The sequence below is a fragment of the Cricetulus griseus genome, chromosome 4 (assembly GCF_003668045.3).
Source record: "Cricetulus griseus strain 17A/GY chromosome 4, alternate assembly CriGri-PICRH-1.0, whole genome shotgun sequence".
NCBI classification, from domain to species: domain Eukaryota; kingdom Metazoa; phylum Chordata; class Mammalia; order Rodentia; family Cricetidae; genus Cricetulus; species Cricetulus griseus.
This window is the reverse complement of record NC_048597.1, coordinates 30,220,022-30,364,200: the sequence shown is the minus strand read 5'-3', so window position 1 is coordinate 30,364,200 and position 144,179 is coordinate 30,220,022. Positions and strand designations below refer to the sequence as shown.

Below are 144,179 nucleotides of genomic sequence, written 5' to 3'. Positions count from 1 at the left end.
CTTTTACTTATTTCACTGTATGTATGTGTGTGTCACTGCCTTATCATTATATATAATCATATGTAACTTATTTCAATTTGATTTGATGCTATGGACAATTAGGAGCACTAGGTGAAAATGAAAATATCAGTATTCTCAGTTAAGGTTATATATAATCATGTTCTCAAGTATCTAAAGATTATCATGATATGAATTTCTATACATTTTGCCCTAGGAGCCAAGATCCTTGGAAATAACTGTCAAGAATGAGAAGTCAGCATAATCAACTCAATAATTTTCATATATGCAATAGCTAAGAAAACAAGGCTATATAAAATATGCCAATTCAAAAAGCTCATTATATATTGCTTAAAATCCACATAGAATTTATTCTGTCATTATGTGAGTTTTAATTGAATTATGCATATTCAGAAAAATGATTATATATGTGTATATTTTTATGTGGAAGAGTGTTTGCCTGAATGTATGTATGTGTATCACATACATACCTGGTCCCCACAGGAATGAGAAAAGGGCATCAGATCTCCTGAAACTGGAATTACATATGGTTGTTGCACTGCCACGTGTGTGCTGGGAAAGGAGCCCTGGACTTTTGCAAAAGCAGCATGTGCTCTCAACTGCTGAACCATCTCTCCAGTACCAGAAAAATGTCTATTTTAAACAGGGCATAGACTAAACTCAATGGGAAAGGCATCTTTAATAATGATATTTTTAGGAAGCTAAAAGCCAATCCTAAAAGTCAAAGTACAGTCAAAGCTTTTGTAATGGAAAGTCGTACTGTGGACAGTATAATGGCATGGATGAACTTACTTGTAGGCAACTATACCTTCCCCATTGCCTTCTCAGTGACTATACTCAAATAAATGAGATATGTGGCAGGAGCAACCATTCAAAGTAATTCCTAAATTTTCTTGTATTACTTTCTCTATTTTGATAATATCTATGAGGAAATTATTTTTTATTCTCCTTCTTTTCTTTTTTAGTTATTACTATGTAGTTCAGGTTGGCCTCAAATTCCACATGTAGCCTAGGATAGCATCGAATTTGCCAGACTCTTTCTTGCCTTAGTCTCCCTGCAGGGATTATAGGCAAGAGCCATCGTGCCTTGTTCATATTCCTCAATTTTTAAAATTTCTGTTAGAAAACTAGAATTTTTGCTAAGAGACACATAGCTAATGGAGAAAAATGGCAACTTTGTCCTTTGTTCCATTTCATTATTTTTGCTTCTTAGGAGGGAAGGGAAGATGAAAGACCGACTTCAAGAATTAAAACAGAAAACCAAGGAAATCGAACTCTCTCGGGACAGTCAGGTGTTTGCAGAAGCAGACGACCAAGGTGTGCTTGTCCAGCAAGCTGTTATTTATGAGAGAGAGCCTGTAGCTGAGAGACACCTACATGAGATCCAAAAACTGCAGGAGACTATTAACAGCTTTGCTGATGATGTTCAAAAGTTTGGACAGCAACAGAAGAGCCTGGTGGCTTCCATGAGAAGGTTTAGCCTACTTAAACGAGACTCGACCATTGCAAAGGAGATAAAAATCCAAGCAGAACAGATTCACAGAGCACTGGGTGATTTGGTTAAAGAAGTAAAAAAGTCAGAGGTTGAAAATGGTCCGTCATCAGTGGTCACAAGGATACTGAAGTCTCAGTATGCCGCAATGTTCCACCACTTTCAGCAAACTATGTTTCTCTACAACGACACAATCGCTTCAAAGCAGGAGAAATGCAAGACATTCATTGTCCGCCAGCTTGAAGTGGCTGGAAAGGAAGTGTCTGAAGAGGAAGTGAATGACATGCTTCATCATGGGAAATGGGAAGTTTTCAACGAAAGCTTACTCACGGAGACCAGCATCACGAAAGCACAGCTCTCGGAGATTGAACAAAGACACAAAGAGCTTGTGAATCTGGAGACCCAAGTGAAGGACCTCCGGGACCTCTTCATTCAGATCTCTCTTCTGGTAGAGGAGCAAGGAGAAAGCCTCAACAACATTGAGGTAATGGTGACCAGCACAAAAGATTATGTCATCAATACCAAAGAGAAATTTGGACTCGCTGTAAAATACAAAAGAAGAAACCCCTGCAGGGTCCTGTGCTGTTGCTGTCCATGCTGTGGTTCCAAATAAAGAAACTGCTCAGGGTTTAGGGGTGAGGTTTCCACATTGCAGAATCTTGTTTGGGTTGTCTTCATTTCACGAGTCCAGTTACATACATCTTAACACTGCTAACCGGTCACTTTTCCCTTTAACATTTACCCACTAATGTTACAGAAATGCTGAAGCCGGTGACACAAGACAAGCATTTACCTAAGATGTACAGGTTAACTATTAAAAGTGACAGTGAAAGACCTTATGTTTCTGGAAAAATATTGAGTTCTCCTGTGCATTTCTGTATTCTTGTGATGAATATTCAACTAAGTGATAGTTACTTTATTAATCTGGCTCATTTGAGAATATTTTGGTAATTGAGAGTTGGATAAAACAAGGTCCCAAAATGCACCAAAATGCACAGTGCACCAAAATGAAGCTAAAAGGCCTATTAAGTCTTTATCCTTGGTTGGTAAGTAAACCTGGTGATAACTAGGATCTGGGAAAACTCAATTGCAAACTTGATGAAGAATCTAACTGGTGACAGTAAAGCTTGAGACCTAAGGTGAGGTAAGTCTGTTTTTATGAACTTAGAAACAGACAAGAAACTGAATTACATACAGATCGGAGGGCTTAACAAAGTCAAAAGCAATTACGTTCTTGCACTTGTGACTTCACTTTATGATGACGTATAAATTAATGAAGAGGCCTAAGCAGTCCTGGACTGTGTGATTGTCCTTCTGACAGCCTCCAGAGTGCTTGGAAGACAAAGGAATGCACCAATGAGCCCATTCTGCTTTTTCTTTAAATCTTGCCTTTCATTTCACTGCTTGTCTTTGCACACTGTGCTCCATCTGTACTGTCCTTTTCTGTAATGGATCAGGTAGGTCATTCTGGAGTGTCTTTTCTCTTTGTTATGCCTGAAATAAACCTGCCCTTATTATCACCTATTCTGTTCACTTGAATGTTGCCACTGGTGGGTGGGTGGGCCATAGGCACCACAAAGATATTTTGTCTTCCTACTTGAGAATATATTTTCTTTCTTATTGGTAAAATATTACAATTTCCTACATATGAAAGCAACATGGTCATCTTTGTGGTTTTTTGGTTTGTTTGTTTGTTTTTGCTTCTATTGCATTGCCTCTATCAGCAGGCAATGTTTCTGTCCAGTAAATATTTGCCACTGTTGTTCTGGAAAAAACAAATAATTGCCTTTGAGAAAGTCCTTCCTTGAGTACTCACCCTAGCAAAGCCATCCTGATGACCTGTGGCATCTCATCACCCTTACTGTAAGTGTCTGCGGGAATTAACACCATCTTTTTAATTTTTTGAGACAGGGTTTCTCTCTGTGTAGCTTTGTGAACCAGGGTGGACTCAAACTCACAGAGATCTGCCTGCCTCTGTCTTCCGAGTTCTGGGATTAAAGGTGTGCACCACCACTGCCCGGTTAGTTAACACCATCTTATAAATCTGTTTTACTTGCTTCTGTGTTAGCAGGTGAATTAACAATTGATTTCTTGTGAATCCAACCAAAATCCAGTCTGTAAGAGTGCTTTTTCCTACCACCAAATTCACTCAGTTATCCCATTTCATTTGTACACCCAGTCTCCTCTCCTCCTTATAGTATGGAAGGCTGCATTTCTGCTCCAACGGAGTTTTCCTTCTCTCTGCAATAAGAAGTGAGCTCCTCCTCTGGGTCACTGTCACTGTGCTCTGTGTTCCCTGTATTAGGTGTCCTAAAGTCCCTTCACGTCCCATCTCTGCAGGACTGACTCCTCACTCTAGGGCTCCACCTGTTTAAACTCTTGGTCAGAGTGGTGGTGGACAAAGGGGAGAGAATTTGTGTGTCACGATTTCTATTTCCTTAAAGAACTCTAAGACAAAGTTATCAGTTGGGAAGAGCAGAGTTAAGGGAGCAAGAGGATGAATGAAACAATCAGGCCAGGGGGAAGGACTGAAACATCTTGAAAAATGGCAAGAGAATAATCAGGTGGCATTCTGGGCCCATCCGAAAAGTACTGGGATAACTTTTGGTCTCAGCCAGTACACTTGTATTTTTAACCTAGCAATGCTCAGCAGCTTGGATGTTGGGAGAGAATGTGAGCATCTCTGTCTGCTCCGGGTGGTGGCTCTCCCACACCTGTGCAATGCACGAAATGTGTGTTGAGGGAGCTGGGGAACTTGAAAAGGTTAAACTGCCATGTTACATCATGCTTTAAGTACTATGAAGCAATTTTAGTTTAGAAATGGAAATTGAATTGCTTTCTACTGTGTCTGGTACCAAGCATCACTGTGGAAAAGATGTTTCATGTGTCCTAGCTTAAAATGCATAGAGAAGCTTTATAGAAAGGATTCCTTTAAGACCATTGATAAACTCAGCAGCTGACCAGATAACTGCAGCTAGTACCACCATCAGCTAGTACCTCCACTGTTCCTTTTAAATTTTTATTTAGAGATTTACGGATACTTGGTTATAGCTGTTCTTAAATAATTAATCATGAAAACTAAGACTATTAAGTGCTATTTAATATGCATTAGTTCAATTATGCCCAGATGGATTTGTAAAAAGTTCTTTTTGTTAGTATTCTATCATGTTTATAGAGTAAGAATTAAGCACAGATGTATTGCAAAGCAGTGAATAATATTCTATTTCATTGCTACATTTTCTTTTTGTCACATTAATATGAATTATACATACTAATGGGTTCAACAATGACATTTCCATGCGTGCATTATTGTGGTTATCTACCTTCTCGTGTCTCTCATACCCTTGTCTGGTAGTTGCTTTCTATTCTCAGGTTGCCTCCCCACCAGTGCCCTTAGATTCTAAATTCTACATAAAAGAGAAAAAACAATGCTACATTTGTCTTTTTGTCTCTGGATAATTTCACTTAAGCTGGTGACATCTACTTGCTTCCATTTTCTTACGAATTACTTGATTTTGTTCTCCTATGTGGCTTCTCTGTTGATGTGCACCTAGGTTCATGCCATAACATGGCTATGATGATAAATGATATCTTATGTCTATGTCTTCAATTGCTTAGTATTATCCTAACCTAAACAAGTACAACATATTTAATCAGTTGTTCAATATTCTGATATTTTATTTCCACATTTAATAAAAAGTAAAAGCAGCAATTGTTTTTCTTACTACAATATCTAGAAGAGAAAACTAATTCTTGAAAGAGTAGATGGAACATTAGGGATCTGCTGGCTCTGGAAACAGAAGACAAAATTAATTAAAAATTAAAAAAATGATTAAAGACTTTTGGGTGCAGGTTAACATCACTAAATTGGATTAAATGGTTTGAATTCATGTAAGACTTTGAAGCACTATATCATTAGCAATAATATTCAAATCCATTTGCAGAACAGTAGGAACACTCTGCATGCATGCTTTCATTATCTGATTCACATCAGGCATCCAAATCCCCATTTATACGCAGAGCCTTGGAGGCTCAGAAGGAATCAGTAACTTTCCGGACTTCATGGTGGTTGCATACCTGTAATCCCTATCTTGGGCTGGCAGTTGCTGGGAGCTCCAAGTTAGCGTGGGCTACAGTATGAGACCTTGTCTCGTGGAAACAAAGGAAGGAAGAAAAGGAGAAACAAGGGAGGGGAAAAGAAGAGGAGGAAAGGAAAGGGCGCTTCCCGAGACCTGACTGATTCCAAAGGTCTCGCCCTCAAAATATTGGAGGTCTGGGATGAAAGCAGTGAAGCAGGAGGTCCATGGCAACATGTTGATGTCTACCTAGCAACACTGTCAACCATTTGGTTTTTGTTAATTTTAAAGTGTAGTAGCAAAAAAAGAGTGCAGCTTATGGTTGAAGAAGGCTGGAGTGCAAGTCCACAGTGTAAGGAAATGAAGACGGCAGCGTCAGGAGGCTACACAGCAGCGAGGCTTATGACAATGGGCCCTAGAACTTGTGAGTAGTGGACTCAGAGGATGAAGCTAGTCAAGGACTCACACCTGTGTTTAAGAAATCCTGGTTATGTGACCCCAGATGTCCAGCACAGTAAGGACATTTCACTGTATGATAAGACATGCCACTATTCCAATAGCTAAACTGGACTAACACAAGTCCAGTTATTACCCTGAGAAGAAATTGTAGTTGGTGGCTTCAGAGATATTCTGGATGCAAGTATTAGACAACTCAACTGGACTCCAGAAATGTGATGGGCAGAGTGATTTATCAGCCCTCTAAAGACGACTGTCAAGACAACACAAGAGAGAGGAGGTATACAGATGGCGCCCGTCTTCTTAGGGCATTGCTATCAACTGGGGCTGATGGAAAGTCAGGGAATAAAACTTCCAGTTCAATTTACTTCATAGGAAATCAAACAATGCCTTGTGCATTAATTCAAATTGTAGCAGTTACTTGGTATTTTTTGAATTAATATACACATAGATTCAAATATGCACAAGAGAAAAAAGAAGAAAAACAAATGGCTATTTGTTAAAAAGGCATGAGCTACTGCATTGATGATTAACGGTGATTAATATTCTAATTTTACTTCAGAAACCAGCCAGTCGCTGCTTAAATATTTTCAAAGATAACTTTAGCCTGTAGGGTTTCCCAAAGGTCACCTTTCATATAGACTTCTATTAATATTTTACTTCGGATTCAATAAAAGTAAGACTCAATTCTATAGATGTAGTAACTTCTTTAATCAAACACTTAAAAGTTTAAAAGTATAAGCTTTGCCAGTAAATGATCCAATAAAATTTCAACTTTTATAATCCTAGCTTCAAGTAGTCTTGTTTAAAAATCTTCATCTGCTATTAAGAAGCACAGGGAAAAGCTCCTCTTACATTTTTCTTTATCTAGCCATGATGGGTTGATTTTTTTTATATATACCTTAATAATGAATCACAAGAATGAGGGCAAAGTGAAAAACAGGCAAGGGCAAATACTCAGTTTCCTGCTGGGGGTTGAGGAGCAATCTGAACTAAAGGACTTTCGCTTTGCCTTGTCTCACGTTACAGCGCCATCTAGTGTTTACTGTGCACAAATGCCATGAATACAAATGTCCTCAATGTCTTCTACACATGTTCCTGAGGACAAAATGCTATATGCACGTGACTGAGACAATAAAGCTAGATCCCATGAGCAATAGCAAAATATGAAAGCTCAGGGTGAGAAATTAAAGTGTAATTAGAGAAGGAACCATTTAAATAACTTTCAAAAAAAAAACTACTGGAAACAGAACAGTAGTGGGGGAGGTGGCTCAGTTGGGAGAGTGCCTAGCTTACACAAGGCTGTGGGTCTGTTGATCAATGTAGTTCACACCTGTAATTCCAGCGCTTGGAAGGTAAAGATGATGGATCTGAAATGAGTTATGTTGTGCCTCACCCCCAACCCCCCAAAGGTTTTCTCCCTGTAACAGCTTTGGCTGTCCTGGAATTTGTTCTGTAGACCAGGCTGGCCTTGAACTCAGAGAGATCTACCTGCCTCTGCCTCCTGAGTGCTGGGATTAAAGGCTGATGGATCTGAAATTTATGGTCATCCTTGGCTACACATCAACCTCAAGACCAGTCTGAGCTATGCAAGAACATGTCTTAAAGAAAACAAAACCCAGGAAGAAGCAAAAATAAATAAATAAATAAATAAAATAAAATAAAATAAAGGACAATGACAAAACATAAATTACTAAGAAAGGAAGCTAGGTGTGATTGCACAACTCACAATGCTGAAGCAGGAGGATCAAGAATTCAAGTTCAACCAAGTCTACATGGCAAAATCTTGTTCTGAAAAAGGGCTGATGGGGCTGAAAATGCTCAGAGCCTTTGCCTAGCATGCCTAAAGGGGCAGGGGCAGGGGCAGGGGCAGGAGGGGATGAAAGCTTTCCTAAAACCTGTTCAAAATGCAAAATTTAATACAAAGCAGACCATCATATAAAACAAGAGTTCATATTTGATTCCTAAGGAATCCATCAGCAAGTTCAATCATAACACAAACTAAATTCTTCAATCCCTACCCAAGGCACTATAGCATTATAACTGAGAGGTAAGTACACACATTTATTATACTACTAGATGAACACCTTGGTTATTTAATATTCTGTAAGAGACAAACATCTCTTGCTAATGCTCCATTACTTACACCAGTATAGGCTTTCCTGATATCCTAGGATGTCTTAGCACTTCTGACATTGTCTCTTTTGTTTCTTCCATTCTCTCTTCATCGCTGGAATCCACAACAAATATTACCCCATAGGACTCAGCATAATAATTCTTCCAAATTCCCCGAATTCTTTTTCCACCTCCCAAGTCAAAGATGGTGACTTCAAACTTTCCTTGTCTAAGGTCAATTTTAGAAAATCCAACAGTGGGAGCTACGTCTTCAGGATGCTCTGTTTCAAATGACACAAAAAAGGGGAATCTTTAGACTTTAATAACATTAATGTAGCTCTACAACATAAATTATACAAAAATCATCATGCATATGTCACTAGGAAATGGAAAAGCCATTAGCTCATACAATAGACACTATCTCAAAATATACTTGTATGAAAGATAGGCTAATAATGTAAGTATCCAAACTTGTATTTTTACTATACACGTACAGGAGTTTGTTTTTGGTTTGTATTGTTTTTCAAGACAGGGTTTCTCTGTATAGCACTGGCTGTTCTAGAACTTGCTCTGTAGACCAGGCGGGCCTTGAATTAAGATAACCGCCTGCCTCCTGAGTGCTGAGATTTAGGGCATTCATGTGCCATCTCCACCTGGCTGTTTGTTTTACCATAATCTTAGCAATTAACATGAAATTGGGACTTAATAATAATTATATGCTGAATGAGTTCTTGTGCTAAGGTTAATTTCTTTTTCACTCAGTTTTAACCTTTGAACACCACATCATTCCAGGACTCTTTTACAAATTCTGTGGAAGAATAAAGTCAGGAATATTAAAAAAAAAATTAAGAAACAATCTGAAGAATCAAAATGAAAGAGAATAGGAAATTCTTTATCAATCATATAAATCAAATTCAGAACTTCTATAGGAAAATGTTTGGTATATGTTCCAATAAATTTATAATTGGTGGGCTTTCGAATGAGAAGAGGAGTTTTATATCTGAAATCACCAAGTATAAGGGGCACATTACCATACCTGCCAAGGAGAACAGTGATCATGAGAGGTTAACAAGATTCCTGAAGAGACATAGAAGCCTCACTCTAGGAGATGGAGTTAGGCTAAGGGTGAGAAATCAAGCAAGTAGCACGGGACTAAAAATTCACTGGATCAAATTCTCAACAGGTTTTATTTGGTTTGGTTTTGCTTTTGAGACAAGGTCGCTTCTGTAGCCTAGGCTGGGCTCCAACTTGTGCTTCTCCTGCTTCTGCGTCCCAGTGCCTGTATGACAAGTATGCACTGGCAAATCTGTCAGTGAATATGGGTGGAAGCCACCCTGAAAGGAGGGCACTGAAAACAGGAAATGGGGAGCTGCTGAGGGTCCCTGAAATATCAGTTATGTAGTGCAGTGAATAAAGTAGCACTCTAGTGACTGAAAATGAGTGACAGGCCACTTCTCAGACAGCTAAAAAAAATTCAAACAAAAGATGGAGAAAGCTTATTAAACATTAATAGACCTTGCAGACTCAGTGGGTAAGAAAAAGCTTTGGTGTCAAGCCTGCCTCTCCCATTCTCTCCTTATCATTAGAATATACTATAAATCTTTCTCCTCTGGAATTTGTTTAGAGCTCTATAGTTCAAGAGTAGAAAGATAGATACCACCAAAGGCTTTTAATTTTTTATGTGATATTAAATGGATTAAAAGTCAATCCCTCAGTTGTACGAGCTGTATCTCCAGTTCTCAGACACAAAATGTAGTCAGTGCTCTACCCTACTGCATGGACTCAGTCTAAGCTATTCCCATCATTCAGGAATTTCTACTACATGACAATGGCGGTTTATAGTTACATTTAACAAAACATTCACTGTGACAAATCTGCAAGGAGTGAGTGTTTTAGGATTAATTGTAGCTGAGAAACAGGCTTGCAAGGTGCCACACTCCCTCTCGGGAAGTATCAAGAACAGCTTCTGCACTGCCCGAGACACTTGGCAGAGCCATCACGAGTCATGTTTCTGCTGCTAACTTCTTCATTACTACAAGACAAATGGGTAAGGCTAGACCTAATCAAAGTAGCCTGGCTTTCAGAAACAGGATCACACAGGAGCTTAAACAGGGAGCTAGGAGAATATGTATGTATGTATGTATGTATGTATGTATGTATGTATGTATGTATGTTTGGGAACATTAATGTTTACAAAAGACATTGATTCCCAACCTCAGAGGCGGCGACTTAGAGGAGGGTCTAGACTGATAAGTGGTGGTCTCTTAAATACTTAACAACTTATTTGGAAGTAGAGGGAGAAGGCTAACGTGTAGTATAAGCCTATTCTCCTAGTGTAACAACTCCCACTCTGACTAATTGCAAACTAATTGTAGTTTCTATAAGATCCCCAAGAAGAGATTTCAGGAAGAACAGACAGCACTGGCTCTTGCTAGGAAGTTTGACTCAATATACAGAAACAGAAGCAGTAGTGGGGTCTAGAAGACCACTGCTTCTTGTCAATGGCACATGAACTACAGTGATGCATCTGTTTCTGGTCCATGATCCTAGAGGAGAGCAGCATGTCCTCCTCTTCTCTCTCACCACTTCCTTGCAGCTCAAATGCATGCTGCAGAGGGTTATCTTAGGATATATAGGAGAAAGAAACAGTAGGGACGGCACAGTGAACAGGAAAAGGGGTAAACCCCTAACATTAGGATGACATCCTAGTACTCGACTACTTTTGCAAAGCCAGAGGGAAATAAACTTCAATCCTGATGAAACACCGTGACTTCAGATCCCTGTTAGACCTATGCCCAATTAACACAATCACTCTGATGGTCAGGGAGAGGAACAGTGCAGTGAAAACAGCAATGTTCATGACAGGGAAGATACTTTTAGAAGCTATTGTGACATGAAAGACACTGGCATGTGAATTTGAGCAACAGCAATATAGTTAAAGAGAAGGTACATATATCTCAAAACAAACAAACAAAAACCTAGCAGAGGGGGATGAGCCAAGAGTAAGAGCAGAACAGGAAACAAGTAGACAAGAAGATGCCATAGAAAGGATGGTTTAAGAAGGCTTAGCTGGGTTGGGGGGGGTGCCTTTAATCCCAGGACTTGGGAGGAATGCTACACAGAGAAACCCTGACATGAACAAACAAGAGGAGGAGGAACAGAATGAAGAGGAGGAAGAAGGCTGTCTATTATTCCCAAGAAACTTGCCTTAAATTACTGGGACACCAAAATGAGTAAAAGTGCCCTCAGACAGCTAAACAGACAAACGAGAATGCAATTGAGTCTATTAATACTCCTCAGGATGGTCACAATTGGGAACAAAGTGTATGAAACAGGAGACTTCATGACAAAGATGAGTATTTGTGTAATCCTCGAAACTGAGAGACTAGGGCAGAGGACTACTAGTTCAAGGCTAGCTTGGGTTACTCCCTGACTCCCCCACTGACCAGTGATGTCAAGATGTCAAAGAGATTACACCGATTCAAATCTGAAACATGGCAGTAGGGGACATCAGGAAGCCAAAGCCTAGTCATAGCGTAAGTACATTAACAACATAAAGGAGTATACTATCTCTGTCCAATTAACAGGGAATGAAACAACATAAACAAATGACTTTGAAAAATTAACAGGGGCTGGAGAGATGGCTCAGTGGTTAAGAGCACTGGCTGTTCTTCCAGAGGTCCTGAGTTCAGTTCCCAGCAACCACATGGTGGCTCACAGTCATCTATAGTGGGAGCTGATGCCCTCTTCTGGTATAAAGTTGTACATACAGATAGCACATTCATATGTATGAAAACAAAATAAATAAATCTTTTTTAAAAATTAACAGTTCAGAAAGCAAATATTTTCTACTTACCTCCTTGGATTCCCTTTGCTGTGGCTGTTTTACCAGCGTTATCAAGGCCCACCATCACAAGGGTCACTTTTCTTAAAATAATAAAAATTTCAATTACTCAGTATGCAGGAGAGGATACAAGCAAATTTATCCATTCAAGCAAAATCTATTATATACCAGACAATCTTCTAGATGTTAGGAACTATGCTAATGGATAAAATACTGGCTCAAAAACAGAATTTATAAATATACCATGATATTATCATCCTATTGTACTCAAAACAAAAATTATAGAATATATACCTAAGCAATAAGGAGAAAAGAATGAAAGGGAGCTAAACAGATGGTGCTTAATCCTGAGCTACTGATCATTATTTTATTTAGGACTCAACCATCTAATTAGTTGAACCAGGAAATTACAGCAGATTTATCTGTTTTACAAAGCACATACAGAATTCTTGCTAGGTGTTAGGCTCATCTCTGCATTTTGATATGCAGCAACATACCAAATAAAAATATCAACTACCACATAATAACATGATTGCTAGCTGAACTAGCAACATATTTAGAAAGAAGCTTTCTATTGTTACAAAGCATACAATATTTGTTACTCCATTGAGTAATAACAAAAGTCTAGTTGAGCTTTACAGATGAAGAAATACATGAATTTAAGTCATTTTTCAAAGGTCACACAATGAATCAGTTAGCAAGCCATAACATGTACCTAACACTAATTTCTAGAACTTCATAAACTGGGGGAAGGCATATACTGGTCCTACTAACCTAGTAGGACCCTAGTAAAGTACCCTAGTAAAGCTCATCCCTGGCCAGAGTGATCTCTGCACAATGTAAAGGATGGAAAAGCCAGGCATCGTTGTGGGTCTAGGAATGGAACTATTTGGGGAACACAGAGAGAAAGAACTCCAGCATAGCCTGGCTGCCATGCAAACACCATAGAACCTGAGTGAGATGGATGAGAACTCTGGAGGTCAAGAGACAGAGATTAAGCATTAAGTACTGTTAAATGCCACAGAACACAAGTGCTGCTGGCAATGTTAGTTTTGAGTTTTAACTCTTTACGTATGCATATATACATGCTTCAAACTACCTGCGCTGGCCTTAGAAGACTTTCCAGGCTGGACAAGCTTCAGTGTACGTTAGATGACCCTGAAGCTATCTTCCAAAACCATGGGGGTGCAGGTGGCACCTCTGCAAGAAGCCAATGACTGGTGCAATGTGGCACGGGTGACAGTTCCTTCTACAAGCTCTGTGCTAGGCTATGCTGTGACTGGTGTAAATACAACCCTTCAATCGCATTCCACACCCATGCCGCATCCTGTGTCTCGCTCTATAATGAGACTATGTGGCTTTTTGTTGGGAAAGCCCAATCCAAAACGTCTGTCAACTGGTATTTTCTTCTATCAAAAGTACAGCAGGCTACTTATGACTCGTAAAGAAACCAGCAGGGATGCCAGCAGCACCACCTCTGCAGCACTGGCAGCAACAGCAGTGCCCATCAAGAGTGGTACAGGCAGAGGATGGTGGAGACGAAGATGGGGGCTGTGGGCCCTCGTTACTAGAAGACTTTCAGGAATCTGCCAAGGACTACTAAGAGTTGAAGTTAACAATGCTCAAAAGCTACAACATCAACCACTGTATAGGCCAAAGTTCTCAACACTGGGAGTCACGGTAGGGCCACCAGATAGGAGGTGTGAGTCCTGGGACACAGTTTGGGAGCTCTAAGTAGCAGGCACTGGTAGCTACTACTGCCACCTGCTGGTCAGAACTAAGGATTGCACTAAGTGCAATTGTTGCTAAGGCACCTGCTCAGGGCAATACTCTGAATCTCAGCACGTGGGCCTGTTAGTACCTGGCCTCTGGAGACTGAAGTCCTAATCTCCTAGTTCTCAGGACTTGGAGCTATAAGCCATTGAATCCATCGACCCAGATCACATGCATTTCACACTCAGAGACCCAGGTACTCCAAGGAGGCCAAGGGAAATGCAGGCATCACTCGTATTAGTAATATTCATTTCTCACTGACAATGATCCTGAAGAATATTTTAAAACAGAATTAAGATGGCAGTCGGGGTGTTCTTTAAATTCTAGGCATGGCTCTCTGGGATCTGCACTTTTATTTTTTTCCCCTTTCTCAAATTCTAAATGTATTCAGAGACCATAAAATAAAATAAAATAAGGAAAGGACAGAGGCAAATATGTCAGACATTCCAGAAACAGGAAGAAAACCCAGTCTCCCAAAAGTCAACATGATTCTATACATTAGTCATCAGTGTTGAGGTATTAAGATAAAACTACTCATCAGCTATCACCATAACAAAACACAAACACATTGAATTAAAGTCTTCCTTTTTATGTTTACATTTTATGGCAAAAAAGAAAATAATAATAAGAACTGAATAGGTATAAATTATGCAGTATGTTAGAACATTGCTAAGCGCTATGGGGGGAAAAGAATAAAATACACAAAGATAAAGGGAACTGAGATTGGAAACAGAGCAGTTTCACATAGAGTGTTCAGGGCAGGCCTCATGCAGAAGGAAAGACACAAGGAATTAAGGAAGTAAGGTCTTGCTAAGCTTCCTTACTCATCCTGGCAAGAGACCACAGGTGGCAGTGTAAGGACAGTCAGTAAGGAACCCCTGGGAAGACTACAGGGTCAAATTACCCTGAGAAAGAGCCAAAAGGAAAGGACAAGAGCTCAGACACTCATCCAAACTCAGATTCCATAAGGCCTGTGGGCTTCAGCAAGGACTCTGGCTTTTACATGAGTAAAAAGAATTTATTCTGCATGTTAGTTTTCCCTGTTACCCAAGGACCTTGGTCTTTTTTAGTTTTTCAGACTACCATGACAAATAAATGGAAGTCAAAGTTACACCTGACTCAGGCAAAGAATAAGAGAGAACCTCAGACCCTGTTCTCCCCAACCAGCACTGAGGAGGCCACTAGGAATGTCAAGGAGACCACAGTGGGTGGTGAAGATGTGGAGATGAGGTCGTATGTAACAGAAGTTCTTTCTGTGCATATAAAATTTTACAAGCATTGTGAACTGTGAATAGTATGAATATACTTCCTAAGAAAGCTGGGAAGCACATGGTATACACACATACCTGCAGCCCCAAACTCACATATAAAATAAGAAAACAAGTCCACATTTTGTGATTTTTTTCTATTGTATTCTAAATAGCATGGATTCATTGTAAAGAAGCAAATGAACACTGAGGAATCTCAGCCCTCATAAACTAGAGAGCCTAGCAAAGAAGCCGGAAGATGGGAAGATAATTTCAGTAATGTGAGGTAATTACTATAAACGGGAAACAGCAGCAGTATCATGAAGAGAGCCTGCTCTAGAAGTCTGAGGCTGTCTTACAAATGAAGACAGCCGAGCCAGCAGTTTTGAAGAACACTATGGAATTCTGTATAAGCCCCTTGAGGGAAGCACACCCCTCTCCCACAGCTCAGGGTTTGAACACCTGCTCTGGAAACTTGGGGGCCTAACTGGAGGAAGCAAGCTTCTGGGGGAGGGTCTTTGAAGGAAGGTACTGGACACTTCCTGAGAGCGGGTGTACATGCTTGAGTGTATGTGTGTGTTTAAGATTTTGCAAATTATTAATTTATTTTCCATGAGTGTTTTGTACCATGTGCATGCCTGGTACTCTTAAAGGCCAGATGAGGTTGCCAGGTCCCTTGGAAGAGGATTGACAGATGGTTATGAGCTGCCACTGGGTTGTGGGACCTGAACCCTAGTCTTCTCTTAAGTGTAACAAGTGTGGTTAACTGCTCAACCATGTCACCAGACACCTGATTATTTTTTTTTTCTTTTCTTCCTGCTACATGGGATGTGAGGGTCTGTCCTTCACCACAAACTCTCACAGCCATTTTACATTCAAATGCTGGGGACCATGAAATTGTACATACATTCTCTGACATCAGAAGCCAAAATAAATGTCCCTCTTAAGCCATTTTTGTAAGATGTTTGGCAACAGCTATGAAAAAGTGAATACTAACTTCACTAATATAACTGTTTTCAATAAATGCAATCAAGATAACCCCCACCGGGAAGTCCAGATGTCCATCTCACAAGCAAGTCTAGATTCTGTCAAGTAGACAATTAAACTAACCATCACACCTATGGGGGAGGGGATGCTGGGAATCGAATATAGGGCTTTTCATATGCTGGGCAAGTACTACCACAGAGCTATATTCATGGTGCTGTATAAGATTCTTTTACTCAGTCTGGCTGGCTCTCTCTTTTATTAAGCATTTGATTTCCGTATTCAAATTTCATGTTTTAAGTTATAATGAGCCAAATGAATAAATTGGCAGGGAGATAAAGTCTGTGATTTATGTTACATTACCTGAAATATATTAAGAGCATAATTAATATTAGCATTCAGAGGATTACAAAAAAAGTAGACAGACATTTAAACTGTCATAGTACCACAGTATGTTAATATTTATGTTTTAGTCATTGTCACTGGAGGAGCATTTTTGGGGCAGAAATCAAATCTAGGCAGCTTTGTACCCTTAATGCCTAATGTTTTTATTGAGCTCTTGTCTGAACAAATGACAGGATGATTAATGGTGTTGCCTGTGCCGGTTTTGTGGACTCTATAGACCTAAGAGTACTGTGTGCCGTCTTTTCCTGTCTGAAGGGCTGTGCATTTCATCAGTGATCATGGGGCTAAAAGACAATCTTGCATTTCACTACTGTCATATAGCACCACAGCCAAACTGTCCCTGGTGACAATTTACCATAAAGCTATAGAAGGGCGCACTTTTTAATGTGCAAAGTGTTGTGTATTTTTATTACTTTAACAGATTGCTTAGACTTTGAGTTTTACGTAGGTGTTAACTTTTAATCCCAGTTTGTTCTGCAATGATAAATTATCAAACATCACAGATAATTCATACTGTGATTTTAATTCATACGAACTATTAATTCACCATGCCTTTAATTACCTCAAATATTTAGACACAGAACCCTCTTTGGTAGTACATGGCATAATCTTAAAAAAATATAAGCCTACTCTTTTAAGTCAAAATAGAAAACCAGAGAGGATTATTTTGTGCCAGTCTCAGTGTTACATTTTCCAAATGAGGTGTAGGTGTATGGGTGTGTGTGTGTGTGTGTGTGTACACTCTGGGGCTCTGTAGTACTATCAGACCTAGGTACATTTGTACTACCAACAGGCAACATAATAAGGCTCAAGGCACTCAGATAAATAGGCACCAACCTGTTACAGAGTCCTGCATTCAAGTCCTAATTCTGTGATTTCTAAACTGTATGACACTAGACACATTACTGCTCAATTTCACCAGTAAATACAATGCTGACAATGCCCACGTAGGTGGACAAGATGAAAATTAAATTAGACAATGCAAATAGTATGTGCAAGACTGTGGCACACTGGAGATGCTCAATCTCAAGTCATTCTCATGACAGCCCAATGTGCAAGCCGGGGAGCCCACAGCTGGGCCCTATTCTGAAAGACAGTTAAGCAGTTCCCTGGGCACATGTTGACAGGGTGCTTGCTCTTGTGGCTGAAGTGTGAAACTGAAGGAGACATTTGCCCAGGTATTTCAGTTTACTTCATCACAACACTTGAAGCAGCCCAGGAAATAAATGTACAATTCACAGGCAAGGGGACAAGGAAGATGAGAACACTTTTAACTTGGAAGTAAGTAAGTGTGTGTGTGTGTATAAACGATGGCATTTATATGAACAGTTTCTAGAGGGGTAATGAGAGGAAGAGTATCAAATGCTGTAAAGTACCATAAAATAAAAGTGTCTCTCTTGGTGGGTCACCAGGAGCTCTAACACACACCTGTATGCCAGCATTAGAGACACTGCTCAGGAGGTTTTTACTGAGTCCAGCCTAGGGTAGTTGTGAGAACTTTTCTCCATAAAAGAAAGAAGAAAGAGAGGTATCTTGGTGCTCACTACCGCAAATGGAATGCCTCAGGGCTGATGGTCCCACTCTTCTCAGCCCTGCAATCACTAAGCCTTTGATTTACAGAGCATGTCGTCATAGTTCAAAGGCATCTCTCTCCATCATTTAATCTCCATTGTGCCTTGAGCAAGGCATGTGCAAGATACTCAAGGATTCAGTACTACTAAGAAGGTAGCCCAAAGTAGTTTCCAAGGGAAGTTTAAGTTTAAAGACAATGGTTTATGAAAACAGTAACAGACACTACTGTATTTTGAAATAATCTGAACCACTTTTATCCTAATATCTACTCACTTTTATAAACACATATCAAATCAGGCATTGAGGGAGAGTGTTCCTTTTTCACAATATAACTGGGAATTTCTTTTCCCATCCCTACGGGAACACTCACAACCTAGTTCCTGCATCTGAAAGACAGGTGGTATGTTGTTGATAAACCTAACTTGCTGAGCTTTAATGCCAGAACTTGGAAGGCAAAGGAAGGTGGATCTCCTTCTGAGTTTGAGGCTAGCCAAATATCAAGCTCCAGGCCAGCAAAACCTATATAGTGAGACCCTGTCTCAACTCACACCCTGTGTCCTAGAAGGCAAAAAAGACCTGTTTATTTAAAAAGAAAAAAATTAAGCATGGCATTTTCTGCTTAAAAATACAGAATCGAGTTCAAGCTTGGTGGCTTCTTCCTTTCCATCCCCAGCAGAAAATGGCCAAGATGCCTCTGCCACTCATAGCCACTCTTCACAGTCTCCTCAGTTAGAACTTGTCCTCATCAACTGTGAAGAACCAGTGCCAATCCGATGGTGCCAGATCATCATTAATTCACAACTCTTACTTTCTGATTTCTCTCTTATTGAGGAAACACCAAGTAAAGCTAATACAAGTGATTTAAGTTAAAAAAGTACTCTACTGAATTTAATTCACATAAATCCTTTCTTAAATACAAGAATCTAAGTCAAATTGTTTATCTCATGTCCAATTGGCTGAGAATTTCTGAAAAAAAAGTACATGCTCATGGATTAAAGGTAATAATGAACAGAAATATTTTAAAACTAAATTCTTAGGAATTAGGAAATGAAAGGAAATGACTGAAATACAAGTTCTGATTATATATTGTTCAGCTCTTTGCCTCAAGGTGAAGACTTCTGTAGTCCAGGTCCTATATTTGATGTCACTCAGTCAGTCAAAATGGAGTACATGAAGACATTGTATTCCAAGGTTCCTTTTTATCACAAACACACACACACACCAGAATACGAGAGGGGCTGGAGAGATGGCTCATCACTTAAAGAGCACTCTTCTAGAGGACCCAGGTTTGATTCCTAACACCCAGAACCAATTGGCTCACAACCACTTTTAACTTGAACTCAAGGGGTATCTGATGTCTCTGGCCTCAGACACTAGTACTCACATGCACATATAAACAAACAGTCCCCTACAAAGACTCACACACATACACAAAATTAAAACTAATAAAGTTGAAAAGAAAAAAAAAAAGAAAAAGGCACACAGGAAACTTAAAAAACAAAACAAAACAAAAACTACTTATATGCTTCTAACTTTGGTCAATGAACCTTACATTAGGGAGCAATAGTTAATGCGGTCTCATAACTGATCAAAGTGTTGGAAATAAGTGATGATTGCATTTCAGCCCTAAAAGAGACCTAAGTATAGACACTGGAACTCCCACAAAGCTAAGGGAACATTGGAAGAGGGGGCAGAAAGAATCTAACAGTGACAGGATGAGGAAAATCACTGTGAGATGTGGTCTTGGGGGGCGGGCAGTGGCAGGTCTCATGAAGTCCCATTCCCAGCTGAGGAGCTATCCGCAGCTGCTGAGTGAGGAAGACATTTTGCTCTGAGGGTATGGCCATTGGTAGGCTGTCCACACTCATGCAGACAGCACTGACTGGACTTGGTGGGAGAAGAAAAGGAGAAGGAGGAAACAGGGAAAGGAGGTAGAGGAGGGAAAGGTGAAGATGGAGGGGACAGACTTTGTGGGAATGGCTGGGACAAGTCGGAAGTGGATGCGATGAAGATACATTGTATATGTGTGAAACCGTCAAAAAATAACTGTCAACTTAGAAGGAGAATACTTAAACAGAAATAAGTATATAAAAGTCATTTCTAATGTTTAAAGTATAATGCATATCAAGGATTTTACTCAAGAAACTGAAGGGCAAAGTTGGGCGCACAAAAACTACATTACTGAGAAAATATTTCAAACTTCACGAAGCCAATTCTAAATTTGAACATAAATACATATGTGTCTCTACTTTTTTAAACTCTGACTTCTCACTATTTTTATTAAGCATGATCAAGAAGTAGACAGATAAAAAGAATGTCAGACATTCCGGTTTAGCATAGAGCACACTAGATAATCCTTGCTAATCTGTATGTAAAGCTTAATTAGGAAACTAAGAACTCAGCAACTTCTATAAATGGTCTAGATTTATTTATATCCAAAAAATATGGTTGTAGGGATCTACTCCCTCCATGAAAAACAATCACAGTATAAATGATAAATCCTGTCATAATCAGCTTTACAGACACTCCACCACTGCACAGAGCAGTAAGAGGCATCCCGCATGCTACCTGAAGCTCTTCTACGGAACGGGTTAGTTAGCAGTAAACACGTGAAATGCGGCTTTGAGAGATGGAGATGATAAAATCAATGTGGGAGAGAAATTATTTTCAAATGGCAAGGACGTGTGGGAGAAGTAATGGAAGAGGAATAGGATGCAGGACGTGTAAGGATGAGGAAGCTGTTATCGTTGGGATTAAAATTATGTGTGATACTAAAGGGTAATATCTGAAAAATCTTGAGAGGCTAACACAAATACTCCAATTTCTGATTTAAAATAACAGTTGTTTGTTATTTTATATAACTTTGTTTTCAAGATGCTTTCAGTTAAATTAGTCTTACTTTTCTGATTTTTAAGTGGGCATTTCTTGACACTGGAATCACAGAAAGCATAAGGTATGTAAATGCCTTTAGATACCAATAAAATCACATGCATCTCTTCTTCTGAACCCACCCATCTCTTTCCAGCCCTGAAGAGCAGCAGCCTACAGCTGTAAAGTATGGACTCCAACAAACACAAAAGGAAGGCAGAGTGTACTGGCTGGTTTTGTGTGTCAACTTGACACAAGCTAGGGTCCATCAGAGAGGAAGGAGCATCAGTTGAGGAAATGCCTCCATGAGATCCAGCTGTAAGGCATTTTCTCATTTAGTGATCATTGAGGGAGGGCCCAGCCCATGGTAGGTGGTGCCTTCTATAAGAAGGTGGGCTGAGAGGGCCCGGGGAAGCAAACCAGTAAGCAGCTCCCTTCCATGGCCTCTTCATCAGCTCCTGTTTCCAGGATCCTACCCTGTTTTGGGTTCCTGTCTTGACTTCCTTCAGTGATGAACAGCAATACTGAAGTATATAAGCTTAATAAACCCTTTTCTCCCCAACTTTGCTCTTTGGTCATGGTGTCTCACTGCAGCAACGGAAACCCTAACTAAGACACTGAGACACCATACTTTTCCCCCACTTTTACTTACCCAGGGTATCTGAAGCCCCAAATAGTCAGTATCTTGAAGTAAAAGCACCCTCTAAGTCCTTATTATAGAAAGGCAACACATTACATGGGAGCCCATGCAGAGTCAATCTCTTAAATGTAAGCTAGGAGAGCAGAAAGAGGAGAGGGGCTTGAGTCCAACAATTTCCTTCGAGGTCATATCCCTAGTGACCTAACCCTTCTTCCACTAGGCTCCATCTCTAGAATTTGACTACCTTCCAATCCCATCATGTTAGGGAAGAAACCTTTAACTTGTAGACCACTGTGGGACATTCAATCAAACCACAGCATGTGACTAACTGTGCTCTAAAGTTACACGAAGTTCTACAATGGAGCCCTAACTTCTCTACTGTGGGTCCCACTAGGACAGTGAAAGTCATCACCTCCTCTGCTGTGTCTGGGTGTGACTTACGTGAATTACATCATGCATTTATTCAGCATAGCCATGCTGTATATGCTACTTATCCATTAGTTATCAGTTACCTGACTGATTTTGTTCAAGTTAGCCACATGTTACTTAATAGAGGCCCTCAACTCGGGGTATCCATTCTGGCCATATTCTTACACTACATTGCTATAATCAATTTTATTTTTAGCTATAACTGTTAAGGTCTTACTGTGCCAAATCTACAAGTCAAAGCTTACCGCTGGTTGGCTGGAGTGTGTGTGTGTGTGTGTGTGTGTGTGTGTGTGTGTAGTATAGTATATAGATTATACAGAGCTTGTTATTACTCAGTTTTAGGCATCACTAGGGGTCTCTGAAAGTGCCCCTTACAAATATGTGAGAATTATTCTATTAAACAGGGAGCCCACCAGGACCTAGGAGAACAAAAACATAATTCAGCATTCAGGATTACTCTTCACTTCTGATTTTGGTAAGAGAAAGACAAAATCAGCTAACATGAAATACAGGTGAAGCAACTTCTGTTTTTCCTAGTAAAAACAACACAAGTTTATTCTTATATCCCACAAGTCCCCTCTGTGGTATATATAAAGTATACTGATCCTAAGTAATTAAAAACTGTTTGAGGGTAGAACAACTAAACCAAAGAAATGGAATACAGAGCACAGGCCTAAGACAGGCTTAGGAATTAACCTTGGAAAGACATGTCTTTCAGCAACATAGGAAGAAAAGGCAAAGCTATACCCTGATAAACATAAGCTATCAGCAGAGGAGGATAAATTCCTATACACTCAGGGTTGGAGGCAGGTAGTTTGCTGAGTGAAAGCTTGATGCCATCGTGATGGTAATTCTTTACTGTCAGTTGGACTGGATTTGGAATCACCTAGGAGACACACCACTGGGAGTGTCTGTGAGGGTGTCCAAGGAGATTTAACAGAGGAGGGAAGCCCCATGCTGAGTATGAACGGAGCCCTACAGACTAAATAAAAAGGTAAAAGAGAAAAGCAGCTGAACTTCAGCATTCACAGACTACTGAGTCCCTTCTGCAGATGCCCCCCAACAACTCTGATTGCCTTCCCGATGCAATGGATAGTGTTTTCTTAAACCTGAGGTCCGCATAAATCCTTTTTGTCATAATTTGCTCCTGCAGGTTTTGGTGGCAACAATGAGAAAAGTAATTTCAGCAGCCATGATTCAAATACTTGCACAGGTTTTCTTTCTTAAAATGCCTTGAGATTGAAGGAACCAAATACTTGGACTTGGGAAAATGCTAAGACTTCTAAGATTCCAATGCCAATCTACTAAACTCAAGCACTATACTGAGAAATCTGAAGAAACACAACACATTACCCAAGTGGTCAAGAAATAAAACACACTGGAGCTACACAGCCCTTGATATGATTACTGTAATGTCTAATGTAGAGCGCTTGCCTATGATGAACAGCTTACTGTCTCTGTACCATTCTTCCTCCACATGTACCACCATACTCAAATTACAAGGAATTACAAAGCAAATTGAGGCTGTTTGGTGGTGAACACCTTTAATCCCAGCACTAGGGAGGCAGACGCAGGAGGATCTCTGTGAGTTCCAGACCAGTCTGGTCTACAAGAGCTAGCTAGTTCCAGGACAGCCTCCAAAGCCACAGAGAAACCCTGTCTCAATACCCCCCCCCCAAAAAAAGGCAAATTGAGGAGTATTCTGCAAACAACTATAACCTCAACCATAAAATCCCTAAGCAGTACTGTTCAAAGTGGCCTCAAAGACGGCAACTCTTACAGACTGAAAAGGTGAATCACAGCAAACACACACACACACACACACACACACACACACACACACACACACACACACACACACAGGAACACATACCCCAAATTAAAAATTATTACAAGCAGGTGAGCTTGTAATACAGTACACATTTTAGTTAACAGTATTAAACTGATTTTCTGTTTTTTGTTTTGTTTTCATCATTGTACTATATCTCAAAATAAAAATTTAAAAAAAATCTAGCACTGTACTATATGACTTCTATTGGGGCAGGTTACTTGTCTGTAGGTCTAGTACTATAATCAATTCAAGATTGATTTACATGGCTTGAAAGCATAATTCGTGTTCTGACTTGTATGGCAAGTATGGTTTGAAAACTGGCTGCATTCCTGGTCCTCATTACTAACCCAGACTGGTGCCTTAATGCCTCCTGCCTGGTACATAGCAAACAATTCTAATATACTCAATGGCTTGTGGGTTACCATCAGACAAACGAGTAAGTGAGCTTGATGAAAGAACTTCCATGTGAAGAGTTCGGAATCTACTAGACAGCCAACATAACCTCTGAGCATTTTCTGATATTAATAATCATTAAACCCTCCCCTCACATTTGCAAATATATTTGTAGAAAATATAGAAGGAATCTCAACATCAGGCAGCATATCTAAAACTTTTAAAAATGAACAGAAAAACCTAAGTATAGTGGAAACTTTTTTTTTATGAATAGTGTAAGTCATAAAAGCAAAGAGCTAATTCTATTCAAGCTCTAATACTCTCCTAAAAACTTCATTCTTTAAAAGTAAGCAGAGGCAAGTATGAAGGGGCATATGTCCTGTCTTTCACGTCTCTGAAATCAGCCAGCATAGGATTACAGTCAATCACTGAGAGCACACAGTGTGGAGCACACCTTCGGTTCTGAGAGGTGATCCTATAACTTACACTTAAAACATTCAAACCCAGAGTCAATAAAGGGGAAAGAATGCCAAAAGTCTTGTTTTGTTTAAAGCAAATTTCATTTCCAAATAAAGATATGTGTTTCCCAATAAATATGCAAAGTGTTGCTTCTCAATTGCATTCTTTAATGAACTGCTGTTCATCTTTATGACAAGTGTGTATTTGTGGAGTTTGGAGTAAAAGCAAAACAAAACACTTTGCTAAATTTGTCTTGTGAAATTTTTCTAATTCCAAAGCATAACTTTAAAAAAGAAAATAAAAAGTCAATAGTTATAAAGAGAAACACACTGTGTAGTTCGGGCTTCTAGGTTTCAGAACCATTAACTTAACTGACTTCATCCAAACACGGTGCCTGACACAAGTCACTTTCTTGACAGTGTTCATTGAATGATGAACAAGCAAGGAACACTCACTGAACCTTAACACATGTACTAATGCAAGATGAATCATGAAGCAAGAGACCTTTCAATTAGGTTATCCTAGAGTGTACATGAAAACAGCAGCTAAATTACAGCAAAGAAAACACTACCCTTCTCACACTCTAATTGAATCCAACACCTCTTAGGCACAGATGTTATCATCTCATTTAATAAATAAGGAAGATGGGCCAAATGCGGTTGGATCATATAATTAGTGAGCAGTTGAGCCAAATAGCCAAACAAAATATTGTGTGGTTGTTTTCAGATGTGTACAAGAGAGAAGAGGTGGGAAGAGCGACAACGGGGTGTGTTGATTAGGAAAAGTGTACTTCATGCTTCTCTTTAAAAACTTTTCCATTACACAAGGTTTCCAAGAAAACCACAGCAGGCAAAGTCTCTCCCTCCTTCTTTCTCTGTCCACGCAGACGCGCGTCTTTCTAAGAAATGTAAAACAATCTGAAAGGTATGTATAGTCTGTAGACCACAACTTAGTCAGACAGACAAGAGGGGGGCACCCGTGCAGGCTCTCGTTCCAGGAATGGTCCATGGGAAAGGGTGGCATCCCCCAGACCTGGCCGACTCCTCCCAAGCCGAGGGGAAGAGGCGACGCCCGGCCCGGCCCAGGGGCGCGGTCGTCCCCATCCCTCTGGGCAGAGGGCCCGGCCCCAGCCTACCTGACAGGCTCTCGCCACCGCTTGAACAAGTTGCAGCAGTTGGCCATCAGACTGAACATCCCAGGTCTCTCCTCCCGCCACCTCCCATCCGAGCCACGGGCGGGGAAGGGCCCCGAGCTCCGCGGCCCGGCTCAGGGGCCCCACGTCTCCAGGCTCCCCTGGGGTAGACCTGCCAGGAGGACAGGCGGGGACGGCTGTGACCGGGACCGACCCCAGGTGCGGCCCCTAACGGCGTCGGCCCGCCGCCCCAGGACTGCCCGCCCGAACACAGGCTCAGGAACACCGGAGCGGCGTTAGCGGGACTCCAGAGAAAAGCCCCGCGTCGACGTGCTGACGTTCCCGCAGCTCGGAAGGCCCGCCCTCGGAACCGCCTACAACGCGCTGCTCCAATCAGAGGCTGACGACCCACGTTCCGGGCTTCTGAGCGGCTGAAGACTTCCTTGCTCCCCGCCCCCTGTCAATGGGCGGAAAGAGGAAGTGGGCGTGGTCTAGAAGGAGGAGGAGGAGCTTACGGAAAATGGCTCTGGTAACTAGGCAACCGGAGCGTCCGTAGATAAATCCAGGGTTCCCTGAGAGATCTCACACAAGCCCTGACTACACCCAATCGAAATCCATTGGCTGCCAGCCTTTTTGTTTCTCATTCATCTCCGGTAACTCAAAAGAGATCCAAAGATTTCTGATCCTCTGCGTGTTTTGTTTGTTTTGTTCTGTTTTGTTGTGCAGTAGGGATGGTGATCCTCTGGGGCTCAGGGCAACTCAAGCTGAAGAACTCAGGAGCAATACACTGAGGCAATTATAAATTAAAGACACACGGGAAAACTCATTTGCTAAGTTGTCTCAACAGTTCAAATGGGAATGCTGTTTTAATCTGATGTTTATCGCTACTGTGTAAAAAAATGTGAACAGTGGTTATATTTATTGTAAGAAGGGGTTACAATTACAAGAGCAACATGTCCTTGTTGTAGAATGTGCAAACAGAGAAGGAACAAGATGAAAACGTGTACTTGCCATTCAAAGATAAGGAGTGATGATAATTTAATGTATTTTGGGGACTTTTTAGCTAGCTAAAATTGTGGCCATTTGATTTTTGAATTTTGAGATTGCGAATATGCTGGCTCTTTTGCGATGCTTTATTTTAAAAGAGGTATTTAACGTATGTTTCTAACATATTTATTGAGAAAAATGGCGAATACCTTTCTGAAAAATGCATACAATAATATGTTAAACTGTTCAACTTCTGACTAAAAGATAGATGAAAGACAGACAGACAGACAGATAGACAATAAAGACATTTCAAATCATAAAAGTAAAGAAAACACAGGGACTTCACAGTATGCAATGGAAATTGATAGTATAGGACTAAGATAGATTAGGATTTTAACATAGTTCTTTTCTAATTAATGATCTTGCTGACTCTGAACCTCTGTAGCCCTTCTGTAAAATGGGAATGAAAACCCACCAGTTCACAAAGTTACTGAGACGTGAGACAAAGCTCAATGCTATTTCTCAATATGTATGTTAGAAACATACATTAACTGATTGTTAAGGGAGACCCTTTTCTTATCCTTCCCTGAGCTTCCACCCCACTCCATGTATAGAGATAGGTAGCTACGATGTAACACAAATGCTTGAGAGACAAGTGACAGTAACTTCCTAATTCTTCTCTCTTCTCTTTTTATCTCCTTCTGTCTGTCTTACCCTCTCCCTCCCTCCCTCCCTCCCTCCATCCCACCTACCCCTACCTCACCCTCTCCCATTGATGTTTTATTTAAACACAAATAAAGCATTGCGTGAATCTTGTATCCATTTTCTTTGCTTCGTACCCTGGCATTGATGACTCTAATGTTCGTTTGCAAAGCTCTTTCAATGATGATTTTTCAGTTCTTGGAAGAAATGTTGTGACAGATCTCAACACAGTGAGATTTGTTGCACATCAGCACTTCCTGCTCCTTGACCTTGTGGACCAACCAAGAAGTTCAAGCAGATGCTGGGCTCTAGGTCCCTGTTTTTCTTGTTGTTCCTGTAACTCTGTTGGGCATCAGGATGTGGCTCTTGAATATTCTCCATACCCTGGTGTGGAGACCTCTGGGTTCCCACAAGTTGAGCTTAATTTTGACATAATCACCCTGAAGAATACTGGATGAAGTTTTTGATTCTCTTTTAGACAATCTTGGGCTTCACCGGAGGCCAGAGGAGAGCCTTGATGCCACAGAAGAGAGGGCAGGCAGTGTTGGGGAAGAATCAGCTCTTTTTGCATCTCAACACACTTAATTCAGTTAATGCTTTTGAAACTCCTTCCCATCTTGTCTTGTGATTTCACAGTTGCATACTAATCTGTTTCTCTTCTCTTCCTAACAATTCTTTGTCTTCCTAAGGGCTGACCCTAATTGTCTGCTTTCCTTTTAAAATCAAACTGTCTTAGAAAACACAAGTGTCCTTTTTTTTTTTGTGCCGGAAGAAGCTTGCTAGGAGCTTGCTAGGAATTCCCTTTAGCATTTCAGGAACGATATTTGGTACCACTTGTTTCAAAAATGTATTTGGCACTAGCTCTATTTCATACCTTCCTCAATTCTGATACTGATTTCTACTGCCAACAGGTAGTCAATCATTTATGGAAGTTGACTCTCAGTTTTCTGATACCTTAATTGGTTTGATGGACAGGAAATACTAATTGTTTCTAGTTCCCTCTTATTCTTACTTTATAGTAATCAAGCACACCAAGCAACTTCCTGTGTCCAGGAATGTGGACCATTTGGATGTGAGTAGAATGTCAACCCTCCATAAAAGCACCTAACAGCCAGAACCATGGTCCCTGTTCTCCCTTTGTGAGTAGTTGTAAGAGTCCATGTTAGCATGCTATGCCAACATATGGTGAACCTCTGCCTAGAGAGTCATGCAGATTCCAATTTCCTGTGACCAAGAAATAAATCATTGTAGTTTTTGTAGTTTGTGACTATTTTACCACAATGAATGAACAAAGCAGTCTTGCTGCTATCATCTTAAATAAGACCCTTAGGCTGTGTGTGGTGGCACATCCCCTTAATCTTAGCACCAAGGATGCAGAGGGAGGCTGATGTATATGAAACGAGGTCATCTCAGTCCACATAGAGAGTTCCTTGCCATCCAGGTGTGCATAGTAAACAACAATAAAAAAACAGGAAAGAAAGAAGAGAAAATGTGATGGTGGTGAGTCTACAGCCTAGTGGTAAAGAAGTTCTCCCTGCCTGGTATGTGTGAGTCACAGTGTTCAATCTTAGCAAGCAACCAAAACTACAACCAAAAAGCAAGAGTCACTTCATGTTCACCTTTCATACTGATATATATAATATATATATATATATATATATATATATATATATTCACAGGCTCAAACTGTTCATTTGAATATATATGGGCTACTCAATATTCTATGTTCTAGGCACAGGAAACATGGCTATGAATAAAACATTCAAAAAAAGATCCTGCCCTTAAATTCTGTTGGTCAGAAAGAATAGTATATAGAAATCATGATTAATGATTGTATTAGTTGTTTTATTAGCAAAAGATGATACAGGGAAACTGTATACTTTGATATGGAATCAGGATTAGATATGGAGTTAAAAAATTGGACAAGTTTTGTTTGTATATAAGGAAGTATACCTAAATTTCATCTGTGTAATATTAGCCAAAGTGTTAATACATACTTAGAACTGAAACCAGGTATCAATATTGAATTAAAACTGGGGTGAACTTATAAGTTTAAAGCTCACATAGTTAATCCAGAGATGTATACTCCAGTCTCCTTATTAAGCATTTCAGATAGCATTTCAAGTTTGACATTACAGTGAAGGGGGAAGCTGTTCCAATTTACTGATATTGCAAAGTATTTCTGAAACTAAAAAGTCAATCCCTTTCAGGCAATGAAACTTGAGAAAGTTTTGTGTTTTTTTCTTTTTCCATTTCCTTGAAATGCCTCTGTTTCTTTAACATTCACTTCTCCAGCTCTCTCTGTTGTTGTCTGACTTGGAGAGGATACTTTATGGAATGCTGTTGATGTTTGACTTAGGAACTTTTCCCTCCGAGAGAAATTCTGAGATCTCAAAGCTGACAATGCCCTTTACAATTATACTCATATAATCAAGAGACTTCCAAATGGTGCTTTCCATTGAAGACACACATGCATTTCCACATTAAAGATTAAATATAGTACTTAAAGCTTCTTTTACTATAATTCAGACAGTTCTAAGGGATTAGATTTATATTTATGTTTGAACCACCTGGGGCTGAGAATAAGATGGTGAATACATAGAACTGGTGGAGTCAGAGTATCCGCAAAGGAGAAAGGGCTTTTAAAGGGAGAGGCCACAGACATACTGCACAATTCTTATTCCAGTAACCTGAAGGGATTAGAATATGATACAGCACCATGTACTACTATGATGTGTACATGTACATATATTTCACTTAAACAGTTTTATTTGAAAATGTGGATGGGGGGGTCCTACCACCTTCATAACAGAGGCAGTGTCGGCCTGCAGTTCCAGTGGACCTTGTAGAAAGACAGAAGCCACAGAAAGACATAGGATATTGAGTGTCTGGGGGCCTGGGTTTCACCCTCCCAGAATGAGCAGTGGGTGATGAAGCTCACCTATGGCCACAACCCAAGTTTGCAGGTGTTTTCAGTGAATGCTGGTGGCATCTGGGACATTTTAAACCAAAGAAAATAAGAACACAGCAGGAGTAGCAGGCTCTTTAATGAACTGCCTCAAATAAAGTATGAGTTCCCTGGTTTGACAGTAACAACAAAATATACCTGAAGATCAATGTAAATGGAGACAATGTATAGTCTGACTCACAGTTTTAGAAGTTCTATATCATAGCCTGTGGCTTGTCATTCCACAATGCATCATGGTAATATATGTACCGGAAGAAAGAGGCTAAAAATGCTGCGTATCTCCTGCTCTTAATGGTATGACAGACTTTTGAAAATCCCCCATGGAAGGCCTCACCCTCCCTGGAGAGCAGAATGGGGATAGGTAGGGTGTTAGTGTGGGGCAGGGGAGGAGAAGAGGGGGGGGGGAATTGGGATTGACATGCAAAACAAGATTGTTTCTAATTTCAATTTTAAAAATTAAAAATTAAAAAAGGCTGCCTCTTTTGTGGTTACTGCTTACTTGGTTACTTTTCTGTAGGGAAGGAAGGGACACATCTCGAAATGACCTCCCATTAGGCCAACTCCTAATGTTTCTACCACTACCACAGCCTGGTGACAAAGCCTTTAACACAGGAGCCTTTGAGATACAACTAAGATAAGTAAGACTGGAGCCTTAGGGGCTGCAGAGATGGCTCAGTGGTTGAGCACTTGTTGTTTGTCCCAACTGGGTTTGGTTTCCAGTATTCACATGGTGTCTCAAAACCACTTGTCACTGCAGTTCCAGGAGGACCTGATGCCCTCTGCTGGCTTCTACGGGCACTTGGTGCCCATGCACAGGCAAAGTTCATGCATATTAAATGGGATATTTTTAAAAGCAGTTTTACAAAAAGATCTAAGCTACAACAGAAATTACACCTATAAAGGAATTTTTGATTAGTAAAATTTCTATCATATCAGAGAAAGCAAGTCCCAGAGAGGACTTGTGTTTCCCCAAGACAATAAGGCAAACCCCATTTGACCATACACATTTCTACTCTTTGTGTTTTCTGGAGCTGTTTTCTCCCCACACTCAACCCCCTTTGCTGAAGCCTGGAACTTGCTTTCCACAGCTTAAGTTGTTATAGGTTTCAATCATCTGTCCACCTCCCTGACTTTCATAATTTTGTGAAATACCCTTGCATATATATATGGGACTAAATATTATTTTCTCCTGGTTGTCCATAATAGATTAATTTAATTCCTAAACAAAGAACAGAACATAGATTGGTATAGTAGAAGAGTTTCCCTTCTCCCTACTGCATGAATGGAAATTCCCCAAACCATCCTTATCAGAGAAATTAACTCACATACTAGTCACCTTTCATTCAGCTGGATGACAAAATCATTTTAAAAAAAGAGAATAAAGAAAACAGATAAGAACAACTAGATCTAGGAATAATACTTAAAATATGATTCTGCTTAGTAGGTTTCATTCACACACCTAGAAAAAAAAATCAGTCAATGTTTCCTTTGGGCAGAAAATGAGCAATAATGGGTATGCATTGACCACTACTGTTGGACATAGCCTTATTGCTTCATATAGCATCTATTCAAAGTCTCAGATCAACACTATGAAAACCTGTCATCTCTGTATTAGATGATGTGACTGGGGCTGTAAAGGGTAAGCTCTTTTCTTACAGCTATACAACAACGCTAAGACCAAGTTCTGTGCTTTGAGCCCAGGCAGTTTAGTTTCCCAGGAGCAACCTAAAGCCTGATTCACAGGCATATGTATGATCCAAACTGAATGGTAGTACATCAATACCAAAACAATCTATTGGTGGAAACACACCATAGGTGATCGAAATACTCCATTTTCTTTTCCTCTCATGACTTCTGTTCTGAGCAGTCCTCTTCCTAAAGTCTACATTGTCTTCTGAGTTCAGGCTGACATCTTGACATCCTCCTGGCTGGCACAGTCTCTGGACAAGGAGGGAAGAAGGAGAGAAGGGGAAAGGGAGAGGAGGGGGGGAGGGAGAGAAAGAATGGGAAGAGGAAGGATATGAAAGAGAGAAGAGAGGAGGGAAGGCGGGAGGAAGGGAGGGAGGGAGGGAGGGAGGGAGAGAGAGGAGAGAGAGAGAGAGAGAGAGAGAGAGAGAGAGAGAGAGAGAGAGAGAGAGAGAGAGAGAGAGAGAGAGAGAGAGACAGAGAGAGAGAGAGAGAGAGAGGAGAGAGAGAGAGAGAGAGAGAGAGAGAGAGAGAGAGAGAGAGAGAGAGAGAGAGAGAGAGAGAGAGAGAGTTTTCTTCACCATTGGACATTCCTAAAGAAAAGAAGTAAATGCAGGATTGGGGACAGTGACAGAGGACCTCTGATAAACTTTCTGAGGCCTCTGACCTCACTCTCTCGGAGCCCTCCTCCACCACCCACCCCCCCCTCCCTAGCTGAGAAAAGCTTCCAGGAAATGTCCCAGTCATCGCTTCCCCTCCCGGGCTGGGGGCTGGGAGCGGGCGGTCCCCTCAGGCCAGGGCTGCTCCGCCCGCGCTCGGGCAGGGCCACAACAGAGCTGGGAAAGCTGAGCCCAGGCTCGCAGCTCCTCTGGGCGGAGCGCCGGCTCGGTCCCCGCTGCGCCAGCCGTGATCCCCGGCAGCCTGCTCAGCAATGAGGGTCCTGAGCGCGCGCTGTCGGCTACTGCTGGTATGCCTAGCCCTGGTGCTGCCAGCCTCGGAGACAAACTGTAAGTAATCCATACCTCCTGGCTTCTCCATTCCCTATGTGCCCCGGCTTGAAGATTTTCCACTAGGCTGTTTGCTGCCTCCTAAGTTTCCAGTAAGTCCGCCACCATTCAGAGAGTCGCGGCAGCCTGGGTCTGGTGGGCAGTGTAAAGGTGGGACAGGATCAAAGCTTGCCTTGCTTTGAGAACCATTGTCCACAGGACTTGATTCCAGAACCCGGGTGACACTAAGTGTCAAAGGAATTGCTTGAACATAGTCCTAAATATTGCTAGGAAAGCTAAGTCAAGCCTGTTGCCCTCCTCCCGTTTACAAGAGTGCCCCAGCCCGCACCCTCTCCTGCGGCTAACCTTCCTTTTGCAATTTCTGGACTTTGAACTTGATTGACTGGTCTCACATTGACAAACTGTTTGGGGACTGCTGGGGTGTTACATATGATTCTCTAACCTTGATATAAGAAATAGCTGTTGGATGTTACCTTGTACCGAGGATCATTTTCTGAGGGTTTTGACTGTTGCCGCTTTGAGATGGCAGCAAGAATTCTGTACAACACACACATTTTTGTGTTTCTTGGTCTTTCCTCTTCCCATTCTCAGATTCCGGGCAGTATATCGAGTTTTCTCTTAGAAATATAAAACGAACCACAAGGTTTTAGTACATTTTAATGGTCAATTAAATTGTTTTTAGAAGCTTAAATATGTTCATAATTAACACTGCTTTCTTTTGCTCTTTTGTAGTCCCAGTCACTGGCATGGGAGCAATAACTGTATAACAAATACCACTTAGGTCACTGCGAGCACCAAAGAAACTTTTCAAAGATGGTAATTAAGTAGGAGTTTGCTGGAATTGCAAGTTTTTATTAATTAGTAAGGAATCTAGCCTGATATTTTTAAATGTCTAACTAAGTTAAAGACCAGAATGAAACTGGTTCACTTTTTATTGAGGATAAACAAGTTACAGTTATAAAGCCTCAACAATCAAAGCCCTACGATGAAGCAGCGTGTGACTGTATGCACATGATCTATCTTGTTCAGAGGAACAATCAAACATTTTCAGATAGCATCAGGGCGGTGGTGGTACTCGCCTATAATCCTAGCAAAGTCAGAGGCAAGCAGATCTCTGTGTTCAAGGCCAGCCTAGTCTACAGAGTGAGTTCCAGGACAACTGGGGCTACACAGAGAAACCTGTCTCAGAGAAAAACAAAATAAAACCAAATTCAGATAGCTGGTGTTTGGGAAAAGAGCAAAAGACAGCAGTGCTGGCCACACAGAGAGTAGACAAGTTCATTCTACAAGGACATCACAGAAAGAATATGTGACCCAATGACGACCATAAACTTTCTTGTTCCTGTGTCAAATTATCTCCGGTTTATTGATGAAGAACCAGACACTATGAGCTGCGTCTCCTCCTTAAGATTTTGTTTTGGTGTCTTGTTTTTGTCAAGGGGTTTCATTGTGGCCCTGAGCATTAGATCCAGGGCTTTGTGCATGCTAGGCCAGGGAGCTATATTCCCGAACTCCAGAAGACTAGGAATTTGAGATATAAATAGAATTTGAATTACCTTCTGTACAATTGATTGTATGGTTCTAGAAATATTGCTATATTAAGGGAAGCCTTTGCAGAAGACAGTTATTTTGAGATGGTGCATAACACAAAAGAAATGAACTAAAGCCTGAGGCCTGCTCTGTAGCTCTGCCTTGCCCTTAGCCTACAATAACTTTCTTTACCTTTCAAGCATGTGCCACCACGCCTGACTTTCAGGCCCTTCATTTTAACAAGAAAGCAAGTATTCAGTTATCAACTGACTTTCCAAATGCATTTGTATGAATAAAAACTACAAAAATATAAAAATAAGAACTATACACACAAAAGCCTTGTATTTAAAATTTACGCTGTGGACATATTTTGCTCATCATTCGTGAGAGCTTGCGGTAAAAAGGCAAAGGGGAAGAGGAGGATATCTATTTTGGGTAGGCTAATTTGGCCTTATCCAGACTTCCCTTTTGGGTGGATGCAGTCTGCCCAGCACACTATTGGCCCATTTCTTCTACATGGCTTTGTGCTCTGCTCTGCCCTTAGCTAATTGTCCCCTTTGACATGCTTTTGTCTTTCCTTAAAGTTTCTATACTTCAAAAACCATCCCGCTACACTAATGGAGTGATTTTCTCAAGGGTTGCTTTATGTTTGGGGTTTGTACTGCAAGAGTTAGTTTCTGATATAGCAATGGTGATAGTATAGTCTTCTACCATGAACTCTATGCCAGCAAGTACAGGGGTATATTTCACATGGGTGTTTTCTGTTCACTGAGTTTCATGTCTTCTTTGTATCTTTTTGTTTTGTTTTGTGAGACAGGGTTTCTCTGTAGCTTTTGAGTCAGTCCTGGAACTTGCTGGCCGGCCTTGAACTCACAGAGATTCACCTGCCTCTGCCTCCCAAGTGCTGGGATTTAAGGTGTGAGTCACCACTGCCAGGTTTTTTCTTTGTATCTTGAGTGAACTAAATAGGTAAGCTTTAAATAATAATATGAGCAGTCTATTTATATACATTAAATATTAAATGCATTGTGAGATGAGCATAGCCTTTGAGGCCCAGGAACAGAAAGATTTACTTCACATTGTAAATATACTGGTATACATACAAACGTACATACGTGTGTGTGTGTGTGTGTGTGTGTGTGTGTGTGTGTGTGTGTGTGTATGTATGTGTGTGTGTCTTCTTTATGAATCTTACACATTAAAGAAGGCAGGAATGTCAGAGCCAGGTTTAGTCACTCTGACTAACCAACTAAAAGGAAAGGAAGGGTTTATTCTGACTTGTGGTTTTTGAAGTTGCCATCACCCACAGGGATGCTCTTCTCAATGGAAGGCTTACATTTACCCACCTTTGAGCCCATGAAGGATGGATATTCCAGATTCATGAGATCACCCCAAAGCTTTGTCTTTCCAACTGTCCAGGTACAAAGCACTTGGATTATTATTTTTTAGATTCATTTCTTTATTATATATACACTATTCTGTCTGTATGCCTGCAGGCCAGAAGATGGCACCAGATCTCATTACAGATGGTTTTGAGCCACCATGTGGTTGCTGGGATTTGAACTCAGGACCTCTGGAAGCCAGTGCTCTTAACCTCTGAGCCATGTCCCAGCCCAACACTTGGATTATTTTTAATGATGCTACTCTCTTGAGTGTCCCCATGAGCAACAATCAGACTAACTCCACAGGCTTTTCTTTGTTGGTCACGCAGCAGATTTCCCAAGTCTTTCTGCTCTGTTTTTTTCTTCCTGAGTCTTACTGGAAGTCTAGCTGAGGTCAGACAGCTGAAGCCACATCCTGGATGCAGAGATGCCCTGGAGTTTCTTTCAAAAGGTTAACTGGTGTGTCACTTTTAAGTGTCCCTTCACATACAGTTGCAACATATGGGGAAAATGTAGACAAGTTCTTGGCCAGAATGTAGCATAAATGACCTTTAGTCCTGTTCCCAAAGCAGTCTTTTCTTCACTTTGATTTGAAACCTTGCCGCCATAGCCTTTGCATTTTAATCTTTTGAGGTTCTCCTAGAATCACCCATTAAGCTCCACTTACAATGCTGTACACCTTTTCTAGCCTGTTCCCAAAACTATTTCAAACTGTTCTAGCTGCATTACTTATAATCACAGGAGCAGTTCAATCCCAATGTCAATTTTCTTGTCACCTTGCTATTATTGTGAAAAAAATCACCCAAGAAAATCAACCAGGACAAGGAAAGTTTGACTTGGGCTCATGGTTTCAGACTTTTTCCGTCTATGGCCATTTGGCCTTGTTTCTGTGCCTGCAGTCATGGAAGGATGCTATAGTACTGAAGCACTGTTGACCTCATCTCTTTGAGGCTAGGAAGCAAAAGGAGACCTTCCTAGACATTAAGCTGTGCATCTATCTATTGGTTACCCCATTGATGAATGCAGAACATTCTCTTCCCAGTGACATACCAAAGACTCTATCCACCCTGAATATTGCTGTCTGGGGGACAAAAACCTTCACACGAGTTTTTCTGTTACACTTAAGGGCTAGACCATAACAAGGAAGAAATCGGAAAAGTTATATTAATTGTTCAGAAGGCTACAGATTAGTGTGTGATCAGTCATGTATAGGGGACAGAAAAACATAAGTATTTACGTGATGTGTATAGTGGGACTCACGTGACACTGGTTTTGGGACTGCTTCAGGTGACAAAGATAATCTGCCTTCTTGTCCTATGTGTTTTTCATGACTCAGATTCCTCGAACAACACACTCAATTCTTGGTTTAGCTTGACTCTGTGATTAATAGCTTGCATAGAGTCACACAGAGCATCAGAAGTATGATTCCCACAGGGAAGGCTACTGAGGCAGACAGCAGATGGAAGAAAAGACTACCTTGTAGTTATTTACTATGTAACATGCATGTATGGCCAACTTTTCTTTTTCTTTTTCTTTTTTTTTTTTTTTTTTTTTTTTTTTTTTTTTTTTTTTTTTTTTTTTTTTTGGGTTTTTCAAGACAGGGTTTCTCTGTGTAGCTTTGGAGCCTATCCTGGCTCTGGAGACCAGGCTGGCCTCTAACTCACAGCGATCCACCTGCCTCTGCCTCCCGAGTGCTGGGATTAAAGGCGTGCACCACTAACGCCCGGCCTGGTCTTCTTTTCAAAGAAAGGCACACAATTTAATTCAGGTAGTGACTTTAAGGCTTGCCTAATTCGTTCTTGTCTAGCACGCAGAGCTTGGTAATGATGATATCATGACTCATTTTCTATCATTCTTGCCCTCAGGAAATTTTTTTTTTTTTTTTTTTTTTTTTTTTGGTTTTTGAGACAGGGTTTCTCTGTGTAGCTTTGGAGCTTATCCTGGCACTCGCTCTGGAGATGAGGTTGGCCTCGAACTCACAGAGATCCACCTGCCTCTGCCTCCTGAGTGCTGGGATTAAAAGCATTGGCCACCAATGCCCGGCTTGACCTGGGGCTTTTAGCTGTGGCAAAGCATCAATATCTAGTAACGATTGTTGATTCAGAGTATATCACCTTTTTGTCATTGAATTACCATTTTATTCCAAATGCGATGTTTCACAACCCAAAGACCTGGGTAATAAAATAAGCTGGAGACACTTGAGAATCTTCTAATAATCACATCATTGTCCATTTCAATAAGAATGAGAAAGAAAAACAGCAGATTTGAGGCTGAATAGACATGTCTCAGCAGGCTCCTTATTGTTCCTGAAGGCTGTACCAACTGTTGCCAGTAATGTCTGCACAGTTAAAAACCACATAATGTGTTCACCTGGAGTCTCTGGGATGCTCCTACTTGTCAGTGAGATTTCCACTATGTAACTTTTGTCATAGAATGTGTATTTGTTGATTTTGTTTTCCTTTTCCCTCTCTCTTTTAAAATTGAAAATAGATTCTTCTCTCATTGAATATGCCTGATCACAGACCACAGTTTCCTCTTCCTACACTCTTCCTAATTCTTCCTGTCTCCCCTCTTCCTCTGGATCCTTCCTCTTTGTTTCCCTTCAGAAAAGAGTAGGCCTCCAAGAGAAAACAAGCAAACAAGTTACGATAAGACAAGGCAAAAGCTCTTATAATGAGGCTGAACAAGGCAGCCCAATAGGAGGAAATGAGCTCCAAGAGCAGGCAAAAGAAACAACTGCTCCCACTGTTAGGAGTCCCACAGAAACACCAACTATACACAGAGGAGGCCAGGAGCTGGCCAATTCAGTTTCTGTGAGCCCATGTGAGGCCTGCTTAGTTGATTCTGTGGCCCATGTTGTCCTGGTGTCCTCCACCCCCTCTGACTCCTATAATCTTTCCTCCTTTGCCACCAAAGGTTTCCTGAGCTCGGAGAGGAGGAACCCGATAGAGACCTCCAATGTAGACTGCCTCTCCACATAAATATCTGGCTGTGGGTGTCTGCATCCGCTCCCATCTGCCACCCGATGAAGCAGCTATCTAGTAATGGCTGGTGATGCAAGAAGTCTATCACTTAAAACACACACACATACACTTAAATTTTTTCTAAGTTCTTTGAGAATTTAAACTATGTTTTGAAAAATTGATAGGGCAGGTGTGGTGGCACACTCCTTTAATCCCAGCACTCAGGAAGCAGAGGCAGGCAGATGATTGTGAGTTTGAGGCTGGCCTGGTCTACATAGCAAGTTCTAGGACAGTCACTACTACACAGAAAGACTCTGTCTCAAAAACCAAACAAACAGAATAATCATTTTATTAGTTCTTTGAGAATTCCATTCAATATATTTTGATCATATTTGCACTCCTCTCCCAAATCCTACAAGAGGACCCCCCCTCGCCCACCTAACTCAGTGTTTCTTTAACAAACAAACAAACAAAAAATGGAGCTGGTTGTTGGTGGTGCATGCCTTTAATTCTAGCATTGCATTCTGGAGACTTAGGCAGACAGAATTGTGTGAGTTTGAGGCCAGCCTGATCTACAGATTGAGTTCCAAGACAGCCAATGCTGTTACACAGAGAGCCCCTAATCTTGAAAAAAAAAAAACTATTTTGTGTTATACATACACTTTTATGTGTATGGTCACCACTGGAGTGTGGTCAACCTCCCAGGTGCCACACCCTTAAGAACTTACTCTTGCTTTTTCAGCAGGAAGAAAGAGCTTTGGTGGGCATAAAGCCCCATCGTTAGCTAGTAACTATTTAGACAGTAACTAGACTCTCAATATTGGATCACTTGATCACTCTATTTATATAACTCCCAAATATTTGAGTTTATAATAAGATCAATGAAAACCATGAAAAATTTCCCATTGGTATTGTATGGGTATAGGACACCGATTACTGGTGATGACAGATAAAATAAACCCAAATACAGAATAAATGTCTCTGAGTCTAAGTCATTAATCCTTCACAACAGAACTACCTGAGTTTGCCCACTTATCAATACTCTGCTGATTACAAAATGTTAATTTTCCAACAACTTAAAGAATACTAGTTTTTTTTGGTAAGTTGAGTATTTTTATTTCTGTGAGTGTGAGGCTTGTGCAAAAGCCCACAGGCAGTGTCCTTGTATAACCATCTTTATGTGTGTGACTGTCTTTGGTTTCCAATGTTATTTTTATGCATTATTATTATTATTAGTGTGTGTGTGTGTGTGTGTGTGTGTGTGTGTGAGAGAGAGAGAGAGAGAGAGAGAGAGAGAGAGAGAGAGAGAGAAACAGAGAAGTATAGCTGGTTCTTTTTTCTCATCCTTACATGGCTTACATGGATTCTGGGGATAATACTCAGGTAGTCAGGTTTGCATGGCAGGTGCCCTTACATACTAAAACATGCCAGTGACCCCGTGTCTGCCTTTTTAATGGATTTTGCAGGGTTAAGAAATAAACTCTAAGGCTGGAGAGATGACTCAGAGTTTGAAAGAACTGACTGCTCTTCCAGAGGTCCTGAGTTCAATTCCTAGCACCCACACAACCATCTATGATGAGATCTGAGGACCTCTTCTGGTGTGCAGGCAAACATGCAGACAGAACACTGTATATTTAATAAATAAATAAATAAATCTTTTTTTTTAAGGAGAGAAAAATAAACTCTAAACCACTGAGAATTAGGAATTGGAAGACTATTTGGAGACTCAAGAATTAATGTGCTATATCTGGGCTGGAACAGTATCCCTCCATAGAGAATGGGCTTCCAAAGTCCATTTGTGCTCTAGGGTTAAAGACTGGCTCCACTCCCCCAAATGATGTGACAGACTTTGAAGGTCCCCTGTGGAGGTCCTCACTATCCCTGGGGAGGAGGTGGGGATGGGTTTGGGGGGGCTGGTGGGGAACATGGGAGGATGGGAGGGTGAGGGAATGGGGAGATGGATATGTAAATATGAGAGGTAATTAAAGAATTTAAATAAAAAAGAATTAATGTGCTTTGATTTCATAGCCAGTCTTATTCTAAGAGAAGGTTATAAAACTTCAAACTAATGCCTGTAACAATATCAGCAATATGCACTCATGTTCTTTCATTAGTTCTAAAAGTCCAAGGATTCTGATGAAAGAAAAAGCACATGGCTAATCACATAAAGTCTGGTGTTTTGTATAACTCTCTCCCATCTTATTGCATCTAGTACATGTGACCTCCAACATACTGTCAATAAGGAGTGCAGCGGAGGAGGTACTCTGCCTCGGTGGGGAAGTAACAAGGCTCACCTTTACTTATTGTTCAAATAGTTCCAAGGAAGGGTGTTCGGGGCATGTCCCATGAACTTTGTCAGCTGTCTCTCTCAGATCCATTTTAAAATTAATGTTCCTTCACCTAAGGGAAGTATGAGCACCCATTGCCTCTCTTTAACCTTTGCCAATTGTTCATACAAAGTGTGAAGCTGTTAAGCTGTCTGCATACAATTTGTGGTAGACAGAATAATTAACTATGTGTAGAATGACCAGATGGGGACTTAGAATTTACACTGAGATGATGAACAGAATGAACAAACGAAACAGCTGCTTTTGAAGTTATTCTTGTAATGAAAACTTTTTCTCCTCTATTGGTAATAGTAATGGGTATGGTTTATGATGACTTGATTATTAATAATTATTATTAATCACACTTTAAAAAATAACTTCTGTCCTTTTTTAGACTTATTTCTTTAAATGACTTCTTTGGTTGAACATTATAGTTCATTCAATTTGGGTTCTTGAGGCAGGAGGATTGTTGAGACCTCTTGACTAGCTTTCCCTATTTTGCAAAGCTTGGTCACAACAAAGAACATAATAAAACAAAACAAAATGAAAATAAAATTCCCTCTTGGCCAAAAACGTTTCCCCCAGGTGTCTATAGGTACTTCCATGGTCCAATGTTTTGTTGCTGTCTGCACATGCTTAGCAATTGGGCTGCAGTGTTTTGAAGGTCTTCTCTTTCCCTTGGTAGAATTTGCAGAGCTTTCATTTTTTAATTGGCAACCATATTTATTGGGAGTAGAGTGCCGCATTTCTATGCATGTATACTCATGAAATGACTAAATCATGGTTATTAGCACATCACGTCAGACAGTTAACAACTTCCTTTAACTCCAGCTCAGAAGGATCTGACATCTCTGGTCTTTCAGATGCCCACACACAGACACACATGCATACAAATAGTAAAAGAAACCCCCAAAATTTAAATGATACTTGTCTTCAGTACAATGAACTACATTGCATACCACCCTTTAAAATACACAAATGTTCTTAGTTTGTGTTCATAGAAATCATTTAACCAGAATAGTGTCTGAGAATACTAAAGCATGCTTCCAACCATTCAGCTATCTCAATGATACTGAGAGACACATATTTATAATAGTTCTTTGGATATGACCATGTTCATTTCATTGGCTTAGTTTCCTAGAATTGCAAGTTGAATGTCTAAATAGTATGTCTATTTAGACATACTGATAGTTAGAAGATTTCGGATACATGTTGTGAAATAGCTCCTTGGAAATCTTCAGAAAGTTGGTTTTGCTTTCATCTTTGCTGATGTTGATTGTTAACTTAAAAAAAGAATCTTTGTAAATGCAGTAATTGAAGAATGGGGGAGATGGCTTTTGGGGGAAGTGAAGGAGTAGAATCTTAGCTTGACTTTTAGACTTGCCCACAATTCTTAAGAAAAACTTGAAAATATTAGAGATTTTGGATCACAATTCAGCTATGCTTGGTAATGTAACCTTTCTCTTTATCTATTTCCTGGGGAGGCTTCCGGAATTCTGATAACATTTGCACTCAACTTCTTTTTATAATTGTCTTCATCCCGTGTTGCCTATTTTGAAATGCCTATTGATGTTTCAGTTCATTCTTTTCCTAGTGGGGTCTTCTCATAGATTTGTAAGTTCTATGTGTGTGTTAAAACTTTTAATCCCTTTTAACTGCTTTTCCTAGTTTCATCTTGGCTTTCTTTTAATATTTATGAAATGTATTCTTTGACAGTTTCATATATGTACACATAAAGCATTCTGATTACTGTCGCCCCTGCTCCAGGATCAGCTTGTCTTATCATCCCACCTTGTCAAGCTCCCATCTACCCTGCAAGACCTTTCTCACATCCTTGGGGTTTGTGTAGGTTTGTTTTTCTGAATCAGTTTCTGTGTTTTGGTGAACGACATTTTAGTATTTATAAGCCAAATCTATGTTTATATGGTTTCCCCTTTTTGTTTGCATTTGGGCTATAAAGGACTCCTCTACTTCAATACAACATAAACATAGGAAAATCCTGCCAAATCATGTGGTAAAACAGTAGAAAACCCAGAGTTTTATAAAAATGTTGTATCAGTTGGCAGATGATTGAATGGTGGGGGTGGATTTGTGTGTCTAGCTGTCAGGTTTAAAGGCAGGTCTCAAAATGTCAACTGCTACAGTGTGGGACCACTTAGTATACATGTCTGCCCAGCTTATATATTAGTGAAAATCATTTTTAGCCCCAGTACTGACTGGGAGTTGAAAGATAATGGTCAGCAATTTTAGAGGCTCCTGCTTAGTGACTACCTATTTTTCCAGTGCAATTTTAAGATGCTGGTCTATAAATAAGCCAGGGAGTGCATACTCCTAATCTCCAATTCTAGAATTTAAGGGCAGGAGTGGGGAGAATCAGGGGCTTAAGACCATCTTGAACTTCATAGTGAGTTTGCGGTTGGCCTGTGACTACATGAAAGTCTATAAAGTGGATTTAATGAACAATTTATGAGAGTCTATAGCAGTTACAGTTTTAAGTGAAATTATATCAAGATTACAAAATAATTTGGACACTGCATCTTTTAAAATACTTGGCTTTCCTACCAAGAGATATTATACGACATATTATATGACATATTAAGAATTATAATATGATGTATTTATGTCTTCTAATAACATTTTATGGTGTCTCTGCATGTGTGCGTGAGTGTAGTGAGTGTTTGTATATATGTATGTGCGTGTGTGCGTGTGTGTGTGTGTGTGTGTGTGTGTGTGTGTGTGTGTGTGTGGTGTATATATGTGTATACATGTGTATGCTGTGTGTTGCTTTGGATCAAACTAAGGGTCACATGAGTGCTCAGCAAATGCTCTACCACCATGTCATCTCTCCAGTCCTACCACATTCTTTCCACAGTGACCTCAACATGCCTTACTTAATTTATTAATTTATTATTTAATATTAATATTTCTGCAGACATTAGCTTGCTACTCCATTCATATTTCGTGTCTGATTTTTATTCGTGTTAGAAAACATGCCGGCTTTTTTCTATATTTTATTTGAAAATTTTCCCTGTATTTTGATGATGTTTTCTCTTCTACCAACTCCTCCAAGAACCACCCACATCCCTAACCACTCAACTTCATGCTCTCTCTCAAAAAAATTCACAAAAATGAAAATCAGAACAAATAAGCAAAAGAAAAGTGAAAAATGTCCAAACAAACCAAAATGCACACGCGCGCGCGCGCGCGCGCGCGCGCCGCGCGCGCGCACACACACACACACACACACACACACACACACACACACACACAAATGAAAAACCCATGGAATTAGTTTTATGTTGGACTTCTACTGCTGGGCACAAGCCTCGTCTGGAGTATGTTTGATATACCTAGTGACACTACATTGTAGAAACCTGATTTTCCCTTTGCCAGCTGATGTCAATTTCAGATAGCTTCTTAGGGATGGGACTCCTTGTCTACTTCCTTCTCTCTCAGTGCTGGGACCCTGTCTGGCTTGAGTCAGCGCAGACCCTGTGCATGCTCCACGGTGTCTGTGAGGTCATATGTGCCTCAGTCCAGTTGTGTCTAGAAGACATGGTTTCTTTGGAGTCATCCATTACCTCACTCTTAAAACTTTTCACCTCTGCTTCTTCATAGATCCCTGAGCCTCGAGGGGAGGGATTTAGAAGACATATCATTTAGGATTTTATTTTAAGAATTATTTTCTGTCTGGAACTTTTAGAATATTTTCATCAGCACTAATTGATTTTCAGTCTTCTCTGGCTGTCCCTGATAATCACTCATGTTATTACCAGGACAATTTGTTTTTGATTATCTAATGCTTTTTTTTTTCTTTTTTCTTTCCTGAGATTTCTCTGTGTAGCCCTGACTGTCCCAGAATTCACTCTGTAGACCAGGCTGGCCTCAAACTCAGAGATCAGCCTGCCTCTGTCTTCTGAGTATTAGGATTAAGGGCCTGTGCCACCACATTTGCTCAAATATATATAGGCACAGGAATGAGGACATGGCCATCTGTAGGAACCTTGCCTGAAAGGAGACAGACAGAACCCAACTGCTTTGTTATTTTGTAAAGCCATCTAAATAACTTCATGATTATAGTTTCTTTTCTGAGGAGAAGAGGTTTTACTATGTTGCCTAGGCTGACCTCAAATTCATGATTCCCCTGCCTCAACCTCTCAAGTGGTTGGAAGTCATTTGTCACCATGCCCACCATTAATGCTTATTCTTATTATCTCTTGATTGGACTCATATTATGTTTCCAACTGCTTTCTTTTATCTAATTGCTTTCTTTATATGAGGCATGGCATTTCTCGTAAGTTCTGGAAATACCTCTATTTTTACATAGTTGTAGCACTGTACCTAAACTACCAACCACTCCATGCCTCTTTTGTACTTATATGATGTTTTCAGAAAATATCTTTAATTTTTTTCTTTTGGCACTTTCCTGTTTTGATAATTTCATTGCAGTTTTTAAAGTTTTATTTGGTTGTAAGTTTGATTTTTCCCATCTCATAACTGTATTATCTTAAGTCATTTTGATGATGTTCCTTACCCTTAAAAGTTTTTATTTTTTAAGTTCTGCAAGTTATCTGTTTTTCCAAATCAAGCCCGTTTTCTTGGTATTTCTTTTTTTTCTCTTCGTTTTATTTTATTTGAGATAAGACATCAATATATAGCTCAGGTTGTGATCCTTTCCTGTAATTTGTGATCCTTTCTGTTTCCAAGTGTTGAGGTGATAGGCTTACACTGGACTTTCTCTCTGAATCTTTATCTCAATCCCTTTCCCTTCTGTCTCCAGTAAGTTGTCATTTGATTCTACTGTTACTTGTATTAGCCTTTGGACATTCCACAGGGAATTCTGAGGTTCTGATAGAAATTGTACTGAATGGTAAACATCTAGTTGACGATCAATCGGTATTCCAAAGCTTTCCTGGCATGTGTGTACTTTGAAAGGCCAATAACATGCTAAGAGTCAAAGGGAAACCACTGAGCACTGTGGTTCTTTTTATACTCTCTTTTTGTGTATGTGTTTTGACCAAATCCAGAGCTCATAAGTTGCACATTAAGTTGGAGTTCTTTTTAATTAGCTGACCTGGGGAAAGAACCCGGGAGGATTTGGCACTGCTAAGGGCATGCTCCATCCCTGAGCAGCACCCCAGGCCCCTGCGAGCCTCCTCTAAGCACACACTTCATACACAAAATCACTTGATTTCAGTGATCTGTGGGAGGCTGCAAGGAGTGGAACATTACAAAATGAGGCCAGCTCTTCAGTGTTGACTCTCGTGTCCCCAAACAGTCAGCCCGTTATTTGTCCAGACAGAAGCGCAGACACAGGCCAGTGAACTAATAGTACTGATGCCATCTTAATAAAATAGGTCAAAGAGAACAAAGACAAAATATTTTTCTTGTGTGCACTCCTTGATACATGACGTCAAAATCAGGTCCTGTTTTGGTGTTCCCAGTGGGCAGGAGATTAGAGTGGCCTGGAAGCTGACTGTGCAGCTATCTTACTGTAGCCATCCAAGGGGCTCCTGTCGTGACTTCGTGGAGTTAAAGCATAGCAGTTGGGAGAACAGCAAGGCCTAGAGAAAGTTTCTGTCATACCTTACCAAATTCAGAACTTCAAATCTCTTCAAATAAAGTATCTTCATTAGTCTCTCGACTAAAGAAATGCACAATATAATAGTGTTGTTGTTCTCTCTCCCTCTCTCTCTCTCTCTCTCTCTCTCTCTCTCCCTCCCTCCCTCCCTCCCTCCCTCCCTCTCTCCCTCCCTCCTCCCTCCCCCTTCTCTCTCTCTCTCTCTCTCTCTCTCTCTCTCTCTCTCTCGTTTTCTTTTCTGAGTAACAAGTTTGCCACCTGGGAGTGAACAATTAGCTTTTACTGCTTCATCTCTCCCTGGTTCAATCAAAGGCTCCAATCTTGAGAAGACAACCACAGTGATTTATTCCATTTCCCTGTAGAATAGAGGCTGTAAATTAAAGTAATAGTTAAATCCTGGAGCCAGGAGAAGCCCACTTCACTTCTGTTGTGGACAAACACTCCAGATGTTGCGTCTATGCTCAGTCAGTCACTGATTGTTCCAGAGTGAAGGTCAGTGGTCACATTTTTAACTAACACCCATGGCTCCTCTATTTCAAAATAGAAAAAAAAAAATCTAGTTTCACCCCTCTATTCAAATGATTTGGTGTCACATTTGCATACACCACATAGAATCATCTCCTCTTTGCATTTTTTCCCTCACATCCCAGATTCAAATCCTAACCCAAACCTATCTTGTGATATTTAATCCTTTAAAAATGTTTATTATCAGCTTTTGTATGGTTTCATTTTTTTGAAGCCCTAATATATGGCTTACATTTCCAGAATAGGTTTTAAACCATTGGCACAGTTATATGAGAAGAAATGCCTCCTCGGCAGCATAATATAAAATATCAAACAAAATGTTTGAAAGAGGAAGCAAGTACAACACCCCTCATTCAAAAAAAAATACTGTTTTTGGCAAGGTTAAAGTATAAGATGCATATTAAGCACAGTGTTTCTTTGGGAAAGCTGGGCAAGCTTTCCTGAAATTTGGTAATAATTTAAAGGGATGAAAAGCCTACTTAAGAATGTTTATCTTTGGATTTTTCTTAATTCTTGCAAAAGCCACATTTTCAAAACATTCTCCACACTGCCAAACAGAACTCTCATGAAATATTTATGCAAAGAAATAAAAATATTTATAGTTTAAATCTAATTATTGTTAATGAACTTTTTTCATGTCCACTCATCATTATTGACTCAAAATTGTTGTGTGCTAATGCGATTTTGGTTGTCATAAGCTTTAAGGAAAACACACTGGTTCAACTATTTAAGCCATGTGAAGTACAATGTCCAAGTGTCAAGTGGCTGTTCTGTTTGTATAGTGAAAAGGCATTTTCATTTTGCATGCAACACTGAATCACAAACACAGATATGAACACTGCCAAGATTCTCCTCTCACTCACATTCTTCCATGAGCAGTTTTTCATTCTTAGGATGCCCAATAAAAAGTACCCAGAGAAAGGGACAGAAGGCAAACCTAATAGAGAAGCAAGCTTTTGGAAGAAGGAATGGACAGCCATCTTTGCTAGACAAAGCACCAAACTGGAAGAGCTTTATATGAGTCCTTCTAGAAGTTGGATACTCCTCCACCTGAAATCTACTCCTGACTGTTGAGGAGGGTTTGGATGGAAAGACCTGGAGGTTGCTGGGAAAAAGTTCAGTCATGCTCTCCTTTAAATATTAATATGAAACTCTTCATTGCTGAACTTAGCATTTCTAAATTAATTTATTCTTCCACAGTTTCATCTGTGTATATACGTGTACACACACACACACACACACACACACACACACACACACATATATGTATAAATATATATATCACATTTTGGTTACACTCATCCCCCACCCTCTCTTAACTGGCTCTTACTTCCACAAACACCATCTCTCCTTTCTCCCAGCAAGTCACCATCCCACTTTCATGACTTTTTTTGCTTCTCTTCATCACTCACTGGGTTTAACTAGGACTGCCCAGGTGAACATGTATAAGGAGCTATGTACTGAAGCATCACCAGTCGCTTCAGCATTGAAAACAATGACTTCTTATCCCTTGTGGCTACCAAAAGTTCCCCTGATCATGATGGTCCAATGAGCCCCACCTGCATCTATCACTGAATATTTAAGGGCTCAGTCTTGTATAAATCTGTTGCAAAATATTCCTTATTTCTGGCAGACTTAAACTGTGTCTATCCTAACTCCTCCTCCTAAACTCCTAAGCACAAACTGACAGAGAATTCCACCAAAGTTTATTTGGAGAACAAATGAGTTTTATTAGCCTCACTGAGAGATCACAGTACCTATAGTGCTGTGAATGTTACCCCCAAAAGACTCAGAAAGTGTTTACCAGCTTTCCCACAGCTTTGTATATGGAACCCCACCCCTTCTCCCAGTTTTTGTGTCCTATATATTGTAGCTTTTTTCTAAGACCAAGTGAAATTTGGGCAGAAATACATATAAGAGGTGATATGGAAATTCCCCAAGCCCCTCTACAGTCAACTAGCCAGCTGTGATATATTTTGCAAGTGAGCACAGCTCAAGTTGTCAGTTGTTCCCTTGGATTGTCACATAGAGCAAGATCCTCCATTGGCAACTCCTTTTGCTGTAAATCCATGAGTGGCTTGGTTATGTCATGCTCCTAAGACAACATTTACCTCAAGGTTACATTCTTACATTCTTTCTGCCCCTATCTTCTGTGATGATCCCTGAGCCCAAGGTCAGTATTCTTTTAAGAAATATGATTATGTGTATATGTGTTTATGGTGTGTGTGTGTGTGTGTGTGTGTGTGTGTGTGTGTGTGTGTGTGTGTGTGTGTGTGTGCATGCCATAGCACACATGTGAAGTCCAGAGTACAGCATTCTCTTTTTCTACCTTTCTGTAGATTCTTGTGGTCAGAGTCAGGTCAAATCAAATCAGACAGATGCATGTATAAAATGCTCTTACCCACTGAACCATCTTGCTGCTTGGTCCACAAGCTTAGTGGAAGAATGCTGGGAAGTGAATAGTATGTTTTTAAATGTAGTTAACCTTGACTTTTTGTTGTTGTTGCTGTTATTGAGGCCACATTTTCATTGTTCTGAGAAAATATTACTATTTTCCTCAGACAGAATTATATATTTATTTGAAGTTCATGAATTCCATATTATTTTCCTGTATTTATTACAAATAGCATGCTTAAACACTTCCAAGTAGTGAAACAGCTGCTCATGTAGGACACGGATTATTGACAGTGCTGCCATTTATCAGCCAGTAATCCACTTGGCAGGTAGCACGCTCATCGTTATCCTTTATGCACACAAAGCCTTGTTTGAATTTTATCTTTTAATGAGTGTCAATGAAATGGAAAGAGATAAGAGTTAAAAATACAACCCAAACTATTGTATTTACATTTCTCTTTTAGAAGAAACCTAAAGCAGCATTACTTCTTGCCCATATTTAATAAATAACATCATTTACCCTTGTTCCCTGCCTCCAGACTCTCCCATATACTCCTCTTTCAATTTTATTGGCCCCTTTAAATGACATATCATTACATGTATATCCCTACACATAAGTATAACCAGTTCAGTTTGTATAATGTTACTTGCATGTGTGTTTTCAATGCTGATCATTTGGTAGTGGATAACCAATGGTGTGCCCTATGAAGGGGCAGAGTATTTGTATCATGCTTAGCATTCCTTTGTTGACTGTAGGATTTTGTTTAAGGTTGAGGTCTCTTGGTCTTTCCCCTGTCTGCTTCTGCATGTCCATGGCCATCCTTGTTCAGCTCATGTTTATGTAGTCATGCTGATGAGGCTTTATGGATGTAGCTTCTGACATTGCTAAGCAACACAGTCTCAGCAAACTCCCCAGTCCTCTGGTTCTTACAATCTTTCCACACTGTTTCACCATGTTGTCTGAGCCTTAGGTGCTGAAGTTGTTTTGTGTCTGTATCCATTGGGACTAGGCTCCACATGTCTGCATTTTGATTACTTGTGGTTTTCTGTAACGGTCTCTATGTGTTGCAACGAGAAGGAGTAGTTGCTTTGACGATGTGTAAAGACTATCTTGTGGGTATAAGGACAAATATTTGCATGAAGCTATGGATTATGCTGGTCTCAAGCATGAACTGGATAAATTGTACAGCTCACACAAAACAGCTATAGCTAGCTGCACAGTCAGGCATGCACTGATCTGCTTGGGGAGTTGTTAACCAAAGGGCTTACATAGCTATGTATTTTCTAAGCTCTAGTTTTACTATCACAAAGAAAATTAATTCACCCTTAATTGTTTAATAAGATGATATATCTTAGGGAAAAAATGAAGGTCTTTTTTTGACTTATATAAAAGCTTATGTTTTCTACAGTTTTGTCAAAAGAACATGCCTCGCAAGTCCTGGTGAGGAAGCGCCGCGCAAATACCTTGCTTGAAGAAACTAAAAAGGGCAATCTTGAAAGAGAATGCATCGAAGAGCTCTGCAATAAAGAGGAAGCCAGGGAGGTCTTTGAAAACAATCCCGAAACGGTAAGAGTTCGTGGAAATGACCAAGTCCACACTCGGATATATATTGGCAGTCAGAACACTGCCAGCTTGAGCTACCTTGCTTCTGTTTGAAAGCTAATGACTTAGGAGTTCATTTCTCATGTGTTACCACTGACATTTCAGGCAGGCTGCCAATGACAGGCACTCCAGCCAAACTCCATTTCCCTTAAGTCTCATTACTCGCAACTAGTATCGACTTTATAATGTGTGACTATTTTATTATCCTAACCAAATCTGGTAGCCTTGAGGGTGCAAGAGAAGATGCGACTGAAGGGTAAGTGACCATATATGTACTTGCATTGTCACTGTGCTTTTGTTTTGGTTGATTGTGTTTGAGACAGTCTCTTACTCTGTAGCTCCAACTACAAGGAGCTCCCTATCCATCTGCTTTGGCTTCAGCCTCCCAAGTACTGTGATTATAGACTGGTGTGTCTTGCCATTTATCTTTAAGAGGCTCTAGATAGAAATGGGGCCACCTAACTGAGATTAGTCATTACAGCATTATGTATGCTGACTGTATACTATTCTGTAACCTTCATGAAGTTTCCCGAGGCCACTGATAATCAGCAGTAATCATTAGTGTCTAAAAATTTCCAAGTTACCCACCCGCCAAACATAACATAAAGACAGCAACATGGGACTCTTTGTCCATTCTGTGTTTCAGGAGAGGGCAATTTATAGTATGCTTGTAACTAACAGGAGTAGCATTAATATCTCCAAGGAGCACTTTGAGCATGACCTTGAGAGTCTACATGGAACACTGTTCAGGGTCTCCTCAGATGTTCTACCTGAGCTGAATTATACAATCTGGAGGAAAAGAAAGAGATGACATACACAAGGCTCCTCCTTTGCCTCTGCCACAGCTCCCAGAACCATGACAACAGCTGAGTGATAAAGAGCAAGGACTCTTTGTCCATACTTAGAAAATTTGTCCCCAACTGTAGCTACTTGTGGTCTGTGGTTGTTATTGTAGCTCTTTTTTAATCCCTATGTGTTCTGATAGGTTCAAAGAAGAAATTTTCCCCAAATATGCAACAATTAAATTTTAATCTACCTAGAATTGAGACAAAAATGTGACGAAATACCTTGATCAAAAAAACAACTCAGGAGGAAAGGGTTTTTTTTTTTTTTTTTGGTTTACTAACCTGAATTGAGGGAAGCAAAAGTAGGAGCTCAAACCAGGTGGGAACCTGGAGGCAGGAGCTGATGCAGAGGCATGGAGGAGTGCTGCTTACTGGTCTGCTCCTCATGGCTTGCTCAGCTTGTTTTCTTATAGAACCCAGGGCCACCGTCACAAAAGTACCATCACCTGCAATGGGTTGGGCCCTTCCCCAGGGATCTCTGATTAAGAAAATTCCCTACAGGTCTGTCTACAATTCTTTTTTGTTTGTTTGTTTGTTTGTTTGTTTGTTTGTTTTCGAGACAGGGTTTGTCTGTATAGCTTTGGAGCCTGTCCTGGAACTCACTCTGTAGACCAGGTTGGCCTCGAAGTCACAAAGATCCACCTGCCTTTGCCTCCCTAGTGCTGGGATTAAAGGCTTGTGTCACCACTGCCAGGCCTATTTTAAGGAAGCATTTTTCTCCTTGAGATTCCTTCCTCTCAAATGATTCTAGCTTGTATCAAGTTGACATAAAATTAGCCAGCACAGACAACAACAATAGAAAATTTTCTATCCTACACAATGTAATAAATTTATTGGGTAGGATTTAACATATGTATTCTATGTTTTACATTCTCATTCTAAAAAGGAATGTGTATGCACTCTTACAAACTTCCATAATACAAAAGAATACAGTATGTATTAGATATGTGCATATATTCCTTCCCTTTATGGAAAGTTTAAAAAGTAGAAAGAATGGTATAATAAACTGCAACACAACACGTCCCTCTAATAAGATCAAGGCTTTCATTTGATTTTGCCTATCCACCACATCTAATCAATGGTTTTGCTTTGAGCAATCAAGTCACATGATTATATTACCCATACTTGAGTTGTATATCTGCATTGTAGATATGTTCTCAAAGCTCAGCCTTTAAAGAGTAGTAGGGAGGGAAGATGGACCACAGGAAGAAGGGGGAGGAAGGTGAAGAAGGAAAACACATTCGTGTTTCTTTACCTTCACTAATAGTTTTGTTGACAGATTCCACCTACTCCCTGTCCATATCCCTCATACTCTTAGGCCAGTATTCCCAGTGTTATTGACCCTGATGTTTACCTGTTCGCTTGTCATCAGCATGTCACCAATCTTTAAATGCCATTGTTTGTCTCCTTATTGTCTTGTCTCTGCTTCTGCAGTAAACAACACTGTTGTCTGAATGAGTCAGTGTCAGGCCCCTTTCTTATAAGCCAGTAGAAACGTGCAAGTTTGTACATGATAAGAGGAAAGAGTGTAGATTTTGATGTAGAAAAAGCCAAGCTCCACTCTAAGCCAGAATTTTGAATACTTTTTATGCAGAAATTTTGTTTTTGTATGAAATATTCTTGTGTTATTTATTTACATTATGAGTGTACTGTCAGAAGCTCATAAAAATTACCCTGTTCATAAAATACATTCCTTCATCCATATGTCATCATTATTTTGCTATCCATCAATATATAAGGAAGGTGTTTCACATGCATTAGATGCAATAAGGTAAGTGGTCATTTTAGTTCTCTTTAAATGATTTCATTGTTGACTCCAGTGTAGATAGTCATCATGGCATAAGATGTATCAAATGAAGACTAGGTGTGGTGGTGCATACCTTCCGTCCCAGCACACAGAGGCAGAGGAACATGGATTGCTGTGAGTTTCAGGTGGACCTGGTCTACATAGTGAGTTCCAAGGTAGATAGAGGGTGTCTCGAGAGACCCTGTAAGAAAAGTGTATGTTTAATTGCCATGAAAAAATTAGAGGATTATAAAAGAGGGAATATATTGTTATAGTTATCAACTACAACCAGTTCAAATCAGAAGCTTTAAAATGTTATTTTATTGTTCAGTAGTGTTTTAAGCATATATATGTATACACACAAACATATATGTGTTTATATATATGTATATGTATACTGGTCAAGTATTGGCTATCTATTCTTGAAGTATTTATAGAAAAATTAGAAATGTGAAAACATACAACATGTAGGTCATTTCCATATTCATATAAAAGCAAATTAGAAAAATTAATCTTTAACTCTGTAGTGATATTTGAGTTTGCTAATATCTATTTTTTTATTTTCTTTCTAGGATTATTTTTATCCAAAATATTTGGGTAAGTTCTAAGTATCTGTAACATAAAATCTTAGAAATTGAAGGAAACTTAGATATGTTTAAACCTCACTTTCTGCCAAATACACATCCATTATTGTTTTAGCACCCTTGAGAAGATGTTAAGAACTATGATGTTCATGTATTTAAAGTCATGTACAATAATTTCGTATGGCTTTTTATTATGCTGCACATCAACTTTCAGTTTTCCATGTCTTTCTTCTAAAGCAACTTTAGGCTGATGCCAATTATATTCAGGTAGTCAGACATTATGCACAAATATGTACACATGGACTATCTTTCATGAAACAAAAGGTATCTAACCTCATCAAATAGTATGATGTACACAATAGTCACCTGGCCATTTGTAGAAGTCATTCACAGTCCTCTCTTTGTGACATCTTCTCATCACTCCTAAAAGTATCCCATTCATACTGTTTCAGATTCTAAACTGCCAATAATGTGGTATATGTACATTAGGAGGTGGTGTTATTTGTGTCTGCAGATACAAATTGAAACAGGGTTTTATAAATTCCTTTGCTTTTACATTTTCAAGGGTAGGGAATGGAGAAAAGCATTCATCCATGAAAGGATCTCTCTGTATATATAACGAGTCATCACTTTTTTTTTTAAAAAAAAAGCCAAGATTTACATTACTGAAGTTATTGAGAAAGGATAGGTCATCAGGACTGTTCCAGCCTCTCATATTTAGATGGGAATTTAAATATTCCATAATAAAAGAGATACTGCTTAGCTACCAAAATTGTAAAGTTACATTAACCTTGTTTCTTAGGGCCATGTAATGATATGGTATTTTTGAGCAACAGTATAAAAGATACCTTCTTTGATCACAATATATTTGAATAAAGATAATGTTCTAATATAGAACTATGTGTTTAAAAGAGGTTACTTAAACAACAACTTTTCTTCTTTTATCTATTCCATTGTTTTTTCTTTTCTGGATCCATCCAACTTTCTCTTCTCTTGCCCTGACTTCCTTGGTGCATGATAGAAGAGTAACATACAAAACAAAACTCAGAATCTGAGATGTGGGCTCCAGTTTCAGAGTAACCTTCAGCTGGCAATGTAACTTGGATTCTATGTTCTGGATTTTGCTTTTTTGTGATTGTTGTTGACTTTTTTTTTTAACTGTTTGAAAGGGTTTCTCTTTCTTCCCTTCTTTCTTCCTTTTTTTTTTTTTTTTGAGACAGGGTTTCTCTGTGGCTTAGGAGGCTGTCCTGGAACTTGCTCTGTAGACCAGGCTGGTCTCGAACTCTCAGAGATACGCCTGACTCTGCCTCCCCAGTGCTGGGATTAAAGGCTTGCACCACCACCGACTGACCAGTTTCTATATTTTATATGTAGAATATCACTATATTTTCTAACTTCAGACCTCTTGGACTGTAAAGGAGATAAGTAATAGATTTATTATTTATCTTTCTTCTAATGTAAGGTATAATTATCAGAAGCATCAAGAATGAAATGGAACAAAAATGTTTTTGATTGAAATTTTATATTTGGTATTGTATGTTTAAGTGGTGACTTCCAGTGTTGAAGGAGAAAAACAAAATTCATTAAATTACACATTTAGTCATTAGATATGCATAGGGGCAGTGACCTTAGAGAAAATGCACTGTATAATTCTGTTCACAATAAAGACAGTTTATTGTAGTTTAATCATCCACAACTTATACTGGGCTCTTCCTAAAAGGAGAGAAGGTTGTTCTGCAATTAGACCACAGATGCCAATACTTTTTGGACAGCATCTAGACTTAAAATTCTATGGCCATATAAAGCACTTTATACAGCTAACTGTGCTGTCTGCTGCTCTTACAACATTTAAGTTTGGAATACACATACCCTGAGTTCACTGGCTTTTATCTCATAGATGGAAATAATTGATGTAATCTGCTTCAAGAAATAAAAGCAGATAATGTTTTTAAAGAATTTATTAAAGTGTAGTTTTATGTGCACATGTGTTTATATGTAAACTTATAAAATCAAATTTATAAACTGCTGGAGACTGAACCCAGTCCTTCTCTTTTTCAAGAGGAAATGGGATAAATAAGTTTACCATCTATATAGACATTGGAAAATATTGCCTGGAAATATCACCTTGTTCATGGAGAAAAAGTTTTCTGGAGAATGGTATATGTTGACCAAAATATGTTAGAAGTCATTGTTTTAGGGTTGGAGATGTATCTCATGGGTAGAGTGCCTCCCGACACCCATAAGACCTTAAGTTAAATTCCTAAACACATATACACACATACACAATAAATAAATAGATAAAAATAAATACATAAATGGAAAGCACACTTTAGTCTGCAGGTCCTTTCAAGCTGATGAATTCATCTAAACTTCTTCATTTTTTTCACATCATCTCTAGAGAAACACTAGGGGTTTAGACACTAATGATAATAAAAATTTAAAACAACAAACAGTAGACTGAAGTCTGGTGTCCTCTGGTGAGAGACAAGGGCTGTGGTAACTAAGAGCTAAGGTGAGAAGACAAGCCATGAGGCTTGAAAAATGTCTTAGTGTTCAAATGCAGAAAACAAGAAATGAAATAGAGTAAGCCACAAATAATGAGAAATGAAAACACGAATAAAGGTAGGTGAAATGGCAAACAGCAAAAAGAATTGATAGAAGCAAACTTCATACTTTGAGAAGGTTGGCAAGAGTATCAGGAAACTAAAATATGGAGTGACTTCAAATGAGCCTTGCAATCTATCTTTGATAGATTGCATTTTCCAAAGATGACACAGAAGTATCTCCTGCTCCTCATGCTCTCTGATGTGTCATTTTTCCACTCCCTTATCAGAGGTAGATTCTATCTTCCCTACCCACACATTCTTAGGTGGATTCTGGAATTGCTTTCATCATAGTGTATGGTGGCAGTGATACAATGCCTCTTAAAGGGCCTCACAGAGCCTACTTTCTCCTTGGATGCTAGCTGCCATGGGATAAGGTCCATTTTAAGACCAGCATAGTGAAAGACAGTCAGTCACATGAAGAGATCATGACATGTGATATTCTATATGCCGGTAGAGGTGGGGTGCCAGAACATCATGAGCTATCATGTTTGAGTGAAAGCCCATCTTGCAAAGGCTTTTTACTTTAATCAGACAGTCTGGCTAACTCCACATGCTACAGAGACCATTGGTTAGATGAATCAATTGCTTTCCAGACATTTTACTAAAAAATCTAGTCCCAAATAGCTATTATTTAGACTAGTAATTTGAGAGATGTCTTGTTATTCTGCAAAAGGTAGCTAATTGTTGAGTTTTTTAGCAGAGAAGTAATATATGTCATTTCTTTTATGGCAATTAGGAAATATGTTTGGAGAACTAAACAGCTCTTAATAACATGACAGTCCTCTAGTACATCATGTGTTATTTCTTAGTTTGATAGCCATTTAAGCCTTTCTTTCAAAAACTTGTAGTCAGGAGCAAAAGGAATTGAGTCAACTGTTTTGTGATATTAAGGAATTATGCAAATATTATTATGCTAGTCTCTCTGCAACACTACAAGACCTTGAAGTTGCTTGCAGCAACCAGAAACACTGACTCCTATTTACTTAATTTTACATGCTGATTCCATCAGGCTCTGGTCTGCCAGTTAGAAGGTTTCTTTGCTACAAATTGAAAACACAGATTTATGTGACAGTAGATTTCCCTGCTAATCCCAGGCCTTTTTTGTTTGTTTGTTTTGTTTTAGATTCAGGGTCTTCACTATAGAAAGAAGCTTTCCTAAACTTATTTTCCATGACTCTGTTGTCTACTGTGAGCTGACTTTTAGATTTTTAACTTTTCAGGGAGATAAATGCACTGCAACAGAAAGCTAGCTGTGAAGCTTCTGATGAAAATGAGTCAGTGAGAAAAGTGCCAGGAACATCTTACAAAGAATGGAACAAATCCCAGACAGTTCTTTTCTTTTAAGGTTGATAGTGAAGCAAATGATTTGGTCTGCAAATGATCTGCAAGCCAGTACAGCAGATGAATGGGTTCTCTTGGTATCTTATCAGAAAAGGAAAGTTTAGGTTGAGGACGGGTGTGGGATGCACACCTGGAATCCCTTAGCATTCACAAGGCTGAGACAGGTGGATCACGAGTTGCAAGGCAAATTGCACTACATGGGAGACTAGAGGGAGGGCTGGAGAGAGGCTCAGTGATGAAGAGCATATACTGCTCTTGTGGAGGACTTGAGTTCAGTTCAGGTTCTAGGGGAATCTGATATCTATGATCCCACACAGACACCTGTACATCCCCACACACAGATACACAGACACCTGTACATCCCCACACACAGATACATACACATCATTTCACAATAAGTCTTTAAAAAATGAATAAAAAAGAAAAGTTATCTAAGGTACACCTTGTAACATCTCAGGGAAGAATTACTTTTCATCCAAAGTTTCAGTATTTAGATGGTCTGAAGACCTGCCCAGTGATAACAATGATGCTGCCAGGCACCAGAGTGTTCTTGACACAGTTACATCTATACACTCTCCCCCCCCTTTTAATTTTAGAAGAACTCTTATTTACATGTCAATCCCCCATTCCCTCACCCTCCCATCCTCCCATGCTCCCACCGACTTCCCCCAACACACCCCCCATTTACTCCCCAAGGATAGTGAGGCCCTCCATGGGGGACCATCAAGGACCTTCACATCATTTGGGGGAAGGCCTAGGGCCTCTTTCATGTATCTGGGCTGCAATAGTATCCCTCCATAGGGAATGGACTCCCAAAGTCCATTTGTGCACTAGGGATAAACACTGGTTTCACTGTCAGAGGCCCCATAGACTGTCTTGGCCTCCTAGCTGGCACCCCCATTCAGAGGGCTTGGCTCCATCCAATGCTGGTTCCCAGCTTTATGACTACGGTCTCTGTGCTCTCACTAGGTTAGGTCAACTGTTTCTGCGGGTTTTTCTAGCACATTGTGGTAGAAAACTTTGCTCATCCTTCTTCCCTCTCCACAACTGGATTCTAGGAGTATGGCTCAGTGTTTAGCTGTGGGTACCTGCTTCTGCTTCAAACAGCTACTGAATGAAGGCTCTAGGAATGGCCACCAAGGTAGTCATCAATCTCATGATAGGGGAAGGCCATCAAAGGCAGCCTCTCCACCACTGCCTAGATTCTTAGTTGGTGTCATCCCTTTGGATTCCCCAACATTTCCCCGGTGCCAGACCTCTTTCCAAACCTGTACTGTCTCCCTCTAACAAGGCATCTCCCTTCTTGACCTCCTCTATTTCTCCTCTGTCTCAGTCCTCCTGATCTCTCCTGTTCTCTCCCTTCTCCCCCCCCCCCCCCCGCCTCTTCTGACATCCCTCCTCTCTCCCCCCATGCTCCCAATTTGCTCATCTACACACTCTTGTTCAAAGTATAACACACGCTTTGGCTTTATAGCATAATACAAAAAACATGGTGTCTTCAGGAAAAAGAAAAGCTCACAACCAATAGAAGTTGAATGGTGACAAACTTATGTATCAGTCTGTAAATTTATTCTATCAAGACTGGCACAGCAGGAGTAAAATGAACACAGTGTATTCGGGGTTCCTTATTGCTTTGGAGTGAAGAACATGCAATAAGTTAAAATGAAACTGCTAAGAAATCCCAATGGCCTTCCAATAAAAGAAGTTCCATCGTGTGACACAAAGGAGGGTCAGATGGTTTCCCAACAGAATGATGTGCACGACATCAGAAATAACCCACTCTGGGTGGCAGATTCACTTCTGTTACCGTGAGTAAGGCAGAGAGCTAGCACTGGGCATTCCAGTTGATGTCAAAGATTTCATTCACTCAGCAGTTTCAAAGCCTCATGAAGGAAAGGCTAAGCAGTTGGAATTGCTAATGAATAATTGCAATGGCTACTTTCAGAAACCTGGATGAATTTTGGAACCGGATTAGTTTTCAGATAGGAAATAGATGTCGAATGTTCAATACTCTGAGCAGACCTAAGCACCAGAAGGCCAAACTGAATCAACACGTTAAGAATCAAAAACTTCTTTCAGAAGAACTGTCTGAGGGATGGAAAGTAAACTGAAGCAGGCCACAAACTGCAGGATGGAAACCTCATAGCTGCCACTGGAAGTGCAAATAGGAAAAGCATGTAAAGCCAGCAGTCTCCGTGACGCCCGAGGGACTTGATAAATGAACAATTGATGCTGGAGTTTTGCAAGTTGAAGGTCCTGTTAAGTCATGCTCTGGTCTTCCTATGTGTCCTGGTCCCACAGCTGCTTATAAAATAATTACTCAGAGGCTTAATATTAATTATAATTGTTTGGCAGATGGCTCAGGCTTATTACTGGCCAGCTCTTACATTTAAATTAACCCATTACTATTAGTTTATATTTTACCACAAAGGCCATTGCTCGTTACCTCACATCTTGCTTCTCTGGCGGCTGTTGGCATCTTTCTCAACTCTGCCTTCTTTCCCCAGAATCTCTGCTTAGATTTCCCCACTTAGCTATATTCTGGTCTGCCATAGACCAAAGCAGCTTTATTCATCAGCCAATAAAGGCAACACATATTCGAAGCAATGCAGAAGGGCATCCCACATCAAAGGGGAGTACTGGAACAAAGCAGTATCATCTGTACTTGACAGGACCGATGTACTCACAGCAACTGAGGATGCCTGCACTCCAGATCAAGCCAGTCAACATTCTAGCATGGAGTGGGAGGGGTTCATGATCCTCCATGCCTAGCTCTGGAGCTGTGGGCAGTTGGTGGCATCTGGGAGAGGGTGAGCCTGACCCTATAGCAAGAGATTTATGGACAGAACTAATTGAAGTTAGAGAAATTGCATACATGATACCCTAGCAATATGGCTTCTGAACAAGACCTGAAAAAATACAATATCAATAGACACGTTAAGATAAAAGAGGTCAATCTTATGGGGACCTATAGACAGAGAACTGAAGGCAACTCAGGATTGTTCAGAGTAGGAAATCGTCCTCTCCGTGCATGAAATGACTAATTGGCTATCCAATACCAAGTGGTCAGCCCTGAAATCTATACATATAAGTAACATTATACAAACTGAGCAGATTGTGTCTATGTATTTAGGCCATAATTTTGAGAGGGAACAGTATGAAGGATTGGGTAGGTAGGAGAATTGGAGGGAGGAAAGTGAAAGGGGGGATGATGTAATTATATTTTCATTTATAATTAACATAAAACAAGAGGACATGATGTTGGTGAGACAGAGATATGGGATGGATCTTGAAGGAGTTGGGGTGAATTTGAGGTGAATATACTCAAAATATATTGTATAAAATTCTCAAAAATGAACAACTGTGTATTAGCAAGGCTGTGGCTTAGAGCTGGCTGCAATGGGCTTTTAAAGACAAATTACATCAAGACAAGATTGAATCTCAGAGTACCAAAATGTGAACATGTCAAATAGGATCTTTTAAATCCTATTTAAATGAAAGTAAGAGGTGAAACTGTTGACAAGTAGTCTTTATTCTCACCTTCTCCTGAAAGCAGAGCTGGTGCAGTAGATGTTCAGTATCCTGTATCACAAAATTTAATAGAAGTAAACCATGATACAAATGAGATAAATTTTGAAATGGGTCGTTTACATAGTGAAAGAATGAATTTGCTTTTCCTAGCTGTAGCAGATCATATCAATACTAACAAGAAATAAGTTTCAGATGTTGGAGAAACATTCTGGAACTAAATTATTCAATTTTACCAGAGAGTTTTGATGAGTAGCCCTAAAAATATGTACCAACACAAAAATACCATCATGCAAGAAGAGGAAAAAACTGAACTAAAAGTCAACCTCCAAAAGTCCCTCTTCTTTTGATTAAGGCTAAACAGCGGTAATCCCTTACCTCAAGAGGAGGGGATAAATGGAACATTCTGGACACCTGTTGTTGTTGTCACCTAGTCACCTAACTGTGGCTCTTCAATGGAGAGCTACCAGACTTTTTTTTTTTTTTTGCTTGTTTGTGTTATTTTAAGTCCACATAGGAGCCAGTAAAATGGCTGAGCAGATGGAAGATGACCTGAGTGCAATGCCCAGGACCCATGGAAAAAATAAAAAAAGCCAGATGTGCTGGTTCATGCCTGCAAAGCCAGCACTCCACATGGAGACGGGAGGCAGAGATAGAGGAATGGGCTAGAAGCTCAGGAGTGAGTATAGCAACTGAAATAACATCAGATCTTCAAAAGCAAGGAAGAGAGAACTGACTCCCAAAAAAGTTGTCCTATGCTCTCCACCTGTCATAGTGTGCATGCATCTGTTTGCACACACACGTTAAATAACTTTTAAAAAATATATAAGTATGTTCCTCATCTTACCAATGTTGCTTTGATAATACGGTAAGTATGTGTTTTGTTTACTTTTTATTTTAAATCAGTGTGTGCTAGGGGAACAGGACACTTCGGATATGATGCAACTAGTTCTCACACCACAGCCTGCCAGAGAATCACAGGCCAGAAAGCCTGAAGGCTCTGTCTGTGCCTGACTATCAGAACCAGGGAGCATCCTGTGGGAGGAACTATTAAATTTGGATTAATCTTTTTCTCCCGAGTAACATATCAACCTCATGTGATCCACTGTAAGTGTTACTTTAAAATATGTCCCCAGTTGGTAATTTTCCTGTTTATGGGAGGGATTTTGACTCATGTTTTGTTTACTTCTGTCAATCCATTTATATATAACATGTGCTTGTTGCTGGCTGGTATTTCTTTCCAGCTTGGTTCCACTGCCCTGCAGCCCCAAATAAGCACACAAAGACATATTAATTATAAAAGTGTTGGATGATGGCTAGGACTTCTTATTGGCTAGCTCCGTCTTAATTATTAATCCATAATTACTAATCTATGTATTTCTACATGGCCTTATCTACCAGAGAATACCTAGCATGTCCTATCTTCCTGGTCTCTACATGGTGTCTCTTCGAGGTCCCTCTCTATCTTTCCCAGAATTCACCTCATCTCCTAGTCCTACCTATCTTCCTGCCTTTATTGGCCAAACAGTTCTTTATTCATCAACCCAAAAGAGAAACACATTTACAGAAAGGACATACTCCATCGCGTGCTATTCAGTATTCACCAAATTACTGTTACTCGAGGGAAGAGAAAAGCACGCATTTGAAGCATCAACCATAAAAAGACAGTGTGTCTTTTCTTGGCCATCGTGTTAACAATGCATGGGCTTAGAGCTGCAGCGCTTGCTGAGTTCATAAGTATCTTCACCGTACCTGACTTTTCTTGAACTTTGACGGAAAAAGGGGGAGATGGAAACTGTTAGGGTGGCACAGTGAGTACTAACTCTTTCAAAGCCATCAGAACAGAAATATCCCGACGACTTTAGGGTAATTGCTGCTGTGACTTCAGATGAAGGCTGCTGGGACACAATTGTCTTTTCTATCTTACAGGTTGTCTGGGCACGTTCCGTGCTGGCCTGTTCAGTGCTGCGCGGCAGTCTGTTAATGCTTACCCCGACCTCAGGAGCTGTGTCAATGGTAAGCTACTGTGTAAAAACAAATAATATAATAATAATAAAATGAAATATAAGTCTTGGGAAGTAAAATGCACTGTGTCAATATTAACTAATGTTTAAAATTCAGTAAGTGAACTGTCGAAGGAGGCTACGCTCAGCAGAGATGTGTTTTTTGAACTGCATATACAAACATACTTTTTAGTTATAAATGCATTGGTCTTACATGAAATGAAATTTCCCCCTAACATTTCAGCTGACGGGTGGTTAGTGATAGAAGAGATAGTAGGCTTCAAGTTACTGCTGTCAGGATTGTTGTATGTAGCATCTTCATTTTGGTTGGAGTTATGTAATCACTACTAATTATCAGAGGAGAGCCAGGCTCGTTCTTTTTAACATTTGGACATCAATAATATAAATATAAAAATGTATCGAACAGCTTTTTCTGTCTGAAGTCTATACAGAACCTACAGTGACCAGTGTGTGATTGTTATACTCATTTCTTCTCACTTAAACATCAAGTTTTCCAGTGTTCGATGTATTTTAACAAGAATTCTACTTATTTAGGGCAATAAGGTCCCTTTTAAAAATTCTGTCTTAATCCACATTGGAATTGCCAAATTCTATCGTCACACAGAGAATAGTTTGCTTGGTCTGTCTTCCTCATAGAACTGTTGTAAGGCTCAAGTCAAGTGAAGTATTTGCCCGTCTTCATAGTGCATGCATTTAATTAATCCCAGCATTTGGGAGGCAGACTTCTCTGAGTTCAAGACCAGCCTGGCCTACATAGTGAATTCCAAAACAGCTAGAACTACATAGTGAGGCCTGTCTCACATTTTCTTCCCTGGCCTTAAAATGGTTATATAGGCATAGATGACCTCAAACTTGTGATCTCTCTTTCTCCACTTCCTGAGAGTTGGGATTACAACATCAGGTGTATGCAGTGTTGGGCATCAAAACCAGGGCTTTGCAAATGCTAAACTGAAAAGCTAAACTCTATCAACCGAATTACATCCCCAGGCCTACTGTTTGAAAAAATGCATCTTATCCTTATTATTATAGGCATGCAGTTGTATTTTTCCATTTCTGCGATTCCTTTTCTTGCCTAAGGTAAACGTTAAAAGCAAGTCTGTTTCCTTTAGCCATCCCAGACCAATGTGATCCTATGCCATGCAATGAAGATGGGTATCTGAGCTGCAAAGATGGCCAAGCTGCTTTCACATGCATCTGCAAACCAGGATGGCAAGGGGACAAATGCCAGTTTGGTATGTGTGAAAATTCCTTGCCTGCTGACTTTTCTGGGTTGGCCACATGACAAATTATCTGAAGGTGGTATTTCTTTAAAAATGCTTTATTTTCCCAATGCAGATGTAAATGAATGTAAAGATCCCTTAAATGTAAATGGGGGCTGCAGCCAGATTTGTGACAACACTCCTGGAAGTTACCACTGCTCCTGCAGAAGTGGCTTTGCTATGCTTTCAAACAAAAAAGACTGCAAAGGTAAGAGCACAGAAACAGAATAAAAAATGTATTTGTTGGGTGAGGTCAAAGTTCAGGTAGAGGAATTTCCTTGGGAAACTTCTGGAAGACAATGTGGTCAGAAAGTACTTATTTTAAATGTGCCACCATGTCTTGGAGCCTTGCGTGCCTTTGAACTCTGTTTTAGTTTATATTAGCAATAACAAGAGTATTTTATTAGCAATAAGAGTATTATTCTTCTGGTGTGTGCACATGCACAAGTGCATATTTACAGAATTTGTTTAGTGATAAATATGGTGATTAAAGCACTTCATTCCAAAGAGAGGATTCAGTGCTACATTCCTTTCAAAAAATGTTGTTTGTTCCATTTTCAGGGTCAGCTACCATCCTATTTTTTCCCATAGGATGAATAGCAGATACACAAAGAAATCTATAAATCTTAATAACCCTACTATTATATTTATCTGTTATTCAGAAATGTATTTCTGATTTCCAAAATAAATCCTTTATTTTGCACCCCATAGCCCAATTATGGTTTTGAGAAAGATGAAGAATCTCCATTTTTCATTCTTTTTACACATTGACTATTGCACCACGGCTCTTAAGTATTTTTTCCTTAGGATTTAAATAATCTGTCAGGTTAGATTTTGTATGTTGTCAATGTATTTCTTTTGTCTCCCAACATTTTCCTTTTTTTCTCCTTGCACACGCTGAATTGCTCTATGAAATCTATACATATTCCTGCTAGGTGAATGGATAGCTGAACACAGAATTCTGAGCTTTCAGTGAAATCTTGCTACAAAGCAGAAACCCTTAAGAAGGATTTTGTTCTTCCTCCTAAGAGCTTAAAAATTCAGTAGATTAAATGTGAAGTTTCTTTATGTAAGCCTCTACTTCTGTCTTATAAAATCCCCAGTCTAAATTCACATTCAAGGAATTTTCTGTCTTTTTGGTAGTATTCATTATTGTGTAGTCACTACAGTATAATTTAAAGTCCCGTGGAATAAGCTGAAAATGAAATGCATTTACTAATAGCCTCTTCCAAGCCATTATCCAATTTATGACTGTATATCTTTATTATCTGTCTATTTGAATGTTTTAGTTTGGCTATTGGAATAGGGGCATCATTCGAACAGCAGTTATGGGAAGCCATTATAATTCAGGGTACTACATGCTTTATATAAAGAGATAGTACCCATTCCTATTTTAACACTTAAATACTTGAGTAATCTTTTCTTTTTCCAATTTCGTGATTTTTTTCATATCCACATTGAATTAATACATGCATGTAAAATTAGAAAAATAACTGTTTTTGCTGGGAATATGGTAGAGTGCTTGCTTAGCATGTGCAAGCCTTGTTGCGTTTCCCACTGCCACCAAACAACCAACAGAATGTTTCCAAAGACCAGAGCATGTGTCTTTCATTCTTTCTATGTATAGTAATTCATCTGTGGTATACAGCAAGCTCAGACCTTACAGAAAATATGTAGAAAACCATTATAGTAGGACCTTGGCCATGGTGAGGATATACATGGAATCAGGTTGGCAGTTTTGACTAAATATGAAAATCTAAAGCCTTGCTGGCATTAGAAGTAGATACAGAGTCACCATGTCAATGTGCCACACCTAAATTCATATGATCTGTATATTTCCCTACAACTATGTGTAAAGCCAAGTAATTAAGTGATGTGCTTTTATTTTCTTCTAAAAGCATGGACTTTTTATTATAAAAGTGTTTTGATACCTAACTTTTTTCAATCGACTGGGGATTTGTATTAAGTTGTAAGGAATATTAGAGATTTTAGGTGTTACTTATATTTTCCCTCATTAGTCATATATACATAATTCTTGTATAATGTCGTACTTTGAACACTGGCTTTGACATTCTCTTGCCAGAGGGATTAATTCCATTATTTGGGAGCACATTATTTGAGACAGAACAATGTCTAAATTTTCATCTATTCATCTCCCCAGATAAACTGCCAATTTTCAAAGTTGGAAATGCATTTCCCACTCAATTTTGTCTTTCTCTATTGACCTCTATGAACAAAGCTGAGCAATAATTGCATCTATGCAGAACTGTGTCTCACTTGCTTCTATTTGCTTGAAAGTGCCACCTACCACTGCCTTGCAATCTTTTGTTTCCTACTACACCATGTTATACAGCTAATGCATCTGAAATGTAAGAAATATTAACCGAATACTATAAGATACTAGAGTAAGTGCAGTTTTAGAAGTACTTTTAGACTTTAATTGGCCCCACCTTAAATGTAAATCATTGTTGATTAGTGTAGGACAGATGGGAAAAAGCTAGATATTTGTCTACCTCTAAATAAAAATACCAAACAAATGAGTTTTCATTTGTTAAATAATTGTAGTGAGGAGTTAAGTGAATCTACATTTACAACCAATTTCAGAAATATAAATTTACAAGTGCATTTAAAGAATATTAAGAATATAGTTGAGCCTCTTCTTTTGTGTGTTTTTATACTTCTCCTTAGTAGATAAGAAAATGAATAACTCCATTCTTCTTAATTCTTGTAAAGGAATATTAGTGAAATTTCCCATGAATTCATATAAAAATCATATTTAGGGGACTAAAGCATGGTGATAGATTTATTGTTTTGCTGTTTCAAGAGTAGATACAATAGAGTAGCCTATATATATATATATATATATATATTATATATATATATATATATGCATATATATGTGTTAGATTCAGGAAACAAATAAGTGTTTACTTGATACTGGGAAAAATCTTAACAGTGATTTTATTTGCAGATGTGGATGAATGCTCTATGAAGCCCAGTGTTTGTGGCTCAGCTGTGTGCAAGAACACTCCAGGAGACTATGAGTGTGAATGTCCTGACGGCTACAGATATGATCCCTCATCGAAGTCTTGCAAAGGTAGAATGATGACACTATCAGTGCATGGTAGAGAGGATGGGTTTGAACCCTGGGGTAATATTAGGAAAAGCATTTATTTGCTAATCTCTGATGTAGGTTGGTTGATTTGTAATTGTTGGCTTCCTTATAGAAGAAAAGTATCAAGGAAGACCTGTATTCTTTGGGCTTAATATTATTCATTCCATTTAACCCATTAAACTTCATAAAACCTAGAGACTTCCTTTGTTATAAAAGCAAAATGAAGACATTTTAACAGCCTTTCAATAACGTTAAAAGAAAATTTTAATTTGAAAGGAAAAATTCATATAATTGACAAAATTCATAAAAATTCACAAAAATTCATAAAAAATGACAAGCTTTAATTATGGGACTGAAACCGTGAGCCTTCTTATCAACCTTAGGTTTTATTCCAAACATTTTTTTAGCCATTTTCTGTGCCTATGTTGGTGATTTTAAAATAGGAAGTTGGGACTGGAGAGATGGCTCAGCAGTTAGGGACATTTTGCAGCTCTAGCAGAAGGTTCCAGATTCAGTTCCCAGACGTCATGTCATGTGACTCACAACCACCTGTCAGTCCAGTTCTAGGGGATCTGACACTCTCTTCTGGCCTCCTCCAACACCTGCACATCCATGGCACTCAGGCACACACACATACAAAATAAAATAAAATAAATAATAAAAAGAAAATGAGAAGTGAGATATCTATTACCATGATGGACATCATAATGGAGCTCCAGAGAGCTGATGGTTAGTGATCTGTGATGCCCAGACCCCTTGTGGATGCTCCTGCTCTTCCTTCCTAAGGTTGCCATGGTGTCAGCATGGATGCCTCGGCTAGCTTCAATGCATTATGTTTGCTTTTGTCTGAGGTTTCAAATCATTATATATGAATTATCTCACATTCCTTTAAATGTTTTAAAATTTCAAATTGAATTAACATCATGTCTAAAAGTAATCACACACCAATGATAATAGAACATACTATATGCTTATAAAGCTTTTTAAGCAGAAGCTCAGTGACACAGCTCTGCAGCCTCTGCAGCCTTTTTCATCACCCGAATGGAAACTGTCAAGCAGACAACAGCAAGTTTTTTCTTAATGGTTTCCTTATTACAGGCAATCCCCGTTACTATAACAAACCTTTCTGTCTTTGGATTTGAATTTATATGAGCAGATAGTCATTCCCCCCCCCCCTCCAGACAGGGTTTCTCTGTCGCTTTGGAGGCTGTCCTGGAACTAACTCTTGTAGATTAGGCTGGTGTCGAACTCACAGAGATCTACCTGCCTCTGCCTCCAGAGTGCTGGGATTAAAGGCGTGCGCCGCCGCCGCCGCCGCCGCCGCCACCACCACCACCATCACCTGGCCCAGATAGTCATTTTATAATAGATTTGTTTCTAATTATTTACAGTGTACTGCTGAAATGTTGGTGTTTTATTTGACCCTATCCACACCGTCATCCATTTCTACTCTCCAGTACCCCTCATTGCAATTATTGGGAGACGTAGCAATTCTCAGATACACTGAAACAGGAATTAGCAGGGTCCTTGATTATGACAGAGGCTTCCTAAGTTCAAGTGGTCTTAATACAGGAGTGAGGGTGTTATTATAGCCAACGAACTTCCATGAGTCAGGTTCCTGTCTTGTTAATTCAAAGGATGGCTCTCACAGACCACAGAGAAGTTACGTTTTTAGAAAGACTCATAGACAGGTGTTTAAGAAGAATGCAAACCAGCAGAGCTTCTGTGGGACAGCTGCTGCTCCAGAAATGGGGTACCACTGAACTTCTCTTTGGGGGGTTTAGTGTAGGACTTACGGCAGAAACTGTTGAGGAATGGGAGGTGGGCTGTCCATCTAGCTCTGTGCTTTTACTAATGTCTATTCCAGGTGTCTAGAATGCTGTTTTGGTCACATCTTCAGATACAGCTTCTAGGCAGCTGTGAAAGGAGAAGCAAGATTGCAAAAAATCAGATGGAAACTAAAGCGCCAAACACTTTGCATTTGTGGCCTCCACCATGGCAAAACCATGGACATTTCTAGCCTCTGGCCAAGGATGAGAATGAAAGTCCTCATTCCTAAACTGCAGGCAGCCTCTGCTATCTGCTCTCATCATTATTATTAGCCATTTTCATCACCTAGATTGTAGTTTCCTTTGCTAAAGGACAGATTTTTAAATGTTTTATTTGAGTCCATATATATATCTTATTTTAATCTTATATCATACAATTTTAATGCATTTAAAGTATCATTAACTCTGGAAATATATTTTAAAGTGTTTAAAAGAGCATATATTACATGATAGTATTAATAAGACCTTCATAAATTTATAATAGGGTATATCCAATAAAATGTCAAGGACTTTCTGTAGTCCTGGAAGAATCTTTAGCCTAGGCATGTTATTACAAAGTAGAGAGTTGGGGACAGATCAGTTAAAAGACTTCAAATTATGGCAGGTAATAGTACAATAAGGTTTGAAAAATATTAATATATGTCATTAAATTTATGACAGAAATTTCTTAATATCACCCATCATGATCATTACAAATATTCTTTATTCAACATTGCTTACTACAGTGGAAACAAGATAATGAGTGAAATAGACAAACTTTCTTCACTTAGAAATTTCAGCTGCAGACACATGATAAAATCAACACAGATATTAACATGTGTTATATTTATTATGAATTTGTGAGAGTAAAATACAGTGACTCTAAAATGTAAACTAAAAGACATTAAGTGTGTTGGGAGATGGAGTACTTCACTGAGAGAAGTAGAGGTAGGTATCTTGTTCAAAATGTCTCAGTGATGAAGAGATGTGAATATGGGAAAGGCTGGCTAAGGAAGCATAATCACCGGGCAGAGGAAATAAGTGTGTGAAGCCATGCACTAATCGGTTACATAGAAGGACACTGAATCTGAAAGTTGGAGGACAATGGCAAAGGTCTTGAGCAGGAGCAGATAGCAAATGAATGGGTAGATAAATCAGTCTAGATATGCATGGTAGATACTTGTGTGGATCTGAATTGCTACAAAGAAGCTCTAACTACAAAGGCTGGTAGATTAGTTAAAATTCCAATGATTATGAATGGATCTGATTGTTGCAGGCTCAGAGGCTGATTACAATTTACCTTGCAGGATCTTAGTCCTATAAGTAGTCTCTCTTGCCCACCTTTGCATCAGAGTGTCATACTAAACATCCAGTGAGAAACAAACAAAAACTCTTTGAAATTCATGAGCTTCACAAAACCTTAGTTTTCAACAAACAAGAGGCAGGCTGTGGAGGGCACCTTTAATTTCAGCCCTAGGGAGGCTGAGGCAGGCAAATCTCTGTGTTTGAGGCCAGCCTGGTCTACAGAGCAAGTTCTAGGACATCCAGTGCTACACAGAGACACTTGGGTCTCCAAAACAAAACAAAGAAAAGTTTGGGCTGGCGAGATGGCTCAGAGATTAAGAGCACTGGCTGCTCTTCTAGGGATCCTCAATTCCCAGAAACTGCATAGTGACTTAGGACCATCTATAATGGGATCTGATACCCTCCTCTGTCATGCAGGCATATATACAAATAGAACATAAATCTTTTTTAAAAGGTTAAGACTTATCAGATAACATTTGATGCCTATAGCTGGGATTTCTCCACTTTGCTTTATCTACTTAATGTTTTCACCCATGTATCTACTAAGTATCTTGATTCATGAATTTCATTGTTCTCTTACTATAAAAATTTCGTAAGACTGCTTCCATGTTGGAACCTGGAATACTGTCCGGGGACAGTATTACTCCTATTTGGTTTCAGAATAAACCGTCTCTTATCTCTTTTAAATAAAAAGAGAATGTGGCCAGTTTTGATTATTGCATCATTATAAAAAAATCAGATGTTTTTGTTATTGTCAGTTTATCCATTGCATTAACTTTCACTTAGTTAAAGTCAGCGTCCCTGCCCCCTCACTAACTTTTCTTTTTTGTTTTCACCTTGTCCTTCTTCCTCTTCTAATTTCTTCTCTTCTCCCCCCTTTTTTGTTTATTTTCAAAATAAAGAATTGGAAGGCAATTATAATGAAATTCTTATAAACAGAAATGACAGTGGAGACCCTAAACACTTTTCTTCTTTAGCTTGAAAATCAGAAAATTGGCATAATAATACTATTATTATTAATTATTGAAAATGATAAAATTATTTGGAATATATACATAAAATTATACTTAGAACTCTGAAATTTCTAGGTCAATTATTTGGATATGCTGTCATAGCAGTTGCGTTTTCTGAGTAACTACTGAGTGCCTGTTGGATTAGACATTTAGAAGCTATGAAGGTTCTTCTCTTTTCATGTCAGATGTGGACGAATGCTCTGAGAACATGTGTGCTCAATTGTGTGTCAATTACCCTGGAGGCTACTCTTGTTACTGTGATGGAAAGAAAGGATTCAAGCTTGCCCAAGATCAGAAGAGTTGTGAGGTAACCTTTGAAATTCAAAACTTCTCATCAAGCTGGGCTGGTGGAACATGTATTTAATCCCAGCACCCAGGAGGTAGAGGCAGGAGGATCTCTGAGTCTAGCCTGGTCTATCAAGTGAGTTCCACAACATCCAGGGCTACACAGAGAAATGAGAAGAAAACAAAAAATAAACAATTTCTTTTTTTGGGGGGAGGGTTTGATATTTTGAGACAGGGTTTCTCTGTAGCTTTGGAACCTGTCTGGGACCTCTCTTTGTAGACCAGGCTGGCCTCAAACTCATAGAAATCTGCCTCTCATGTGCTGGGATTAAAGGCTTGCACCACCATCGCCCAGCAAACAATTTATCTCTTTTCTGAAATGAGAGACCCAGGATCCCCATTCCCTGGGCTTTCATTGAAGAGCATTAATCTTCACTGAAAGAATTCAGTTGAAATTCAGAACACAATGTAAAAGACAGGGGAGTTTATTGTAGAATAGGAAAACATACTCTCAAAGGGCGAGAGTTATAAGTGGCCAGAGAAAACACTACAGAGCCTGATGGCTGTCAAGGGATGAGAAAGAATACCATTTTTACCAGGTGAGAGTGAACAATGGCTAGACAATATGTTGTGTTCATATGTAGTTTAGCCTTCTTCTTTTTGTTTATTTAAGACTTATAAAAATCTCCAGAACAGACAGCTTTCCTGAGTACCAGACATTGGTGGGCCCATTTGGTTGATTGTCACTTCACCAGGCAATGGTGTGCCTTTGTTCTTTATCAGAAAGCCTCCAACTAGGTAGTTGTCCATTATGAAGTGTTGGGATCCTGGAATCAGGTTTAGATAGTTATCAAGTAATGACCCCTTTGCAATTCATTGTGGTTCTGTCTCCTACCAGTCTCAGAGAGGACTCAGGTCTCATTTCTTTGAACAGTAATTAAAGCCTGGCAGTTATAGTCTTTGGTTTTACAAGGGGATGATTATGAAGAGGGTGTCTATCTTCAGTGTCCTCTAATCCCACTAAGAGAATATTACATAGAAATTTTAATGACAACATTCTCTGGTGTCCTGTATTACATTTTGGCAAGTTTGCACACTGCCTGTTTGTGCTTATAAGTGTTCATAAACTTCCTGATGGAAACAAATTTGTCTCAAGAAGATTTGGTGACTTTAAATGTACCACAATTCAGAGACCAATTATGTTCATCAGTGTGTCTCAAACACGTGTTTCCACACTCAGATTTAATGCATAATCGACTCAAGAAATCAATTTGTAGGATGGTTTTAATTTTTCCTTTATTGAATAAATAAGTCAATATTTGAACCCCTTACCTCCCTCTTCTTTTTTCCTTTTAGAAATAATAAGGTATACATGCTAGTGATTCTTTCTATTCTTGTATTTTAAAAGATGTAAGGGTAAAATTATATATGATTGTGAGGCAGACTGTTTAAAATTCCTAAATAATGATTTCACTGTATATAACCGTAACTATATGTATGTGTGTACATATACATGTACACACACACACACACACACACACACACACTCATGACCAATATGAACCAGTATATGCTTAGGAAAAAAATAATAAATCACATTACCCACATGAAGGAAGATCAGGAGGTTAGTGGCTATAGATAGTAATTCAGGGGTTACTCAACTGAAAGGCCATGCAGTAGAATTTCTTATTTTATAGTTTAGTCCCTTATTATTTCAGTATGTTCTGTAGTACATACTACTATCCACCTTGGATTAGTTATGAATTATTTTCTGGGGTTCTATTTAATAACTGTAGAATCCATGGCAAAATAGCCTTCACTATACCCAATATCCCATCTCTAGGTAGCTTTCTACTTTAATGTTGCTTTTCATCTTTAAGGAACAAATACTTGATTGGAGATTACATGACTTTGAATCATTTGCATATAAATTTCTTAGAGAATGAGATGCTAACTTAGGTTTATTCCATCCTATGTGGTCAGTATTCACAATATTTTTTTCTTAACCAAATGAATAGCTTTTAGATATAATTAATACAAGGCATTGTACAGCTTATTGAAGCCATATTTGCTGGGACTTAAAGAAAAAGTTTGTGTTTAGCATTGAGAAATAATAAAGAGAATCTAAAGTCAAGCACACATATTTTGGAGGCTTTGTGGATTGCTTTTGCAAGGAAATGGAAGATATTCATTATCCTTTGAAAAGACATTCTGATGTGAGGGTATTTCAGAGGCTATTTTGGAAACTAAAGAGAGAAGACAAACTGCAGACAATAATCCATGCATCTTGTTTTCCTCCAGGGTATTCCAGTGTGCCTTCCCTTGAACCTTGACAAAAATTATGAATTATTGTACTTGGCTGAGCAGTTTGTAGGAGTTGTCTTATATCTGAAATTTCGTTTGCCAGAAATTACCAGGTGAGGAATGGATGCCATTGGGAATTCCTACAGGTTAAACAGAGGAGGAGAGCAGTAGGTTTATCAATCTGATAATTTAGGCACATTACCATTTAGGTGATCTTCACACGTGTATTTTTTCACACTAGAGCCTTTTCAAATCCACCGAGGCTGACTTTGTTACTTTATCTCATCATTTTCCATTTCCCAGTCATGACATATTTTCCAAGAAACTGGGAAATTAGATCTAACCCACTTTTGAAAACTTAACCCTATTTTTTATACATTATAAAAACTAAGTGAAAATATCACTGTATTGATGGAGTATTATTACATTCAAAACTAATAAGGAAAATTAACAAGATGCCTCAAGTAGTATTCTAAAGAAATCATTACTTAATTTGGCAATTTGAATACCTCAGCTTTTGCTTCTGTATTTAGATTGACTTGAGTGTTTTTTGTTTGTGATTCTCAATCATCATTCTTAGTTGTCCAATTTTCTTAATGCATACATGTTGAAACTAGAAGCAATAAATCAGAATGTTGATGTAATAAAGAGAAGGGAAAATTACTTAAAGTTAAGTTTAGAACCTAACTTTCAAAATAGACAATTAAATAATCAGGCATGTTTAGAATTTAATTAGACATAGATCATTCCCTAATTAATTGAACGAATGTATAGAAGTCTTTCCATGAAAGAGCATTGAAGTTATTCCAAGATTCAGTTAATTTAATTGAGTGTGTTGTTTGGACATTCCATTTCCCTCAATATCTGGTTTTCACTACAAACATCTCTGAACAAATATTATTTTTTTCTGAATGAGATTGGAAACCCTTCCTCAGTATGACAACAATGAGTATGGGGGAGAAAACTGTTGCAGTATCTTTATATACTTTCATATTATTTATTTATGACAACTCATTCTAACCTGGTACCTAACTTTGAATCAGAATTAGCAAACCAATTTCTCTGGTATTCCTTAGTTTCTTCACTGATTTATTTACTTTGCACTTTTAGAAGTGTAGTATCTTGTATACATTCCATATTAAATGCACAGCTTCATGAATATTTATAAAGTGATTTTCTTAAAGCAACCTCTTCACCTCTGTTTCCCATAAACCACTGCTTCCCCTGCCCTGCCAAATGTTGACGAATTCTGTCTTTTTTCAACTCTACGATACTTTTGAAACAGAATAAATTGGTCCCCAGTGTAATGAGTCAGGATGTGATGATGTATTCCAGAAAGAACATATGCAGAACATGACTCTTTGAAATACAGTTCAGCATTATTTTACAAAGAAAAGGAAATTATCTCCATAATAGGATCAACTCCTGGAAGATCGTGACCAAACACAGATTTAGTTTTTGGCAACAAAGTTTGTTCTTCACATCAGCCAAATGCTCAGACAATTGTGAAGAAGGACATAAGTCCTTCTGCCAAGGGAAATGGTTCTTTTTCTTTTTTCTTTTTTAAATATGAACAGGTCCGTGCATTCCTATTACAGTGTTATCCATTCAACACAGTTCACTCCACATTTTATGTCTTTCAAATACTTACTTGGAAATTGAAAATACAGGAATATTTATTTTGCCTGTTTCTTGTTCTCTTCAAGGAAGGTCTGCCCCCATACAAATGCTGCCATTGTGACTCTTAATATGCAATGATGGGATATCTATATGGGATTCTTTGTTGACTTATTAGCAACAATCAGAAGCCCTGACTCCAACTCAAATTCTTTTATCTAGTTTATATAAGTAGTTATACAACTGTTTTTCTTTTTTCCTGTTTGTCTTTTTTTTTTTTTTAATAGCATTTGATGTTCTGGATTTTTCTTTTCTTTTTTATTCATCATTTTTGAAATTTATTTTACATACCAACTACAGTTTCCCTCCCTCCTCTCTCCTCCCATTCCCCCCCTCCCTCCCCCACCTCCCTCCTTACCCACACCCTCATCAGTCTCCATTCAGGTGGGGTAAGGCCTCTCATGGGAGTCAACAAAGCATGGCATATCAAGTTGATACAGGACCAAGCTCCTCCCCCTTGCATTATGGCTGAACAAAGCATCCCACCATAGGGAACAGGTTCCAAAGAGTCAGCTCATACATCAGGGACAGGTCCTGGTTGGATGGAGAGAACAGTCAGTGGTTAAGAGCACTGGTTGTTCTTCCAGAGGTCCTGAGTTCAATTCCCAGCTACCACATGGTGGATCTGGTGCCCTCTTCTGGCATGCCAGTATAAACGTGGACAGCACTCATCCATTAAAAATATATAAATATATAAGTAAATAATTTTTATTTGTCTTTGTTTTAAAAACATTTTTGTTAGCTGGTTGGGGATCTTCACGCTGGTACCTACTAACACATTCTAAGAGCAGGCACTCAGTCAACACCCAGCATCCATAAGATTTTCCTTCCTGATGAATTGGTGATGTTTTTTGTCTGTGGAGATCTTGAGTGACACAGTAGCATAGTTCTTAGGACCAAAGGCACACAGTACTCCAATCACGTCTCACAGGAACTTGGTGTATTGTGTGAAGTGCTCAGGCAGCTGCAGTGGTTCTGCATGGTCACAATGTTTGGTCAGCTCTGCGGCTCACAGTCCTGTCCTGAGGTAAGGTAGAGTCATGCTGCTTCTTTTGAATGATTACATGGAAGTTTACTTATATCTTTAATCACCTGAAAGCTATCTTGTGGAGCCCTGTGAGTGATCCTTTGCTGGAATAGGTCAAATCCAAGGAAGCGGATGCCTTTTTCTAGATAAACCAAGTATGCCATTCTAACATCTTTTACTAATCACTCATGGATTCAGTAAACACACACACACACACACACACACACACACACACACACACACACACACCCCTTACTCTTACATTTAGAGTAATTAAAAGGTTCCAGGAAACCTAATATCTGTACACATGCACTAATTCTAATATCTAAAAGGTAACTGCAAAACACTACCATGAATACAAGAAATTACCAAAGTACTGATTCATTGAGAAAAAGACTCCTAGAACAATCATGAAATTATGATAACCAAGTTTTGAAATACATATGGAACCAGAGACAATCTATGAAAAATTTAATGCTGCTCTTTTAAATCATTTTTTAAAGTATTCTTAAATCTCAGATTTTTTTTTCTTTCAATACAGTACTGTTTGTCAGTACAAGGTTTGTGTTTTGGGGGGGATACATTGAACTTTCTGAAGAGTGTCTCTTTGTTTAGATTTTCAGCTGAATTTGATTTTCGGACATATGATTCAGAGGGCATCATCCTGTATGCAGAATCTCTTGATCACTCAAATTGGCTCCTGATTGCACTTCGTGATGGAAAAATTGAAGTTCAGTTTAAGAATGAGTTTTCAACCCAAATCACAACCGGAGGCAATGTTATTAACAATGGTAAATGGAACATGGTATGTTGGGATTTCAGAATTACCTCTTTACTTTGATGCACTTTTGGTAAAATTATACTCTGATTGTCAAACCAAATCATGTTGGGTCAGTCACCCAGGGTAGCATGAAATGCGTTCTACACATTGTTCGTCCTGATAGCAACTTGAGAAACTGTTCTGGCTACTTATTTTAACTGCTCTGTTTTCAAATTTTCACTCATTTTAGTAGCTGTTTTTGGGTGGATATTGGGTCTCCCCTCTAGGTCAGGACTCATCAGCAGGCATAAATTAATACAAAGACATGCCTGATCAAAGAAATTGCTGTTGTTTTGTTTTTTTTCAAGACAGGGTTTCACTGTGTAGCCAGAAATCTGCCTGCCTCTGCCTCCCGAGTGCTGGGATCAAAGGAGTGGGCCACCACTGCCCAGCAAGTATTTTTTTAATTAGAGAAATGAATGCATCTCTTAACCACACCACAAAGTTAATTTAATTTTAAATGTAAGTAGGTAGATAAGTAGCCAGTTCTGAACAAATACCATTCACTTAGATTTAACAACCAGAATACTTTAACATTTTCTTATAATACTATAAATTTATTTTCTACTAATAATTGAGGTCATCTTTTTCATCAGTTCAGTTAAACAATGACTTTTCTTGGATAAAAGATTACCCCTTGTTTATAGTGAGGAGAAGTGTGGGAGAGTCATTGGTTCTATCAGCATTCTGATTTCAAGAGTCTCTACCTTAAAATGTTGGGCTCTTTGAGGTAGGCATATAGATGATAGGAGGAAGCTTCAGTTCCAATTTTTATGTTCAGTATTCATGAGTGTTGTTAAACAAGTATTTCGTGTCATGTTCATGTTTTACTTTAAACTGTCCTTTATAAGATTTATTGTGTGTGTGTGTGTGTGTGTGTGTGTGTGTGTGTGGTGTGGTGTGTATAAGCACACCTGTGTTTATGTGCTTAGTCTGAGGTCTGGTGTCTTCCTCTTGTTTTCCGCTTTATTTTTCTGAGATGAGGCCTCTCATCTGGACTCACTGATTTGGCAAGACTAACTGGTCAGCAAATTCCAGACATTTGTCTGTCTCTGTCTCCCCAACACTGGGATTATTGGTGTAAATCATAGTAAATGGCTGTGTGTTAGGAATGCAAACTCAGGCCCTCATGCTTGTGTGTCATTTTAATTGAACGTGTTCATTTAAATTAGTCTATAAACTGAACATTTATTTGATGGCATCTACTTCCTTAATTTTAAATTTTCAAAATATATTTTAAAAATAAGGGATTAAATTTAAGACACATGATCCAGAATTGTTTTATGATTCATAAGAGCTACATAGACTGTGAAGTGATTAAACAATTACCGTGGCTAAAACTCAAGGAAATAATGATACTTAGAGTGATTTTGCCACTTATTTTGTATGATCCCAATCAACACTGGCAATGTAACTCATTCAACAGACATTTATTGAACCCTACATTTGCCAATCCTTATTCTACCAGGTAGGCTACAATGATGAATGAAACCGTCTTTGCTCACACAAAGCTTACATTCTAACACTGAGTGGGAAACTGCAGATAAATTATATCAGGTGCTCATTGATGCTATGAAGACAAAGGAAAGCAAGACAAGGCATGGCCCTGAGTGTGCGCACAGTCAGTGAGCATGTGGAATTGAAGAGGTGAACTTGACAAGGTTCCATCTGAGCAGAGGCTTGAGAGAACAAGTCATGAAAAATGTGGGTGGGATTATAAAGTGATTCTGTGCAATGTGAACAGCGAGTTCCAAGTTTCATGGGGGAGGATGTTTGGTGTGTTTGATGAACAGCACAAAGATGAGTGTAGATGCCTTGGATTGGGAGAGACAAATAGTTAAAAAATGAAATCAGAATTGTGGTCTGGATAAAGGCCTTTGAGGACAACAGTGAAGACTTGGATGTTATGTTATGTGGGAAGTCCCTGGATAGTTTTGAGAAGTTCTGGAATGTAAGTAACATTTTAAAGAATACCTCTGATCAAAATCTGATGGCATTTTGGAAACCAGTCAATAGAGAGTAGGGCATGGGTTGCACGACCATTGCAGTGACCCAGAGCAGGGTTGATTGTAGCTTTGGTTGGGGTGTTCATACCGGGGTGTGGAAAAGTGGAAACATTCTCGGGACATTTTTTATGGTAAGTCTTTGTTCAAACATATTAGTGTTTTTAACTGGTATCCACTTTAGTAACATGTTCATGATAAAAGCAGTGTATGACCAGAGTTACAAGTAAGCCCAGCCTTATGCCTGTAAATTTTTGCTTATAGGGGTCTCATGTGCAGATACATGTATTAGAAGCATGTGTCTTGAATTATGGTCAAACTTTTTAAAACACAAAAAAGCAAAATTATATCTTGAAAATATAGAAGTAGTTTATACACTTCAAAAATGAAATGTTGCTTATATCAGAGATGCATGACAGGTAAAGATTCAAGTGACTTGTAATTCATTCCAAAGAAATCAATACCAGTCAAAGAGAATGGGAATAATTGTACATGTTACTGTGTTTACATGCAATTGCTTGCTTTATGTTATTGATTAGTAAGCCTTCACTTCCTGAGTGTGGCAGTCTTATGTGAAGCAATTGCAACAACCGTCTTCCGATTGTGTGGGATGACTTTTTATTCATGCTTTGAACTATTTTTTAAAACCAAAGTTACATTCAAAATTCTTAATTTAATTTTGAGCATTTGATTTTTAAGGACCAATTTCAGATTTTGAAAAAAATACAGTTTGTATGTGCTGCACAGAATGTTGGGCATTGATGATTTCTTATAACTAATATTATAAATTTACTACTTTAATTTACTTTGATTCTGTATGCATAATGTATAATGCATTGGTAAAAAGGCTCATCTTCCTTTTTGAATCTTTGATTTATGGCATTATGGTGGTTTGGAAGAAAATGGCACCCAAAGAGAGTGGCGTGCTATTAGGAGCTGGGGCCTTGTTGGAAGAAGTGTGTTACGGTGGGGGCAGGCTTTGAGGTCTCTTTTGCTCAAATTTCTCTCAGTATAGTGGACAGTGCTTGTCATGTTGACTTCTGATGAAGGTGTAGCCAGCCCCATGTCTGCCTGCATGCTGCCATGCTCCCCACCATGATGATAATGGACTAAACCTCTGAAACTGTAAGCTGCCACCTCAATTAAATGTTTTACCTTTATAAGAGTTTCTGTGGTCATGGTGTCTACAGCAATTGAAACCCTAAGGCAGGCATAAAAGGATTAAAGGTATAGATTATAACTGAATGATAAAATGTGAGTGTTTTTAAACTTTAAGATGTACTTTTGAGATCAAGTTCTATCACCTTAGAATGGGTTTTAGTCACAGTTATGCTCTACAAGTGGGTTTGAACAAATTAAATTTTTTATGAAATTGATTGCTATAAAAATCATTTAATGGAACAATATGATTTTTCAATCAACCTTCTCAAATAGCCATGCAGTGACGTTTGCTTTGTGTTTTTAATTGTAGGTATCCGTGGAAGAATTAGACGACAGTGTTAGCATTAAAATAGCTAAAGAAGCTGTGATGAATATAAATAAATTTGGGAGCCTCTTTAAACCTACAGATGGATTTCTGGACACCAAAATATACTTTGCAGGATTACCTCGGGTAGTGGAAAGTGCACTCATTAAACCGGTAATGATGCAGCGTGTGGCGTTCATCTTGGGTGAATTCCTTTGTCTGTAACAGGTTTAAAGTTGTGTTTTCATGACACTCCATAGTAGTGATTTTGCTAAACACGTCAGGTGCAATAATTTGTATTGAACATAGGAAATTATAGTAAGGAAAGAAGGAAATGACCATTGTGGTTTTGTGTTCATTTAAATTGTAGCATTGTTCATTAAGCAGTGGGTTTGTTAAGTTCTCAAGTTGTCAGCTCAGTTTTCACATTGTAGTATTCTACACTCAGCCATTAAGTGTACAAAAACATACATCTAATGCCCAAATCATAATATACATAATATATATATATATACATAATTATATATACATAATATATATATATATATATATATATATAAAATCCAAAGTTTGTCTTTGCTTTATTTTAAGACACAAATTTGAAAATTAAGGGTAACACAGAAGGTTGATGGAATGTATTACTAGAAATGTTTGTTACAACAGATGAATACAATGTTCTGAATACAATACTTGTCATATAACCACTGAATAGAGTTGAAGAAAGCAATCACTATCTTTGAAGAGTTTACAAAATGTCACTTGATCAGCATCAGGAGGCAGAGGTAGAGTTTGAGGACAGCCTGGTCTACAGAGTTCCAGAATGGCCAGGGCTGCACAGAGAAACCTTGTCTTGAAAAACCAAAATATCCCAAAACCAAAACCAAAACAAAAGAAAGAAAAGAAAGTCAACTGAATCCATGGCTGTGACAGAAGATCTGGTGGATCTAACTTAAATATCTACTACTTTAAATTTACCTGCCTTTCTCTTATCACAACTCAAAGTTATTTTAACTCTTAATAGATTTCTATGTGATATTAAATCGGATTAATTAAACCATGCCAAAACAAATATTCCAAAATTTTGAAGTTGATGAACTATCACAGTACTTTAATAGCAAAGTAAATTATTCAAGAAGCATCAACCGTTTGTAAAATGGCCACCATGTGCTTTGAAGCTGGCTGGTTGCTTTTGTGAGGCAGAAAGAGTGCAAGCCTCTTGTTCCTGAAGCATCTGCATTGACAGATAAACCTCCACTGTAAATGCACACTAAGAATGGCAGCAGCTTAGAGCCCAGGGCCATCTGGGAAGCATAGGGAGGATTTACCACTGAATCTTGCTTATGTGGGAGAAGCAGGTGGGACCTCAGGATGTAAATACCATCAGGACCCCACTGGAGGCTACGATGGTACAGTTTCATTCTATTGAAAAGTACTATCAGCCAGAAAGAAAAAAAATAGATTTAATTAAATGTATTTTAGTAAGCTATCAAAGAGTGGGTTTTCCATCCAAATGCAACCTATATTGAGAACCAATTGAAGCTGTTTATCCTTCCTACTCTGATTTATATCTTATTATGCTAGATTAACCCTCGTCTGGATGGATGTATACGAGGCTGGAACTTGATGAAACAAGGAGCTTTAGGTGCAAAGGAAATTATTCAAGGAAAACAAAATAAGCATTGCTTCCTCATGGTGGAGAAGGGCTCCTACTACCCTGGTTCTGGAATTGCTCGGTTCAGCATAGATTACAGTAAGTGACTCCTGTTGTATTTCTCTTTTCTCACTAATCACTAAATGCATGCACTGACAAACTTCGACAATTTATTCTGTTAGCATCACTGAGTGAGTAGCTGTTTTGACAGGCATTGTCTTTTGTGTGTGGTTAAATATTTAAAAAAAATTTTCAGGTATTTTAGGAAAAATATACTGATCGGCAAATATGTTTGTTATTATTTAAAGTTCTCTGGCATATAGCCTGGTTTACTGGGGGTAGAGTCAATTGACCAGTTATGAAATTCACTGATTTTGCAGTTTGTTTGGGTTCACTAATCAGTGCATAGAAAGCTTAGTTTTGATTTCTATCATTTCTGCTAATCTGTGTTAAAATTTCTGTCTCTGCTGAGGTCACTGCCTATATGTTATGTTGTGTAGTTCCTCCCAAGGCTTCAGCATACTCATAATACTAATTTTAAGTTGCAGCATCTGTGGTTCATGTGAGCTTGGTCATGTTGTTTCTTTACTGTAGGTTGTTTTCTCATGTGTCTCCATGGGTTCTGTAATGTTTAAGGTGGGCATCTTACTTACATGCAATAGTAGAGAATGAAATGGATAATACTTGTGTCTGGAAATAAACACACTTGTCCTTGGCCAAGCCATTACTGACATCGATACGGGTATATTGGCCTATTTAGTGCAGATTGCAGACATTTATTGAATTAGTAGTTGAAGGGTGGGTTTCATAAAGAGGAAACCTCTTGTGAAGGATCTTATTCCATGGATTCATTTCCCCTCCTGAGATTTCCCCCTCTGTACTGGTTCCATCATCTACCCTAAGCCTTCCAAGACTTGCCATCATGCTGTTTAGATGTCTAGTTTCTAAAACTGTGAGCCAAATAAATTGCTTGTTAAAATATATTACCTAGCTTCACATACTGCTTTTTAATACCTTTGGACAATGTGCTGATACAGTTTGGCTCTGTTTGACTGGGGGCTGGTTTACTTAAGGTTAGCTTTTGTTTTTGTAAGTAGAGTAGAAACTCTTATCTGACTGGGTTCACAGGGAAGCCTAAGTGCACCTTTCTCGATAACTGGCTGTAAATATTCCTGAGTGTACATCCTGCACTTCTGTGTAGTTAAGCGTATACTAGAGAATTTTAGAATAGATTTCCTCCATCAAAGATCCTGCAGATACATAATTAATATAGGACTGATTACATTCTCCTCTGAAGATTATTAGTTGCTACTCTTACTAAACACAAAACATTCATGCTCAAGGTAGTTTTCTAATCTGATAGATCAAATTGAAATATTGTCATTTTAAATATAATTTTTCTAGTTTCTACTTAAGTTGAATACCTTCCCATATATCAGTGGTAACAACTTGTGTGACCTAGGCAGGTTCTGGGGTTCAGCAACAGTAGACAGGAGTCTAGATGCTGAGGGGTGCAGGCACTGCTTTTTTTTTTTTTTTTGCCAGGGTATCTCCTTGAGCTGGATGGAAGATGCAGTTATGAGCATCACTGAGCCAGATAGCAGCCCTTTGAACAAAGAGATAGGTGCATCAATGTAGGGAAGATTCTTGTCTGTAGTCCCTTTTCAGGTCCTTTTGTGCAAATTAAGGAATTCAAACTTATATAGAATGCCTGGACCTGCCTGGCCAGTGTTCAGTCTCCACGGTGGGCAGATCACTGATAAGCTTTAACTGAGGATAAGGCAGGTACTCAGAAAGCTGACCCTGTTAGCCACCAACCAGCTGAGACCTTTGCCCTGCCCGCATAGAAATCAAGGGTGGACAATGAAAGTTCCAGTCTTGATCATTGCCAGCTGTACATCCTTTAGTGTTTGCCTGTAATAAACGGTGGCAGTGGGAAGGCCACAGGAGCAAGATAGCAACCCTTTAGTGTTACAAGTCTTCTGTAGTCTTTCAGAACTAGGACCTGTAGTTCTGTAATCACAGTTCAGGAAGTTGAAATTCCACAACATGTCCCAGCAGCTGATGTTATAGTTCCTGATATTATAGTTCCAAGGGGTCTCTATAGTTAGAGACCCCTTGGCCCTAAAGGCTTGACAACTGTTAGAACTCTTCCAATAATGCTGGCCTGCAGAGCCTCTTCTCTGGCTCTTTACAGCTTTCTAACCTTCATCTCAGGTCTCCAACCTCTCTCTCTGCTTCTGCCACTGCCGGTTCCTGCCCTGGCTACTCTCTAACTGTTCAGCTGCTTCTTCTCCAACTGTCAAGCACCTGGCCGCCTTGCTGCTTTGTCACCTAAGCCTGCTGACAACTCTTCTGTTGTCCCTGGTGCCACTGTAGTTCCACTGGGCTACCTCGCTGCCTTGATGCTGTTTGTACTGCTTCCTTATTCGTGCTCCCAGCTCAGCCCACACTGGTAGAAGTAGGCAAGAAAAGACCACTTCAGAGAAGCGTTTGTCAGTCCTGCTGTTTCAACACCAGGGGAAGAGGCACAATGAGCCAAATAGCCTGCTCTTATAGCCACAGTAGGAGCCTTCCCACCAAATAGCCTTCTCTTATAGCCACAGAAGGAGCCTTCCCACCAATCACGGTGTTGTCTCTTTGGAGCTGGCCTTATAACATCCTCTGCTGGTCTACCAGGGTCAGTGCCCTGCTCTGGTCTAAGTGGAAATCATTATAGGGTCATCTAGAGTTCAGTGAGGGCTGTGATAGCAAAACAGCCTTGGCTGAGAGGCTGGATCCATCCAGAACTGAGCAATTAGCTTCAGTTATTGTGTAATTATCTCACAGTGTCTCTGGAGTGTTTCACATAGCTGGTGCCAGCATTAGGTTAGTCTGGCTGGCTACTGGAGCGACAGACCTTTTGTTTAAGGCAGAAAGGCCAATAAAGGAGAGCTCACCAGCCTCCAACTAGAAGTCAAATTGTCCATCCTCCAATATCTTGCTTATTTATAGGGAGAAGAGCATTGGGAGGAATATTTCCAATAAAAACTCTAATTATTTTTAATATTAATAATGATTTAAATTGAGTTTTCTTGTTATTAGTCTTGTACTTTTTAGATAAACTATATTCCAAGTCCAGTTTGAATAGTACTTTAAACTTGCTGATGCCTGGAATGGGGGGTGTGGGGGTTAGGTTCTTCCTAGGTTTCATCCTGGCTCATCTGCTGGAGTAGTACATGTTTGCAGCTGTCATAATTGTCACTCTGAGAATGTCTCTTAGCTCGGGCTTCCAGCTCATGTCCTTGTTTAGCTTTACAGTAAAAAAGCAAAACAGCAATGATCCCTGAGGTCCCCTTCCCAGAACCTGATTTGTTAAAAAAAAATTTCCAGAAAAGGAAATTAAAATAAGTTATATTGGAGCTAAAAAATTACTTTCTCAAGTTATTTTGTGGATAATTTGAAAGCGACTTACTTCATAATTAATATTTAATGTTATAACATAACTTCCACACATGTTAACATTCATTTTAGTATGAACTCAATATCCTTTGCTTAATTTATTTAATAATAATTTTATATATTCTTTCTGTGTAAGAGTTATAATGAAAACCCACAGAATCTCACCCAAGTGAGAGATCACCGACTCAGGTCTGACAAATGGGGAACCTGCATAAGACTGCGCTAGACTCCCTTAATATAGGTGACAATGGTGTGACTGGGACAATATATGAGGCTACTGGCAATGGGTCCAATATCTAACACTAATGCACAAACTGACTTAATGGAGCCCATTCTACATGGAGAGATACCTTGCTCAGCCTACACACAGCGGTGGGGGGTGGTGTAGAGGTGCCTTGTTTGTGCCTTAACTAGATGATGGGACAGACTTAGTAGTCTTCCTAGGGGAAGCCTTACTCTCTCCATGGAGCAGATGGGAGGAGGGGGGAATGGGGGTAGTGGGAGGAGAAGACAGAGGGTAACTGGGATAGGAATATAAAAAATAAATTAATAAAAAAGTGTAAAAAATAAGCAAAGCTGACATGAACCAAAAAGAAAAAGTAAGAAAAAGGTTATAATGGGATATGTAGTTTCATTATATGGAGCTAAACAGAAGAACATCTAGCCAAAAGAAAAACATTTCTTCATTCATTTTTACCCTTTCAGAGACTCCAAGTGGTGTATAAATTTGTTATATATACCTTCACAGTAAATGAAGAAGACTTCAACTAATGTTTAAAAGTACTTGATGTTAAGTAATTTATGAACCTTAATGAGTGACTATGTTCTGAAACATGTGTCTGTCCTGGTTTAATTTTCAAAAGCATCTTAGAGGAGAAAGGGATTTATTTCAGCTTATAGTACCTGGTCATACTGGGGAAGCTGCAGTGGCAAGAACTTGAAATAGCTAGTCACATCCATATTCAAGACTACAGAGAAAATAATGCATGCATGCTCAGTTGTTTGTTTATGCTCAGCTCAACTTTTCCACTCTTATATAAATTAGAACCATCTGCCTAGGGAATGCTTCCACCTGTAGTGGCCTGGTTCTCTTTCTGCATCAATTGACTTTAATTAGGATACCACCCCCAACAGACATCCCCAAAGGCCAATTCAATGTGGACAACCCCTCATTAAGAATTTTCTCCCAGTTAATTCTAGGTTATGTCCAGTTGTTGATAAAAGCTAACTATCACTGTGTCACTGGGCAACTTCATCATTTGGTGAACATCATAGAATAGACTTATGTAAAGTAAGCCAACTATGACTTCACCAGGAGACATAATCTTGGGAGAACTTTGTCATATATATCTCCATCATTGACATGACTATAATTACAAGTGCATGACTGTACTCTGAAAATATAAATTTAGTGAATATTTATTGTCTGCTATGAAAAAACCAAGTGACGATAAAGACACATACCTCCTAATGCCTGCCTCCACTTTGGTCAATAACTAGCATAGCAATTTAAAAGATGGGAAGTATTAAAGGAAGACTATCACAGAGCAAGAGTCCCTAACCTAATTTAAAAATTAACTGTGAACTTCAAGGTATCTATCTCTCTGCTAGCAGACTGTCTACCTCTCCCTATACATAGAACATATTTTCCCTTCCCATTGCTGCAGAGTGAATAATGGTAGGGGGGTTGATGGCTTTTATACCAATATTTCGTATCAGGAAGAATACAGTAAAGCTGTTGAACTTCCTTCCAAATGTGTACTGTAAGGTCTAAACATTCTGAGGTCTGAACATTGGTGATTTTTCATGAGAGGAATAGTTGTTAAAGAGAAAGAAGTTTGGAGTGCTCCTTAATACCACAGTCTAGAATTTTCCTCTTAGAAGAATGGGAATGAGGAGACTCCACTTGCCCTTAAAAAATAATACAACTCTGTTCTGTTTTGCTTTGGTGATGTATATCATTGAGAAAAGGCATTAAAGTCTTTAGTGCTTCACACACTATCTTTGAATATTAATCAGATTGTAATGATTGATAATTACTATTGTAATTCTCTATTATAATTGCAATGAATACTTTCTGTTCTGCTTTGTTTATCATTTTAAATAGATAATGTAACCAATGCAGAGGGCTGGCAAATAAATGTGACCTTGAATATTCGTCCATCCACTGGCACTGGAATTATGCTTGCCTTGGTTTCTGGAGACAAAGTGCCCTTTGCCTTGTCCTTGGTGGGCTCCAGCTCTGAAAATTCTCAGGTAACCTTATACCTAATCTAGATGAACCTCTCTTTTTTTTTCCCTGCCTTGTTGACTGATATCCAAGGTCTGGAAGGAGAAGATATTGGGTCTGGAACTATGGCTTGGTAGACTCATTTGTGGGCTGCCATGGGTGTAAGACTCACATTCAGGCTGCTTGGAGACATCACAGAGTGCAAATAAATCTGCCCATATTCAGAATCTGTGATATATTATGGGAACTTGTCTGTATATCTGTATTTTATAGTTTGTGATAACAGTGCAATCTTGGCTGTGTATTATATAGTTTTAATTGTCTGTTTTCTCTTGCAATTTAAATCTTTTACCCCATGAGTAAGTAAATAAGGAAAAGAAGAGAAAACTGGAACTTCCTCCCTTGGCTTCTTGAATGAAGAACAGGAAAGTCTTAGATATAAAGAAACACAAACCTCAGGCGATCCTTGCTATTCCAATTTCTGGTAGTGCTGCACTGTGCATAGCAACAAGTTTTTGCAAACAGCTTGTTTATGCCAAGATTGGATTTTTGTTTGCAGAGTAATAAACAAAATATGGGCTTCATCTTGGTAATTAGAGTGCAATCTGAAATGAGTTTCTGTTGAGGTAGCCTACCCCCACATGCTCTCTCCCTATTAGCCCTGGCTGGCTTAGAACTCACTATGTCAGGCTGGTCACAAATTACCAGAAATGGACTTGTTTCTGCCTCCTGAGTGCTGGGATTAAAGGAACGCACCAAAATGCCTGACTTGGCCTTCTCTTTTAATGAATTAAGGATGTGGATATTTGTAAAGTTAAAGACTTCCTCAAATAATCCAGAGTTGGGAAGTATAGACTTTTCACTCACCATACATATCTGAACCTGAGTGTCAATGCAGACTACATTTACTATCTAAGAAACATCATAGCAGCTGTCCCCATTTTGTTCTTCTTTTCTCTGCCTTACTTTTTATATTTCCTCTTTACCATCTATAAATTGGCAGCAGAGGTCACCCTCAGCAAGTTGAAAACTTTGAAGATTCCAGCAAAATAAAACACCCCTTTTTGGAGACTCTTCAGCTACCTACTGTACCTATTGCTCATGAAGCCTGGTCTCTTCCTCAGGCCTCTTTCCCCACACTGTTCCTGGGCTGTGTGATTACTTGGAAGGCACAGACCAGCTTTTCTGCTTTGATGGGCACTAAAGGACTCTGAGTACCACCCCCCCCCCACACACACACACATACAGACACACAAAGCATACCCTCCCCTTTCATATGTAACTTTGAAATTAGTGAGACTTGTAAACATAAGTATTACTGAGGCACACTAGGTAAGTTTCCGGTATTTGATGATATACTTCAGCTGATTTAACTGAGTCTTCAGAGGCCACTATACATTTCCATCTCAATTAAACCTTGAGCCTATAAAACTGAAGTTGGTTTGAAAATCCATTGTTAGAATTAGTAAACAATTTTACACTTAAATTTAGAGGCTTTATCATTTTTTTTCAGCTGTTCTTAAGTGGCTTTACCCAAAGTGCTTGTTTATCTGAAGTCTTTGTTCTGCTTTCTAGGATATTGTGGTATTTGTTGAAAATTCAGTGGTGGCTCGAATAGAGGCCATAACTCTGTGTTCTGACCAGCAATCCCAACTGAAATGTAATGTTAACAGACATGGCCTGGAGCTATGGAGCCCACTGAAGAAAGATGTCATCTACTCTAAAGATATTCAAGGACAACTAGCAGTCTTGGACAAAGCAATGAAAGGAAACGTGGCCACTTATCTGGGTGGCATTCCAGGTATTTCCTCACTTTTTCTTTGGTTCTAAAAGCATGTTTTAAATCAAAAATCTTTTGGGGATGTTTTTGTTTGTTTGTTTGTTTGTTTGTATTGAGATAGGATCTCTTTACATAGGTCTGGTTGTTCTGGAGTTCACAAAGTAGATCAGGCTGGCCTTGAACTAAAAGATCCACTTACCCCTTCTTCCTGAGGGCTGGTATTAAAGGCTTGCACTATCATTGATAATATCTTAAACATAGAATCTTAGAAACAAAGCATTTAAAGAAGACAAAATTTCCAATATCCTTTACACTTGTTTTGGAGGCTTATACTAACATTTTATTGGCGTGTGTATTTTTAATGGTAAAGTAAAACCAATTGATTTTTGCTGCATTTGGTAATCTAAACCAGAAAGAATATGTCATTTCATTTCATTCTCATGATAATATTGTAACCTCAATACTTACTCAACTTATTCACCACTTATCCAATATTTGTTCACTCTACATTTATCCATCAATTAAGAACATCTGGAGGGAAGTGAGGAAGCTGGAAGGAGTGGAGGGAGGAGTGCTGTTGGGATGTGTTATATGAGAGGATGATGATGATGATGATGATGATGATGATGATAATAATCCCATATACTCAGATAAGCGGGAAGCAAGCAATGGTTTCTGCAATGGAGGACTTTAAATTCTATATGAGGAGGCATTAAACAACTCATCAAGGAGATATAAAAATAAATAAAATTGTCATAAATTCTATGAAGAAAAATTATAAATCAAGTTTAAAACATGAAAATAAGGACCTGACTTGGTTGTGGGAGGCAGGAAGAATCTTGTTGAATAAGAGACTAAAATATAGATTTGCTATTTAAGTTAAGTGAATTTTACTAGGTGGCAGGAGTGGGTGTTGCAGTGTATAAAGGTAGAGTGAGTATATGAGCACAGGAGAATATGTAAATATGGCTAAGGCATATTTACCCAAGAGGTGGTGCAGGATGAGACTATAAAATGGCCAAATGGGTGACTTATAGACTTAGCTTAGGGTTTTGTTGTAGAAGACCTGGTTGTCACTACACTGTTTAAGACAAAGGGAGAGGCATATACATTTCAAAATTTAATTCTGGACAAACAAATAGAGGAGCTGGGGGAACAAATGCAGGTATAGTTCACTTAAGTTCAGAGGCCATGGAGTACCTGAGGACACAGTAATAATAGTGCCAGTAATCATACTACAGTGACCATACAGGGTCATCAAATGTATCAATCATTTTAATGTTCAGTGATGTGGAAACTATTATCGTCACTTGGCAATAAGGAAGCTGCTGGACTGGGGTGGTAGCATCCATGATTGCAGAATTGCCTGCAGTGAATCCAGTTAAGATAGAGAAATAAAATCAGAATCTCATGATTACAAGACAGGTAGGTAAAAGGATAACTCTTAGGCATCTGATACTAATAATTTCATGGTAGGATTGCATTTTCAAAATGGGCAAAATTGGGGGAAACTCAGGTCCTTGTTTAACTTCATATTGTATCTATGATATTGACTTTACCATTTTTAAAAAAATCCTTTAAAGCCAAACAGTGTTTATTTTAACTTTGGAGAAGATATATTTGAAAATACTCAAATTTTCTTTATCCAGAATAAGATTTCAGTTTATTTAAATTTATTGTGCTTTGATTTTATTTTTCTTTTCTTTTAAAAGTTTATTTATTTTACACTCTGATTGCAGCTTCCCCTTCCACCTCTAACTTACATTAACCTGCTTTTATTAATCTACATCCTGCCACATAGCTTGGTTACCTCTACTCTGTACCCTGTGTCTGACCTCTTCAATGTCACCTGCATACCTAGATTCCTTCTCTTCCTTTCTCTACCTGGAAACCCTGCCTAACCTCTTCCTGCCTAGCTATTTATTGGCCATTCAGCTCTTTATTAAACCAATCAGAAAGTGCCTTTGCCAGAGATATGTCTTTACAGTATACACAAAAGACAAAAAATACCTCTCTGACATTTTGGGAAATGGAAGGAAATGGGTTCCAATGGTTATAGGCAGAAGAGGTACATTGAATTCAAGTCATCAACTTAGTTAGTTATTAAACAGCATGACTGCAGTTAAATTGGATGAACCAATGAACTCTGTATTGAGACTTACAGAGTAGTTGAATGCAATTTTAGAAAATCAAGCAAATAATGAATTCATTTAAAATATGTAAAAATACAAAATTTACAATAATGCTAAATGTCATTGATTTTAAATAAAAAGTGAGGAAAAATGAGAGGAGACTAAAATTGAAATATTTAAGAGCATAAACTATGAAATGAATAGATTGTTTATATACAAATTAATCATGTTTAAATTCCTTCTGGTGAATGAAAATTAAGAGGAAATTGATATTTTAAAGAACTATTTTCTGTTTATAATTAGCATATCGTTATATATATCCTGGGGTAAATTGGTATCATAGTCAGTGATGGCACTGTGGTTAAAATAATGCATAATCAGTGATGTCAGCCAGACTCCAAGAGGATTCTTAAAAGATGCAGTTAGCTCATTGGTAGGGATTCTATCATTGTGTTGCAAACCTGAAGGCAGAAATACTGAAGTATCTATTTTTGTCATAATGTGTTTTGAGAAGAAAGATCAAGAGCTCATGAATGTACACTATGAATTCAAATCCGTGAAGGAGAAATGCCAAATGAGAGGAAGGAGGTGGGTGTCTTGGACTACAGTTCTTAGGAAACCAAGGATGCTCCGTGAGCATTGAGGACACACTTGGTAATGAGAGGAAAGTGCAGCAAAGCCCAGAGGCACTAATGACCTTAAATGACTCACTGAGGAACAATTCAAAACGCTATTTGGTAGGACAGCATTATCACATAAAAGTCAGTCTTTTATTAGGACTTGCTTTTATGCTCAGCCAGAAATGATTTCTTGGGAAAAATAAAAATGTTTTTGTTCCAGAAATTAATAAAACATCATGTTTGTCATGACATTTCAAAAGGATTTCTAAGACACCACAATTTAGAGTAGAAGAGATGATCTAATGGTACTGAAAATGCCGCTCAAATTTAAAGAGAAACATGTAGATTATTTTCTAGTAAATGTGGAATAAGCTTATGCTCTTTGTGTGCACATTTTCCTTCAGTTTGGGTAGAAATAATTGTGTTTATTTCATGATATGCTGAACTCTACACCCAGCATAACATGTATTTGCTGAATGGAATCCCCTTAGTAATTTTTTCTGTGGGGTTAGAATTTGTTTGGAATTGTAAAGTCTGGTTAATTCTTCTAACTGTAAACAAATAAGGTGCTGAAGTGATAGACTAATCGTCAGACATTGCTTTGGCAGATCTTTCCTTCAGTGCCACGCCAGTGAATGCCTTCTACAGTGGCTGCATGGAAGTGAACATCAACGGGGTGCAGTTGGATCTGGATGAAGCCATTTCTAAACATAATGACATCAGAGCTCACTCATGTCCTTCAGTTAAGAAAATCCAGAAGAACGTCTAATGTCTGTTTTCTGTGCTTATAATGCCCCTTTCCTTGTAATTATGCTCACGCCCCTATCACCAGCTGGCAGGTGTCACCTGTGAAGTGCAATGTTTGAAATGATGTGGTACTTTGTCCTTCAGATTTTTGTTATATAAACCACGTTTTTTTTTTTTTTTAAAGTCTTTCTTCTATTGCAGTCTAGAAATTAAATAAGGAAACACAGGAAAATTTTAAATTTCAATCTACTTGCTATAAATGACACTGCTTTAGTTTGTTATTTTAAAAGTAAGATTTCACCATCATTGAATTTAAATACCTTTTTTTCCTTGTCAGAAAGCAAGTCAGGTAAACCCAAACAAAAGCTTCTGTGATTAAATGCTAACAGTTGCAGATAGACACTGTATTTTTGTTGCTGCTCCGTGCCCTACCACGACATAAGCAGCAGATCTGCTAGCATTCTGAATGTGAATAGAAAGTCTGGAAGCTTTATTCCAAAGTAGTTCCCTGGAGTGGGGAGGGGCTAGCTCAGGCTCCAACTTTCTTTTACCTAGCTTTACACTTGGGCCAACGCCTTCCGTGAATTAGAGAACAAGGGCAGGTTGTCCTGGGAGCAGCAACACTTGAAGGTTGCCTCGAAGGCATTGATTTCTATGGGAGACACCAGGTTAAAACGTAAGGGGTGTGAACACTGGGTGGACATGTTTCCCAAATTGGCCACACAGGGTCTGAATTGGAAAGGCAGCAGCCCGTAGCAGTGGGGAGGAGAGTGAACATGTGGAGAAATGCATATTTTCCTTCATTTCCCTGGGTTTGCATTACTGTAGCTGGCTTGAATGTGATTGTTGAAGTTAAAGCGCGATGAGGAGTAGATTTTTTAACAAAAGGATGATGATAAGAGGGATGCTGGAAATGGTTGTGCTGTAACATTGTAATGAAGGAAGTATGGAGTAAGGTTGTCAAGTATTTGCTGGCATTGCGCCGCAGGTGGCAGTGTTGTCCCTGAATCCATCATTTCAGGTGTGTATCAGACATCTTGTTGCTGTCTGAGATAGTAAAATTTTATTTTACTGTAGATATTTTACATCACATGAAAAATAATAAAAGTGATACGTATTTTTAAAGTATATGAATTGTATCTTTACTTGAATGACTCACAGCATAAAATTACACAAGGGACATCTAAGTCTTCATCTAGCATAGTGGAACTCTAGCTGAAAGATTAGCAAGTTTGAAATATTTGGTGAGTGGTTTTATTGGCTGTAGAGTGGAGCTCAGAAAGGAAAGAAGAACAAGAAGAAGAGCAAGAGTAACATGTACCTTGTGCCTGCCAGACATTGTAGATCACTTATGGGATGTGAGTCACCCCCCCTCCCCCACATATACAATACGTGATGTACGATAGCAAGGGACTGCTGATTGTGCTGGTATAGAAAGAAGGGCCTGGGAGGGTGGCTCAGGAGATAAAGTGCTTGTTGTTCAATCATGAAGACCAATTGAGTTAGCACTCACAGAATACTGGGTGTGGTGACTGAACATAACCACAGCATTGGTCGAGAGAGGCAGAAACAGGCAGATTCCAGGGGTTCAATGGCAGCCAATCTAACAGAAACTAGCTTAAGGTTCATTAAGAAAAAGTATCGTGAAAAATTTAGATGGAGAGGAATGGAGAAAGATATTCCGTGTCTCCACATTTGTATGCCCCCCCCCTTATACACTCAACACAAAGGATGGAAGTAGTAAGTATGATCAAAATACATTATGTATATGCCTGGAATGTCATGATGAAACACAGAATTATCCATAATTAATTATAATATGCCAACAATGAAGCACAAGAAAAACAGAGAGATATGAAATAAAAGAAGGGAAATAAATGAGTTTTCACTTTGGAGATTCTGTACTTCTCATTTAATAGTGCTATATACTAGGTCAGCCAAAGGGATCAATTCCAAATTTTATATCAGGAGGAAAAACTTTCCTACATAAAGTGAGATCTACAGGAGATCAAAAAATTTGCAAATCTCATATATTTTGCAATACATTATTACTTGCCTAGAGAGGAAGGGTCAGACTTTCAGTTAGAATATTTGATGTGGTTGTGAGTTTTGATATTTGCTATGAAATAGGCATGTCTATTAGTGGAGGTAGAAGGAGTGAAGAACTAAATTCAACTGGACAGGAAATGATACTTAGCAGTGCTTGATAAATAGTGCTCAGGTTTCCAGTCCCTCCAGTTTCAAAGCATTTTGTTTTTCAGGTTGTCCTAGGAAATCAAATCAATGTGTATTCTGTTCAGTGCCCCCATAGCAGGGTCCTTTGCTCCTTAACAAGACTGCTTGGATGATGTTTGATATAGGTTACCTGTTATAGCAACTTTCACACTTCCATTATCTTTGAAAAATGGATCTTCTGTGGAAGTATTCATGTATAGCTACTCTGGCTTTGTGTTTTCAGAGTAGAAGGGTGAGGTGAACTTATCTGGGCCAGTATTTTATGAGGTTTTTAAAATATATATTCTTATAACCAAGATAATGTAAAAAGACTTAACTGAACTATGCAAATTCCATCGTCTCACTTATGGAAATGGAACTTTGAGCTAGATATTGTCCTAGAAAAGCAATAGAGGAAATGTCTTCCTCCTGCCCTGGTGTATTTAGTCTAGAGGAGCTGATTTATACACAAATAGTTCAAATGTTAGTCTGAGGTTGGTAAGGTCTATAGCAGGGAAATAAACCTCTGCAGGGGATTCTAAGGAAGAAGGAATGAGTTCCCAATGGAAGCTGGGTGAGCTGTTGACTGAATGAGGGCATGCAGATTTCTATTACTTTTCTCTATATCCAAATCCCGTCTTTCTATGTGTCTCCTCTAGTGCTCGCACCTGGATATCTTATTCCATCAGCTTCATGAAAATCCTCCTTTGCTTTCAAACCTAATTTTTCATACATTAAAAGGCATAGATAGTCAATCCCTTTTTGATTTCACGGTGTTCACCACTGAACTTGTAGGCCTCAATCCAGGCTGTTCGTTAGTTTCACAAGATCAGAAGATTCACTGGGAAAACCAGAGTTATAAACTGCAAACCCAAACTTCATCTTTTTCTGTGTATTCCTCCTCTCCTTACATCCTGAATCCTGTGTACACATGAGTGTGACAGTCCACAGGACGGATGGGAATCTAAATAACAGTGGAAAGTGAGTTAGAAAGCAGGCTAGAGGAGAAGTGTTGCTGCCGCTGGTGGTCCTGGTGGTGGTGGTGTTTGTGTGTGTTACATGTAAATACAGGTGCGAATGAAGAAAGGAATGCATTAGAAAGAAAAAGGAAGATATGAAAATTGCTCCATTGAGAGACTTATAAGATAAAGAATAAAAAATGGGAGAGAAGAAAGAAGCAATACAAAAAGATAACATGAAGAATGCATGGCAGGGACAGAAAACAAATAGAAAAGTATATGAAATATTTGCTCTTATGTAAACCCTTAAATAAAAGTAGACAGTGACAACTGGAGAGCCATCCAGGGGAAAAAAAAGCTTGGAAAGAGAGGGTGGTAAAGAAGTAGGGATATAAAGTAACTGGAAATGCTCAAACAAAAGTAATAGAAGAAAATACTAGAGAGAGATACAGAGAGGTACAGACATAAACAGATGACCAAAAAGACCAGATGAGCTAAGAGGATGAAAGTAAATATCAGGGAGAGGGAATAAAAGGTGGCTAACGAATCAAAAGGAGGGGGATACAAAAAGAGCAAATGGAGAGGAAAGAATACCAGAAGGAAGATAAGAGAGGGGTAGAGAAAGATTAAAAGAGAGAGGAGAATGTCTTTGAATACAATGTAGGAAAAGGTCAAATGATAAAACGTTACAGGGGTCTCTGCAAACACCAAGGCCAGCAAAGTAATGCCTCATGTGATACAAGATGGAAGTCTGGTTCAACAAACTTCAGATGCTGTTGTTGCTTCAAACTTTGAGAGCTTGACACCAGGCACATGCTTATTTTAGGGACATGTTAAGTACAGCACAATTTAGGGGTAAGTTTCCTGGTGATAATTAACTCAATTTCATGTGTACAACATAGCTTAAGACATGATTACTTTGAAAATCTTTGTCAAGTATATGTGACCTCTTCCATAGAGATGGGTTCCATAGATTGACTACATGTGACATCGTAAGTAAGGGTCTGGGGAGGAGACGGCATAGTCCCACTCATATAGATAGCACAAAGGTCACCAGGCTATAAACCACCTCTGCTCCCATTTGTAAAGTACATGGGACAAATCCCATAAAGTTGGGTTCTATAGATTGACTGAGAAACAAGGTTCAAGATAAGTGTCTGGATAGGATGACTAAGATAAACAAAAGTCTCAGGGAGCCCAGTGTAGCCTAGTCATACAGATAGCACAGAGGTCACCAGGCTATTAAACACATCCATGCCCAGCCTTCTGGGTGAAAACCAGGATATATATCTTTCCCCTTGGAGCACGTATACCTTTCCTGTTTTCCCTAATGCTTATCTATGAGCAGAAAGACCTCTGTAGTCCCTACAAAAAATAAGAAAAAACAAAACAAACACAGACATAGGAGAGGGGGGGGGAAGAAGAAGAAGAAGAAGAAGAAGAAGAAGAAGAAGAAGAAGAAGAAGAAGAAGAAGAAGAAGAAGAAGAAGAAGAAGAAATGTCACAAGGAAAGAGAAAAGGTAGGGCAGGATGATACCCTGACATTTATGTTAACCTATGAAGATGATGTTTTAATGGCTAGGAGGTGGAGCTAATGGCCAAATGCCTGCAGTGATCTCACACCATAAATTGTCTCTGATTTCCCTTTTCACCTATGATTCGTCTTTACGAGAAGACAGGAAGCTTCAGCTAAACGTCATTGTAATGCTGCTAATTAACTTCTCCCCCAGGCTGAAACTCCTAAGATTGTAGTAATAGTCAACTGAACCACAAATCTCAAATCTCTTGTTTGTATCATGTTCATCACTCATCTCCAGTTTATCTGACATAGATCCTAAGCATTTTCTAGGTGCAAGAAGCATAGACAACAACATTTATTCATCTGCTATCTGTGGGGTACACACAATGTGACAAATACTATCTTGCTTTAGACACCTGTAAGACTGAGCAAAACACAAGTATACAGATAGCTAAGTTTGGAGATGAAAAGAACATTAGTGATCTAATTCAAAAGGGAAAAGTGCCTTCTGTGATTCTTAAGTCTTTTTAGATGTGTTAGTTTTCCTTAAAAATAACATTTAGTTTGGTTTATGGTTTCGGTTCATGGTCATTGGACTCTATCTTTTGGGCTTGCCTGTGATAGAATAAAGCTGTGTACTTCAAAAAAAGCCGAGAAGGGGAAGAAGATGCGTTTTTGAGGTACCAATAGCTTCTTCAAGGGTGTGGTCAATGCCAACATCCTTTCATCATGTCATACTTTCTACAGGTGCCACCAACTCCTAATAGTGCCTGTTGGGGACTAAGCCTTCAACATGCGGCTTTGAGGGAGATAACTAATAGCCAAACTATAATAATAGATAATTACAGAAAAAGTTTCTTTTAATATCTGTAAGCTATTTATCTGATACATCAACATTACTGTATAGTGTTGGTATTTATCACATTTTTATTCTTTTGCTGTGGGAAAACAACACGACCAAAAAGCAACTTAGAGGAGGAAAGGATTATTTGCCTTAAAATGTCTTGGTCACAATCTGTCACTAATGGAATTGAAGGCAGGAACTCAAAACAGGAACCTGGAGGCAGGAACCACAGTGAAATGCTACTTGCTTTCTCACAGATTCATGCTTTTACAGTTGAGGACCATTTTGTTCAGGAAATGGTGCTGCCACCTATGGTCTTGGCCTACCTACATCAATTGTCAAACAAGACAATGTCCTGCAGGCCAATCTGATCAAGGCAGTTCTTCAATTGAGTTTCTTAAGTGATTCTAGGTTGTGGCAAGCTGTCAATAAAAACTAACTAGCATAATAGTCAATCAAAACGATCTGTAGTCAGGGTGCACTGGCATATGGCTATAATCTCAGCATATAGGAGGGGGGCAGAGGCAAGAGGATCACCAAGTTCAAGGCTGGCCTTGACCAAGTACTGACACCCTGTTTAAAAAACAAACAAACCACAAAAGAAGGGAGGGAGAAGAAAGAATGTAGAGGAAAGGAAGAAAGGAAGGAGGAAATTCTGAGGGTATGTAATTTAAACAGGAACTTCATGAAAGGAGCCAGTTGACATCAGTGATAAGTACCTGTCAGGCTATGTGTGGTCACCTTTTCCTCTTTCCCATGCCAAGCTCTATTTGTCAAGGCAATCTACTTAGTGCCGGAAGTCGAGGAAAGGACTGTGCTCAAGAAAGGAAGCCTCACATGCAGGGGCATGGTCAGAGTTGAGTAACTCCACCAGAGACCCAATTGTTGGTATTGAATGGAAATCAAAGCCAACATCGAACAAAAAATGCAGATTTGTTGCAGATGGAAGAGAGCAGAACTATTGAAGGTGAAGGAGGTGGGTAGGGTCCCAGCATGAAGTGATTACTAAGTGCTGGGAAGTGGCTTTTTGGTAGACGTATTCCATATGAGTGAGGCAGAACAATATCCAGTGGCTTTCACTGAAGGAGAAAGTCCAAGTCCCCTTGGTGATTCATCAATCAAGAGGTGGGGGCAAAGGACCAAGATGGTCTGAGACTGGCATGGGCCACCCAGTGGCTCATCATGCAGAGAGGGGGCCATGGACTCAGAGCCTAAAACAGCCGTGGTTCCCTGATACCAAGACTTAACTAGGCCAAGAGTCGAGAAACCACACTCGAGAGACTAGAGGAGTCCACACTTGTGGCAATAGCCTAAGGTGGGGTAGGTGGAGTGGCTCACCAATCATGACAATTTTGCATGGAAGGACCCAGCGATCTGGAGAAGTGAGGCTCTCTCAGGTTTCCAGTGTCCTGGTGTGCCTCAAACTGACTGCAGGCAAGAGGAGATGCCAGCAGAAGCTTCCAAGTCAGAGAATCAATGTTGTAATTTAAGAAAAGCAGCCCCCGAGAGACATGCCATGAGACAGGGTTGTTTTTGGGGGGTGAGGGTGGGAAGAGATCATAAAAAGGGGAAAAGGGAGGGGGGAGACTGGCCTGCAGGGATGGGAGCAGCAGGAGCGAATGTACACAGATGGTGCTCTTAGTGGCTTGCCGCTGAGGGCGTATCCTGTCAGCTCTCCAAGGACAGGCCAGTACAGACGCCTGAATACTAACAATATTTGTGTAGGGTTTCCAGAATATTATAATAATCCTAGTGTTACTCTTGAGTTTTACAGGAGTTGTCTCCATGATTTACCATAAGGTGAAATTTATTATTGCTTTCCAAAAACATAGCTTAGTGCTTTACTTTTAAATTTCTCACTGTTTTACTTTTCTATATTTAAAAAAATGTGTATTATTTTCAAAAGCTTATCAGAGATATTGGCAGTGTCCAATGAGAGGCATGTTTTCCAATTTAATAGACACAAGTAACTTATAATGATGCTGCCTATGTGTTCCTAGTACATTCTGATGATTTTATTGCTGTAAGTCTATGAATCCAGACTATGTTTTCTTGGCTCTGTTTGTGTTGGGCTTATCCTAGTTTGAAGAATAGACAGAAATCCTTTTATTATCAAGGCCAGGGAAGATGATGAAACAGTGACTATGAAAGATGAGATAAAAAAAAATGAGTGTACAGGTATGCCTTTGGATGAATCCAAGAAGCTCTGTTTTGTGTATAAACAAGATGGCTTCATTTTGAGATTCATTCAAATGAAATGTATACTTCATGATATAGTGAATTAAAAGCAGATATTATGTAATGCTTTGTTCTTTCTTTTGCAGCTTTAAAATCTCATTAAAAATAAATATAAGGCCTCTTGTAGAGAGCAGAATGAAGACTATAAGTAGCTAAAATATTAAATAAGAACAAAATTACCTGCAATTAATACATGATATTTAGGAAAGTGGCATGCTTTTGTTGTTACTGTTGCTATTGTTTTTTGAGACAAGCTCTCCTATGTTGCATGTCTCAGATTCTGAGTGCTGGTATTAGAGTGTGCTACCACTTCTGGAATTGGGAAGTAGTTTTAATATAGTTAATTGTTACTTATATTTAATTCAACTGAGTAGGAACTAGAATGCATGAGCCCATTAGCCCTTGAAAAACAGTCCCATAAGTATGATGAGCACAGTTGTGAAAACAATATATATTTCATACTTTTTCTAGGGACTCCCTATTTATTGCTCTATTCAGGGAACTATTCAGTAATAATTCAAGAAACATCTAGCCCTGTTAATATCATAATAAAATATAAATTATATAAAGTATTGTAGGATTAAGTTTAGATACTCAAAATAATCGCAGAGTTTGTTAATTTATGAGCAAGTGTTTTTCATTTTTGTTCGTATAGTGTCATGGTTATTTTTAGCAAGTTGACTGAAGTAAGGGGTACACCAATGATTGGAAAAGCAAGCGTTATTGCTGAGTTTGATTGTGAGGGTGTATGTTTCAATTTGTGGGCAAAGTATGGAAAATCTGCTGTCATCTAATGTGGTCAGTGAACATGCAGTCATAGGAGGGTCTAGGCAGAACAAAGATCAGAATGGAGGCCAGTTTTCCTTTTCTCTCTACTGCTGGGACACTCTTCTATGATCCTAGGTGTCAGAACCTTTAGATTCTGGTCTTGTATCAATGACCCTAAAATACTAAGGCTTTGGCCTTAGACTAGGGGTTACCCTATGGCTTCCTTGGCTTGGAGGCTTTTGGACTTGAGGTAAGCTGTCATTCTGGTTTCCCAAATCTCAGAGAGCCTGTAGTAAAGTATCTTAGTCTCCCTAATCTCATGGGGTAATTCTCAAAATCAGTCTATCTATCTGTCTGTCTATCTATCTATCTATCTATCTATCTATCTATCTATCTATCCATCCATCATCTATATATCTGTACCTACTTGTGTATCTGTCTTCATCATCATCTATCATCTATGGATCTATCCAAAAATCATCTATGTATCTGTGTATCTATCATCAGCATCATCATTGTCTATCATCTTCATCATCATCTATCTTCATCATCTATTTATTTATCACTTCTCTATCTTCATCATCATCATCTTTTTCTGTCATTTTCTATTGTTTATTCTCTCTGGAGAATCTTGACAAACACAGTTTAGATCTCAGCATTATTTCACATCCACCGCCTTCCTTTTTACTCCTTTAATTTACTGCATAAGTCAAACCCACAAAATTATAAATAAAGCTGAAATGTTGCCACATCACTTTAGTTGTTTTCCTTAACTCCTGCTTTACTAGGAAAGCTTCTCTAGTCACTGGGTCTAAAGTTAAGTCCTCATTACAAATATAGCTGGGCAGGTGTGGTGCATGCCTTTAATCCCAGAACTCAGGATGCAGAGGCAGGGGGATCTCTGGGAGTTTGAGGTCAGTCTGATTAGTCTGGTTAGTCTGGTTTATAGAGGGAGTTCCAGAATAGCTAGGACTGTTACACAGAGAAACTGTGTCTTAAAAAAAAAAAAAAAAGAACTGGGTTAGCAGCAGTTCAGCCCTTTATAGAAGTTCATTGCTTTCCCACCAGTAAGCACTTTGCTTGATAACCAAGCTCTCTGGAGGTTTTCCAGTGACAATGATTATGTATTCCTGCTTACTTTCCATGACCAGGATTTTTAGTTATTCTGTAGCTCTTACCAATATCTTTTGGTCCATCTGTCTTAATTTACTTAGCTTGTGTTTATTAACTTTCTTTGTGTGTTTTTGTTATATAAGCCATACTGGCCTTGAACTTGCTATCCTCTCAAATATCAGGGTTATAAACAGGTGTCACAAAGCTCAACTTGCTTTGTATATTTTTCATGCCAAGAGGGTAGCCATCTCTACCATTATTTAGATTCTCCCCAAATCAAGCCTCTATTCTCCTTTGCAGCACTTAACAATATTTGTACACAATGTATTTATTCAGTGCTGTTACTTTACAGTGGCTTTCTCTATAGGTTATATTATTTTAAATGAAAGGATGAACATTCTCCGCACACCAGTAAATAGCATTTAAAAAGCAGCAAATGTTTTTGAATAAAAAGTAAATTCCATTACATATGTATTCTTGCTTACTTCCTCACCAGCTAGATTAAAAACACTTCAATATGGGGAAATGTATTCCATAATTCTTTCGGGATCTCTGTTTCTAGACTATCTCTTTGCCTACTGAAATACTGGTGACTTCATGGAAAAACCTCAGCTCATCAGAATTATCAGGTACAAATGGAAATCAGAGGAAGAATAAGGAATAAAGTACAAAGGAATGAGATGTGAATTTTTAAATTTGCTTTTTTTAGCTTGCTGAGATGAACTGCCATGAATTTCATTACCACTTCTAGAAGACTGTCTTAATAACAGAATCTTTTTGAGTATTTACAGCAGCGCATTGCCTGGAGAAGGTGGAAACATGGATGTTATCTATGCTTGTGATCTGTCTTCAAAGAAGGAAGAATGAGTTACCCCTGCTTAAGATCACAACCGAGTGATTTAGGGGAAAATGCACTGGACTCTAAAGAGATATTACCTATCGAGGAAGATATTGACACGCAAACATACATCACATTTTTTCTTTTCATTCTTGGAATTTTGTGTGTTGGGGAAAACAGATGACTCACATTACTGCAGAACATCCCACACACACAAATCATGCCAGATCTGTCTCAAAGGGAATCCTCAACTCATGTCAACCTGAATGTGTCATTATTTTCAAATGTTCTTACAGAAGGAGTGTTTCATCATGACTGACAACCCTGGGAATAACCGAAGTGAACTATACTCAGCCCCAAAAGAAAATAAGCACAATTATTTATATTTAACAGACCTATTTTCATTCCCCCAAATTAAAAACTACTATTTAACTCCATATTTCTGTACATTTTATATTTTTGCTTGTAGTCCTGCTTTTTCTCCCTGTCTGCCTTTAAAGATAAACTCGTATTTCAACCTTAATTTTGTTTCATGCCAATAAAATCAAACAGAACTGAAACATGTGTTCATATTCTTTGAAGATCTCTACATTTTTTTCATTTCTGTCATCCCACTCTAACCTTGACAGAATAATTCAGCCTCTCACATTTTCTCATGACACTTTTCCTGAGCAAAATTCATATAAAATAAAATATTGGTATTTTAAGGTCATTCTATAGTGCATAGTATACTTACAATGTATTTACCAATTAACTTCCTTTGCTCTAATTCATCCCCTGTTAGTGTTCTCCAGAGAAGCAAAACTGATAGGATTATCTATCAATCATCTATCTATCCATCCATCTATTCATCTACCTACCTACATAAATATAAATAGAGTTAGTTGGATAGATCAGAGGTGATTTATCATGAGCATTGGTCCAAATAATAACATACCAATTTTTTTCTATGATATGCTGTAAACAACAACAAAACAAAACAAAAACCCTAGAAAGTAAGAAAAGCCAGGAGTGAAATTAGATTGTAGTCCCAGTGAGTAGATAGTACAATTTCTAGTTCCAGACTGATGACCTGAGAACAGAGAGTCCCTTCATGTAAACCATGGAGGTCACAGAATTTGGAGCTCTGATGTCAAGGGTGAAGGGGAGGTCAAGTTGAGGCACCATCTCTCTGCCTTTTGTTCATCCTGTTAGGGCCTTTGTTGTGCTACTTATATTGGTGGAGGTAGACTTTAAAACCACCTTTGTTATTTGAAATGCAGAGCTCTCCAGAAAAATACTGTCACAGAGGCACCAGAAACAATGTTTTACTCCATTTTAGAAATGACAGGAATTTGTTTCTGTAAGTTGGCATGTCCCGTTACTATCAAGGGAGAGGAGAAGGTCGAGGAAGATGCTCTATTAGGGGCTTAATGCTCAGTCTCTCAGTCTTAGCACTTTGACCAGTTATGCATCTAATTTTTGACTACTGCCACTTCAAAAGGAAAGTTGAACCACAATTAGGAGCAGCTCAAGTCAGTGGGTATAAATATAAGGAAGGTACTGTAACAAGTCTGATTACTTAGCAAGGCAACAATAGTGGGCTCCATCTTATGACCTCCACAGCTGTGGGTTTTTGACCAATACTACAGCATAAATTCCCTACTACAGAACAGGCCTCAAGTTCATTGAGAAGTTAATTAGTTACCCGTTAACAGTCATGTCACTATTGCACGAGTGGGCACATCGTGCCTGCCAGTTTAGTTTTGTAGCATGCACCATCCAGTGCTGGGTAAAACAACTGATATCTTTTCTCTCTAGCAACTAGCAATATCTAGCACTATAAGATATAGGCATCAGGGAAGAATTTTCGTGGTTGATTTGAGATTGATTTCTCTATGCCCTGCAATCAAAGAATTCGATGTCTGCTGCAATAGGGTCTTACGCTGCAGTTCTGATGACTAGCCAAGGGCACTGGCAATAGCCTGTGTTGTGTTGGGGGCCAGTGGGGCATCCGTGTCTGATAACTTGTAAGGAGGTATACTGTGCCTTGCACTGGGATTTATATTAATTAGTCTGTCTTCTGGGAGCAGCTTTGTCCATGCAGGCAGAATAATACTGTCCAATTGTTTTTTTTCAGTTATATTTTTAAATTAGTTTACTACATAGTGGGTTTCCATAAGGAATGTAATGCATACTTTGTTCCGGATAAGTTTCCCACTGCTCTCTGATGTCCAGCAGCCATCACCCCCACTCATACTCAGTACATTCACTCCTGTCTCACTCTCAAAAGATCATCAATGAGAACTTCACTTTCTTCCCTTTGTAAGGGTCTACCTTTTAATCCTATAACACTGATGAGTAAGTTTGAGTATGTTAAGTTGGGGAGATCATGTAGAATATACCCTGTGAGATGTGAGCTATTTGATTACACTGTGTCATGCTGATTGGTTCAATAGAAATCTGAATGGCCAATAGCTAGGCAGTATTTCTAGGAAGAGAGGATGCTGGGAAGAAAGGAGGAGAGGCCAGGGATGCAGAGCAAGTAGCATGGGCTTTACAAAGTAAAGGTAATCGAGCCACATAAAAGGGCGTAGATTAAAAGATATGAGTTTATTTAAGAGCTAGTTAAAAACAAGCCTAAGCTATCGGCCAAGCATTCATAATTAATTGTAAGTCTCCGTGTAGTGATTTGAGAGGAGGATGGTGGGACAGGAAAAAACCGGTGTTGTTGGGCCATTTGCTAGCTTGTGGATCTCGTAGGAGGCACTGCAGTTGTAAATTGCCAAGTGTTTCCTGATCTCTGCTTTTGTTGGCTGAGATGCTTCCCAGTCTCCAGTAGCTCCATCAAAGAAGTTGGTGTGAGTGACCTTCAAAACAGAAAGAATAGACTACCACTTTAGGTAACCAAGTTTGTGATAATTCATCACAGTACCCCCAAGAAACGAGAATAAAGCCCACACTCTTTCATTACAAAGGCAATAAATAAGAACATTTTCTTTCAAATTGGTCACAATTTTTAAAATTTGTTGTTTCAATTTTTACATGTAATTCCATTGTGCATTTTGGATCACTTAATAAATATCACAGTACTCTTGTGAGCATGTAACAAATACCTCCTCTCTGCTGAAAGCATCTCAGGTGAGTTTCTCTACGTGAAGCCTCCACTTTTCCTTTTCTTTAAGCAATAGGTGTGTCTGACCATTGCTTCTTCCTTGAATGACCCAGAGTGAGATCCTTGGAACACACATCACGTCCTCCACAAGGACTGTAGATTCAGGATACTTTCATTTACAGAAAGTATTCAGCTCTATCGTCTACATCCATCCCTGCCACAAAACTCATAGCAAATGCATTAAAAATTTCTGTAGTTGATAGGCAATTAATGTGTGGCCTGGTTTTAATTGTATCCTTACTACCCTTCATTATGAAGTCCTGTTGACTAAAATTTGTCTACTCAGGAATGTGTTTTGTTTTCCACACTAAGCACTCATTGTAAAACTAATAGTGTTTATTTCATCTTTATTATAAAGCCCTGCATATGCTTTAAAAACTCACCATAGTCATTGAAAACTGTAGAATTAGAGGAACTTTAAGAGCAAAGATTTTATGTCTAGGTTTATGTTCACGCAGACTTTATATCTGCTGAGAATCTTTTGTCTGTTGTCTAATAAATAATGATTGTTATTCAATAGAGAAAAGGAAGGGAAAAGTGAGGTGGATTTTAGCCTTTGAGTCGATTCACATTTCAGATTTTATATTATAAACCAGTCTGATAAAATAGCATTTTTTGAGGCAATATATAAAGGGAATAGAGTTGAAATGACTATACTTCTCTCTTCATAACTAATAAAATGCAAATTGCATCATTTCATTTACTACCTTTTAGGATGAGAGAAGGCAGTAACTGCAAAAAACTGTATACAGTTTTTACTACATTTCCAAAATGTTTTATCTTGAGGAAATCAAACTTTAAGCTTTCATAAGTCAAAAATGTCTTCATTGAAACCCTTAATCATTCCAAATTTCATGGTGTCATTGTTTTTTACAGTTGAGTAATACTCCATTGTGTAATTCAGATGCAGAGATCTACAACCAAGCACCAGGCTGAGCTCCAGGAATCAGTTGAAGAAAGGGAGGAGGAGTACAAGCAAGGGAGGTCAAGATCACGAAGGGGAAGTTTACAGAGACACTGAACCAAGATCCTGGGAACTCATGAACTCTAGGTCTAAAGCCACGGAGCCTCCACGGGACTGAACTAGGCCCCCTGTATATGAGAGACAGTTGTGTAGCTTGGGCTATCTGAGGGGTCCCTGACTGGTGCATACCTAGGGGTTCCATATTTAACCTTAATACAGGGAGGAGGGACTTGGGCCAGCCTAAACTTAATGGACCAGTCTTTGTCGCCCCCCCTCCCCCCGCCCGCACCTCCACGGTCTTTAGCCTGTGGAGGACTGGATGGGGCTGGGCAGAAGGAGAGTCGAGGGGGCGTGGCAGGAGGGGTGGGAGGGAGAACTATGGTTGGAATGCGAAATGAAATTAAAAAAAAAAAAAGTCCTAAAAAAAATAAAGAACTGTTTAGGCTTAGATCTATGGATTAGGGTGCTTCAGCTGACCTGTTTTTCTAGTCTCTTTTCTCTGATTGCTGATATGAGAAAACAAAACAAAACAAAAAACCAAAAAACCCAAAACCAACCACACAGGTTTTTTGTTTTTTGCTTTTAATGGTACTGGTAGCACCATACTTGGCTACCACTAGGTGGCGGTACATGAATGTCCTATGAGTAAAAGTGCCCTGTATGTTTCAGATTGTAACAATGTAAATTATTCACTTAAAACATGAATGTATTCAAATACACGTCTCCTAGTTCACAGACCATTATTTATATTTAAAATATTGTGGATTTATGCTCATCCTATTGAGAATTACTCCACCGAAGAGCGATAAAAGCAGGTATGTGTTAAAGACATTAGCCTGGATTTCTTTTTAGAGGGGATCATAATCAGACATTTATATTCAGTAGAAAAGAAACCGCATTAACTCTTCAATTGCTGAAAACTCTTTTAAAGTTCATTATTTCACTTCCAGAAGAGGTCTTTCCTCTATAGAATTACTTCAGGACACCCTAGAAAGGTAACACACTGAATTATAACACAATGTAACAATAGACTTAATAAAATACTGAAGTTTCAGGACAGGTGGAAAATAGCATTATATATTTTTTAAAGGAAAACCTTGAAGTGAATGTATCAACCAAATGGGAGCAAAATCAATAGTTAGAAGCATAAATATTTTAAAACATAAATGAGGAAACAGAAAGTAAATAAGCCGTGTTTCATTATTTATATGAGTGTTAACTCTCATTATATTTGTCATTAAAGTACGGGCACAAAAAAGGAAATCATTCCATTTATCCATACATTTTAAAAGACATTTGTTTCCCTTGTTATGTTCTCAAGCCCTCTATTACCTGTGTATAGTTTAAGAAATATTTTATGCAGCATACAATAGGGAAGCTCATAGACCCTGGATTCATTTAATTGGACAATGTTTCTGTTAGTTCATTTTGACTTCCTATCTCCGTGCAATCATTTTCTCTTCCTCATTAGTTTTGTTTATTTTAAACATACCTGAACAGCATCCTTTCTCATTCTTTGTTTGACCCTACTTGAACTTACATGTTTTCTGAGTTTCATTGGGGCTGTCTGTGGTCATTGACATGGACGTTTCTTTCTTTCTTCCTTTCTTCCTTCCTTCCTTTCTTCCTTCTTTTCTTTCTTTCTTTCTTTCTTTCTTTCTTTCTTTCTTTCTTTCTTTCTTTCTTTGGTTTTTCAAGACAGGGTTTCTCTGTGGCTTTGGAGCCTGTCCTGGAACTAGCTCTTGTAGACCAGGCTGACCTCTAGCTCATAGAGATCTGCCTGCCTCTGCCTCCCGAGTGCTGGGATTAAAGGCGTGAGCCACCACCACCCAACGACAAGAATTTCTCTAATCTTTGGGAAACATCTTCTGGAATTACCAAGCATACAGAGAGCTCCTAGTTGGGGGATGCTTCTGAGGATGGACAGCCATTGATCTGTTTCCCTTTCCTTGGCTGCATAAACTTCACCATATGCAAAGCCGATCCTGTCTGCAGTGATTCAGTCTTTGGCTAAGTCTGTTCTCTACTGTTTTCTTCACTCTCTCCATCACCTTTGTATATAGACCATCAAAGCTCCTGAGGACTCAGAACAAGTTGTACTTTTTCATTCTCTGCCTTCCCTCCTCATCCCTCCACCCCTATTCTTTCCTCCCTGTCTTCCCTCTGTCTTCTCTCTCAATATTTGAAGTGAAGGCTTTCGAGACCAGAGGAGAATAAAAAATGTCAACAGGGAAATGCGCTATTGTCAAATTGCAGCCTCGAGGGACACCGTAATGAGCATCAATCTGCAGTGATTGGACTAGATTGCATGGTTATTACTGGCACATGTACACTGTATGTAAATAAACTTGTGACCTGCTTACCTATTGATCTTGGAAGTCATGACTAACTTCTTCAACATTGCTCACTCTGACTGTCCTGAACTTCATCTTCCGCATGAAAGATTACCTCTATTAAAAATAACAACAATGTTTTCATTTCAATTGCTTTCAGTACAGAGCCAAAGTAAGCACATGTGGGCTTCAGGGCTTCCCCCTGTCATCCTCATTTGTTTGGCCATGATAATTACACCCTGTAATAAGCTTGCATTTTCTTTGAGTTCTAACTCTGAAATGATGCATGCTGCCACAGTGAGTGTGTGTTTTTATGGCACTGGCTCCGTTTCCCTGTCCTTAGGACTGGATGATTGTGTTTCCTTTCTGGATGAATTAGAGTAGTATATTTGAGATTATATTTCATTAGTTTTATTGCTGCTTGTTAAGGTTTTATGATCCTCTCTGTTTTATATTTCAGATTGGCAAACACTCGCCTGTGGTGCTAAGTGACTTGATATATATGAATCATAACGTTGTGACTGAAGACTATGCTGCCTGCAAATAGAGTGGGGCATTGGAAGTGATATTTTATATTGGCATTAAGCACATGCATTCATAGAGCAGCTTCTATTCAGAGTGAAGCAGCTCTATTTCCAATTTTCCTCCATCCTACTTGAAGCGTTCAGCATTTTTCACAAGTGGCACATAATATGCTCTAAATAAGAATTCATTCCTTCTGAATAATTGTCATTTATTTGCATGCAATTGTGAGCTATCAGGCAGTAACAATCCTGTTTGCAAAGGAGTCTAACAATAGGGAAAATTTGAGACTCTTCATGTTCCTAGGTTGGTGTTTCTTTACGAAGCTGAATGGGGAGTTGATCGTGTTTAATGGACAGTTACATGTCACATAAATGTGTGCTTCCAGACAGATTGATCAGGAAGTATGGGTTCTCCCACAGTTAGTACTCCAACTCCTCTAACCCAGTTACGGGCAGTTTCTTGCTCTCTAAGATCAGGTGAAGAATATATGCTTCCTGAGACATTAATAATGGTTTTTGAAACAAACACAACCACCAACAGAGAGATCATGATTAAAATACAGCACCTGGATTTGGGAATTCTTAAGAGGTTTCACTTGTAAAATCAATCAATCTCTCTCTCTCTCTCTCTCTCTCTCTCTCTCTCTCTCTCTCTCTCTCTCTCTCTCTCTCTCTCTCTCTCTCTTCCAGAACAAAAGTAGTGGTTATGCTTCCCAGTTCAGAGGTTATGATTATATGCCCCCATTTTTATCAGTAAAGCTACTGAAAAATGATTCTCCTATGAATTGTTTTAAATACATTGTTACTTTTATGGTTTACTCACCTGAAACTTGTTAATGACAGAAAAACTCAACTGAGCTAAGTACCCAGTTACCAAATAACCTGGAATGCCTTAGATTTTTCACACAAAAGGACGTGTGCTCTGCATTTTGATGTAGTTGTCTTTTTTTGTACTCTGAGACACTTCATGAAATTCAGCTTCTCCACACAAAAGCAAATCAGAAAAAAGCAAGCAAACAACAGCGAAGCACGGATGTGTGCGAGAGCAAAGCAGGCGAGCTGGCCATGTCAGCTTACTAGCTCCAGAAGCAATGGGCACTTGTTCCCTTTTTCTCCTGGGAGAGGCACCGTGAATCCCCAAGTTTCTCCTCAGAGAATAGAGAAGTAAGGAGAACAGGAGAGTCTAGAGGTCTCTGCAACTTGAAATAAATATAGGGAATCCTATTTAATTTCCCACTGATTCCCTATCCCCAGGGATCCTAGAAGGGGAAATATCTGGAAACCTCTAATTATCTTCAGAAGACTCTGGAGTTCCAAGGCAAAACAAAACAGCATGACAGAAAAATTGTTTTGAAAGTAAACAGTCACATGAGATGGGATTACAAGATACTGTGTGCATATTTACCCCCCCTCTCTTTCTCTCTCTCTTGTTTTCTGCTAGCATCAGACCTCTACAGAGAATTCCTTCATTCCCATGCCACCTTAATGCTATGATGGACAAATAAATTGAATAGGCAAAAATAAAGACTGTGAGAGGAATTTGGACAACACTAAGAAGAGTAGGAGCGATGCCGAGTGAAGTCCTGGATTCTGGTCGCCAGAAGCCACTTAAAAGCTGGGCATAGCAGCATGGTTCTAGTATCTGTGCTAGGGAAAAGGAAAGTGGGGACAAGAAGACTCTTGGAGGATGCTGGGTAACCATTCTAGCTAATATCCCAAAAACCATAGGAGGAAAGAGATAAAGGTAAATGCCTGCCTTGACTTTTGACCTCCACACTCAGCACACACGAGAACATACACACACAGGTTCAGGTACCCACATGAACACATAAACACACATGATTTTTTTTTATGTCTAAAACCCAACCATGTAAACAAACTCAGGGAGAGAAGGCATGTGAGACGAAGACAAAAGCCTGTGTGGGATGCGTGGACTGAGCGCAGCACATAGTTGCCAGTTGAGATCATCAGGGAGGAAGACTTTTATAGCCCATGCCCTCCATGCGGGGGAATGGGAGTGGTAATAGGGATGGCGAGAGTGGATATTTGAGACGATCTGTGGTTTTCAGAGTGTGTTTCCATCTTGTCGTGTTTCGAAGGGCATCTTTAAATGATTTGAATGTCTTGTAATTACTTCTGGTTATTGTATTGTGCTTCCTTTTACCACAAGTCTAAGCTGAGCTTGGATCACATACACATGGTGATGACTGAGGTTGCTCTGTATTTTTGCTTGACATCTGGTTGCTAAATTTAGGGAACTCTTGTGGCCCTGGAACTTATCTCTTGGTAGGGAGCACCCGGGCTGTATTTGCAGGCAGGGGTGAGAATAGAAACACAGGGATGCTCTTCATCACCTTGATAAGATGGGTTTGACATCTTAGGAGAAAGTCACTGTTACAAATCATCATTCTCTTAGAAGAGACAGAAAAACTACTGCTGAGTGTGGTACAGTGGGCTTGAAAGAAGGCAGGAGGCCCCACTCAGTGCCCCAGGGCAAACTATATGATTCCCAGATGCTCAACGTGAAGGCCTTGAAATTCTGTTGAATTTGAACATCAAGGCTCTGCTGCTCTTTCTTTGTGATGAGAGAAGAGTGACGGTGACCAGAGAACAAAAGGTTTTATCTATTGTGCTTTGGCCAGTAGTGGAAATGGTGGCAGGGGTCTTTTGTACTTATTCTCCTGTTTGTCATGCTTTAATACTATGCTTCATTTTCTCCTGGATGTAAAAATAATGACCCTGGAACCCAGTTGCAGAGAGGGAGGAGTGAAGAGCAAAGGGGTCCAGACCAGTTTGGAGAAACCCACAGAAACAGCTGAGCTGAACAAGGGGGAGCTCATGGTCCACAGACTGATAGCTGGGAAACCAGTATAGGACTGTTCCAGACCCCCTGAAGGAGGATGCCAGTTTGAATGTCTGGTTAATCTATGGAGCCTCTGGTAGTGGATCAGTATTTATCCCTAGTACAGGAATGGACTTTGGGAACCCATGCCACATAGAGGGATACTCTCTCAGTGTAGAAACACAGGGGAGGGTCTAGACCCTGCTCTATATGATATGACAGACATTTAAGATCCCCCATGGAAGGCCTCACCCTCCCTAGGGAGCAGAAAGGGGATGGGATGGGGGATTGGTGGGGGTAGGGGAGGAGGACAGGGGGAGGGAACTGGGATTGACATGTAAATTAAGTGTGTTTCTAATACAAATAAAAAAAAGAAATAAAAAATAATGACCAAAAATTCAACACATTTAAAGAGAGACTCTTAACTTTCTCTTTTTCTCCTGAGATTTCTCCTGTGAAATTTCTTGGGGCGAATCTATTAGTAGACAATTGTTCTTCTGTGAGGAGTAGGGCCCCAAGAGATTCTCCTTCATACATGCCCCTGTCATATATTTGAAATGATCCAAAAACTACAAGAATTGCTTCCTGTCCTCAATGACTGCCCTTTATGCTTGAGTAAACTTTGAATGTATATGAATGTGCTGGCTCATAAAAAGTTGTCATTATGGCCACTGTGGTGCCAGGCATTCAGGCACCATCATGGTTAATGAGTAGAAGGTAATGGAGAGAGAGAGAGAGAGGAGGAAAGGAGGGAGAGAGGGAGGAGAGAGCGAGAAAGGAGAGAGGCATGGGGTATGGGAGAGCAGCAGATTTGAAGAGGTGACGGGTGCTGAGGAATAGGCTGACTTAGATGCCTTACTGCCACCCAAGGCCAGATATGTGTGTCTAGGCTGCTGCCAAGAGTCACGACTTGGTTGGTGACCCTAATGAAGGCCAAGAGGATAGGAGTTTGCATAGTTGATCCCGTCCCTCACCTGCTGAAGCACTCAGGAGAAAGGGTCCTAATATCACCTGCACAGCACAATAGAGCCCACTCTGTTTGCAGGGGCATAGACCAACTTGCCCTGAATACATGAGAACCAGAGAACAGGTCATGCCCCTCTTGTCTGCCATGCCGTAGCCTGGGTGATAGAAAGATGTCCTTCTCTCCTCAACCCTGGACACTTGCAGCAAGTGGGAGAACCTGACCCAATCTACCAGCCATGGCACTCAGGAGAACGGGCCTTCTGCCTTGCCTGGGCAGCACAACCCTGTAGACAAGGGTGCGGTTGAACCAACCATGAGGGCATGAGAGAGGCATAGCTGGTACCACCTCCCTCATCTGCAATATGGTGGTGGGAACAAGGGAAAGATACCCTCACCCTTTTCCCTATCACCTCCATCTGGAGAGGGAACTGACTCCAGTTGCAATACTTGGGAAAATGGGCCCTGAAACTCGTCTGGGCAACACAGCTGAGTTTATCCTGTTGACAAGGCGACAGATGAGCCAACCCTGAGAACAGGAGCCTCATCTGCCATACGGTGGCATGGGTGGTGGGGGTGGGGGTATGCACTCCTCATGTTAATGCCTGAGCAGGTGGGAGTGCCGGTCCTGAGGACATAAGAGCAGGAGAGTAGCCCCTGGACCCACCAGCTGCAACACTCAGAGTACAGGCCCATAAATTTGAGTAGGTTGTTTATTTATTTTCATTCTAACCTAGAAAGTCTTTAAATTTTATCTTGACCCCTTGTATTGAATTGTTCAGTTTCAGTGAGTTTGTAAGCTTTAATTAAAATTTTTCCAACTAAAAGAAGTCCAGGGCCAGGTGGTTTTATTGAAGAATTATACCAGACTTTCAAAGATGAGTTAACAACAATACTCTTTAAACTATTCTCCAAAATAGAAACAAAAGGAACATTAATCAATTCATTTTATGAGGCTAGTTACTCTGACTATACAAGCCCAAACTATACAAGTACTCAACAAAGAAAGATAATTGTAGACCAATTTCTCTTGTGAACATAAATGCTAATATTCTCAATAAAATACTTGCACACCAAATCCAAGAACAAATAACAAAGATAAACCACCATCATCAAGTAGGCTTTATCCCAAAGATTCAGGGATGTCCCAACATACAAAAATCGGTAAGCATAATCTACCATATAAATAAACTAAAAGAAAAATACCACATGATCATCACATTAGATGCAGAAAGAATCTCTGAGAAATCCAACATCCCTTTATTGAAAAAAATCTTGGAGAGATTGGGGATACAAGTGACATACTTCAATAGAATAAAGGCAATTTATAGCTAACCCATAGCCCAAAATAAACTTAAATGAAGAGAAATTCAAAACAATTCTGCTAAAATCAGAAACAAAGCAAGGTTTATCCATTCTCTCCATATCTATTGAATATAGCACCTAAAGTTTTAGCTAGAGCAATAAGAAAACTGACAGAGATGGAGTAGATACAAATTGGAAAGGAAGAAGTCAAAGTATCTCTATTTGTAGGCCATACGACTGTACACTTAAATGATCATAAAACCTCCACCTGGAGACCCCCTCAGAACTGATAAACACTTTCAGCAAAGTAGCTGGATACAAAGTTAACTTTCAAAGATCAGTAGAATTCATCCACAAATGTCAACTGTACTGGGAAAGAAGTCAGGGAAACAGCAGTTTTCACAATAGCTTCAAAAATAGGAAATAGGATAACTATAAAACCAGTCAAGTGAATGACTCATATGATAAAAACTTGAAGACTTTGAAGAAAGGAATTGAAGAAGATGTTAGAAGATAGAAAGATCTCCCATACTTATGGATCATCAGTATTAATATAGTAAAAACTGACCATCCTAAATCTACAGATTCAGTGCAATTCCCATCAAAATTCCAACACAATTCTGCACATTTGTGTCCCATAAATTTGAATAGGTTATGTATTCATTTTCCTTCTAGTCTAGAAAGTCTTTAAGCTTTGTTTTGAACTCTTCTTCATTCAGTATTGAATTGTTCAGTTTCAGTGAGTTGCTAGTGGGATTGCAAACTTGTACAGCAACTATGGAAATCAGTGTAGTGGTTCCTCAGAAAGATAGAATTTTGATTTAGCTTAAGATCCATCTCTAACAATCTTCTTTGGCATGTACCCAAAGGATGCTTTATCCCACTATAGAGACACTATCTTGAACATGGTCATTGCTGCTCTATTGATAATAGCCAGAAATGATTGCATGGCACAGACTGTGAGAGTTACTCTAACTCAATGGGACTGCTAAGGTTTTAGTATTTGCTGCAAGGAACGAAACGCAAAGCTGTGCTCACCAATACTGCTGCCATTTCTGGGGTCATCCTTGATGGGACTTGAAAGGAGCCAATATACCAGTGGTGTCCATCACCCAGCCATGTACTTTCATTTTTTTTTGTTTCTTTTTAGACCATGTTCTTTGAATAAAGGCATGTGGTATGTATAGGTTTTTTTTGAAGCTTTCTTAAATCTAAATTCAGACATATTTGGTAAATCACAGTTCCACATTTTAAAAAGATTTATTTATTATTTCTGTCTATTGGTACATGTCTGAAGCTTCATGAGTTTCTGTGTACCCAAATGAGTGCACATCCCAGAAGGCAGAAGAGCCACTGAAACCAGAGGTATAGGTTGTGGTGAGAAGCCTGATGGATGTGCTAGAAAACAAGCATTGGTGGGTCCTCAGCCAGAACACTAACCTCTCTAAACCACAGAGCTTCTTCTCTCCAGTACTCCCACAGTATTTCTCTATTTTTATACTTCAGTTCTTTGATCCTTTAATTTTTTTCCTTGAGACTCAAAGAGAATCTGAATATTTACACTGTTTTACTAAAATCAGACTATTAAACAATATGTCATTTAAATACACACATTTAAGGAGATGTATTTAAAATACCTTGGGGATAAAAATAAGCACACAGGATAAAACAATTCCTCCACTATCAGTTAATCAATAAATCCTTGACTCAGCTCCTGTCTTGAGATTCTTGCATTGATTTAGGATCCTGTGCTAACATTACTTGTTCCAAGAAGACTTAGAAATTATTGTTACTGTTTATCTTTCAAGCTCTTCAGAAGTGCAAAGAAGTCAAAATTAAAAGACACCAAGAGCTACCTTTTTTATTGCTTTTCTTTTAAAAATTGCTATTATGTTCAAGAACCTAATATACTGCATACTTATAGCCTTCTTATAAGTTTTATTACAATAAGAAATACTAATTAAAAATCTGAGAGAGTAAATTAAATGCTTGAAGACATGACACTTGTTTATTTCCCCAAAGCTTCCTCCTTTACTAGATTGTTTCTTTCATTGGTTGTAAATATAAGGTTTTTGATTATATATTATAAAACCAGGTCTCTAAAGGTTTTACATATTTCATGTTTAAGTGTAATGTGTCTGCATCGCAAGCTCAGTGACATGATGGTTTATGGTTTCTGTTGAATATGAGGCAGTGATTCTCACTGCTGGTTACCTATGAGAATCACCTGAGACATTTTTAAAACTCATGGATCCCTCAGCCATTAAAGGGATTCCTAATCTGATAAAGTAGAAGCTATGACATTCATAGCTAATATAAAATGGAAAGGTGATTTTTAACGCACTATCCGTATGGAGACAATTCACGTCAACATGCCCCATGTGACTATTGCCAGCATTTGTTTTGCAGAACTTCTCTACCGATTCTGATGTTTTCAATAGGTTTGGTATAGAAAATGAGTTCTTTATGTACTTTGTTGAACTGCCTATTTGTAGCTTTTTTAGTAAACTAATATTGGCAGGAGTTTGTGTTTATTAACTTCAGAAAAATCAATTCAATGTCATCGTTATGTCTTCACTTGATGATGAATTAACACTTGAATTTCATTTGCTATGAAATGTATGGTTGATATTAGGAAACTTAGCAGATCAAATACATTTTGATAAAGAGAATAGGAAAGCCTCTTGCCTTAAGTGGTAATGAAGCCCTGTCAGTTACATGAAGGAACTGCTACAAAGACAAAGAGGAAGTGTACCCAATATCCATTTCTACATAAACACTTCTAAAATTATTTGAAAGGCTGTTCCTGTTAGTCACCAAAATACAGAGATACCTTTGTCACTTACCAGCAAACCAAATCACTTTGTTGCCTTATTAATTGTTTTTTTACTATTTCTAACAATGTCTGATTAATTTTCACTTTTTGCAGCATTAATTTTCAGTAAGAAAGTGATTCAGAAAAAAAAAGTTTGTATGTGAATTATCCTTTCCAGGCCTTTGGCTAATTGAATTTTGAGGGCTCTCATCAAGGCAACGGCTTAATCCTCTGATGGGTCCATAATATTTTGACATTATTTGACCATGAGCCTAGATGAAGGAGCTAGATTATTAGAGACATGCTTTGGACAGATATTCTTTGTCCCTGGCCCCTTCCTCGCTCTTCCCAGCCACCAGGAAGAGAACCAGAGACCCTTCCATTCCAATATATTTTCTCCACCAAGATGTTCTGTCTTGCCTTGCCTTGGCGTGCCAAGGCAATGGAGTTGGCTGATTTGGGACTAAAACCTTTGGAGCCATGTGCCAAAATCATTTTTTTTTCACTTTTGAGCTGCTTGTTTTGAGTATTGTAACAGCGATGAAAAACTAAGACAAGGACTACTTTCTTTCCATGTTGGATTTAGTGCTTATGCAATTGACGATGTATAATTAAGAAGGGATATTAATTAGTAAGTGGCTCTCCAACTTGCCCAAATACTAAAGTATTCTTTCAACTTTCAACAATTCTAATGCTTCTTCAGCATCCTGAACCAGTTCTGAGTATTTCTAGAATCTCCCCAGATGAGGCACATGGGCAGTAGAGTTTGAACATGTGTGGTACAGGCAAAGATGGTGTATGTTTTCCTATGAATGCACAGGATAGTTATAGTGGTTTACAATCCAATGCCTTCTGAGTAACTTTAGCATGATGTATAAAATGATAAGCAGTCCATATTTAATGGTTTTACATCATTATATAAGGTCTCTCACTTTAACCTTATGATGATGTTTACAATTAGTCCCCTTTTGCTATTGAGACACTTGAGATGCAGAAGAGTTAAGTTGCTTAGCAAAAGTCTTGGCAAACAGGACTGGATGGCTTGGTCACAGACACTCTGCTGTGGAGCTTGCTTCCTCATTACCACCCAATACTACAGTATAAATTGCTGCCGAGATGCTGACATGATGTTGCTGCATCTGGCTCACCATGTCGGAAGTTTTGCATTTGAAACTCTGTTAATTTGCTGTCAGTGTTCCATGCACATATTAAAGGCCTAACTAAGGAAAAGGTGAGTCGAAAGTCATCCCACTCCCCTACAAGCATTTGCACCAAAATAGGTTCCTGGAAAATATCTCAAACTAGTGAAGCATCTGAATGATGAGAAAGCTTCTTGGTGCGTTAAGCCTGGAGGAATAAGAAATGAGCAGGCTCTGGTTAATGGCAAGGAACTGTCTACTGAAGTCATGTTATTAGTCTGGCATTGGTCTAGCTCCCTTATTAATGGGCCTGTGTAATATCATCAATGATGTATTTGTGTGGAAAGAAACACGCCCACGGTCTTAGGTTTTGGATCAGCCATGATTAGGATGTGCGTTGCAAAGAAAATTACTGTACACACATTATACGCCTGTTACGTTTTGAGACTTTTTAAGTATACTGTCCATTGAATCAATTTAATGTTCACCATTGTTAATTGAGCTTGGAACTTGTCCCACTTTAGTTTTCATTTCATACATAATTAAATTTGGGGATCTGGCTATGATTATGGCTATAGTATCCTTCATGGATGCCTGCATGTCAGGTTTCTAATTTAAGTTGCTAGAATAAAAGAAAGTATCAGTTATGGGAATTTGGAAAAGTAAAAAAGAAGTCAAAGGAACAATTAAGGAACAGCTACAATGGCTTCTTTGTGGATTTTAAACATCAGTCTGATTGGAATTGCTGATTAATGCAATCTTTGTCTTCTTGGAGACTTTATACAGCAATGATTGTGTGAGTCCACAATATGGATTTGTCTTAAATATAATCGAAGTCTATCTGTGTCCCTGGGTGGCAGTTTGCTGAGCTATTCTCTTCCTGTTAAAGGAACACTCTAGGCATGAAGCTTGGTGTGAATCCTATTAAAGTCTTAGTCTCACACTCAGAGAGAGTAACTTTTATTTTTTTTTAATTTCTCAGTTCAGAGATAGCACTTGGTGCTTATTTAAGTTGTAGATAAAAGATACTTTCAAACCATCCTCTAAAAGTGGTTTCAAATATTGGTTAATATTTGTGATGTTTTGTTCTGTTAAGCTAAGAGTGGGTCTCAAGAAATTGATTGCTTTACTTTGAAATTGTATCATTTCTTCAATGCACATTAAGCAAATATAGAAATCTGTTTTTGGCAGTCACATCACATGGGTTCCTATAAGAAGTTTGTAGAAGAGACGGCTGGCCTGTTTCCTGCTAAGTGTAAAATTACTGGCTGCAGAATAAAGAATAACACTTGTGATCTTTTACTTAATCGGTCTCTTACTGTTTATCTGATAACTGATAAGCTCTGCAACTCTATAGGTTACCACTCTTTTCTGGAGACCCATAAGCTCTATAACTCTGTAAGTTCCTGGTCTTGTTTTAAATATGGTGGAGCAGTGTTTTTAAAATATACACTGATGACTTGAAGAGAAAGCCCAGTGGTTAAGAGTATGTACTGCAGAGGACCCAAGCTCAGTTCCCAGAACACATGTATGGCAGCTCACAACTTAGTGTAACTCCAGCTCCAGGGGATTCAGTGCCCTTTATAGTCCTTTATGAACATTGCACTCAGGAACACACACACACACACACACACACACACACACACACACACACACACACTTAAAAATAAAAATAACAAATAAAGTTATGGCTGAAGAAAAATTTTAAAAAGTGACTTCAAGGTGATATGATACATTTAAATAAGTACACTCTTGCAATTAATTTACCTGCAATGATTTTGTTAAACTTGTTAATTTTCTCAGGAGTAGGAACATCTAGTGATACCAAATTACCAAATAGAGCTGGAGTACTACCTACTTTCTCTTGGGTATTCACTTAGAAACTAATTAATGGAATAAAAATAAACTTTATTTTTGCATTTAAACTTTCTCATAGAGACAGGGGCCATGAAAAAGGAAGGAGAGAAAGAGAGGGAAACACACACACACACACACACACACACACACAGAGAGAGAGAGAGAGAGAGAGAGAGAGAGAGAGAGAGAGAGATATTATTTATTTGATTCCATTTCTTACCAGAACGTAAATACCATGAACTTGAGAAACATTCCGAACTTATCATGTCTGCAATAACTATTGAATGTCCCCTCTACTCTACTCATGCTTTGCTTACAAAGGAGGAGAGGAGAAAGAGAAGCATACATAATTCATCCTAGAGGAAGGTTAAAATATAATTGCTTGTGGCTTACCATTGTATCAACATGATGTTATTAGAATCTTCCTAAAGACTAAGATTTTTAAAAATAATTTATTTAACTTTATTTTATGTGCATTGGTGTGAAGGTATTAGATCCCCTGGAACTGGACAGTTGTGAGCCACCATGTGGGTGCTGGGAATTGAACTCAGGTCCTCTGGAAGAGCAGTCAGTGCTCTTAACCTCTGAGTCATCTCTCCAGTCCCTGGCTAAGATTTTTTAAAGCTTTTCGAAAGGAAATGTTCTTTTATCTTAGAAGAAATTCACTTGGAAAAATTAAAGGCTTTCCCAAGAATTTAATTCTTCTACTTATATCAATCTTGGTTACCTCATATGAGAGAAGGGGACAGCATTATTCACTAATAAAGGAAATAATGCTTGTAATATAATTCCACAAACAGCAACACACTATTTAAGTTGGGAATACAATCTCAATTTAAAATGAAAATTTAAATCCCCAATATCTCTGACAAAGTAAGTCATCCATTTGGAGTGAGTGGAATATTAATCTTTTAGCAATGGTTAGAGGCGATAGACAACTTGGGAAGGGGATGATTAATTTCCTAAAGAAAATCTAGCAAATATATTATTTATACAGCCTCATCATGTTACTCTCTTCCTTATCTTTTTTATTTTGTTTGGTACTGTCCAATTCAGTTAGATGCCTTCTAGTGACTAATAAAAGTTTTAATTATAACACAGTTTGAGCTATCCTGTGCTTTTCTATAACAGAGGTTTAGTGTACTAAATGGAAGAAGCACATGTATGAGTTTCAAAACATAAATAGAAGGATAAATATTTAATACAAAGAGTAGATTAATATCCATGTTATGAAAACGGACCTTGAACCACAGTCACTCTGTTCAAATTCAAGCCCTTCCACACACTGAATTGTGACCTTTGGCTGTTAATCTCTCTGTGACTCATTGTGACACAAAACTAACAATGCAAATGCTTCATAGAATTGTGACGATTAAGTAAATTCATACAGGCAAAATGTGCATGTGTTGGTTCTATTAAAAATTAATTAGAGTAGCACTTGACATTAATGCTAAAATGCCGTAAATGCTGGGGTTGGTGAATACTCTAGGGAAAAAAGGGTCCAAGGGATGGCATGGGCACTTTATGGTGCAGTAGGTGGGGAGGAGAATGACGTGCTTATAATAGCATTAGCAATGGAGAGACTCAAGGAGGAAGAAAGAAGATTGAGAAAGTCAATATTGTGCTATTCTGAGGAGAAATTGTGGTGAGAAAAGAAAGATTAGACACTGAATACTAGTCACATAGTATAAATTCAAATACTACATATGGAAATGAATTGTTAGTTGTATCCAGAAGTATTATGGCAAGGTATTCCAAGAATCTGAGATAAGTTATATCCCAATGAAGAAAGGATTAGCTATGGCTTTGCTAGCAAGGATGTTGTTGAATGGTGATTACTGGAAAGAGTGTATATTAAACATTTTCATCTTTATTCTGAGCAGCTCAGGGTCAAAAGTTGTATAAAGGAATTGGCTGTCTTTATAGAACTCTCTGTACCCTGTTGATCATGACTTTAACCTGTAGCAAATTCAGGGAGTTTATGAAAGTCTTCTAAACTGAGACTTGTGGACTTAGTATCCTTAATTTTGGAATGAACTGTTATCTTAATTGGGTGGAGCCTAAAGCCAGTCTTTTTTTAAAAAAATGTACTCTCTGTTAAAAGCAACCTCATACTGAAAGGAAAGTTTCAATTGATGAATTCTGTGATTTTTGTTATCCTAGGAAGTAAGACACATGATTCCACAGTCAGGTTTCTCTAGTGTGCTTAAGCCCTAGGTTGAGTCAAGTGTGCTGTATGCAAAGGACTTAGAAACATTTAAAAGAGGCCTGCTCTTTTCTGAGGAGAGTTGGAAGGGGTGGATCTGGAGGAGAGGGAAAGTGGGGGAGAAAGACTTGGAGAAGAGGGAGGGAAAACTGTGGTTGGGATATGATATATGTGAGAAGAATAAAAAAATAGAAAAAATTGCAATACAGCATTTTGATATGGAGAGTTGAACAAAATCGCATTTAAGGTAAAACAACCTGGAATACATGTTCAGTAGTAAACTAAAGCTTTAAATTATTTTTAAGCAAAATTTATTTCTGATTCAAAAAATATATGAATAGGTAAGACACAGTATACTATGGCCCACATCTCTCATCTTCTCCTTGCCTTCTGCTGTCCTCTCCATGCCAGCCATATTGCTATTGGTGTGAATCCAAGTCCTGAAGGCATCTACTGGGATTTGCAGGGTCTTCTGCCTCTGAACTGTGATTCAGGCAGAGACAAGTGGACAGTTTATGAAGAGACTATAACAACACTGAGGTTGGAAATGAGCTAATGTTGGAGGTAGGTCAAGGCTTAAGGGCCTGGGTCAAGTAAGAGCATTGTGAGGTTTCTATGGTTCATTTACAACTTAGACACTTTCTGTTCATGCTATGTTCTGTCGTGCGGTTCCTGATGGTGGTGGTGGGGTTGCAGTCTCCCTCTGTTAATCTTCAGATCTTTGGAATCTCCTACCGTAGCCTGTCCTCCCTCAACATCACCCCTTGTTTTCCCTCTAGTATTGAAGCACCTTCCGCCTGATATGAGGTTACTTCACATATATGTAGCTCTTGTGTGCGTTCAGGTTTTTCCTCAAAATTCAGCAGTTGTAAGTCAGCCTTGTCAACATTTAAATAATGCCTGCTTTGTATACTCACCTCTTTCATATTTTCTCGTTGCTTTATCTTTTTTCTCTTTCACCCAGACTAAAACCAACCATCCAACCATTCTCCCTCCCTCTCTCTCTCCCCCTCTCTCTCTCTCTCTCTCTCTCACACACACACACACACACACACACACACGAATGCACACACATACATAAACACACAAATACACACATAAAAACACAATTGATTAATTCCTCTTCTATCTTTTAAACACAAATTAGTCTCACAGTAGCAAGGCATTCTGGTATACCATCACATAGATGGTGTCTAGCAACAGTGTTGTAAACATAACTTTTAAGGTTGAAATACGAATGATTCTAGGATATCTAGGTTTCTCTCTTTGAAAGTTGTCCACGATGAGTGTAAGTTGCTTCTTCTGTATGTAAGTTGATACTAAGGACTTTTGGAAGTCAAAGAATTGGTTTCAAACATCTATGACATTTAAAAGTCATCCTTGTAAATATAAATCCTATGTAATAAAGATGTACACACATTTTCTTGTAAGACCTTTGGATAAGTAAATGATACTTTTGGACATATGGAGTTCTCTATTGTTTGCTATCCTAAGGAACAAATAAATCAGCAGAAAAATATTTATATAGGTGGTATGCAATAACACCACAGGGAAATATATTTGATGAGTTCTAATAAAATATGTTCCAGGCAAATTATAATTGCTGGCCAGGAGAGAAGAGAAAAGACCCAAGAAACTATTTCTGCCTCTATCTAGTGGGAATTGTGTGCACATAACACACTTAACAGAAAACAATGAAAAAGCAAAGTACCAATGCTCACAGCAAAATAGTCATGATTTCACAGTGGAGTACATGTCAAACTGAAATGTATCCAAATCAGCTTATAGAAATAATAAGGACTGGTTTTCATTGACCGTGTTCTTTTTAGTGGCTCTGCTGTAGGGATTCTGCAGAACTTAATATTCTAAGTACCCCAACAAAACTGCATGTTGAAAACTATTTTCCCATCTTGCAAATGGGAACACTGATTCTCAGAGAGGCATGTGTCTCACTTACTTACTCTGCTGCAATATAGTAGGCTACCAGTTTAGTCTCACCTTGGCCTAATTCAGCTACAAAGTACTTGGCTGGACATGAAAGCCATGACTTGGATGTTAGTTCTAATAGCCATTTGGGATGATAAAATTCAACTTCAAGGTCTTTGTCATCTTTGGAGCATCCCTTAGGTTAAATTACCTACAAACACTGACAGTGAATGTTACTGCTACTTTTTACATCTGGCTTTCCTAGTTATCCTATGCAGAAGGTTCCAGTTTGTATTGGTTAGTTTGTCTTAATCCTGAGATTAGAATTTTGAGAAGATTCAAAGTCTGCAAGCATCACCCCTGGTCAATCAAAAAAGAAAAACATCTGTTGTGTCATAGCTGGAGAATCCCCCTTGGCCCTGAAAGATGGGCCTATCTATCTGCCTCACCTTCAGATGTTCTATTCTTTCCAGATAGAAACAAAGGTGACCATGGAGAAGTAAAGCAAATACCAAGATAAACTTTAAAAACTAAGAAAGAAAGAGACCAGAGTCTGGATTGAGAGCTATAGATAGTTGGGAGTGGTTCAAAGATGATCGAGATCTTGAGTGTGAGGCAGGTGAGTGGATCACCTTTGATTGGTTGATGCTCTTTTGTGAGAGAAAAAAGCTCTTCTTCATCTAGTTTGTCCTTGACTTTCACTGTCATAAGCAGCTCCTCTATCTATACTGTGTTGTTTCTGCCTTCATGTTTTCAAACATATTTGGCCATGGTCCCAGTTCTGCTGAACTGAATGCCAGTAAACACCCAGTGATTTCTCTCAAACCCTGGAGAGTACAATATATAAGTACTATAAACTAACAACTTTCCCCTCTTTTCTCTCCTTTTCTTGTTTAATTTTCCCCTGTCTCCCTTAAAACTTGATCTGCTTTCCTCAGTTATAAAACTCTGTTTTGCTGTGTTGATTTAGTAGTAATCCACTGTGTATTTGGTATTTTGTGATAGTAGTTTAATACACTATATCATAAGCAGGTTCAGTTTATTTATTTCAGTGACCTATGAAGCTATCATGGTGGAAACAAGAGAAAAGAAACCAAGTTCTCTCCTAAGAGTTTTCAGCCAAATTTCCTCTGTCCAGATGGCTTCTCTCTAGCCAGGAGAACTAGAGCCTGTCTGTTTCCTGCTGCTTTGTTTGCTGTGGCCTCACTGGTATTAATGATTCCCAGCCCTAGCCTAGCTTTGTCTCCCTTCCACCTTCTCTACCCTTGTCAACCATTTGGGGCAGGTTCCAGATTCTCTGCTGTTTCTTCTCCTCTACTCATTTTGCAAAGGGAATAACAACAACAAAAAGAGCTTATACAAGTAAACTGCATGGCACCTCAGCGGGTAGAACATATTCCAAAGATATCAGCTCATTATCAAATGACCTGTAGAAAGTCAAAGAGGCATGTTACAAAGTCTTGTGTGTGTGTGTGTGTGTGTTTCCCATTTTACAAAGGGAGGAACTTAGACCCAGAGAGGCTGGGAAAAAAATCTCGATAGTACATCTGAAAAATACATAAATGAACATAATAGTGATTTTTCTCCCACTGGAAGCTCTGATGTTAAAGTAAAAGTGAAAGAAGATATAATCATTGTTGTAGGAAGATAATGTAGATGGGGGCCAGGGAGCAAGCTGTTAAACTGTGGCAGCAATAGAAGGATTAAACACTTCATAATGCTTAATGTAGTGACCTTTCTTTCTAAGGGAGAATAACAGATTGCTTTTGATTTTCTTCCTAGATGGTATGAAGAAATCTTTATCTAACATACACACATACATATATATATTTACATATACATCTACAAATATACATGTATATTTAAAAGGTGTATATATATATTAAATAATAAAATTGAAAAGCTCTCTTATAAACTTAAATTCTATACTTTAGCACTACACGACACACCTCATATTCCTCTTATTGAATTATTTTAGGCTGTATGAAGAGTTTTACCCCATTATTTTATACCATGATTCTTTGAGGGAAAATTATTTTACCTCTGCTGAAATTCTGGCAGCACTGATATTCTTGTTAGTAAGTTTAATAGTTTTCCTTTCTCCAAAACTAAGTACTATCAGATAGTGTGTACTTAGGGCTTGACCAAGCATCCATCTCCCTAGGAGGGCTGTGTTATTTTGGGGCGTGCAGGGTCGCTGAGTTAATCCCCTGGTAGAAATACACTGTTTAAAACAGTACATTACAGCGTGCTTTAAGTGAACAATACATTCCCAAGTCAAATGACATCTTGGGGAATTGCCCACATTTAACCTAATAACCAGCTGTGCTAACGCTAAAAGGCAATTGATCTACTATAGAATTTGAGAACCATGGCGGGTCTTTCAGTTCAATACTCAGATGGGTACCCAGCAGGGCTGGAGGCCTCGCAGGGCCAGCAGTGACTGATATTAGTCATTACTGAAGATGATCAAAAAGGCCGGCTGAGGCTCTTTGAGACCAGCTACCACTCCATTCACAGATTCTTCCCCTCAAGCCTCAGATCCTACTCATTTCCTCCCTAAAGTTTAGCTAAAGAGAGGGTTTGGTTTATAATTTTCCTCTTTTTTTACTTTTATGCATTGATAGGAGTGGCAAAATGAACAAAAATGCAATGGAGTTGTACTTTTTTTTTAAACAAAGGGAAAACAAGAATTTTAGGAATAAGATCATATTTTTCTTTTACATATTTTTTTTATCTGCCTTCCCTTTTGGTACAATTTATCTCGTACAAATTATCTTCATAATTTGGGGCTACCGAACTCTGAATTAATTCATTGTCTTCTATATGGAAATAAAATACTATTCAAATCTTAGATTTCATTGTTCAATTGTCACATCCTTTTCCCCCATGCATTAGCTCTCTTCATATTTTGCTTAGCTTTATTCCAATGAGTTATTCCTGGTAATTGAAATGTATATTCAGTGTTTTTATGTACATTCTTTCTCTGCCAGTACATCAATTAATTTGCTAAGAACTTGCTAAGTAAGTGGGTGGTGGCACCTGCCTTTTAATCCCAGCATGTGGGAAGCAGAGGCAGGTGGATCTCTATGAGTTTGAAGTCAGCCTGGTCTACAGAGTCCTCAGGACGGTCAAGGCTACACAGAGAAACCTGTCTTGAAAAACCACCACCACCACCACTTCTAGCACCACCATCATCACCATCCTCCTCCTCCTCCTCCACTTCCTTCTCCTCCACCACCACCACCTCCATTCTCTCAGAAATGTCAACAATAGGGTTCTAAAGCTGCAGCTTAGTGGTTGTATGCTGTCATGAACAGATTTAGATTCAATCCCTAGTACAAAAGAAAGATAGGTAGACAGAGACAGACGGACAGATATGATAGATAGGTAGACAGATGGTAGGTAGATGATAGCGAGATGATAGATACTGCAGATAGCACAAAAATAAATGAATAAATCATTGGCTCATGCTTTCAGTTCCTAACTCCCAAATTTCCATTTCTTCCTAATAGCCATGAAATTATTAACAATGGGTGGTAGAGAATGGGTTCTGTGCTTATGTGCATTTTCTGTTCCTTCTGAGAACCGGGAACAATTTCTCAGCATCCATGACTTCTCCCAACTTCTCCTAACTCCACTTCCATACTTGGATGAGACTCCCTTTTCAGGCCACGGTAGACTGATACATGTACACAGTGTCCAGAGTCTTAGAAACATATAAAAACATCTTAAAGGTATTCCCAATTAATCTATTGATGAAAACCTTTATGATCCAATCACTTTTCCAAAATTCCACCTTTAAGAATCATTGCATCAGAAAGCAAACCTTGAATACATAAGATCTGGAGTGAGGGTAGGGATGCCAGACGCAAACTATGACAAAAAGAAACAGGGCTGAAAGGAATAGTGTATCACAACATCCTCAGATGACCAAAGAAAGAAAAGAAGGCAAGGTTCAGAAAGGCATGGCTGAAATATGCAAACTGCTTAGTTTCAAAGATTACCTTTAAACCACAAAACCATGCACACCCTTTGGAGAAATTGATTGATAACATGGGTGGCTGCTAAATGCCATCGTAAGTAATAAAACATCATTAATCTCTTGAGGTGTACCATGTATTACAGAAAAGCATAAGACATCCTTGCACGCTGAGTCAGGGCATATATGATTGAGAAAGGAAAATAAGGGGATAAATGGTAATTATCCATGCTAAAGTAAGACCTCCGTATATCTCACCCACCCTGCTTTAGGCCTCATACCATTTACTCTACCACCTTCACTGTCTAATAAGAGTTTATGAGATTTGTCTGTCATTTGGTGTTTTTCATCATTTTTTGTCACTTGACTTTCCTTATTTCCAGCTATTTGCTTCTGTAGGTGGAATATCCAGAATGACTAGAATCAGTGTTTGACCTAAATTTAGGAGAAGTCTCATTTTCTACTTACTACTTGTCAATCTTTTATTTGAAAATGAAAGTTTTACTTTTAACCTATGCATAGCCCGAGGAAAATGGAAATTGAGCACAATGAACTGGACCATTTAGTGATTTGCAATTAGTATTCCTCTTTCAATTATGCACTGTTCACAGTCAACTGCTTAGCTAAATTAATTTCTTTTGTTCCTTCAAATTGTATTCCCTTTAAACATGCTCCCAGTGGTGAAGATATCTGAGGGTAAGAAACAATGGTCTATGGTGTCGATGATGGGAATAAGGCTCCCTGTTATCACATCATTATGCTAAACACACACATTATCCCAGAGCAGTTATTATTGTGTTAGGTAGAGTCCTTTTAGATTTCTTAAAAGTTCATTTCTTTTCATTGAAAATAGAATTTTCCTCATATAATATATACTGATTATGATTGCTATCCCAGTTTCTTTCCACCTCCTCTCCCATCCAGATCCCATCACCTTCTGCTCTCATTAGAAAATGTAGGCTTCTCAGAGATAGTAATAAAACCTAGCAAAATAAAATTTAAGATGAAACAAAACTATCACATTGGAGTTGGACAAGACCAGCAAACAGAAGAAAAAAAATGTTCAAGAGAAGGCACAAGAATCAGAGACTTAATCGTTAGTGGACTCAGGAATCCCATAAAAACACTAAAGTGGAAGCCGTAATATATATGCAGAAAATCTGGTGCAGACATATGCAAGTCCTGCTGCTTCAGTCCCTGTGAGTTCATGTGAGTTTTGATCATGTTGATTTAGAGGGCCTTGTTTTCTAGGTGTCCTCCACCCTTGATGGGTTATGCTCTTTCCTCCCCTTCTCTTGTGGAGTTCCCTGAGCCTTGACTATTTTAAGAAATATTCATCCTTTAAAAAAAATTTGGCCAGGTGGTGGTGGTGCATGCCTTTAATCCCAGCACTTGGGAGGCAGAGGCAGGTGGATCTCTCTGAGTTCGAGGCCACCCTGGTCTACGGAGGGAATTCCAGGATAGGCTCCAAAAAAGAATATAGAGAAACCCTGTCTTGAAAAATAAAAGCCAAAAATTTTTTTTTGAGATTACAATATAATTACAACATTTCTCCCTTCCTTTTCCTCCCTCCAAATCTTCCCATATACTACTCTCTGGTCTCCTTCACATTCATGGCTTCTTTTCTTCACTACTTGTTATTGTGTGCATGTATGCATAAAATGTGCTTGTGTGCTTGTGCATGCATGTGTGTACACTGCTCAGTGTGGATAATGTTACTTGTATGTATGTTTTCCAGGCTGACCACTTGGCACTGGACAATCAGTTGGTGTTCTCAGTCCTAAGGAAGATCAACCCTCCTGCTCCCAGCTTTCTTCAGTTGCCTATAGTTCTTTGTGTAAGGTTGAGGCCTCCCGGACTTTTCTCCATCCCCTTTGTCAGGTTCATTGGTGTCATCATTGTTCGGCTCACATTTAGGCAGTCATGTTGGTGAGACTTCATAGGTGTAGCACCCAATATCACTAGCAGACAACCTCCCGGCAGACTTCCTGATCCTCTGGATCTTCAGCTCCCCTCTTCTACAATGTTACCTAAGCATTAGGCGTGCAATGGTTTGTAGATGTTATCCACTGGTACTGGGGTCCAGAACCCCACAGTTTGGTTGGTTGTGGTTTTCTGTAGTGGTCTGTCTGTTGAAAAGAGAATTTCTTTGATGAGGGTCTATGACTACAGTTACCTGTGAGTATAAGGACAGATGTTTATAGACTGTTGTTAGGGATTATGTTGGCTTTAGTAAATTAGAGGTTGTAGATACTCCTCTAATAGTCACAACTTAACTAGCACTGAGTATTCAGCTTGGTTTCCAGTACTAAACATTATTTTTCTCCTGTTAAGCAAGTCTTGAGTCCTGTTAAGAGTTGTTGGTTAATGTCAAGGCTTACATGCCACTACTGTACCCTTAGGGTTATTGTGCTATGCTGGTCATTGAGGTGGCTCATAAATGTTATAGCTGGGTAGAGCTGTTGGTTGCCTTCTTTTTTGGACGCATGGTGCCTTTTATCTCTCTCTTTCTTTTTCCTCCCTCCCTTCCTTCTTCTTTCTTCCCTTCCTTCCTTCTCTCCTTCCTTCTTGCCTTCCTTTTTGATATAAAGACTCATATAGCCCAGGCTGGCCTGAAAATTACATGTAGCCAAAAAAGACTTTGAATGTCCAGTTCTCCTGCTTTCACCTTCCAAGTGCTTAGGATTACAGGCATGTACAACCACACCCAAATGTATTCTGCACTGAGTATCAAATTCAGGGCTTCATGTATGGTGCCAAGAACCCTACCAATTGCATTACATCCCTAGGGCTAGCTCTGTTGTTTAATAATCCAGGAAAGTAGCACAAGGGATTGCTTTAAGTAATGGGGAAAATTTAAGTTTAGAAAATTAAGAAATAGTAGGTTGAATGCCCCAGAGTTTGTGATGTATTCACACATTTGGGGACTTGAAACCACAGCTAAGTACTGTCTATGATCTAATAGGCACAGTAAATGTTTCTTAACATTTATGTTTTTAAAAACAATATGATGTGTTTGGCCTGGTTCATCATCTTCCAATATTTAACAACTTTCCAGGGTGGGAGTTTAGACTGGAGCCCTCTAGCTATCACCGGCCTGTTTCTGGTTGCTCCAGGGTGTTATGGTTGGAGGTTGATTTTCCTGAATGCACATTTGAGAGCATTATGAACAGATGAAAAAACAATTCTTGCCACTTTCCCCCAAAAGAGAGTGCACTTTGCTACTCATCTGTGGTTATTGGATCTCCAGAGGTGTACTCAGGAAGAATGCCATTTTTCTGTTAAGTAAATGTCATCTTTCTCATTGAAATCAATGATCTTTATCAAATTACTTGTTTCACAGTTACATTAGAAAATGCGGTGGGAATGGATGAAATCAGGGGAAAGTGTCCTATGTCACTTACTCAAATGTATTATCTCATCAAAGGAGAGCCTTCCAATTTTAAATTTTCTTCCTTGAAATGGCACACATTAAATTTGTGTGAATTGCATATGAAGGAGTTGGGAAACATTGTTTGATAAAAACTATATTTTCAAGGTTCATTATTTCTGAGAACAGTGGGTTGAGCTGTGAGGAGCCTGAGGTAGCAGACATTTGGTCTTGTCAGAGACTTGTGAGGTACAGATGATAGCTCATGGGGTGGAGGCTCGAGAAAGCTCAGTTTGGAATTCAATTTTATTTTTATAAATAAAATCCATTGGCTATTCTTTCACTTTTCAAACAAGACATTCACAGGCAATAGAACAAATATAACCTGCTGGCGTTGCTCCCACTGTTTTTTGCTCTTTTAATGGGATGTGTTATGAAGCAGTTAGCAGGAAGCAACTGACACCGTCTTCCTGGGGAACGTGGGCAGTAAAACAGCAAGTGCAATGGAGAAGCTGCTGAGGTATTTCTGCAGCCCCATAAAACTGAATTCTACAAGGAGCTGTCTGATTAAATTGTCACAGCCTGAAAGAGTCACTGCTGAGCGCCAAGCGCTCTGGGAGGAAGTTTCTAGCAGGTTTAAAGGAGAGAGGTTCAATGTACTAGCTTCAAAAGGTGTGGGACTTAACACTTCTTCGTACCCAGTTGCTCCAAATTAAAAACAGGACTGAGGGGGGAGGTTGCCTGAAAACTCTAAATTATGCAAGAGGGAGGGCTTAATTATTGAACCTCTCTAGCCCTCTGCACACATGGTTACAGTTTGAGAAACACAGTAGGCTATATTGTCTTGATGACTACAGGAAAATGCAGTCCTTTTTACAGGATGTGGGAATACAGATAACATTTATGGCATGCTTATCATATGACACAGACACATATCATACAATATGGTTGTGGTGTTGTGTTTCGTGTGCAAGTCTTATCTCTTGGGCTGATTATATCTATTTGGATCTCTGAGAAAGTGTCAGAGAGGTTAACTGGTTTATTTAAGATAGGAAGATGGCCATTTATTTGGAACTGGAATTTACAACAGACTGATTGAAACTCAAGGTATTTAAAAAAATGTAGAGAAATCTATTAGTTATTGTTCTAGTCACAATAAGACACTTCCTCATGGAGCTATTGTAGAGTACTGCTCACCAATTAGAAGAATATTAAATAACTTAGCAAATAAATTTTATTTCATTTAGCCTATTTCATTTGCTAAAACACTTGTCTTGAGCCAGGACAATAGATACTGAATGTGCAGCAGATTAAACAGGGAAAAATGAGACCCAGTATTCATCCAGGGAGATTTCAATTTGTACAAGAGATGGACTCATAATAAAAATGACAACAAATTGTCACATGGGAACATCATATAAAAGTACAACAAATTCCATCCATCGGATGTTATGAAATGGATTTTGACCTTTTGTATAGAGGTATATTTTATACACAGTGAAATGTATGGATTTCAGTTTTGATGAAAGTACGAAGTATGTAGCTAATACTCTAAATAAGACATAGGGAATTTTCATTGTCCTTCATGCTGTTTGTTAGCCCTTGGGAAGTATGAGTATAATTCATATGATGAAACCTCAACTGGACATCCAGGCTTCATGATGCATGCCTGTAAATATTTCCACTGTGGAGGCTGAGGCAGATGGAGGAAGAATATCTCCAACAACAGCGAACTTTCTATCTGAACTTCAATCAAGTGAAACCCTCTTCCAAATAAGATATCTTTCTTTCTTTCTTTCTTTCTTTCTTTCTTTCTTTCTTTCTTTCTTTCTTTCTTTCTTTCTTTTTTTTTGGTACAGTGATACACTTTCAATAGACCTTTAAAAATGTTATAATTTGAATTAGCTTCATTATCTGTTTTCTTCTTATTATAGTCCAGGAAAATAACTTCCCAAAAGACTCCCAATTTATGTTCAGCCAAAAACAGACTGTGAGAATCTACTATGGCCAAATCTAGGGCCACATACTTGGTAAGATCCCTGAAGCAATTGTGGAAATGTCCAAGATGAATGATTGCAGAACTGTATTCCTACATCATTTCCTCACTGGTCCTACAGAGAGTGGACAGCAACTGCTGAGTACTTAGAAGCAGGAGTCCTCTCAATAGCAAGTTTCAACTTATTCCTTCCTCCATCAGGACATAGTTGTTTTTCTGATGTCAGTGTGGGAAGCTGTCTTTGCAGGGCTGCAGTCAGAGACAGACAACTTTTGCCTGTGGTTCGTATCTGAGAGGGGGAGTGTGGACTAAGAAAAGATAGCTAAAGGAGTTAAGAGAAAATATGGAGACATGGGAATATTGTTGGGAGGGCAGATTTGGTTTGTACTGAATGCCCTTAGTTTATTTTTTAACATTCTTAAGTACTCAACCAAAAAGTGGGGACAATGGCAGAAGACTTCTATTATCATATATAAGGGGCAAAAAGACTTACTTCCCTTAATCCTCCAGGTATTTGGTAGTCACTCCTGCCATGCAGACTCCAGGGTCAAGAGTAAACACACCTGAGTCTGTTGTTATTTAGATAAAGACATCCAATACCAAGGCCGAAACATCCTATAGCAGCCAAGCTATAGACTTATAGGTGTAAGGACAGTTTGAACTCTCTGATCTTGAGGCAAGATAAAATGGACCCCTCTTTATGGGCCCTAACATGTCAGTTAGTAGATAAGGGCCATTTGCCTGACCAATAGAGAAAGTCCTACCACAGGAAATGTTTTTCATAAGTGGTCAATACTGATTAGATCACAGCCCACTTTGAATCTAGACATCCTATTGTTGGGCATCTGAGTTGTTAATTTCAATAAAATAAGAAATCTTAATTCTTTCAAGGGATATTTAAAGTGATGTGGGCTACAAAAATGAAATACGATTTGAAAAACAAGTTGAGAAACAACTGATTTTGATCAGATTTTCTGTCATCCTGAATTATCTGGGATTCACCTAAGAGGGAATAAGAGTTAAATATTTTTTTTATTTTTATAAATTTTTATTTAAATTAGAAACAATCTTATTTTACATATCAATACCAGTTCCCTCTCCCTCGAATCCCTGCATGCCCCCCACTAATTCTCCCATCCCAAGCCCCATCCACTCCCTAGACAGGGTGAGGCCTTCCACAGTGGATCATCAAAATCTGACACATCATTTGGGGCAAATTCTTTTTTTTTTTTTGAGGTCAGATGAAGACGGGTAAATAATGAGTTGACTAGACTCAAGAGAGCTCATGAGAGAGAGCCCATGCCACTTCTGCTTCTCTACCTTTTGGTCATGTCCTGAAGCCACACGCAAAGGTGCATGGCCATTAACACCAATTCACTGGCAAGACCAGATGCTACTATAGTCAGACGTGTTTGTGAACCTTTTTTCAGGAAACAGGATTTTGTACTTTGGATAAGATAAAATGTGACAAGCAGTATACCCAGAAGAGGCAGACATCCAGTTCTGGGAACATGTAAAATCAAAGAATTAGGATGTATCTAGTAGGAAAAAATACAGATGCATTGATGCGTTGATGACTGGCTAGATATACAAAGGAAATAGTAACTGTCTGTGGTGGTTTGAATGAAAATAGCCCCCATAGGCTCATAGAGAGTGGCACTATTAGGGGGTTTGGCATTGTTGGAGTAGGGATAACCTTGTTGGAGGAAGTGTGTCATTCTGGGGGTGGACTTTGAGGTTTCAGATGCTCAAGCTAGGCCCAGTCCCTCTCTCTTTCTACTGCCTGACAACCCAGATGTAGAATTCTCAGCTACCTCTCCAGTGCCGTTTCTGACTGTGTGCCCCTGCCATGCTTTCGGCCATGAGGACAATGGACTAAACCTCTGAACCTGTAAGCCAGCCCCAGTTAAAAGTTTTCCTTTGTAAGAGTTGCCATGGTCATGTTGTCTCTTTACAGCAATAGAACATTGAGTAAGACACTATCATAGAAGATAATGAGGTGATTTAAAAATTACCTGCGCTGAATGAGTGACATTCAAATGTAGCAATTACAAATGTATGTGTGTGCTTATACATTTATACTTTTTTTATTACTTAAATTCCATAGATTCGATTAAAACTTACTTTCTGGAAGGGGATTTTCTTTCCTTAAAAAAGCAAGCATAAGGAGTGTACTAATGAAAAATAAGGTTTGCCCTCACCACATTCTTTTCGCCCCTCTGGCGGTACTATAATGAGTACCTATTAGTGTTTTAGTTGTCACCAGCTACTCATGCAAACTACATTAATTTTGTTGCAAGTGGTCATTAAGGCAGTTAATTATTTTAAAGTGTTAACTGATTATTGTCTAAGTACTATGCATTCACTAATTATTATTCCTTTCCATCAATTATATATAATTACCTAATTCCTAAAAGCAGATGAATTTTGTTTTACCATGATGTTCACTTCTATTAATTTGGCTTACCAGATAATCCTTTGAACTAATGCAAAACCATACACTTGAGGGTTCAGAGTAACTTGATAAACTTTAACTTATTAATTCTAATGACTACTTGGTATTGGGATAAGGCACTTTTTCTTGATAACTTGAGTCTCATAGTCCCCATCAAGCTGACAATTGAGTAATGCCTGAAGAAACAGAGATAATAAAATCATATGCTATGCTCTACAGGCCATAGGAATTATCCTGCTTCCCCAGTGAAGGAGTGAAAAATAAACCATACCTGAGATTTAAAATTATTCTGCTTATCCAATAGGTGCCGAAAAAATCTAACAATTCTGGTTTAATAGAAAGAAAAAATACAGACACATATTAGTTCTGAGTCAAACAGAAGTCCCCTCTTTGAAGCCACCTCCTGTTTATATACACAAACCTGAAGGCAATAGTATATCATTGCAACTGAGGATGAAGCCTGATGATTCTCATTTACATAAAGCAACATTGTATGAAGCATCTTACTATTGTGCTATTGGATAATATACTTTCTAGTTTCTGCATACTTCTCTCTGTAAGTTTTATCTGATTTTTTAAATGATGTGTTTATGTGTAATCAGAGTTCATATGTTTTTCAAAGCACAATGGATCTTTCATTTTCTTATATTCTAATTCCCACTGATTATAATTTCTTTTCTCTCAAGTATCTCTTTTTATATAATAGACACTTGGAAGAAAATGCTCAAGAATACAGAATTCTTAACAGCTCATGAAATAAAATAGGTGTTAAATTTTTCAGTTTCAGCCACTGAAGTAAATTAGAATACTTTAAAAAATCATTTCATATCTTTATGATAAGTAGTTTAGTGTGAGAAACAACTGTACAAATACAGGAATTTTATAGAAATGAATGATGGGCTCTTAAGCCTAGTCTAAATGGATAGAGAAAATTGCTTATGAACCAAGACACAATGAATTACACAACTGAGTTAAGAACATACCATTCTTAATTGATAGGCTCAGTCAATGTGACTTTTACTGATTGCTATGTAATAAAATCACCTTGGTCAAAGAATAATGCTGGCATTCATCTTTTAAAGAAGTGAGCTATTCTAATCATCAAAGCATCCAGGTAGTGGAAAAGTTCATTTGTTCTCACACATATCCACATTCCTTAGAAAGGATCAAAGAAACCAAACATTTGCTGCAGTAAAACATGCAGTATTTGAAATGACACTTGTTTGAAGCATTTTTTCTAACTGTAATGCAATTTGCTGTTCTAATTTGCTATTATCAATATTATAAGTCATTAGATATAGATTCTAACCCCAATTTGGCAAACTAGTTAACAGTGAAATAATAAACAGATGTCTCATTTTCTGCTCATTCTAAAGTAATATAGTTGGAATTCATGTTCTCCAAGGTCTCTTCAAATTTAAAACTACTATTTTATTAAGATGAAATAAACTTGTTGCAGCTATGATATTTTTAAAAATCACATAATTAGTCAGGCATGGTGTGAATACCTATAATCTCAGCATTTGTGACTCAGAGAGAAAGAGGATTGCAAGTTCAAAGCCAGCTTGGCCAACATAGTGATTTTAGGGCTAGCCTAGACTGTGAACCAAGACCTTATCTATGATGGTTAATTTTGACTGTCAATTTCATGGGCTATGGAAAAAGCAGCACTTCCAGTCTGACTTCACTCATTGGTAGTGAGTGTAGTGTTGCTGTTGTCCTTCACAGACAGCAGACCTCAGTTTTTCAATGTGGACTGAAGACCAGCAACTTTCCAGAAACCTTCCAGGCCTTCAGGGGAAGTTGGGACCTAGGCACCTAGGTTTGTGGATTGAGTGAGTGGCTGTTAGGCTGTCAGCCTTCGCAATGTGCAGTTGACTGTGTTGGATGTTATGATAAATCTTTCTGCCACCCGAGTGAGTTCCACTTGCTGTGTTAGGGCCCCAAATAATCCGCAGAGACTTCTATTAGGTACAAATGCTGCTTGGCCAATGACTAGGATTTCTCATCTGTTAGCTCTGTTAATTATCATAAATCTATATATTTTATAAGACTTATCTTATTTAGGATACCTTCCATTGTCGTCCTCATCCCGAGATCACATGGTGACTCTGGAGGAAGAGAGAAGGGGCCCATTTCCTTCTTGCCCTTTTTTATATATGAGTCTCCCTGCTATGTCACTTCCTGTGGATCTCTGCTTCTTTACTACATTTCCCAGAATCCTCCTTTACTCCTAGTCCCACCTAACTTGCTGCCTCATTGGCCAAACAGTACTTTATTTATCATCCAATAAGACAAACACATACACAGAAGCACTTTCCCCCATCATCTCCTTCTTTTTGTCTAAATAAAAAGAAGGTTAACTTATCTTTTATAATAACTGAAGAAAACTGTAACCATAACTATCTGTCTTCAACTCTATCAAAGACCACAGAAGGATAATATATAAACTCTAGAGTTGACAGAGACATCTTGCTACCTGGACAGTCACCCAAAGTTCCTCTGTAATGTTGGGGCATCCATCTTCAGCCTATAGGCCACAGTGTGTCTGGCACACTTCTCCATTTCAACAGGAACCCTTCAGTACTGTCTTGTTCTGTAAGTTCAGCAGTCACTTGGGTTCTGCATGTTCAGTTTATACAGCAACAAACAGTCCAGGCAAGAGCAGTTTCTTGCTCAAATGGCTAAATCTTTCCATGTTGAATGCAAACTCCATTAACGAGTTTCTTCGATGCCTCTCCTCCTTTCTGGCATAATTGGTGTGCCAGGAGCAGTTGTGTCTCACTGCCAAGAAAAACCCTAAACCATTTAAATGCCATAAATTCTGTAGGGCTTTGAAAGGTTTGAAGAATACCTATCCATCTGAAATACATCTCTGTATATCTAGACAACCTAACTAACCTAATTATAAGTTCTGACTATTATAGGTGACTATATAACTAGTATTTAATTATGGATATAATTTTAAAAGATCTATACAAACACAATAACTAAACAAGAGGAGACATGTACACATAACAAAATTGACCTTAAAGTTCTATCAATAAATGAAAATCCATACCAATGCAAAGTATTCATTCCTATATCCTATTACCCCTTTTTTTCTTTAAAAAGAAATTAACTATGCTTATTATCATTTATAACCAAACCCCATTTAAATGAAAACAAACATTTATAAACAATATTTGGGAATTTGGGCGTCATTCATTTTAAACTGCTTCCTGCTGATTGGGGGCAATGTCTGTACCATGGGGATCATGATAAAACACAGAAATCTGACCAAGTCCTTGTTTTTGTAGTCTGTAAGGCTGTATCATCTCAGCTGTTTTGGATGTAGGATAAGTTGGGTCACTGCTTCAGGGGGTGTTGCTTGATCAAATCATATTAGTCTGGAAGGAATCCACAGCTTTTCATTTTCTGTGGAAACACAAGCAAAATTTTTTTTCCCAAGTAGCCTTTCCTTAGACTTAAATTTTGAAGTCAAAGCATTTTAAAAATATATAAGTTGGATTAATTTATCAGTATTTATAATCAAATGTATTTTAGCAACAGTAACTCTTTCCTCAGCTCTGTGTATTTTTCATCTTTAGGTGGCTTTCTTATTATTCTATTTTTACTTCCTTTTGTTTCTTTTTTCCTGAGACAGGGTGGAAATCCACCTGCCTCTACTTTTGGAGTGTTGGGATTAAAGGTGTGTGCCACCACACCCAGCTACTCTATTTCCTCCTGTTACTTTTTCTCTCACAAAGCCTACATATATTTTTTAATGCAGTGTAAACCTTTAGAGGTTTTTCTTTATCTGGATTTGTCTTTGTCATCTCTGGAGTGCCGAGTCCAACCCCCAAGAGTGCTGGGATGGTGCGAGCATATGGAAGCTGCCACCAGACAGGGCCGGGTATGGTGGCAGGTTTCCCTCTTCCTCTGGGAACCTTGGGGCATGGGGTCATCCCGCTCACTGACAAGTTTCAACCTAGATCTTCAATCAAGAAAATCCCATCTACCATGGACTGGATATAACCATTAGAGACTTTCACCATACTAACATTTTTTCCCCACAGGACCCCATGAGGCTACCATGGTCCCATTTCCCACGGAAGTAACTTTTGGAGGATACTATGCCTCCTTCCCCTATTATTGTCTATTAGGGTAGTGTAAGCGTACTTAGAGATAGCTTCCTATTGTTTATGGTTGAGATAAGAAGGAGGTGTTCAGGCTTGGACACCTTTTTTCAGATTACCTTAGGGTTTAGTGGATGTAGACATAGTCAGGATGTGTCATAGCAGATTACTGTATCTTCTTGTATTTAACCTTTATGATTGTTAATTTTGGATACTTTACACAGTTAAGCTTTAATCCTCTTTTAGACTAAAAGGGGAATTGTAGGGGACAGTGTAAGCCACACCTGCTAGAAGCTGGCTGCAGGTGTGCCTGACCACGCCTGTCAGGGCGTGGTCAAGGTGAGGTTAGGATGACTTGAGATAGGGTTTTAAGAGGCGGCAAGACACATGGGAGTCCCTTCTCTCTGGCCTCCCTGCCTTGCTGCCCCTAGCACACTCTGGATTGCATTTGGCTGGTGTTTATCCAAATAAAGATATCTTAACCTTACAGACTAAGAATCATCTTGTATCAGTTGGACTATCCAGCTCCTAGCCTAAAAAGAATAGTTCTTATAAGTAAATAGTAAATCCCCCTTTATAGCTCTCTCTCTCTTTCTCTCTCTCTTTCTCTCTCTCTTTCTGTTTTTTTTTTGCACTAGATAAACCTACCTAACACACTGTCTCAAAAACAAAAACAAAAACAAAAAAACCCAACTCCCCAAATCAACCATACAAGAAGACAAAATTAATCACGTAAGTGAGAAGCTCTTGCACTAGGAGAGATGGCTCAGTGTTTAAGAGCATTGACTGCTCTTCCAAAGGTCCTACATTCAGTCCCACATGGTGGTTCACAACCAGCTGTAATTCAGAGTAGCAAAGATGAACTATCAAATATTTACATAAATAAGGCAGTACAGTTGTTTAACCTTAGGAAATTTATACTTCAGAACAAAGACCAGGATGAAGAAAGAAG

General features: G+C 38.9%; 3 protein-coding genes, 1 long non-coding RNA gene and 1 pseudogene across 5 annotated transcripts in view; 2 read left to right on the top strand and 3 right to left on the bottom strand.

The window, feature by feature from the left end:
* Positions 1-26,037, bottom strand: part of Arl13b (ADP ribosylation factor like GTPase 13B) — a 59,482-nt gene extending 33,445 nt beyond the window's left edge. Inside the window, exons 1-3 of one of the 2 annotated variants that reach the window (XM_027412437.2) lie at positions 25,738-26,037; positions 12,014-12,084; positions 8,189-8,438 (exon numbers count right to left, since the gene is read on the bottom strand). In XM_027412437.2, the coding sequence (XP_027268238.1) occupies positions 8,189-8,438; positions 12,014-12,084; positions 25,738-25,796 (380 nt within the window). In that variant the 5' untranslated portion in view covers positions 25,797-26,037. The remainder of the gene's footprint in view (positions 1-8,188; positions 8,439-12,013; positions 12,085-25,737) is intronic. The other variant, XM_027412436.2, reaches the window with a different exon arrangement.
* On the top strand, positions 1,237-2,152 carry Stx19 (syntaxin 19). Its single transcript, XM_035444406.1, has one exon. The coding sequence runs from the start codon at positions 1,245-1,247 to the stop codon at positions 2,121-2,123; it is 879 nt and encodes a 292-aa protein (XP_035300297.1). The 5' UTR covers positions 1,237-1,244; the 3' UTR covers positions 2,124-2,152.
* On the bottom strand, positions 25,869-28,489 carry LOC113832670 (annotated as a pseudogene).
* A 4,376-nt stretch (positions 28,490-32,865) lies between these two features.
* Positions 32,866-95,913, top strand: Pros1 (protein S). Its single transcript, XM_027412435.2, has 15 exons — positions 32,866-33,084; positions 51,196-51,353; positions 54,593-54,617; positions 64,009-64,095; positions 65,213-65,335; positions 65,439-65,570; positions 68,334-68,459; positions 72,789-72,910; positions 75,190-75,305; positions 78,512-78,701; positions 82,191-82,358; positions 83,766-83,934; positions 89,384-89,532; positions 91,082-91,307; positions 94,647-95,913. Exons 1-15 carry the CDS (start codon positions 33,009-33,011, stop codon positions 94,805-94,807), a joined length of 2,028 nt encoding a protein of 675 aa, XP_027268236.1. The 5' UTR covers positions 32,866-33,008; the 3' UTR covers positions 94,808-95,913.
* A 37,057-nt stretch (positions 95,914-132,970) lies between these two features.
* On the bottom strand, positions 132,971-141,256 carry LOC118238321. Its single transcript, XR_004770001.1, has 3 exons — positions 141,182-141,256; positions 139,381-139,435; positions 132,971-133,417 (listed from the first exon to the last, which is right to left on the bottom strand). It is a non-coding gene; the product is annotated as an uncharacterized LOC118238321 (long non-coding RNA).
* Between the last annotated feature and the right edge of the window lie 2,923 nt (positions 141,257-144,179).

What these genes read in the sequence shown, in the direction of transcription:
- Stx19 (XM_035444406.1), top strand. Translation starts at nt 1,245, where the DNA reads ATGAAAGACCGACTTCAAGAATTAAAACAGAAAACCAAGGAAATCGAA.
- Pros1 (XM_027412435.2), top strand. Translation starts at nt 33,009, where the DNA reads ATGAGGGTCCTGAGCGCGCGCTGTCGGCTACTGCTGGTATGCCTAGCC. An exon ending in AGGGGACAAATGCCAGTTTG is followed by an intron (nt 65,336 to 65,438) that starts GTATGTGTGAAA and finishes TTCCCAATGCAG; the next exon opens with ATGTAAATGAATGTAAAGAT. An exon ending in ACAATGGTAAATGGAACATG is followed by an intron (nt 78,702 to 82,190) that starts GTATGTTGGGAT and finishes TTTTAATTGTAG; the next exon opens with GTATCCGTGGAAGAATTAGA.